General features: G+C 43.2%; 2 protein-coding genes across 4 annotated transcripts; both read left to right on the top strand.

Annotated features, from left to right (window-relative positions):
* The first annotated feature begins 18,713 nt into the window (after positions 1 to 18,713).
* Positions 18,714 to 31,777, top strand: txnl4a (thioredoxin-like 4A). The gene is made up of 4 exons (XM_067981956.1): positions 18,714 to 18,954; positions 24,425 to 24,600; positions 26,679 to 26,782; positions 30,036 to 31,777. Exons 2-4 carry the CDS (start codon positions 24,448 to 24,450, stop codon positions 30,205 to 30,207), a joined length of 429 nt encoding a protein of 142 aa, XP_067838057.1. The 5' UTR covers positions 18,714 to 18,954; positions 24,425 to 24,447; the 3' UTR covers positions 30,208 to 31,777.
* A 28,035-nt stretch (positions 31,778 to 59,812) lies between these two features.
* Positions 59,813 to 118,798, top strand: LOC137320216 (solute carrier family 66 member 2). 3 transcript variants are annotated; one of them, XM_067981953.1, is made up of 6 exons: positions 59,813 to 59,869; positions 69,306 to 69,776; positions 76,058 to 76,191; positions 78,751 to 78,795; positions 100,091 to 100,307; positions 114,299 to 118,798. In XM_067981953.1, the coding sequence occupies exons 2-6, from the start codon at positions 69,568 to 69,570 to the stop codon at positions 114,504 to 114,506; spliced, it is 813 nt and encodes a 270-aa protein (XP_067838054.1). In that variant the 5' UTR covers positions 59,813 to 59,869; positions 69,306 to 69,567; the 3' UTR covers positions 114,507 to 118,798. The 3 variants fall into 3 exon arrangements, with proteins under 3 accessions (XP_067838054.1, XP_067838056.1, XP_067838055.1); XM_067981954.1 differs by lacking the exon at positions 59,813 to 59,869 and adding an exon at positions 66,833 to 67,522; XM_067981955.1 differs by lacking the exon at positions 78,751 to 78,795.
* Positions 118,799 to 144,179: the final 25,381 nt, after the last annotated feature.

Here is a 144,179-nt window from a genome sequence, read left to right as displayed (position 1 = left end):
CCAATCATCTCAGCCCCAGGACATTGCTGCAGGAGTTCCTCAAGGCAGTGTCCTGGACCCAACCATCTTCAGCTGCTTCATCAATGACCTTCCCTCCATCATAAGGTCAGAAATGGGGATGTTCGCTGATGATTGCACTGTGTTCAGTTCCATTCGCAACCCCTCAGATAATGAAGCAGTCTGAGCCCGCATGCAGCAAGACCTGGACAACATCCAGGCTTGGGCTGAAAAGTGGCAAGTAACATTCGCACCAGACAAGTGCCAGGCAATGACCATCTCCAACAAGAGAGTCTAACCACCTCCCCTTGACATTCAACGGCATTACCATCGCCGAATCCCCCACCATCAACATCCTGGGGGTCACCATTGACCAGAAACTTAACTGGACCAGCCATATAAATACTGTGATTACAAAAGCAGGTCAGAGGCTGGATATTCTGTGGCGAGTGACTCACCTCCTGACTCTCCAAAGCCTTTCCACCATCTACAAGGCACAAGTCAGGAGTGTGATGGAATACTCTCCACTTGCCTGGATGAGTGCTGCTCCAACAACACTCAAGAAGCTCGACACCATCCAGGACAAAGCAGCCCGCTTGATTGGCACCCCATCCACCACCCTAAACATTCACTCCCTTCACCACCGGCGCACTGTGGCTGCAGTGTGTACCATCCACAGGATGCACTGCAGCAACTCGCCGAGGCTTCTTCGACAGCACCTCCCAAACCCGCGACCTCTACCACCTAGAAGGACTGTAAACAATTTTACAACACCAAGTTATAGTCCAACGATTTTATTTTTAATCCCACAAGCTTTTGGGGGCTTTCCCCTTCCTCAGGCGGTGTGGAAATGACAATTTCCACACTGCCTGAGGAAGGGGAAGCCCCCGAAAGCTTGTGGGATTAAAAATAAAATCGTTGGACTATAACTTGGTGTTGTAAAATTGTTTACAATTGTTAACCCCAGTCCATCACCGGCATCTCCACATCATGGCTACCTAGAAGGACAACAGCAATAGGCACATGGGAACAACACCACCTGCACGTTCCCCTCCAAGTCACACACTATCCCGACTTGGAAATATATCGGCATTCCTTCATCGTCGCTGGGTCAAAATCCTGGAACGCCCTTCCTAACAGCACTGTGGGAGAACCTTCACCACACGGACTGCAGCAGTTCAAGAAAGCGGCTCACCACCACCTTCTCAAGGCCAATTAAGGATGGGCAATAAATGCTGGCCTCGCCAGCGACGCCCACATCCCATGAACGAATAAAAAAAAATGAATGTTCACTAGATTGATTCCTGGAATGAGAGGGTTGTCCTATGAGGAAAGATTGAGTAGACTATATATATTCTCTGGAGTTTAGAAGAATGAGAGGTGATCTCATTGAAACATATAAGATTCTGACAGGGCTTGACAGATAGATGCTGAGAGGATCTTTCCCCTGGCTGAAGAGTCTAGAACTAGGGGACATAGTCTCAGGATAAGGGGTTGGACATTTAGGACTGGGATGAGGAGGAATTTCTTCACTGAGAAGGCTGTTTATATTCTTTACCCCAGGGGGCTGTGGATGCTCAGTCGTTGAGAATATTCAAGACTGAGAGCAATAGATTTTTGGACTCTAAGGGAATCAAGGGATATGGGCATTGGGCGGGAAAGTGGAGTTGAGGTCGAAGACCAGCCATGATCTTACTGAATGGCGGAGCAGGCTTGAGGGACCATACAGCCTACTCCTGCTCCTATTTTTTATGTTCTTGTGTTTTAGAACACTGAGTTCCTCCAACTCTGGTATTTTGTGCATCTCCCTTCCCTTTGCCTCAACATTGGTGGCCATGCCTTCATCCGCCTAAGCTCTCCATTCTGGAATTCCCTCCCTCTTCAGCATCTCCAGCTCCCTCTCCTCCTTTAACAGCCTCCTTAAAAACTACCTCTTTCCTCCTAACATATCCTTAAAGACGCTATATAAATGCAAGTTATTGTAAGTGGCATGCAATTAGGTCCAAGTGATTTATCCACTTATTGAGTTCTGCTAATTTTTTTCAGAACCAATTCCTGTCCTAGTCACTTCTAACACTTTTTCCACAATCTCCTCTATACATTTACATTCTCATTTCCATCATAATTTGTAAACTGACACAAAATATTTAATATCTCAAGTAAATTAAATTCAAGTTAAAATAAATAAGTAAAAGTTTCAGAACTTATCACTCCCATTGAAGTCAAATTCCACGATCTTCTAGCTTTTTGCATTCCACTTGTCTCTAGTTCCTCATTAATTTAATAGCCAATGGTTAGTTCAATCAATCATTATCTGTTTCTCCTACGCATACTGTGAGTGTGACAGGCGCTTTGAAGTGTGGCGCCCTTTGGTTGTGTGCTATACACAACAATTTATACACATATATATCTTTATGATAGATTGGTTCCAATATACATAATAAGCTTAGTGACAACAGTACTTCTGCTTTTTGAAACTCAATTGACTTTTCAGTAGAAATATATATGCAACAGGCTAAGAATTTAAAATCTGAAATCACTAAATTATGAGACTATTCAGTCAAAAAGAAATCTGTTGCAAATGTTATAAGTAATTCACAATTCATATCTCACATTATTTATAATTCGTACTGGCTTTGATATAACACTTCACCATTTATGTGAATGAATCTGTTTCTTCCCAAATGTCATATTATATAATATAAATACTGTAAAGTATTTTAAAATCTAAAATCTTTTCCTTCAAGGCACTTCTTGTTGACCTGGTCATCCTGATAGCAGATCCGAAAATAACCATTTTTTTTTAGTTAGCCTCATTTCCTCATGCTCTATCCTTTCAAAACCAGAATGATTCTTTTTTTTTCCAGTCAATTGCTCATCATCCTCCACCATTCATGTGCAAACATTTTAGGTTGGCCTTTCCACCCCAGCACAATTTCTTTATTGCAGCCATTGGACCAGGGGATCATTATAAATCTGAAGAGCTCTTATTGAGTCTGGACAGCACGCTCCTGTCGACTAATGGCATGGTAGAAATTAATCTACTGCAAATTGCATTACTAAGAACAAGAGGTTGCTAAACATATTTTAGTATCTCTTCCTTCATGCTGATATGGGAGAGGTGATCAATAAAGTCTGACAATAAAGAACTGTTTTGTTACAGCAGCATTCACTGGCTTCACTACAAAGACACAACACTGGAACCCCCTGAAGAGATGATGTTTGGGCAGTTTAATGACTATATTGCCATCAGCTCAGATGTTCCCAGTTTAGGGATGGGTGACCTAAAAATGTGTCTGGCTGCACTGGACAAAATGAAAGACAATGATGTGCATTTGCCATCTCTGCCTGAGCAATTCTCTGGGAGATCATTCATTGCCATTCAACACATTCACCAGAATGATACCAGGGCCAAAAGGGTTATATTATGAGGACAGGTTGCATAGACTAGGCTTGTATTCCCTTGAATATAAAAGGTTAAAAGGTGATCAAATTGAGGTGCTTAAGATGATCAAAGGAGTTGATAGAGTAGATAGAGAGAAACTATTTCCTCCGTTGGGGGAGTCCAGAACAAGGGGACATAACCTTAAAATTAGAGCTAGACCGTTCAGGGGTGATGTCAGGAAGCACTTCTTCACACAAAGGGTAGTGGAAATCTGGATCTCTCTCCCACAAAACAGAAAATCTGTCTCCCCCATATGAAAATTTCAAAACTGAGATTGATAGATTTTTGTTAGGCAAGGGTATTAAGGTTTACGGAATCAAGGTGGATAAATGGAGTTAACATACAAATCAGCCACGATCTAATTGAATGGCGAACAGGCTCGAATGGCTGAATGAACTACTCCTAGTCCTATGTTCCATGTAGAATCAAGGGCAAGGGCAATCATGACCACTATAAATCTGTGCCATACATTAGCAGGCTGCACATTAACAAAATGAAGAAGATGAAATTACTAGTTTTTGCTTGTTCATTTTTTCTCTGAACTTAGGGCATTGCAGGTGTACAATTTTATAATGTAATACAATTGTTCCTGCTTTGTTTTGTACAATGTGTTTTTGTATAGCACTGTGTATGAATTGCAGACTCTAATTTCTGGTTCTGGATGAACCAGGTCATGAAGTTGAAAAGATAATTGTTGTGAGTCTCAAAGTAAAACAAAATACAATCTATGCAGTCTTCCAATGGTGCCTATAAATTTGAACTGAAGTTTGATGTTTTGAAATGGAACTAATTCAACTGCATCTTCCTGCTGGGACATGACTTGGAATGAATTAAAATGGTTATCAGGAACATATTAATATCAGCTGGGCCAGTCTTCCAGTCAGAAAGTATTGAAAGTTAGAATTAAAGTCATGGAATGACTGAGTAAATTCCATTCAGAGGAATTTTGACTTTCAAAAGAATTCAGGAAAGAATTCTGGTTGCAATTTAATGAACTTGTTTCCTCACGGGACTTTTAGCTGATTACACTGATTAATACAATACTATTTTGCAACAATGGCTAAAATGTGTAGCATCAAAATGTATATGTGAAAATAATGAAATGTAGGATAATATTGTAGCATTTTAACCAGTCATTGGTTATCGCTAAAAATGAAAACCCACTTCAGACCAACTTCCACCAAGGCAACCAGAGATTGATTTTAAATGGTATCCATTATATAGGTGATGCAAGCACCACCCTAACATTAATACTTATGTAATTCTGACCTAAAATGTTACATATTGTTAGCCAAAATGATATGTACCATGCCTCTAAATATAATTTAGGTTCAGGCTTCAAGTACCAGCAAAGCAGCAACATGACCATAGGAGTAAGCTTGCTGTGTGCAAATTGGCTGCCGTGTTTCCTACATTCTAACAGTAACTACACTTCAAAAGTACTTCATTGGCTGTAAAGCGCTTTGGGACGTACTGAGGTCGTGAAAGGCACTATATAAATGCAAATATTTCTTTCTTTATTTTCTTTTTAAGAGGACACTGCGCTACATTTCTGCTATGGGGCAACCTTACCAACCGTGATTATCTCTGTTCCAGGACCTATGCCAACTTCTTTCTTCTGTGTTCCCCCACTAGCTGTAGATTCTCTCCCTTTACACCCTTTCTTATGTGACAGCTCTGCTGCAACTCTTTTTTGTTTCTCAGCTTTCCCATGTATTTTATTAAACTTTATGCTTTCATTTGATTGCTGGATTTATGTTAATTTTAACTTTAAAATGTAACAGTTTCCATAGACATTAATGAATGAACAACAGCTGTATTATATTAAAATACAATAAATTATCCATTTAATTTTTGATTTATTAACACTCAACTTCACATATATTTAAAATGACATGAATTAAGAACAAAAATGTTAAACTTACAGAAAATGCTACACTTATTTTTCTAAGTATCAAACTTTAAAAATGTATCTCCATATTTACATGGAATTTACAGCACAGAAACAGGCCATTCAGCCCAACAGTTCTATGCCAGTACTTATGCTCCATAGAAGCCTCCTCCCTCCTTATTTCATCCAACCCTATCAGTATATATTTCTATTCCTTTCTCCCTCATGTACTTATCTAGTGTCCCCTCAAATGCATCTATGCTATTCGCCACAACCATTTGGCCCTTATTTCCTATGTTAAAATAAGAGAGTTATTTGTCAGTTGTGGAAATTCATTCATCAATCTGTCGGTCTCCATAACACCATCTCCAAGCATCTTCTTGAACAGTAATGTGGGCTTTTCCAAACACTTCACTTTTGCACATTGCAAAGGTTAATTAATAATGCTCTTCATTTAAAGCAGTTAAGTGGTTTGTTACCTGCTTAAAAAGTATGAAAGCAGTATTACAGGTGCATTGTAATTGGCTTCTTTCTGCTATTCCACTAACAAAAGTAGTGTCCTCGAAATTGTTGGTGGGAAAATATAAACCTACCGTAGCATTTAATATTTCTTACCACAAGAGGAAAATATGCCCCTTTCTCCTTTCCAGTATTGATTTAAACAAAAATAGTGCTGAATTTTTTCTGCAGACCCGGCTTTTAAAATTTTTTTTACAGACATGATTATCAGTTCAGTAACTGATCGGGGAATAGTTTTCCCCGAGTAGTTTCTAAATATAAAAATGCTGAAAATAATTCTTGCATTGTAATGGAAGTGATGTTTTGTTTTGGTCTTTATAAAATAAAGTGAGGAAAAGTAAGTTGGAGGGAACTTATTGTGGATAAACAAAAATAGAAGCAAAATAACTTATGATACATCGACAATATTGCTGAATTTTTTTATTAGTCTGTAATTATTTATTCAGTCCTCCCTAAGTTCTTACTTAAATGCTGAGTGCTGTTGCAACATATCTATTCATGTTAACTGTACCATTGAATACAACAATGAAGATGTATTGCTGTGTGACTGCCCAGAAATGCTTAGGTCTACCTAAATGTAATTAGACAATGAAACAGGATCCTTCTATTCAGTCTATTCAGCCCCTTGAGCCCGTTCCGCCATTCAAACAGATCATGGCTGATCTGTATAGTGCCTTTGCAGAAATAATCTGTTTATAACAATAACAGATAATTAATAATAATATTAATAGTATTTCCCACATTTGGGGCTACACTTTATAACATACATCATGTACAACAATGGAGGACTAAATACATTTCCTATAGAAATATTCAACTGCACAGCAATACTAATGAGGATCTTCCAGCAGCTCCATTCACCCAAATTCTTATTTTTACCTATAGTTCCATATACAAGATCAAGTTAGCACCAGTCATTGGAATTGGATATACACTTGAAAAGGAAAAATTTGCAGGGCTATGGGGAAATAATGGGGGAGTGGGACTAATGGCCTCCTTCTGTGCTGTATCAGTCTAGGATTTCTTTAAGACTGAAGACTACCAACTTCATAGTAATCTAATCCTATCATTACAGTTTAAAATATGTAAATCATTGCATTAGTAGTCACCAAAATACAATTGAATACTAAAACTGATATTGCAATAGGATTGTTTTAATACCTTCCTTTTTTCACCAGCTGGCAGTACTCTTTTACATGCAGAATTATTTGTAGTTTCTATTTTTCCCCTTGTACCATTAAAGCAGAAATTGTGCTATTTCCATAAATTACATTCTGCTGGTTTGCTCTGTTGGACAGCACTGACTGCCGGCGCAAAGTGGGCGCAGGGAACGTTCCCTGCACCGGAACAACTAGGCCCAAGGCCCGATAGGAATTGGACGTGGGCCTCATTTAAATTAGATCGGCGAGCTGCAGATGCCTGTTGTGCATCGCAGCGGCCTTCAGATAGGTCCTAGGAGGGTGTGAGGGGGCGGAGTGGGGGTCAGCAACTGTCTTCAGGACTGCTGTGGAGCCTGGAGTAGTGGTCACTTTAGGAACCTCTCGTTAGGCCGCATGTAGACCTGGTTATCCTGAACACACTGGGCCAGGCGCCAGCTGCATTCAGGGCAGCTCAATTTCGGGAAGGAGTCCTAAATCAAGGGTTAGGCCCCCTATTTGCATATGCAAATGCCTAACACCTATTTCAAATGTGGGCCCTGGACACCTATACTGGAGCCTTTATCAATATGGCAGGCGTTGGAAGTATGTTGGAAGTGCCCAGGATTTTAAGCTCCAGGTGACCAAATTAAATATTTGGTATAAGAAAAAGATAATATTGACTGGGTTGACAATGTGGTTAAGAAAAGAAAGAATTTCACATTTTAAGAATGTCCCAAAACGCTTCACAACCAATTAAGTATTTTTTGAAGTGTAGTCACTGTTGTAATGTAAGGAAACATGACAATCAATTTGCACATAGCAAGGTCCCACAAAAACAATGAGATAACTGACCAGTTTTGATGGTGTTGGTTGAGGGATAAATGTTGATCAGGTCACTGCTCTTCTTTGAATTATGTCATGGGATCTTTTATGTCCACTTGAGAGAACAGATGGGGCCTTGGTTTAACATCTCAACCAAAAGATGGCATCTCCGACGGTGCAGCAATCCCTCAGTACTGCACTGAAGGGTCAGCCTAGATTATATATTAGAGGATATTTTAAGTTTTAGAGGATACTATAAAATAGGTTAAACACTTCAACATAAGTTAAAAACACCTCAGCATAAGTTTATTGAGTCGGGATTTTAAGTCAGGAAAAACACGTAAGTATAAGTTATAAACATTAGAATACATCTAACATAATAGTATTTAAATAGCGACATTTCACATCGGTACCTGCAGCAACTGTGTGATGTGGGAGGTCTTCAAAGCTTTGTGTGTCCAGGGTGATCACATATGCACTAAGTGTCCCCAATTGCTTGAATTCAGGCTCAAGCTTTCTGACCTTGAGCTAGAGACATTCCGTAACATTTGGGAGGCTGAAGACTTCCCAGAATGCACATTCCAGGAGGTGGTCACTCCGCAGGCAGATTGGGATAGGCAGGCATGAAAGTGAGTAACCATCCAGCAAGGTAGGAAGAGGAATCAGGAAGCAATGCAGGGATCCCTTGAGTGTTGAGCTGACATACAGATAGTCAGTACTTCTGACATTGGCAACCGGGAGGAGGGCAACCATGAGCAATACCATGACACTATGGAGCAAGTTGAGAGATGGGAGATAAGCACTGGAGCACGATCCCCCCTTGTCATCCTAGGCCTGTCCACAGTGTTCGACTCAGTTCACCACTCCGCCCTCCTCCACTGTCTCTCCTCTGAGATCCATCTCCATGGCAGTCCTCTTACCATTCCCAACATCATCTCCAATGGCCTCTCCTCAACCACCACATGGTCACCTTTGGATTTCCCCAAGGTTCCACTCTTGGCCCTTTCATTTTCCTCATCCATATGCTGCTCCTCGGCGACATCATTCCTAAGAATGGGATCAGCTTGCACGTGTATGCTGATGACACCCAAATCCATCTCTCCACTGATACCCTCAACTCTACGACCAGTACTGAGCTGTCTGACTATTTTGTCTGACATCAAGTTATGAATGAGCAAAAACTTTCTCCAACTTAACATTGGCAAAACCGAAGCCATCCTATTTGGCTCCTACCAAAATCTCTGCACTCTAGGCCATGATTCCTTGTCCTTAGTCTCGCTCAGGCTGAACCCAACAACGCACAATCTCAAGTGTCCTGTTTGACCCTGAGCTGAACTTCAAACCTCATGTCCTACACATCACAAAGGCCACCTATTTCCACCTTCACAACACTACCCATGTACCCCCTCACTCTACTCAACCGTTATTTTCAGAGCCTTCAGTCATCTTGGCTCAACAGTTTCAAATGCTCCCCCTCTGCCTTGCAACCTCTTACAAAAGCTCTCTCAAATCCTATCTTTATGACTATGTTTTCAGTCAGGACCTTTAACTGTTCTTCCACCACTGCTTTGCATCCATTTTTACCTCTGTGAAGAGCCTTGGGATATTTTACTAGGTTAAAGGTGCTAAATAAATGCAAGTTGCTCTTATTTAGTATAAAAGATCTTACATGCAGACAGGCAGCTATTCGGCTCCATACATTCAGAGAACAATGAGAACATCTGAGGGCATAAAATGAATAGTAATTCATTATCCTCATTGATGGAAATTTTGTGTTCCTAAACTGCCAGTAAGACACCTTTAATAACTCCACTGGAGTGTATGCAAATTGCCAGCGGTTGCAAACAAAGGACGTTCCTGTCGCATAGTCCTTAGCAGTTCAAAGCAACAAGCTTCAAACCCATTGGTCACTGATGTTGAAGTTAGAGCTTGAAAACATATTCAGACCAAATCCCATGGTTTCCAACACTATTCTCAAGAAAGACCATGCCTGTCTGTTAGAAACCTTTTCTAAATCAAGGGAAAGCACCAAGATAATAAGACAACTTCTAGAAATTATGTATGGTCATCTTTTTAATATCTATAATCACACCACCAAATCATACTGACACTGAATTCTTTGATCTCAAAAGCTATGGATCAGATTTGCCTTGTGGTAGGCAGATTGTTTAAAATACAATATTAATGTTTTCCCCGATATAAACAATGGGTGGTGCTTTTACATCTTCAGATACTTGTCTTTTTAGTGTCGTACTTACATACGACACTAAAAGTTTAGAATTTTGAAATTATAATTACATGGACTAAATGGGAAAGACTTTCAACCTACGCCAAAGAAAGTTGTGAAGTTGGCAGGGCAACCATGGCTCATGCCTGATGACATCAGCGCAAGGCACAAACCTGTCTCAGATTCATACCTTCTTTAAATTTAATGGGCGAACTTATCAGCATGAATCGTGCTGGTAATTGGCCATCTCCCCATGGCGGGGTGGGGGGGGGGGGGGGGGGGGAGGGTGGGCAGGGGGAAGAGGGAGGATTTTGGGCAGGCCGGTCATCAGTCTCTCGTGGCCTGCACCTCTTAAAAGGGAGGTGCAATGCTCATTGTTGAGCTCAAATGAATGCTGCTTGTATACTGGAAGGCAAAACATGCCAACTGGGAGAGCGCTCAGACTTTCCGATAATACCCCGGAGGCTTTAGTGGAGAACGGAAGGTTAAGGAAGAATATCTTCTTTCCTTCATCAGATGGGTGAAGGGTGCCCCACCACACTGCCAAGGAGGATGGTCCGAAGCGGCTGAGCACATAAATGCCAGACGTTTAGCCCTGTGGACCTGGAAGCAGCAGTGCAGAAATGAATTCAATGACCTGACCTGGGCTGCTAAGGTAAGACTCCCATTTGCAGTCTTGATGTCATTGTCAGCACAGCTCTGCACCACTTTACTATAACAGCATCAATGAAAATGTTGACCTCCCCCACTTCACATTCCTCTCATCTAATCATTGCAACACCCTTCAGTGGCCATCCTCCTGCTGCCACTTCCAAACTCAGCCACTGCCACTCTTCTCACAATTAATGCCCTATCTTGCACACAGCTGATGCTTCTTCATCACACCAAACTATTCTACGCTCATACACAGATGTTCAGAACTCTTCAGCATGCCAGTCACTAACACATTCCTTTTCCTCTTGTTGGACAAACTAGCGCACAATGCCAGGGAGGGGACCCGCAAAGGAAATGGGGCTCCTTCATTTCAAATGCTGTCATCTGCTGCTGAGGTTGCTATGAATATCCTGGGCAGAGGGAAGCCAGAGCTGTAGCAGAGGGTGGGCGAGGCAAGGGGAAGTCAGTTAACCGTCCATTTCTTATCTCCCATCACTGAATCTACATCACAGTCTGGTGCTTCATTGAGCATCCACTGTTTTGCAACAATATCCCATTGCCTCCAACTACTAACCATTTTCTCTATTCCCTCTTTCCAGGTCCAGCGAATGTTCCGGGCCATTGGCAGTAAAGAAGGTGGATGAAGAATCTGCAACTGGAGGTGTACATCAATCACCCTTACCCTTGCAAGCACCAGCTCAGAAATTGGAACCCTGTAACTGTTAGGTAGTGACTTAGAGGAGTCAGCACTGGGTGATGCAATAAGCACAAGTGTCCACGAGCAAGGGCAGGAGGACAGCTCAGGACACAGCTCGCGTCCCAGCCTTGATGTAGAGACAGAGGTAATGATTTCCAGGGTCGGGTTTTCAAAAGGCGATTATTAGCTGCGTACCAGGAATTGTCAGGTGCAGTGAACTGCCTTTCGGGGGGCTATGCAACATGGTGGAGAGTGTGGAAGAGTCTACTTCCAACTTATGTGTGGCACTCATGAGTCACTGCAGTCTACTGTGTAGCATACCTTGACCTCTATGCAGAGTGCAGTTGGGCCAATTCTCCAGGAGCCTCTGACAGCAGGGATGCACATACCGAGACTATACAGACTCTGGGCTCTACAATGCCCTGCAGCTTACTAAGCTTGAAGGAAAGCAAGGATATGGGCTTTCAAGACATCACAGCACTCCTACAGTCTGCTCAACTGCAGATCAGTGACGGTGCTGAGGTGCCACTCCATGCACCTGGCAGCGGCACCATGGGAGAGGTGCAGGCTGTCCTCTCTCAGGATGACAACACACCTGCTTCCCCGCCAGCCTCTCATCCAATGCCAGTCCTGATGCCGCAAAGCCAGGTGGGCCGGACTGTCCTTACAGCAACCGGGCCTTCTCAGGTCCCAGTGACTCAAGGTCATAGCAACAGGAGCAAGCCATTCAGCCCCTCGAGCTTGTTCTGCCATTCAATTAGATTGTGGCTGATCTGTACCTCAACTCCATTTACTCGCCTTTGTAAACAAAGATGAGAATTTTGAATTTGATGTGTTGGGAGGACAAGAAGCCAGTGGTGATCAGTGAGGACAGCAATGATTGACAAATGGGACAGGATTGGGTGCCAGAGTCTTGGCTGTTAAATTTGTGCAGGGTGCAGATACAGAGGCCTGTAAGTTCGGTGTTGGAAAAGTTGAGTCTTGAGGTAATGAAAGCTTTGATTAGGATTCCATGTGGGGTGGAGGTGGACAATATTGCAGAGGTGCATAGTTGCCAACTGACTGCGTTTTGCATGAGCATCAGCTTTTTTGGTGACAATCCATGCAACTTGAGGGGCTCATAGATTTTTGGGACTTCAAATCACTAACTTCACGTGTGCACAGAAGAGATAGTTCTCAAAAGGTTCTGTGGGGCGAGTCTACAAACTGTTGACCAGAGGCAGGTTGGAAAGTACTTTCAATTCAATTGATTTGGGATTCTGGATTAGGTTTGTTGGCTATGCCATAATTCCAAATAGTTGCTTAAATTTTGTACCACAATGAATTCCAGTTCAGAATCCAGGAAATGATCTTTCCAAGATCTGGCATGAGGGTGAAAGTTTTAAATAATATAGAAACTTCATTGCTGGTACACATTTGCAGTAACTTTTGTATTCTTTGAATTTAATTGAACAGAAAAATAAAGAAGACCTGTCCACTGTTTCCAAGGAGATAACCATGAACATTGAGCTCTGTTTCCTCTCCTTGCTTTGCCTGGGAGTTTTCATCTACAAAACAAACCCATTCTGCCCATCATATACACTGGGTACGGCAGCATAGCAGTTATGTTACTGGACTAGTAATCCAATGGCCTGGATTAATAATTCAGAGTCATAAGTTCAAATCCTGCCACAGCAGCTGGCAAATTAAATTCAATTAATTAAATAAAATTCTGGAATAAAAAAAAACTAGTATCAGTAATGGTAGCCATGAAACTACCGGATTATCATAAAAACCCATCTGGTTCACCAATGTCCTTTAAGGGAAGAAAACATGCCGTCCTTACCTGGTCTGGCCTATATATGACTCCAGACCCACAGCAATGTGGTCGATTCTTAATGGCCTTAGCAAGTCACTCAGTTGTAAAATCTCACTACAAACAAGTCATAATAAGAATAAAACTGGATAGACCACTAGACACCGGACATGACAAAAGCAAAACAAGCCCAGTCGATCCTGCAAAGTCTTCCTCACTAACATCTGGGGACTTGTGCCAAAATTGGGAGAGCTGTCCCACAGACTAATCAAGCAACAGCCTGACATAGCCATACTCACAGAATCATACCTTTCAGCCAACGTCCCAGACTCTTCCATCATCATCCCTGGATGTGTCCTAGTCCCACCGCCAGGACAGACCCACCAGAGGTGGCGGTACAGTGATATACAGTCAGGAGAGAGTGGCCCTGGGAGTCCTCAACATTGACTCTGGACCCTATGAAATCTCATGGCATCAGGCCGATCATGGGCAAGGAAACCTCCTGCTGATAAATCAGTCCTCCTCCGTATTGAGGGTAGCAAGGGCACAGAATGTACTCTGGGTGGGGGACTTCAATGTCCATCACTAAGAGTGGCTCGGTAGCACCACAGCTGGCTGAGTCCTGAAGGACATAGCTGCCAGACTGAGCCTGCAGCAGGTGGTGAACGAACCAATACGAGGGAAAAACATACTTGTCCTCACCAATCTATCTGTCGCAGATGCATCTGTCCATGATAGTATTGGTAGGAGTGACCACCGCACAGTCCTCACGGAGACAAAGTCCCATCCTCACACTGAGGACACAATCCAACGTGTTGTGTGGCACTACCACCGTGCTAAATTACATAGATTCAGAACAGATCTAGCAGCTCAAAACTGGGCAACCACGAGGCGCTGTGGGCCATCATCAGCAGCAAAACTGTATTCCAGCACAATCTGTAACCTCATGGCCCGGCATATTCCTCACTCTACGTTACCAACAAGCCAGGGGATCAACCCTGGCTCAATGAGGAGTATAGAAAAGCATGCCAAGAGCACCTAAAAATGAGATGCCAATCTGGTGACGCTACAACTCAGGACTACGTGCATGTTAAACAGCGGAAGCAACATGCTACAGACAGAGCTAAGCGATTCCACAACCAACAGGACAAGATCAAAGTTCTGCCACATCCAGTCGTGAATAGGTGGTGGACAGTTAAACAACTAACGAGAGGAGGAGGCTCTGCAAACATCCCCATCCTCAATGATGGCAGAGTCCAGCACGTGAGTTCAAAAGACAAGGCTGAAGCGTTTGCAACCATCTTCAGCCAGAAGTGCCGAGTGGATCATCCATCTCAGCCTCCTCCCGATATCCCCACCATCACAGAAGCCAGTCTTCAGCCAATTCGATTCACTCCACATGATATCAAGAAACTGCTGAGTGCACTGGATACAACAAAGGCTATGCGTCCCGACAACACACCGGCTGTAGTGCTGAAGATTTGTGCTCCAGAACTAGCTGCGCCTCTAGCCAAACTGTTCCAATACAGCTACAACACTGGCATCTACCCGACAATGTGGAAAATTGCCCAGGTATGTCCTGTCCACAAAAAGCAGGACAAATCCAATCTGGCCAATTACCATTCCATCCGTCTACTCTCAATCATCAGCAAAGTGATGGAAGGTGTCATCAACAGCACTATCAAACGGCACTTACCAATAACCTGCTCACCAATGCTCAGTTTGGGTTCCGCCAGGACCACTCAGCTCCAGACCTCATTACAGCCTTGGTCCAAACATGGACAAAAGAGCTGAATTCCAGAGGTGAGATGAGGGTAACTGCCCTTGACATCAAAGCAGCATTTGACTGAGTGTGGCACCAAGGAGCCCTAGTAAAATTGAAGTCAATGGGAATCAGGGGGAAAACTCTCCAGTGGCTAGAGTCATACCTAGCACAATGAAGATGGTAGTGGTTGTTGGAGGCCAATCATCTCAGTCCCAGGACATTGCTGCAGGAGTTCCTCAGGACAGTGTCCTAGGGCCAACCATCTTCAGCAGCTTCATCAATGACCTTCCCTCCATCATAAGGTCAGAAATGGGGATGTTCGCTGATGATTGCACAGTGTTCAGATCCATTCACAACCCCTCAGATAATGAAGCAGTCCATGCCTGCATGCAGCAAGACCTGAACAACATCCAGGCTTGGGCTGATAAGTGGCAAGTAACATTCGCGCCAGACAAGTGCCAGGCAATGACCATCTCCAACAAGAGAGATTCTAACCACCTCCTCTTGACATTCAATGGCATTACCATCGCCGAATCCCCCACCATCAACATCCTGGGGGTCACCACTGACCAGAAACTTAACTGGACCAGCCACATAAATACAGTGGCTACAAGAGCAGGTCAGAGTCTGGGTATTCTGCGGCAAGTGACTCACCTCCTGACTCTCCAAAGCCTTTCTGCCATCTACAAGGCACAAGTCAGGAGTGTGATGGAATACTTTCCACTTGCCTGGATGAGTGCTGCTCCAACAACACTCAAGAAGCTCGACACCATCCAGGACAAAGCAGCCCGCTTGATTGGCACCCCATCCACCACCTTAAACATTCACTCCTTCCACCACCGGCGCACAGTGGCTGCAGTGTGTACCATCCACAGGATGCACTGCAGCAACTTGCCCAAGGCTTCTTCAACAACACCTCCCAAACCCACGACCTCTACGACCTAGAAGGACAAGGGCAGCAGGCACATGGGAACAACACCACCTGCACGTTCCCCTCCAAGTCATAAACCATTCCGACTTGGAAATATTTCGCTGTTCCTTCATCGTCACTGGTTCAAAATCCTGGAACTCCCTTCCTAACAGCACTGTGGGAGAACCTTCACCACATGGACTGCAGCGGTTCAAGAAGGCGGCTCACCACCACCTTCTCAAGGGCAATTAGGGATGGGCAATAAATGCTGGCCTTTCCAGCGACGCCCACATCCCATGAACGAATAAAAAAAATTGTTATCACGACATGAGTGTAACGATGGCAGCAGCATCACGGAGTCTGACTGGAGTCCTGCTGCTTATTGCTCTGCTGACATTGTCCCAGTTGACCTGTGATATACCTGAGGAGCAGAAGAGGAATCTGGTAGCTGTATAGAAGTATCCCTCCTAGGTGTCTCATGCATCCAACATTCTGAGACTGGCAGCATGTTGATTCATTCAGTAATTAAGTAAAACCTGACTGTTATGCAGTACTGGTTACTTAGTTATTAATGATTTATTTGCAGTATTGTCAGATTGTAGTATTGACAGATTGAACAAAATATTTGGATTTATTCACAAAATTCTCGTGGGCGTATGGTGTTGAAAGTTGCAGATGATACTAAATTGGGGGCTATAGCTAATAATGTGGAGGATTGCACCAAAATACATAAACAGGCTTATCTATTTTAATTGGACCAGCAGAGGTGGCACTGGGACCCCAGTGTCACCAGGCAGAAATCAGTACAGCAAGTACTCCCTTTAGGAGGGCATCACTAAAAATAATCTAACCGAGGTCCAATCAAACTAATAAAAGCTTAACGTGAACTAAATCAGTATTTTGTTATTTTGATTGATTATACAATGAACGACCTGCAGTGCCCACCGGTCGCGAACGTACCAGTGGATATCATATGTCATAAACAGGCTTGCAGAGTGGGCAGATATATGGCAAATGAAATTCAATATAGCAAAGTGTGAAGTGGTTCAATTTGGTCGAAGGAATAAGGTGGCTACTTGTTCCTTGGAAGGTAAGAAATTAAATGGGGTAAAGCAGCAAAGAGATCTGGGAATACAGATACATAAATCACTAAAAGTAGCAACACAAGATGATAAGGCCATAAAGAGTGCAAAATACCTGGGTTCATTTCTGAAGGAATCAAATACAAAAGCATGGAGGTAATGTTAAATTTATATGGAACCTCTGTTAGATCACACATGTTGTGCAGTTCAGGTCTCCATACTACAAAAAGGATTTTGAAGCACTGGAGGAAGTACAGAAAAAATTTATAAGGATGGTACCAGAATTCAGAGGATAGACCTATCAGGAAAGATTGAGCAGGCTAGGGCTCTTTTTTCTGGAAAAGAGACTAAGAGGGGACTGGAACGAGTTCTTGAAAATTAGGAAAGGGTTTAATCTGGTGGATGTGAGGAAACTGTTTCTGCTTGTGGGTGAGTCCATAACAAGGGTATATAAATATAAAAAGCAAAATACTGCAGATGCTGGAATATAAATATAAGATAGCCACCACAGATCAACTAAAGAATGAGAAATTTCTTTATAGAGTGGTGAATGTGGAATTACCTGGAATGTGAAGTGGTTGAAGCAGGAAACATTGATGCACTTAAGGGGAGGCTTGACGCAAACATCAGGGCGAAGGGAAGAGAGGAAGGTGAGAAGTAAACAAGCACCAAGACCTAGCTTGGCTGGTGGTGAGAAGGGTCCTTCCCATCAGATCCCTCATGCACCCCCGGAGTCTCAGCGCCACTGCGCACTGTCCCCGAGGAGGCTGCAGTGGGGACGAGACTGTCACCCATCTCCTTCTGGAACGTGCCTTTGAAAAGAAGGTCTGGAGAGAGATGCAGTGGTATCTGTCCAGGTTCGTACTGAGCAGTTCCGTAACACAGGACTCTGTGCTCTACGGGCTGTTCCCAGGGACGCACACCGAGACGGACATTAACTGCTGCTGGAAGACCATCAACTCGGTGAAAGACGCCCTTTGGTCTGCCCGAAACCTGCTGGTCTTCCGGTGCCAGGAGCTGTCCTCGACCGAGTGTTGCAGACTGGCACATTCCAAGGTCCAGGACTACGTGCTCAGGGGCGCACTGAGGATGGGTGCGGCCGCCGCAAAGGCTCTGTGGGGAAAGGCAACTGTTTAGAGCCTTCCCGCCATTGTATACCGAGGGGCTGCAATCAGGGGGAAAAAAACCCTCGGGCAGAATGTAAAATTCAAATTGATGTAATGTACCTGTAATGAATCTGTAATGTACCTGTAATCGATAATCTGTATTGAGTGTAATGCAATGAGGCACCCTAGAGTGTCATGAACTGTAATTATGTACAATGTGTTCATTGACCTGTACTTGAAGTAACCCGCAAATTGTATAATCTGTACCGTGTACGTTTAGAATGTGATATGACAACTGTATTGTATGTTTTGCTGCAAATTTTATGAATAAACTATATTTTTTTGGAAAAATAAGTGGGAGGAGACTCGTGTGGAATATAAACCCCGGCACAGAACAGCTGGACCGAGCGGACTGTTTCTGCGCTGTAAATTCTATGTAATTCTACATAAATACCAGTTGTCGCAGTGTTGAGGTATTAACGGGGGGGGGAAATAGAGAGAATTCACTGTTGCCGCATTCATTCTTCTCCTTTTAAACAGTCTCACTCCATTTGACGGGTTTGCCTGCGGTCCGAGCGCGCTCCATTCTCCAGAACTTTCTCGCTGTTTCCTGAACCGCGGGCTTCCATTCCGACATCGCGATAATACCTTGCGGATCCCGCGCATGCGCCCAACCCATCCACCGCCATCTTTAGTAACCGGGGAAAGGAGAACTGAAGGAAAAGAAAGGCGGAGGAATAAATCTCACTTTTGTTTATGAAGAGAAATTTTAGTCGTGCTCGCAGGAATAAATCCGTGTCAAAATCTCGACAGTTGGAGGACGGCGTGCCCCAGATATCGGGGTTTTAACCGGAGTGGTGGTGGTGGTGGTGGAGGAGGGGGGGACGACGACCCGTGTCGGTGAGGTGAGTGCAGCAAACCGGCGACCTCGGCTGTTTAATCTCCATAGAAACACCGCCCGGGCTTTTATCCTTTGCGGTTCAGTTGCATTGATCGTCGTTTCTAGTGTATTTTTTTTTCTTCTGTCTCACTCTGGGATTTGTGGAGGGAGGCCGGAGGCTCGAACTCGGGCCCACCAGCTCCCGCCTCAGCAACCTTGTGGCGGAACATCCTCCTCCCCGGGGGAGGGGGGCGGAACATCCTCCTCCCCGGGGGAGGGGGTTGGAAGGGAATGGCTTAATCATCCCGGCTGCTCTCCAGATCAACCACAGAGAGCCGGGAGGCTGCGCTTTAACCAGAGAAATAACATCTTGTTGGGATGCGGGATCGGCATCGGCATTTGCAGCTTGGTTACTTCACACTTGCATTTAAACTCTTCCCGCCCCCCCCCCCCTCCAATGTGATACACACGAGTTTGCCAACAGTAATAAACATTTCAGAGCAACTTTTTATTTTAAAAGGTTGTTTTGAAGAGTTTTTTTTTACAGGCCCCACTATCTACCCCGGCTATCTGTCACTGAAACGGCTCGTGTACATGTTTTGAATTCAAAAGCGCAGAGGCTATTTCTATCAAAACGCGTACACGAGTGAGAGCACTGGCTTCTGTTGATCTAAGGACACGGCGATCGCGAACAACAATTTATACTTCAGTGTCAGCCTTGCTCAGTTGGTAGCACTCTTGCTTCTGAGTCAGAAAATTGTGGGTTCAAGCCCCACTCCAGAGAGATTTGAGCATCTAAGCTGACACTTAAGTGCGGTACTGAGGGAGGTGCCTAAACTGAGGCCTTCTCTGCCCTCTCGGGTGGACGTAAAAAGTCCCATAGGAACAGGAGTAGGCCATTTAGCCCCTCAAGCCTGTTCTGCCATTCAGTGAGATCATAGCTAATCTATGACCTAACTCCATATAACTGCCTTAGCTCCATATCCCTTAATACATTTGGTTAACAAAAATCTATCTATCTCAGATTTAAAATTAACAATTGAGCTAGCATCAGCTGCCGTTTGCGGAAGAAAGTTCCAAACTTCTACCATCCTTTGTGTAGAAATGTTTCCTAACTTCGCTTCTGAAAGTCCTGGCTCTAATCTTTAGGCTATGTCCCCTTGTCCTAGACTTCCCAACCAGCGGAAATAGTTTCTTTCCAACCTTATCAGTTCCCCTTAACATATTGAAAACTTTGATCAAATCACCGCTTAAGCTTCTAAATTCGAGGGAATACATCCCTAGTTTTGTAATCTCTCCTCGTAATTTAACCCTTGGAGTCCAGGTATCATTCTAGTACATCTATGCTGCACTCCCTCCAAGGCCACTATAGCCTTCCTAAGGTGAGGTGCCCGGAACTAAACTTAGTACTCCAGGTGTGGTCTAAACAGCGCTTTGTATAGCTGTAGCATAAGTTCTACCCCCTTGTATTCTAGTCCTCTAGATATCAAACAATCCATGAGCCTTTTTGACTAAGGTGGGTATATGGAGTTATCCCAAGGCACTATTCAAAGAAGAACGGAGGAGTTGGTGGCCTGGCCAACATTTATCCCTCAATCAACATCTATTTTTCTCATTGCTGTTTGTGAGACCTTGCTGTGTGCAAATTGGCTGTACTACATCACAACAGTGACTACACTTCAAAAGTACTTAATTGGCTGTGAAGTGCTTTGTGAATTCCTGAGGTCATGAAAAGCGATTATATAAATGCAAGTTCTTACTTTTATATAGCATTTTTCACAAAAGATCCCAAGCTGCTTACCGAAGGAACTGTGAACAATGAGCTAGGATTAGAAAAGAAGTTGGGATGATCGAAGGCGTATCTATAGAAATATTTTTCTGTGAGAAAGCTTCTGTTAAAGATAGGGAGAGGGGTAACAAGGTGGAAGCATATAGGAAGGACATTCCAGATTGCAGGGGTGAATGCTCTGTCAACAGTGGTGGGGAAAAAAGGGAGAAACATAGCAGGCTTAAGAATTAGAAGAGCAGAAGATTTGAAGATGAGGATATTGAAGTAGATGTTCTGAGGGCAGGGAGCTAGTGGAGGTTGACAAGGAAAGGGAAAATAGGTGTGCAGGACAGGCTTTGTATTCAGTAGAATTCCATGAACATCCCCATCCTCAACAATGGCAGAACCTAATGTGTGAGTGAAAAGATAAGGCTGAAGCGTTTGCAACCATCTTCAGCCAGAAGTGCCGAGTGGATTATGCTTCTTGGCCACCTCCTGAGGTCCCCAGCATCACTGATGAGTCTTCAACCAGTTTGATTCACTCCACATGACACCAAGAAAGGCTATGGGCCACAACAACATCCCGGCTGTAGGGCTGAAGACGTGCTCATGAACTAGTCGCACCACTAGCTAAGCTGTTCCAGTACAGCTACAATACTGGCAACATGCTATAGACAAAGCTAAGCGATTCCACAACCAACAAATCAGATCAAAGCTCTGCAGTCCTGCCACATCCAGTCGTGAATGGTGGTGGACAATTAAACAACTGACGGGAGGAGGAGGCTCTGCAAACATCCCCATCCTCAATGATGGCGGAGTCCAGCACGTGAGTGCAAAAGACAAGGCTGAAGCGTTTGCAACCATCTTCAGCCAGAAGTGCCGAGTGGATGATCCATCTCAGCCTCCTCCCGATATCCCCACCATCACGGAAGCCAGTCTTCGGCCAATTCGATTCACTCCACGTGATATCAAGAAACGGCTGAGTGCACTGGATACAGCAAAGGCTATGGGCCCCGACAACATCCCAGCTGTAGTGCTGAAGACTTGTGCTCCAGAACTAGCTGCGCCTCTAGCCAAGCTGTTCCGGTACAGCTACAACACTGGCATCTACCCGACAATGTGGAAAATTGCCCAGGTATGTCCTGTCCACAAAAAGCAGGACAAATCCAATCCGGCCAATTACCGCCCCATCAGTCTACTCTCAATCATCAGCAAAGTGATGGAAGGTGTCGTCGACAGTGCTATCAAGCGGCACTTACTCACTAATAACCTGCTCACCGATGCTCAGTTTGGGTTCCGCCAGGACCACTCGGCTCCAGACCTCATTACAGCCTTGGTCCAAACATGGACAAAAGAGCTGAATTCCAGAGGTGAGGTGAGAGTGACTGCCCTTGACATCAAGGCAGCATTTGACCGAGTGTGGCACCAAGGAGCCCTAGTAAAATTGAAGTCCATGGGAATCAGGGGGAAAACTCTCCAGTGGCTGGAGTCATACCTAGCACAAAGGAAGATGGTAGTGGTTGTTGGAGGCCAATCATCTCAGCCCCAGGGCATTGCTGCAGGAGTTCCTCAGGGCAGTGTCCTCGGCCCAACCATCTTCAGCTGCTTCATCAATGACCTTCCCTCCATCATAAGGTCAGAAATGGGGATGTTCGCTGATGACTGCACAGTGTTCAGTTCCATTCGCAACCCCTCAGATAATGAAGCAGTCCGAGCCTGCATGCAGCAAGACCTGGACAACATCCAGGCTTGGCTGATAAGTGGCAAGTAACATTCGCGCCAGATAAGTGCCAGGCAATGACCATCTCCAACAAGAGAGAGTCTAACCACCTCCCCTTGACATTCAGCGGCATTACCATCGCCGAATCCTCCACCATCAACATCCTGGGGGTCACCATTGACCAGAAACTTAACTGGACCAGCCATATAAATACTGTGGCTACAAAAGCAGGTCAGAGGCTGGGTATTCTGCGGCGAGTGACTCACCTCCTGACTCCCCAAAGCCTTTCCACCATCTACAAGGCACAAGTCAGGAGTGTGATGGAATACTCTCCACTTGCCTGGATGAGTGCAGCTCCAACAACACTCAAGAAGCTCGACACCATCCAAGATAAAGCAGCCCGCTTGATTGGCACCCCATCCACCACCCTAAACATTCACTCCCTTCACCACCGGCGCACTGTGGCTGCAGTGTGTACCATCCACAGGATGCACTGCAGCAACTCGCCAAGGCTTCTTCGACAGCACCTCCCAAACCCGCGACCTCTACCACCTAGATGGACAAGAGTTGCAGGCGCATGGGAACAACACCACCTGCACGTTCCCCTCCAAGTCACACACCATCCCGACTTGGAAATATATCGCCGTTCCTTCATTGTCGCTGGGTCAAAATCCTGGAACTCCCTTCCTAACAGCACTGTGGGAGAACCGTCACCACACGGACTGCAGCGGTTCAAGAAAGCGGCTCACCACCACCTTCTCGAGGGCAATTAGGGATGGGCAATAAATGCCGGCCCTGCCAGCGACGCCCACATCCCGTGAACGAATAAAAAAAAATCAATCGGACAATGCGGAAAATTGCCTAGGTAGGTCCTGTCCACAAAAAGCAGGACAAATCCAACCCAGCCAGTTGCTGCCCTATTACCTACTCCCAATCATTAACAAAGTGATGGAAAGAGTCGTCAGCAGTGCTATCAAGTGGCACTTATTCACCATTAACCTCGCTGATGCTCAGTTTGGGTTCAGCTCCAGACCTCAGTGACAAATGACTTTGAGGTTGAAATTTAAGTAAAAGAAAATGTGAACGGTAACTGCATAGGGAACGTATAAACTGTGCAGATGGACATTTCCTTTTTTAACTTTCTGTCTCTGTACCATAATCCTGACCCAAGACTGCCTAAAAACAATGCCATGAGGGATCAGCTAGTTTACTTTTACAAATGAACACTTAAGTCGTTGCTATTCCATCTTATTTCAAAATTAGAATATATCGTGCTTTCATCCATCCCTTCAGCGAATTAAGTTTTTTAAATTGCTACGGTACAACTCTAACCAAATTGATCCTTGCTCTCCAGATCATCTGGAGCACAAACTCAGTAGTGAGCTTGTCTCGTCGGTTGCTGACCTATTGACAGTCTGTGAACCAAGGGTTAGCTGCAGCTAGGCAGGGAACATGCAATTACAATTTGTTAGTAGCCCTAGCAGGAATGCCAAACCTTTGAAATAAGTTCTAAAGTTTTTAACTCCCCAGCTGATTGTGTGGTCCTTAGCCATACAGACCAGGGAGGTTCCAATTTGGTCACTGGTCTAATCTGTATTGTGCTGAGTGGGAGGGAAGAAGGAAGAAAGAAAGCAGAGGAGTACGTGGCTAGAACCTTGGAATTGCATCCTAACATAAGAGTAGAACAATAAAGGGAGACAATGAGAGGGGAAAATTCTATATTTTCAATTGGTAGAATTGCAATGTTAATTACTTGACTACCAGCAATAGCAGTTGTGATTCTGCTCTATAAATGCTTTTTAAAAACAGTAGTGTCCCTGCTACTAGTTATGTTACTCTGCCCATGTCTTTAGAATTGATTTCTTTAGTCCCTATCAACTCTTATGGTGCATGCACAGAGATTTTAGTCATAAGGTGAACTTCTTTCTAATTCAGAAGTAATTGTACTCCTTTCTTATTTACTTGTAATAATAGGAAGTTATACTGACACAGTTTTTTTTGTATTAGAAGTTGTACAACTCTTTGTCAGGATGTCGTACATGTTACCACATCTCCACAATGGCTGGCAAGTGGACCAGGCTATTCTGTCGGAGGAGGATCGTGTCGTCGTCATTCGGTTTGGTCACGACTGGGATCCAACTTGTATGAAGATGGATGAAGTGTTGTACAGTATTGCTGAAAAGGTAAGCCTTTGAAAATATCAAAGAATGCAGCAAAATTTAGTAAATAGGATAGATAATGGAATCTTTACTCAAAGATGTAATAGAAAAACATCTAGAAACCAAAAATATAATAGAGTATGTGGCGCAGATTTCAAAAGTGAAGGTCATGCTATTAAATTCTTTGAAGAAGTAACAGAGCAGACAAGGGTAATGCAGTAGATGTAATATATTTGGATTTTCTAAAGGCTTTCGATAAAGTACCGCATAGTAGACTCGTGACTAAGATCAGAGCGTGTTGAATCGGGACAAGTAGCTGAATGGATAGCAAGCTGGCTACAAAACAGAAAATAGTAGGGTTTAAGGGTAGTTACTCAGACTGGCGAATGGTTGGAATTGGTGTTCCATAAGGATTTGTGCTGGGACCATTGTTGTTCACTATTTACGTAAACGATTTGGTCTCGGAAATTAGAAGTACAATTTCAAAATTTGCGGATGACATCAAATTTGGGGGTATAGTTAATACAGAGGAAGAATGCGACTAAAGACAAACGTGCAGAATGTGTATGTAATTGACAAATTAATTTCAATATAAATAAGTATAAGGTGGTGCATTTTGGTAGGAAGAATAATAAGGCCACATACTCCTTGCAAGATAAGACTCTAAATGGGGTAGAGGAGCAAAGGGATCTCGGGGTGCCGAAATACACACCACAAAGTAGCGACGCAGGTAAATACGGCCGTAAAAAAGCAAACCAAGCACTGGGGTTCATTTCTCGAGGGATAGAATTGAAAAGCAGAGAAGTTATATTAAACTTGTATAGAACCTTGGTTAGACTACACAGAGTACTGTGAACAGTTTTGGTCTCCTTATTATAAAAAAGGACAAAGAGGCACCGGTGAAGGTGCAAAAAAGATTTACAAGGATGATACCAGAACTGAGAGGTTATATCTATCAGGAAAGATTCAACTGGCTGGGGCTCTTTTCTCTAGATAGAGGTCTTTAAGATTATAAAAGGGATTCATAGGGTAGACATAGAGAAGATGTTTCCACTTGTGGGGAGACCAAAACTTGGGGCCACAAATATAAGGTAGTCACTAATAAATCCAATAGGGAATTCAGAAGAAACTTCTTTACCCAGAGAGTGGTAAGAATTTGGAATTCGCTGCCACAAGGAGTAGTTGAGGTGACTAGCATAGATGCGTTTATGGGGAAGCTAGATAAACGAGAGAAAGGAATAGAGGCTTATGCTGATGGGGTTAAATGAAAAGGGGTGCAGGAGGCTCGTGTGGAGCATAAACACTGGCATGGACCAGTTGGGCCGAATGGCCTGTTCCTGTGCTGTACATTCTATGTAAAAAAATATATACTCTGTTAAACTAGAATGCCAGAAAAATGTAAATGATTCAATTTCAAAAGTTCTTTGTCATGATAATACTTTATTTTTTAATTATATAATTTTTAAGATAAGTAAATTATCCAACTCTTCACTTTGCCTGGATTCACTGCAAAAGGAGGCAAGCAGCCTACATCCAAACCTCTATCGGTGCTCTCCTTTGGCCAGCCGAAGAGTAGTCTACCTTCAGTTGTAAAGTAGTACTTTACAACTCTATCTCATTTTTCTCTCAATCCATCGGGAAAATGCTGTAGTCTCCACCGAGTGTTTTACGCTTGTTCTAGCTCAAATCAGGCACTGAGTGGAGTGGCCCTGAGCATTAGTGCTCCAATTCTTATCATGCCATCACCGTGTTCTCCCATTGAGCACTAGTTTTGTTAAAACCAGTATCAAGCTATCATTTGCAATGCTAATTTTGAATATTGCATGACTTTCAAAGATATCATGCAAACATGAATGACTATTAGAGAATGTAAAATAAAAGTGTTGTGTGTATAAATATGTAGGCCTCTTTTAATTAAAGAGTTCTGATATACCGTGATTTCCAATATACATGTTTATGGCTCCTTTATAAACACAGGACATGTATAAAATGCTTCTTTATATGACCTCTTAAGTAGCCTAATTTTTGGTTCCTGAATAGAGTTATAAAAGTTTATTCATATATAATAAATCTATAATCAACGGTCATGGGTTTTTTTTTAGGTGAAAAACTTTGCTGTTATTTATCTTGTGGATATCACAGAGGTACCAGACTTCAACAAGATGTACGAGTTATATGATCCATGCACAGTTATGTTTTTCTTCAGGTATGCATAATCACAGTTCTAGAGCAACTAATGTAACAAGAATAAATGAGAACCATTAAAAAACCTTGTTAAGATTTTGTATTTTTGGTAATTGAACAGACGGGGACTGATGGTTCTGCAATATGCAAAGGATGGTAGTGTTGCCTACATCAAACATTCCCACGTCTGGCATTCTGCATGAGTTAAGATGTGATTACATTGCCACGTTATTGATAGTGTAACTCCCCATCTGTCCCTGAGGTGTAGCAGTGTGATGCACTTCCTAAATTGAGGGGAAAGTAGAAGACCCCCAAAGAAAGCAGTTTCCCACCTCTTCTGCTTGATACTGCATGTCATATAACTCCAGTGTACTGTCAAGCTGAGTTTAGAAGTGCTCATGGACACTTTGTACCTCCTGGACACTAAACTTATACGAAGATTATTTAAATGTCTTGAGTGTGTGGATGTTCCTGCCCATACTTGTTTACGGGCTGACAGTTGGATTCATAGACGGACAGTATAAACTAGTTGCAGCCAGATGAAAATCAGTATTGTAGGAACTGATCTGAGATTGGCAGTTATGATACAACTGCAGCTTTGGGTGCGCTGCGCAGCTTCACTGTCCTCAACACTGAAGATCTGTTGTAAGCCCTGGCTACTGTTTACCACCTGCTGCATCATTGTAGAATTTCCATCGCTATTTATTTCTACAGGATCTGAAAGTTTCCATCTTATGCAACAATTGGACTTACATTGGGCACCTGCATTGTTTACAATTAGTCTGAATAAAGCACTAGTTACCTGAGTGCATGCTGACTGTACATGCTGATCTTACAGACTGAACACACGTGCTTTCTCCAGATCCAGCTGCTTTCTGGCTGACAGATTTCAGACATGTGCCAGTAAGATATTCGCTATCTTTCACCTTAGCTGATATTTCCTCGGGGAGGAGTTATTTGCTTCTGAATATTTTCCTCCAGTATATCAATGCACCACTTGTACCTCTGTGTTGGTTCCTTGGCAACATGGATGTTAAGTAACTCCAGGGACATCTTGATTACTGTTTTCATCAATTTTAGTGCTGAATCTTAAAAGGATCCTCGTGGCAGCTTTGAAGAGTTTCTTGCCATTCAAGGGATTGTTCCAGAGGAGAAAAGCATCTTAATTCTGTAAAACCAGAAGGTCACTAACAGTCTTAACGTTCAGGTCATTAGTGCTTCATTCAAACTAACTGTAAACAATGCAGGTGCCCACTGTAAAATCAACTGTTGCAAAAGATGGAAACAGAATTTTAACAATGGCAGCACTTTAAAGCAGGCTGATGATTTAAGATTAAAGTGCTGATGAGGGAAGAAACTGAAGTAAACTAAGGTGAACATGCCGTGATTTGTCGCAGGATGTTGTACTGCAATAAATTACTTGCCCTCTTCAAATCTGGTTTGAATAGAGAAGGAGGTTGGCTGGGAGCCGGTCATCTTCTTGCCCTTCTTGACAAAGAATGTGGGAGGGTGGTTTACTGTCCCAGTGTTGACTCAGGAAGAATTATTACTGTCTTCATTAACAAACTATCTGATCTGTATAGTCTCTAAGTTTCTTCTGACAGTCCAAACCACAAATTTATTTTCTTAAGGTTTTCTCACCTTTTTAGGTTTTTCTTTTGACCTTCACTTTTTTAGACTATTAACAAAATTACATTCTTACCTGTTATTTTTGCCTGTAATGTTTTGAGTTCTAAGATTGAAATTATATCCTGTAGTATGCGATTCTCGCTACTGGGTGGCACTGTATGAAAGCCACATTGCAGCACATTTAAAAATCCATTACAGCCCTTGGTTTCTGGACTGCACCACTCTTATGAATGAGCACTTCAACACCAAAACAAATTATAGAATTTCTATTAGATCAGTCATCTGACGAGTGGAAATTTTGACCCTTAAAAGGGCACTTGGGATTGTTATAAAGGAAAACATTGTAAGTCATGAGTAACCCTTTTTTAAAAATTTTTTTTAAAAATTGTAATGCAACTCCAGTGTTACATCAGATGGCGTGAAGTCCACCCCCTCCAAATCCATTAGTATTCTAATTTATATAGTGAACGCACGGTATGTACTGATCTACTTCAGAACAAATATATTTTGGATTATTTTCCTTTCACTTTATTTTTGTCTTCATGCACTAATGCCAGTAGAGGGCTGTCTTGAGACTAAGTCCCAGGCTTCTGCTAGTGCTGTTTTGTAGCCAGCCACTAAGTAGATCAGAGTAATCTGGGATCACTGGTCCTCTGGTTTTCCTTTTCATTCTCTCTTAAAGAAGCACATGGCCTTAATTCAGTACTTAAATTATATGGCTGAGATGGTCAGCTTACTGCATGAAAGGATAGTGCCATGTACTTGTGTCTGATTGATGCTCTGTGGCATGGTACCATGTACACCAGAGACATTCTGTGAGCTAAATATGGATTTCTTTCTCCGTTTATTTCATAGTACTATCTTGTTACAGTCAAGTGTGTGTTGTCTTACTGCGTTGCACTTGTTAAAATGGTCTTTTGCTCTCACCTATAGATTGTTCTATTTCTGTTAATGAGCAATAGATTGAATTTTAAAACGGGAGCTAATTCTGTATATTTAAGTGCTGACTTGTTGAAAAATTTAAATTGGTAAAGAGAGGGTCATTTATTTTTTGAACAGATTAGGTACTGTGGAAAAAGTATTAAAATTTTTATTTTGTTTTACTTTGACATTTTGCATCCCCTCCCCAAGATTTGAATCCTTAGGGTATTCCACAAATACTGGGCACTGTTCAGTACTTCATCCAAGTGACCATTAGTCACGTGAGCCTTGGCAGGAGAGGGGACATCACAGCCAAGCCCAGTTCTCTCATCCCTCATACACGCATGCATTTCCAGTAAACTAGCTGGACAGTAATCAGGAGTAGGATCTTTAGTACATTTTTTTTTCTTTCCCCCCCCCCCCCCCCCCCCCCAAACTCGGGTGGTAAATCCAGATATAGCGCCTCAAATATCAGTTGGGCTGAGAGAAGCAATCATCGCAGTTTGTGATTCAAATCTGGATTGTCTTGGTCTGTGTACTCTTATTACTCACTGGATAAACTCACTAATGGATTGTCAGAGCTCTTGTAGCAAGCTTTAATAATTGGAGAATTCACAGAAATTGCAAAAGATTACATTATCAAAAAATTAGACTGTCAAAAACTTGGAACAGCAGAAAGCTTTTGTGTGTTTTAATTTTTCTTGCATAATTTTTGCTCTTTCCAGAAACAAGCACATCATGATTGATTTGGGCACTGGTAACAACAATAAAATTAATTGGCCTATGGAAGACAAACAGGAGATGATTGACATTGTTGAAACAGTTTACAGAGGAGCACGCAAGGGAAGGGGTCTTGTGGTATCTCCAAAGGACTACTCCACTAAATATAGATATTGAGTCGATCTATGCTCAGTTGAACAATCTGCCATATATATCATCGTTGTACATGAAGTACCAACCTTCAGATATCATCTGTGTTTAGACGTTTGCATTGGATACCTTCTCTTTTATATTATCTACTGCAAGATTTATAAACTAAATATGAATGGAAAGTGTCTCTTTTTTTTCCACCATGTTTTCTGTTACCCTAAATAGAAACCTTTGATTTACTTACCGTTCATTTTTTAAAGAAGACTTGATGTTACATAACTGTGTCCTGAACATGGTTACAAATTATATTTTTGGTACAGTACTTTGAATATTTGAATCACTATAGTTTGCTTTCTTGACATCCAAATAAAAATTGAAGAATGGCACATGATTGGGTTTAGGTTTTCCGATCATAACGCTGATAGGAACCCATTTAAAATAATGGGCTTCTATTGGCGTTCTGATTGGAAAAACATACGTCATAGTCCCCATTCTTAACAATAGTTATGTACTGTTATTATGTTTGTTTTTTTAACCAACTATATAATAGGCTAAATTTTCAGCTAGCATTGGGAAGAAAATACAAAGTGTAATTATTTTAAATGTTGACAGGCATCACTATTATATCAATGTTTACAGCCGTTATTCTTGGCCATATACCAAACCTTTACATAGCATTTAATGTTAGTTTTCCCCAAACAACTGTCTGCCTGACTGCCTTTTATAGATATGGGCCCTGGACCACAGTCTTCAAACTCTTAATGAAATGCATAGTAACAAACCAGTCACAATATACTGACGTAAACAATATATACTGTCATTTTATACAAAAAGACAGTGTGGAATGGGAATAGTTTGGATTTATCCTCGTATAACTTGATTCCCCTATAAGCTACTGTCTTGGGCTGTGCCAACCAGTTAATTTGGAAAGCAACAATTTAGATTTGATAAATGGGATAATTGTCTTTGAAATTTTGTAAACATGGTACAATTTCTTGGTTAAATGTATTGTTTCTTGCATGTGTGAACCTCAACTCCTTATGTTTACAATTTTTTTTAAGCTATCATATGGCAGTTGCCTTTCCAAAGGCCAAAACTATAGAACCTTTAGAAGTATAAAAGTAATGTTATTTAGTGTTACTTACTCAGATTTATCGTATATGTCACCAAGAAGGTGTCTTGCCTAATTTCATGGACACCACTTAGAAAACAATAGCACTAAATTTTTCCTCTGTGAAGTGAATTGTGTGAATCTTTGTGTTAATGACATTAAGTAGTATTAATAGATAATTCCATGTCTATGTAGACAAATATGTTGTTCTTGGTTTCTTCATAAAAATGGAAGTAATACCAATATCGCTCGGGACTGTTCGGACCAAAGTGTCATTTTGCAGTCAAATGTGAGACTGCTAATTGTAATACCCTTATTTAAAAATGCACTGCACATCTCCAGGAATGTCAATTGCAGTAACCAATCCTATTGTGTAATATTTCTGATTTTTGAGTGTTAACTAAAATTTCAAATACTCAGACCTGTGCTACTGTGCGGCAGCATTTTGTAATTTAAGTAATAGTACAAGAAAACTTAGTTCTCAGATTAGCCGCCGTCTGATGTCTTCATATAAATAGTGTCATTAGCCTCCTACAGAACAAGCTCATAGTAACTAAAATGTGCACATTATTGACACCAGCAGGTGTAGCAATTCACCAGGCTTCCAGGAGACATGAAGGTTAAAATGGTATAGAAAACAACTTGCATTTATGTAGCACCTTAACGTAAAATGACCCAAGGCACTTCACAGAAGCACGGTTGGGGAAGGGTTTAAAGATGGAAACAGCTGGAGGGGAAGGGGAAATAATGAGTCAATGCCTCTGTTACATTTCCCAATTAAATTTCAAACATTGCCTCCTGTTACTGTACCATCTAGGTATTGTATGGTGGCCCCTAGATGGTAGCATTAAAAAAAAATCTAGTTTGAAATTTAGATTGAACTGAAAAAAGATGACAGCTTCTTAATTTGTGGATGTAAAACTTGTGGACTTCCTCAAAGGATGTGCATGAGAAGATTGATATTAAACCCATCGAGACAAATGAGCTAATTATGTTTCAAGCTGTAAATCAAATAATTACCATATCCTGTCATCTTTTCTCTCTTTCTCCCCCTGCCAGAAATAAAAGCATTTCACAAACATATGACTGGCATATGACTATCACTTCACATTCTCTAAAAATTTATAAAAGGAGCAGACCAATGCATTTAATTTAGTTGAACCTTTAAAAATATATGTTTTATGAAATTGGTTCTCTGAAAACCTGGCATTGTTAAAATGACAGTTGAGAATATGGTTCTCGCAGATATATTTGCACGCTTGAACCTTTTTTTAAATTGCAGAATTTCCATTTTCCTGGGCTTCAAGTAGACCTATATTGAAATTCAAAAAGAATGTTTTTTGTTTGGAGTTTGTTTCTGTAATCCCAATTATTTTTTTGATTGAAATGGTGGGCAAATGAACCGCTTAACATAATATTAAGCATGATGTGGAGATGCCGGTGATGGACTGGGGTTGACAATTGTAAACAATTTTACAACACCAAGTTATAGTCCAGCAATTTTATTTTAAATTCACAAGCTTTCGGAGACAGGAAGTCTCCGAAAGCTTGTGAATTTAAAATAAAATTGCTGGACTATAACTTGGTGTTGTAAAATTGTTTAATATTAAGCAGTATAGCCCAGAAGGTGCTAGGTTCAGTTCTTAGTCTGTGCTGAGTTAAATGATCTCAGCCAGGGTAACAGTTGGGGTGCTACAATTGGCCTTAGTAACCATGGACTAGGACTAGGAAGGGGGAAAATCAGGCAAGGTTTTTGCCCTGCTTTGTTTAGTGAATTCTGTGTGTAGAACTGTAACAAAACCAGAATCACTGCTTTCAGGAGAAATGCGGAAAAATTGGAAGAGGACGACTGTGTCAGAAGAAACAACTGTTTATAAGGAAAATAGCAAAACAAGTTATTTCTAACATTGCATTTAAAACTTACGCTTTTTTCCATGAGAAAGCAGAGCAAATGCACCATAGCTACTATGTTAATTTGGATGCCACTTTATCCCAAGAATATGATGTCTTTGTCTTTTGTAACACAGCAGGTTTTGTGCATTAGAATCTTTTGCAATTCGATACGATTTCTTCGACTTTTAGTGCAGAAGTTCTATGCCCTTTGCTGTTACACAATTTGTGTGGTAATGCTGAAAGAAATAAGGAAAAGAGTTGATATATATCTGTCATTTTTTTTAAAGTTGTGTATACATTTTTTTTGTTGGGTTGGGAGGGTGCGGACATTGTGCATATCAAGGTGAGGGATGTTGATGCTGGGGAACAGAACACTTTCCACAATGTATTGAGGTCAGGTACAGTTTGGCCCAGACCCAACATTAACCTGTTCTGCCTCAACTACATGTCTTAAAAGAGCACCCTTCTGCACAAGTATGAAATGTTCATGCCAGTCCTTCCTTGTGACCTCTCCAAGTTAGTTGCTGATTCAGTATCACATTATGGATAGCTATTTTACTGTGGACCCACACCTTTTGTGAACTTGGTTCAAATTCATTTCACTCAGCCGGCAAAGAGGAGACTTCCGTTCCACAAGTCTGAGCTGGACTTGAACAGGTGAAAGGAGAATATGCCAGCCTCTCTGTTTTCTTTCTTCAAAACAAACTACCAATGCAATAACTAAAGTATGCAACTGCTATTAAAAATGTTTATTTATAAAATGTTTTTGCAGGATATATGTATACATGTAAAATCAAATTCTTTATACAAATTATGTTGGAATTTATAATTCCACTCAATCACATTACCTGTACTATAATTTCCAGCAGTCATCTGTAGTTACTGCTTGATAAATTTTTAGAGATAATCTCTTAGTCCTGCTTTAACAAGGAAGAAACTTGACGTCAGTATTTGCACTAAGAGCTTGTGTTACTGTTTTTTTAAGTAAAGAACAACTAAATGAAAATACAATTAACAATCCAACTCTTTATGCTATCACCGAGTTTGTTAATTTTGTGAGTGTATGCGTATTTCTAAGTAATTCATATCTATTAGAACCCCAGCAATTTGTCTTGCACATTGTTCAGTATGTGTGCATGCAGCCTTGGAGTATTTAGTGAGATATTTGCCAGTATGTACAAAATGTGGAAACCTCTAAAGCCTAGTTACATCATATGTAAATGACAAAAAGGAAAAAGCCAGTTGCAAATTTGTTTCATTATCTCCCTTTATTTGAGTTGCTTACCTTGCTGTCAAATTCTTCAATCCCAACTTGTGTGATCAGATCATCAACACAATAGTCCATGTCATCAAGTAAGATGTTAAAGAAAAGCAGGATTTTAAAAACCTGATATTATGATAGTAACTTTTTAAAATGTTATACTTTGTGTAAATTTTTGTTATGATCAAGGTAACGGATATCAGTGGTAGGGAATAGACCAACAACCCTCAGATGTTAAGTGTGGATTTTTCAAACCGCCTTACTGAGGGAAAGTGTCATTTTGTAAAAAAAACAGTAACAAGCTACCCAATGCTGCACCCAGCCCCCGCCCCCACACACACAAACAATTCTAAGCTATATCTGCATTTTTGATTAATTAGGACAATTTTTTGGTGCGAGGAGCAGGTGACAAACAGGAAAGAAATTCACCAAGAATAATCCCAGTAAAGAGAGCTTGCTGTTTCTGTGCTAACGCTTCCATACTCTGTTGTATGAGGGTTTGGGGGGGTGGAGGGAAGGGTTTAACTAGGTCGTTTTTGCTAAAAGAATTCATGGGGAAAATGATTTATTAAAATGTTATGGGCAGCAGTTTGAGGCACACAATTGGATACAGTGTCTTTGGGGCGAGGAAGGGAACTAGGTTCCTGCTCTCATTTTGCTGTTGAGCTCTGGAAAGATAGAAAATGCGCATGTGCAGATTCTGGTTGAAGACAGGACTGGACTCAGCTGTGACCCCAACCCACCACGGTTAGATACCCTAATAGTTGAACATAGGGACAGGAGTAAGCCATTTAGGCTCTAGAGCCTGTTCTGCCATTCAATGCGATCATGGCTGATCTTTGACAACTCCATATACCTGCCTTAGCCCCATATCCTTTAAATACCTTTGGTTAACAAAAATCTATCAATCTCAGATTTAAAGTTAGCAATTGACCCAGCATCAAATGCCATTTGCAAAAGAGAGTTCCAAACTTCTACTACTCTTTGCATGTAGAAATGTTTCCTAACTTCACTCCTGAAAGTCCTGGCTCTAATTTGTAGGCTATGTCCCCTAATCCTAGACTGTCCAAACAGTGGAACTAGTTTCTATCTACCCTATCAGTTCCTCTTAATATCTTGAAAACTTTGATCAAATCACTCCTCAACCTTCTAAATGCGAGGGAATACAACCGTAGTTCGTGTAATCTCTCCTTGTAATTTAACCTGTGGAGTCCAGATATCATTCCAGTAAATCTATGCTGCACTCCCTCCAAGACCAGTATACCCTTCCTAAGGTGCAGTGCCCAGAACTGAACACAGTCCTCCATGTGTGGTCTAAGCAGGGCTTTGTATAGCTGTAGCGTAACTTCAACCCCCTTGTATTCCAGTCGTCTAGATATAAAGGCCAACATTCTATTAGCCTTTTTGATTATTTTCTGTACCTGTCCATGACATTTTAATGATCTATGTACATGGACCCCTAAGTCTCTTTGGACCTCTACTGTTTCGAGGTTTTCACCATTTAGAAAGCACCCTGATCTATCCTTTTTAGGTCCAAAGTGGATAACCTCATATGTGCCTACTTTGAAATCTGTTTGCCAGTTCTGTCCATTCGCTTAATCCATTAATATCTCTGTAATTTTATGCTTCCGTCTACATTGCTTACATTGCTGCCTATCTTTGTGACATCGGCAATCTTGGATATGCAGCTCTGTCTCCCACCATCTAAATCATTAATAAATACAGAGAATAGTTGAGGCCCCAACACAGATCCCTGTGGGACACCACTAGTCACATCCTGCCAATTTGAGTACCTGCCCATTATCCCTACTTTCTGTCTTTGTTGAGGGCTAAATTTTAATCTTTAGCACTTACAGCTGGAGAGATTTACACCAGGAGTAATGACAATGAAAATCTACCCTTTAATACACAGACCCTCACATAGCAAAAGGCTACAAGGTCAAGGTATCTGAAGGCTGCTATTGCATGTGGAACTATATCTCAGCATAAGTCACCACCTTCAAGAGAAGAGGGGAGAAAAGGGAGGGGGAAGTTTACACCTTTTAAGGATGTAATGGGTAAAAATTTGCTGTCAAAATAATGGCACTCGCCTTTATGGGTAAATGGTACAGCAACTTCAGGCGAGGAGCAGATGCGTGATTAAATATGAATATCCAAAAGTTGCTGTCCGAGTTGCGCTGCTCTGCCGTTAGGTTCACGAAAATGGCATCTCGCCCTTGGCCTCCCCGTTTTTTTTAGGAGTTTGCTGTATTTGCCCATTATTTCGCCATTAAACTCGTCACAGAAGGTTAAGTCTTGTCATTACAAGTCTAAGTACCCATTTAATAACGTGATAGTTAATTACCACCCTAAACATTCACTCCCTTCACCACCAGCGCACTGTGGCTGCAGTGTGTATCATCCACAGGATGCACTGCAGCAACTCACCAAGGCTTCTTCGACAGCACCTCCCAAACCCGCGACCTCTACCACCTAGAAGGACAAGAGCAGCAGGTACATGGGAACAACACCACCTGCACGTTCCCCTCCAAGTTACACTCCATCCCAACTTGGAAATATATCGCCGTTCCTTCATCGTCGCTGGGTCAAAATCCAGGAACTCCCTTCCTAACAGCACTGTGGGAGAACCTTCACTACACGGACTGCAGCGGTTCTAGAAGGCGGCTCACCACCACCTCTCAAGGGCAATTAGGGATGGGCAATAAATGCCGGCCTCGCCAGCGCCTCCCACATCCCATGAACGAATTTTTAAAAATTACTGCCAATCATCCTCTCTGGCACTGAAAATTAACTATTACAAATGTGAAGTCTCATTCCTTCAGGTTTTGAATTTTTCAGGGAGATTTTAAAAATGTTAAATTTTAAATTTAATTTTTTTTCCTTTCTTTTCCTTTCCGTCTTTTTTTTCTCTCTCTCTTAATCCAATCTTTCTTTCCCTCTCTTTATTTCTCTTTCTGTGCCTGATTTGACATTGAATTCACCCCTTTAATTCACCCTCCTTCTCAGTTCTTCCTGTGTTTATTTCCCAATCCTTATCTCCTTAATGTTAAGGAGATACACAAATACTTGCCCATTCACTCATGTCCCAGATGCTTTGTTTCCCTCGCTATGCTGTTAACAGCTCACACTTTCAGCAACTTTGTGGGCATTTTTTTTGAGCTACAGGATGCAGGATGAGATCTAAGACACCGTTAGATACCCTGCTCAGCAAATTCTGGCCAAATATTATATCTAGCCTCTCAAGATCATACTATAGAACTGTTTGATTAACATGTAAACATGTAGAGGAGCCTGAAAATAAAACTGACAAAAGTGAGAGGCAGCCTCAGCAACATGTATTATAAACATAGAAGTAAGAATTGCATATAGGTAGTGCTGCTTTATAATACTTCTGTGGGATGTTATTGGTGGTGTTTGGTTGTTCGCTATAGATCTTGTCTGTGCCCTTTAGTAGTGGTGAAAGAACAAAACTTCATCACATTTTGTGGCAGCTTAGCACACCTAAGTTGAACCTGAATAGCATTAACTTTATTAAGTGAACTGCCACCATGAGGCATTGCTTTATTGAAGAAAAATTGTTCCAAAAATACCGCAAAGGTTAACATAACTTTTAATTTATTTTCATTGTGTCAATTAGTTTAAAAATGGTCCTTTATCTAAATTAACAATTTTACTAATATTCCATTGACTGGAAACGTGTTTGCTTTTTTGCCACCTGCTAGTCAGAAATTAGATGAAAGTAAAGAGCAGGATGTAAAATCCTGGCAGTTGGATTTCTGATTTGCTTCATCTTTACTCTTCCCCCCCCCCCCAATTTCTTACCAGTTTACTCCACACCCACTCCTCATATACATGGGGATTTAAGACAAATAACAAACCCTTTTCCAAAATAATCACATTCACACAAAAAGGATATATCGAGGCATGATCTTGTCATTTATTGCCACCAACTTGCTCTGTAAGTGTTGTAATAGAGTTTGAACCTGTATCGATATAAAAGAGCACACGCTATTTCTTAAAGCCACTAGTAAAAGAAGCAAAAACGAATGGTTATTCTAGTAAGGAATTCTACAATATAATAAAGACAATTGCCGCTCCAATGCCAGTGTAGTTATTTTATCTCAACAAAATATGTTTCTTGTGTCCTTTTTAAAAAATCCTGCCAGTATCTAGTATCAGTAGAAACCACCCGAATAATCTAAATCCTGCATTGCTGCCGACGCTCACAGAAAGGTAAGGTATTTCTTTTCCAGGAGCGTGACCGTCCCAGCACAGTCTGATTAACTGGCCATTGCTATTTTATCATCTAAACTGCGTATTCTAAGTTACAACACGCCTATTCCGTGCAACGTTTGAATGAGACCATTTAACACGACCAGTGGGGGGAAAAACCCATGTGAAATAAATCAAACCTCCAAGAGATGTACCTGTGAGGGACAGAGACACTTTGGTACGGTTTTGCATCGTTTGGTACGCTGTAAGTTTGCAGCCCCGAGAAGCACAATTGCACCGTTGCATAAATCAGGCTTGTGCATACAAATGCAGTTCAGAAAGGAAGGAAGAAAAGGCTTACTAATTCTGACAAATGCTGCACGGTTTGGGGGTTCCTGTCAGCCATCCTTGCTGTCTGAGGAGGTAAGGTCTGGGAGGATGTCCGTTTCGTTCTGTCTGCCTGATCGCTGGCTGTTACCAAACTCCACACTGACCATCAACCGCGTCCATACCAACTGCTTGGCAACAAAGATCAACAGAACGTAACGTTTTGCAAACATTTAAAATCAGAAACGTGTTCATCTGCGGCATAGATCTCAACTGTCAAAGGTCTATTTAGTTATAATACAACGCTACAGCAATTCAAAGCTGTGCACTCAATCGGAACATAAACGACAACTGTGCAATGCCTGTGGTGCATAGATGTCTGTAGAGGGGCTGAAAGGCCTACTCCTGTTCCTAGTGTCCAGTCAATGGTTTATGATTCCTACAAGTGCCCACTTGAAATTTTTGGAACCATTGGTTTTATGAGATAGGCACTTGCCCACTAAGTGTCAGAAATGCAAGTGCAAATGTTAGTCGAGGTGCAATTGCGATGGATATCCCTAGTAACATCTGTGTAAAAATTACATTCAGTGCATATGTTTTTTTACCCAATTTTCTGCCCTTCTCTCTTGAAGACACTGGCACATTGGATACAGTGCCACAGGTGCTGCCAGCTCTCGGGTAACTGATCAAGTAGCCATTCCTCATTGTTAGTCCAGGCAGTGAGTACCAACAGGCTATTTAATTGTAGACAGCATCAACAACTTGCATTTATATAGCGCCTTTAACATAGTAAAACATCCCAAGGCACTTCACAGGAATGTTGTTAAGAACATAAGAACATAAGAAATAGGAGCAGGAGTAGGCCAATCGGCCCCTCGAGCCTGCTCCGCCATTCAATAAGATCATGGCTGATCTGATCCTAACCTCAAATTTAAATTCATGTCCAATTTCCTGCCCGCTCCCCGTAACCCCTAATTCCCTTTACTTCTAGGAAACTGTCTATTTCTGTTTTAAATTTATTTAATGATGTAGCTTCCACAGATTCCTGGGGAAGCAAATTCCACAGACCTACTACCCTCTGAGTGAAGAAGTTTCTCCTCATCTCAGTTTTGAAAGAGCAGCCCCTTATTCTCAGATTCTGCCCCCTAGTTCTAGTTTCACTCATCCTTGGGAACATCCTTACCGCATCCACCCGATCAAGCCCCTTCACAATCTTATATGTTTCAATAAGATCGCCTCTCATTCTTCTGAACTCCAATGAGTAGAGTCCCAATCTACTCAACCTCTCCTCATATGTCCACCCCCTCATCCCCGGGATTAACCGAGTGAACCTTCTTTGTACTGCCTCGAGAGCAAGTATGTCTTTTAAGTATGGACACCAAAACTGTATGCAGTATTCCAGGTGCGGTCTCACCAATACCTTATATAACTGCAGCAATACCTCCCTGTTTTTATATTCTATCTCCCTAGCAATAAAAGCCAACATTCCGTTGGCTTTCTTGATCACCTGCTGTACCTGCATACTAACTTTTTGATTTTCTTGCACTAGGACCCCCAGATCCCTTTGTACTGCAGTACTTTCCAGTTTCATGCCATTAAGATAATAACTTGCTCTCTGATTTTTCCTGCCAAAGTGCATAACCTCACATTTTCCAATATTTTGCATCTGCCAAATCTCCGCCCACACACCCAGCCTGTCTATATCCCCTTGTAGGTTTTTTATGTCCTCCTCACTCTCTACTTTCCCTCCCATCTTTGTATCATCTGCAAACTTTGATATGTTACACTCGGTCCCCTCCTCCAAATCGTTAATATAGATTGTAAAGAGTTGGGGACCCAGCACCGACCCCTGCGGAACACCACTGGCTACTGGTTGCCAGTCCGAGAATGAACCATTTATCCTAACTCTCTGCTTCCTGTTAGATAACCAATCCTCCACCCATGCCAGAATATTACCCCCAATCCAGTGATTCTTATCTTGAGCAATAATCTTTTATGTGGCACCTTATCGAATGCCTTCTGGAAGTCCAAATACACTACGTCCACTGGTTCCCCGGTTATCAGACAAAACTTGACACCGTGCCACTTAAGGAGCTATTAGGAAGCTTGGTCAAAGAGGTAGGTTTAAAGAAACCTGTTAAAGGAAGAGAGAGGGAGAGGTAGAGAGGCAGAGAGGTTTAGGGAGGGAATTCCAGAGCTTAGGGCCTAGGCAGTTGAAGGCATGGCCGCTAATGGTGGGGCAAAAAAATTTGAGGATGCACAAGAGGACAGAATTGGAGGAACACAGAGTTCTCGGAGGGTTGTAGGGCTGGATGAGATCACAGAGATAGGGAGAGGCGAGGCCAGGGAGGGATTTGAACACAAGGATGAGAATTTTAAATTTGAGGCATTGTCGGATCAGGACCCAGCAAATTGAAAGAAGCATCAGCTATCACAAACTGGGCTTACCTGCATGCTTCATTTAAAGTTAAAATAAACTGCTGTAAACATACAATGGACAATTTTATTTATTTAACTTGAAAGCACAGGGTGATGAGAGAACGGGACTTGGTGCAAGTTAGGATACGGGCAGCAGAGTTTTGGATGAGCTCAAGTTTATGGAGGGTGGAAGATGGGAGGCCGGCCAGGAGAGCATTGGAATAGTCGAGTCTAGAGGTAACTAAAGCACGGATGAGGTTTTCAGCAGCAGATGAGCTGAGGCAGCGGCGGAGACGGGCGATGTTATGGAGGTGGAAGTAAGCGGTCTTGGTGATGGAGCGGATATGTGATCGGAGGCATATCTCAGGGTCAGTTAGAACGCCAAGGTTGCGAACGGTCTGGTTCAGCCTCAGACAGTGGCCAGGGAGAGGGATGGAGTCAGTGGCTAAGGAACGGAGTTTGCAGTGGGGGCTAAAGACAATGGCTTCTGTCTTCCCAATATTCTGCAGCAGATGGGCTGAGGCAGGGGCGGAGACGGGTGATATTACAGAAGTGGAAGTAGGTGGTTTTGGTAATGGAGAGGATATGGGGTTGGATGAACAGGTCGGCATCAAATAGGATGCTGAGGATGCGAACTGTCTGGTTCAGCCTCAGACAGTAGCCAGGGAGAGGGATGGAGTCGGTGGCTACGGAACAGAATTTGTGGCGGGGGCCGAAGACAATGGCTTTGGTCTTCCCAATATTTAATTGAAGAAAATTTTGGCTCATCCAATATTGGATGTCGGACAAGCAGTGTGACAAATCAGAGGCAGTGGAGGGGTCAAGAGAGGTGGTGGTGAGGTAGAACTGGGTGTTGTCAGTGTATATGTGGAACCTGACGTTGTGTTTTCGGACGATGTCGTGAGGGGCAGCACGTAGATGGGAAATAGGAGGGGCCAAGGATAGATCTTTGGGGGACTCCAGAGGTAACGGGGCGGGAGTGGGAAGAGAAGCCATTGCAGGTGATTCTCTGACTGTGGCTGGATAGATAAGAATGGAACCAGGCGCGGGCGGCCTCACTCACAGTCGAACCCTATCACATTCCTCACCCGACATCCAGACATTTGCACTTTCCAGCAATAAGCATGGAACAGTAATCAGGAGTGTCAATCCTGGCTAATATTCCCATACTAGCCTGAGATTCATTGTACCATTTGCATTGCAGTCCTGGCTGAAACTATTTAACTCAGCACTAGTTTGTAAGGATCTGTACAAAGTATATAATTTTCACAATTATACTGTTATTTGCATATATAATTCTCAAGTGACCTGTTTCCACTCAGATTTCATAGAATCATAGAAATCATAGAATCATTTGTTTCCAATCGCTGCCTCTGGGGCTTTTCATGTGCTTAAGGCAGAAAGTATGTGGACATTCAAGATTAGTTTATATAGGTGGAATGAAGGAAAAGGGGATAAAGGGATTTAGGAACAGGGTGGGAAAATGTGATTCAGATTATTTGTGGAGGGGTAAGTGCCGACATGGACTGGTTGGCCCGAATGGCCTGTTTCCGTGTTGTAACTTCTCTGTATTTCTGTGTAAATTGCAGATCCTGGACAGCAAATCATGCTGCACACAGTGAGTGCAGAAATTGAAGGGATCGGTGGCCATAAGTTGTGCAACTCCAAATCACTTTCCCTACGCATAAGTAGAGAATGCCCATGTTCATATCTGCATTTGCTGCCGCCTCTGATCAACACTCCTCCCCCACCCACCTACCTCTCTTGCTTCCCTGCCCTTCCCTATCTGCATGTAGATTTAAGCATGTGGCTCAACTCCTGTCAGTGGTGGGGGGGGGGGTCGGGATGACATGACTCTGAGGTTGGCCAACTTTGTATGTCAGGACCCGACCAAAACTGACTGCAAATAATTTACTCACTTAACTTTTAAATTCCCAATTACAATCAGGTTACTGTTTTGAATCTCACGTGAATGGCAACGTGGCAGTGGAGGATATCACTGTGACTGTACTGTGCCAAATTGACCAAATCTGAGCTTTGACACCACAGTCCTTCGACGTTAGCTCCAGCCCTAATGTCTGCACACATGGTTGGTGGTATCTCTTTGGGCATGGCCAATCAGACTTTGCTGGTTGAAAATCAACCTGGTGTGCCTTCTTTCATGCAGTATCATGTAAAGCATGACATGGCATGATTGCACTGCTTCTAAAGAACTATCCAGCATAATGGTTAGTTAAGGGTTCACTTATCTTAGTGACGCCATTGGGGATCTATTACCGCAGCTTTCTTTTGGGAAGACGAACCTCCACCAGCATTATATCTGCCATAGTGAGATCATTTCACCTCTGTCTGCACATTCATGTGTGCAGGTAATGGTGGGAGGACACAAAGCACCCACCTGTGCAGCCTTAGCTGCCCGGCATCCCTCAGCAGATTTTTTAAAAATTCATTCATGGGATGTGGGCATCACTGGCAAGGCCAGCATTTATTGCCCATCCCTAATTGCCCTTGAGAAGGTGGTGGTGAGCCACCTTCTTGAACCGCTGCAATCCATGTGGTGATGGTTCTCCCACAGTACTGTTAGGTAGGGAGTTCCAGGATTTTGACCCAGCGACGATGAAGGAACGGCGATATATTTCCAAGTCAGATGGTGTGTGACTTGGAGGGGAATGTGCAGGTGATGTTGTTTCCTTGTGCCTGCTGCCCTTGTCCTTCTAGTTGGTAGAGGTCGCGGGTTTGGGAGGTGCTGTCGAAGAAGCCTTGGTGAGTTGCTGCAGTGCAACCTGTAGATGGTACACTCTGCAGCCAGAGTGCGCCAGTGGTGGAGGGAGTGACCAGACAGATGGTCTGAGAAAGCAGGGCAAAGACCAAGGGAAGTCTAGATTAAACTGCATTTATTTCAATGCAAGAAGTCTGATGGGCAAGGCAGATGAACTCAGGGCATGGATGGGTACATGGGACTGGGATGTTATAGCTATTACTGAAACATGGCTAAGGGAGGGGCAGGACTGGCAGCTCAATGTTCCAGGGTACAGATGCTATAGGAAAGATAGAGCAGGAGGTAAGAGAGGAGGGGGAGTTGCGTTCTTGATTAGGGAGAACATCACGGCAGTAGTGAGAGGGGATATATCCGAGGGTTCGCCCACGGAGTCGATATGGGTAGAACTGAAAAATAAGAAGGGAGAGATCACTTTGATAGGATTGTACTACAGACCCCCAAATAGTCAACGGGAAATTGAGGAGCAAAAATGTAAGGAGATTACAGACAGCTGCAAGAAAAATAGGGTGGTAATAGTAGGGGACTTTAACTTTCCCAACGTTGACTGGGACAGCCATAGCATTAGGGGCTTGGTTGGAGAGAAATTTGTTGAGTGTATTCAGGAGGAATTTCTCATTCAGTATGTGGATGGCCCGACTAGAGAGGGGGCAAAACTTGACCTCCTCTTGGGAAATAAGGAAGGGCAGGTGACAGAAGTGTTAGTGAGGGATCACTTTGGGACCAGTGATCATAATTCCATTAGTTTTAAGATAGCTATGGAGAAGGATAGGTCTGGCCCAAAAGTTAAAATTCTAAATTGGGGAAAGGCCAATTTTGATGGTATTAGACAGGAACTTTCAGAAGTTGATTGGGAGAGTCTGTTGGCAGGCAAAGGGACGTCTGGTAAGTGGGAGGCTTTCAAAAGTGTGTTAACCAGGGTTCAGGGTAAGCACATTCCTTATAAAGTGAAGGGCAAGGCTGGTAGAAGTAGGGAACCTTGGATGACTCGGGAGATTGAGGCCCTAGTCAAAAAGAAGAAGGAGGCATATGACATGCATAGGCAGCTGGGATCAAGTGGATCCCTTGAAGAGTATAGAGATTGCCGGAGTAGAGTTAAGAGAGAAATGAGGAGGGCAAAAAGGGGATATGAGATTGCTTTGGCAGATCAGGCAAAGGTGAATCCAAAGAGCTTCTACAAATACATAAAGGGCAAAAGGGTAACTAGGGAGAGAGTAGGGCCTCTTAAGGATCAACAAGGTCATCTATGTGTGGAACCACAAGAGATGGTTGAGATCCTGAATGAATATTTCACATCGGTATTTACGGTTGAGAAAGGCATGGATGTTAGGGAACTTGGGGAAATAAATAGTGATGTCTTGAGGAGTGTACATATTACAGAGAGGGAGGTGCTGGAAGTCTTAACGCGCATCAAGGTAGATAAATCTCCGGGACCTGATGAAATGTATCCCAGGACGTTATGGGAGGTTAGGGAGGAAATTGCGGGTCCCCTATCAGAGATATTTGAATCATCCACCGCTACAGGTGAGGTGCCTGAAGATTGGAGGGTAGCAAATGTTGTGCCTTTGTTTAAGAAGGGCGGCAGGGAAAAGCCTGGGAACTACAGACCAGTGAGCCTGACATCTGTAGTGGGTAAGTTGTTAGAGGGTATTCTGAGGGACAGGATCTACAGGCATTTGGAGAGGCAGGGACTAATTAGGAACAGTCAGCATGGTTTTGTGAGAGGAAAATCATGTCTCACGAATTTGATTGAGTTTTTTGAAGGGGTAACCAAGAAGATAGATGAGGGCTGTGCAGTAGACGTGGTCTACATGGACTTCAGCAAAGCATTTGACAAGGTACCGCATGGTAGGTTGTTACATAAGGTTAAATCTCATGGGATCCAAGGTGAGGTAGCCAATTGGATACAAAATTGGCTTGACGACAGAAGACAGAGGGTGGTTGTAGAGGGTTGTTTTTCAAACTGGATGCCTGTGTCCAGCGGTGTGCCTCAGGGATCGGTGCTGGGTCCGCTGTTATTTGTTATTTATATTAATGATTTGGATGAGAATTTAGGAGGCATGGTTAGTAAGTTTGCAGATGACACCAAGATTGGTGGCATTGTGGACAGTGAAGAAGGTTATCTAGGATTGCAACGGGATCTTGATAAATTGGGCCAGTGGGCCGATGAATGGCAGATGGAGTTTAATTTAGATAAATGTGAGGTGATGCATTTTGGTAGATCGAATCAGGCCAGGACCTACTCCGTTAATGGTAGGGCGTTGGGGAGAGTTATAGAACAAAGAGATCTGGGAGTACAGATTCATAGCTCCTTGAAAGTGGAGTCACAGGTGGATAGGGTGGTGAAGAAGGCATTCAGCATGCTTGGTTTCATTGGTCAGAACATTGAATGCAGGAGTTGGGATGTCTTGTTGAAGTTGTACAGGGCATTGGTGAGGCCACACTTGGAGTACTGTGTACAGTTCTGGTCACCCTATTATAGAAAGGATATTATTAAACTAGAAAGAGTGCAGAAAAGATTTACTAGGATGCTACCGGGACTTGATGGTTTGACTTACAGGGAGAGGTTAGACAGACTGGGACTTTTTTCCCTGGAGAGTAGGAGGTTAAGGGGTGATCTTATAGAAGTCTATAAAATAATGAGGGGCATAGATAAGGTAGATAGTCAAAATCTTTTCCCAAAGGTAGGGGAGTCTATAACGAGGGGCATAGATTTAAGGTGAGAGGGGAGAGATACAAAAGGGTCCAGAGGGGCAATTTTTTCACTCAAAGGGTGGTGAGTGTCTGGAACGAGCTGCCAGAGGCAGTAGTAGAGGCGGGTACAATTTTGTCTTTTAAAAAGCATTTGGACAGTTACATGGGTAAGATGGGTATAGAGGGATATGGGCCAAGTGCAGGCAATTGGGACTAGCTTAGTGGTGTAAACTGGGCGACATGGACATGTTGGGCCGAAGGGCCTGTTTCCATGTTGTAACTTCTATGATTCTATGATTCTAAGGTGGTGGATGGGGTGCCAATCAAGCGGGCTGCTTTGTCCTGGATGGTGTCAAGCTTCTTGAGTGTTGTTGGGGCTGCACTCATCCAGGCAAGTGGAGAGTATTCCATCACACTCCTGACTTGTGCCTTGTAGATGGTAGAAAGGCTTTGGGGAGCCAGGAGGTGAGTCACTCAACACAGAATACCCAGCCTCTGACCTGCTCTTGTAGCCACAGTATTTATGTGGCTGGTCCAGTTAAGTTTCTGATCAGTTGTGACCCCCAGGGTGTTGATGGTAGGGGATTTGGTGATGGTAATGCCGTTGAATGTCAAGGGGAGGTGGTTAGATTCTGTCTTGTTGGAGATGGTCATTGCCTGACACTTGTTTGGCATGAATGATACTTGCTCTTTCTTCTTCCAAATGTGTCAGCTTGGAGGATTCCCATTGGGAAACCCATTGATGCCAGTAATGGTGCAGAGGGAAAAATAAATATCTTAGAACAACTGACACAAAACCTTGTGTGAGGGTAATGGCAGCAGGAAAAAAAGAACAAAATAAAAATTAAGGAAAGGCCAAGAAGTAGCCTAAAACCACTTGTCTGTGCATCACTTTGCCCTTTAAACAAACTGCCACTCATATCTCTCTCTAAGTTATCCTGGCCACTGGTTTCCTTGATCTGGTTTGCACTTGGTGGCCTGTCTGTCCCCATGTTGCGAATTTAATGTGCAGATTTTCCCACCTCTGTTTGCATAGATTAATGAAGCTCCCGCCTGTTTTGGACAGGATATTCCGATGCCCATCCCATACACCAATGGGAGATTTGAACTATCTCATTTATAGGTGTAAATCAGTCTCTATAGGTGGAAATCAGTTGACACTGATCTCTGCCAAATTTCCTGCTCCGTTACGTCCCGTCTGTGCCCATTTTCAAAGTGTAACAGATACCCAAATCAGTCAATGCTACTAGGGAAGAAGCAATCCCAATATGCCTTTAAATGAGTCCATTAGAGAATAAATCAGTTTCACAAAACGTGTTTTTTGGACCCACACTACACAATTTAGAATTATCTCCCTAAACTCTTCCACTGCTTCAACCCCCTCTCCTCCTTCAAGGCTCCCCCCCACCCCCCGGAAAACCCACCTCTTTGACCCACCTTTTACGCCCACCTCTCTTAATATCTCCTTCTTTGTCATGATGCCTATTTTTGTCTGATTACTCCTCTGTGAAATGCTTTGGAATGTTTTTCTACTTTAAAGGCGCTATATAAATGCGAGTTGTTGTTGTTGTTTGTTTAATGATCTTGAAGGACCAGACTTTGAAAAGGTGGTGTGTGGCTTCCCTCACCCCTGGGGAAGAAGAAGGGGAGGTTGGGTTTTTTAAACAAAACCCAGAAGGGTTTATGAAGAGACATAGACTGACAGAAACATAGACAGAAGACTCTTCTCTCAAATGCTGTTCCACTGTCTGACTTGTACCATTGTTAGTGGTTTTTATTTAAAACACTCTGTTCTATATGCATAACCATGTTTGGAGCTTTGTGTGGAAGCAGCTGAAAATGCTGTTATCTGGTGCTTGTAGCTTTTCACAATTGACGCTTAAACAAGATTAACTTTAGTCAGTGGGGAGAGATTGAGAGCCCAGTGATTTGGGCGAGTTGGGTTTAGCCAAGCCACCTCCTGACTCAAAGAAGGAGCTTGTGGGGTTGGGGGACGGCAGGGAATTGTCTACTAATTGAGATCAAAAAGCCAAGGAAGGAAGGCTATATAGATTTTTTTGGTGTCACGTAAAGCCTGCTTTTTTAGATTTGTTTCTGTATATTTGAATTGTTAAATCCCTTCAGAATGAAAGTTTTGCATATTTATTACAAAGCACAAATTTCTGTTGAATTTGTAAAAACCTTGTTTTATAAAACAAAAGATTAGTATTTGGTGAAAATATTAAGCCATTGCAGGCTGAAAAGTGACAGTTGGTTAATCAGACATTGTAACATTTAACATACAAGCTTTGATACATCTAGTACAAACTATCTATGATGTGGAGATGCCGGTGATGGACTGGGGTGGACAAATGTAAGGACGTACTGTTCTCCGTGACTGGCCTGTTTGAACACCAACGACACCTTTTGATTGGTGTGATGGTGTCCCAGCCTAATATAAGATATGCGATTTGAGAACCTTTCACTCATTCACCTGACGAAGGGGATAATCTCCGAAAGCTTGTGATTTTAAAATAAAATTGTTGGACTATAACCTGGTGTTGTAAGATTCCTTACAAACTATCTAGAGTAAGGGGAGGGGGGAGGGCAAACCTACACCCCATTGATTGATTGTTTTGAATCTTAATTGTTTAGATTTAAATTTCACCTGTTGTGTGGGAGTGCTGCACTGAAACTCATTTTTTTGCCAAATTAATTCTGGTATGGCACCGTGAAGTGTCATGGGATATTCTTTCTACATTAAAGGCGCTATATAAATGCAAGTTGTGGTCGAGATATTTGATTGTTGTTCATTTTGCTCTAAACATGGTAATTGATATGGTAGGAAGTGGATATAAATTGTACCGAGGAATAGCTGGCAGGAGTTTGGAACACAACCCTACACTGAAGGCAGAATATGTGAGCCTGTGGCATCAGGACTTGGCAACTCTAGAAGGGGAAATTAAATCAATGACAGGAGTTGGGGGGGTTGGGGGAGCCCTGTGATGAGCACCCCAACAGGAAGCCCTGCCACTAGATGAACCAAATTTGATATGAGGAACCAGGCACACTTGCCGGTATCAATCCCTGATCGAAACCAGTTATTAGAACTGCTACTGTAGTCACTGTTCTTTCTTATATAATAAGCTCACTGTATTTAACGACAATGGAGCAGAGCATGACCTTATCTTGCAGAAAATCTTAGCTAGAAAACAATGGCGTGAGGACTTTTCCCACATTTGTATGCTCCATGTTGTGACATCACCCACAATACTGGACCACCTGAAGGATTTGTGACAACTGCACCCCTGGCTGCAAAAAGCAGGACTGATTGTGAAACTAAAAGTCAATTTTTGAGAAAGTAAATAGCACTCTTAGGACATAATAGAGGTAATTTTACAAGTCCACTCTTCCAATGGGACGTTTCCTAAAAATCCCCCTACACAAAATGACAGTGAAACTTACCCTCTTGCTTTGAGAGGCCTGCTTTAGCAGGCAAGCTCCCCCAGGATACCCATGCACCAACATTTAATGGGATATCTTTGAACTGTAAGCAGACTGTAGAGACACCCCTGAGCTGAGCTTCGTATCCCATATCCTCATCATTGTCTGAACTCAAACTTGGGGCCCACCACTTTACCATGGGATTTTAATATTTAAACTAAATTTAAACATAACCATGCATGCTGGTAGCATGTTCTCACTATTTGGCCCCAAAACCAGTGGTAAAATCAGGCATCCTGCGAATTTGGGCATGTGAAGCAGGATGCCTGATCTTCTGATCCTCACCTATTGCATGCAAGGCCCCAGCAGCGGCAAGGAGCCTTGCAAAGTTTATCCTTATGCCATTATTATAGAACCACTGGTATTGACTAGAAGAGATGCCCATTTGTGCATTCTATAGCATGCCAAAATAACTCCTTGATAATGAAGAGGCTGATTATACATTACAGTTTGAATTATATACTGAATCATTGGTTTCACTGCATTAAATTCTACTGGGTCTTGATCTTCTCTGCGAAAATGGCTCACTAACCTAGAGGGCAAAGATAACCCACCACTGCTTCCTTAAACCTCTCTCCCCTGCCCCCTCCATCCTCACCTCTAATAAAAAGTGTATGGAACTCATAGATTTCTTCATCTCCAAGATAGAGACCATCCGTTAAACTGCTTTTGCTGCTTCCCTCCTTCCCATTGCTCACGAAGCCAAACTCCTTCCCCCACTCCAGGCCCACCCCTAACCAAGCCCTGAGCCCTTGCCTCTCCCTTGTTTCGTTCGCACATCGCCCATGCCCTCTCTATGCTCATCTAATCCATGAGACCTACCTCCTGCTGCCTCGCCCCATTCCCACTGAATTCCTGATCACTAAATTTTAGCTGATATTGTACATAGTTTCCTCTCCTTCAGCACTGTCCCCCATCTTTCAAAACCGCTGTCATCACCCATCTCCTGAAGAAACCCACCCTTCATCTTTGTCCTGACTAACTACCATCCCATCTCCAATGTCCTTTTCTTCTTCAAGGTCCTTGAACATATTGTCACCTCCCGCATCTGTGTCCACCTCTCCCACAACTTCCTGTTTGAATCCCTCCACTCAGAATTCCACCCCTCCCACTGCATAGAAACAGCTGTAACCAAAGTCACGAATGACATTCTCCGTGACTGTGACGAGTTATCCTTCCTTGACCTCTCTGCAGCCTTTTACTGTCTCTCCTATGTTGTCCAGCTTGGTGGGACTCCCTTGCTTGCTTCAGCTCTTACCTTCCAACATGTTGCAGTTTCCTCCAGTTAAACATGGGAAGACCAAAGCCATCGTTTTCAGCCCCTACCCCAAACTTCCCTACCCTTACCATTGATTCAAATCCCCTCCCCCGCCATTGCCTCAGATTGAACCAGATCGTTCACTACCTCAGTATCCAATTCAACCCTGAGCTGAATCCTACATCCTCTTCATCACAAAAACTGCTTACTTCCACCTCCATAACATTTCCTGCCTCCAACCATACCTCAACCCCTCTGCTGCTGAAATCTTCATCCATGCCTTTGTCACCTCCGGGCTTGAGTATTCCAATGCTCTCTGGCCGGCCTCTTGTGACCCAATCTCTGTAAACTTCAGCTCATCCAAAACTCCACTGCCTGTATACTATCCTGCACCATGTCCCACCCACCTATCACCCCTGTCCTCGCTGACTTACATTGACTCCTGTTTTCCTAACGTCTCCAATTTAAAATTCTTAACCTTGTATTTAAATCTCTTGATGGCCTCGCCTCTCCCTATTTTTGTAACTTTCTCCAATCCTACAACTCCCTCCCGCAACTGATCTCTCCATTCCTCTGACTGGAATTTTGCGCATATCCCCCTTTCACCCCACCATTGGTGGCCATGCCTTTAGTCACCTAGGTCCCACGTTCAGGAATTCCCTACCTAAGCCCCTCTTCTCCTTTAAGACCCTGCTTAATACCTACCTCTGACCAAGTTTTTATTTAACACTCCTAATATCTCCTTCTTTGGCTTGACATCCATTTATTTCTGATTACATCTCTGTGAAGCACCTTGGGGTGTTTTGCTACATTAAAGGTGTTATGTAAATGTTGTTGCATTTCTTTTTTCATTTTTCTCAAGTTCTCACATTTATAGCATCGAAGCGACAACTGGTATTTTTGTTAGTTGTCTGTCAATTGTGAATATAATTCCCCTCAAAATAGTTGGTTCCTAATCAGCTCCACTGTTTTTCCAACTTGTAAGTATAATCTTCAATTGTTTATGTGCTAGTATTTCCAATTATACATTTTCACTTACTCTTTGTGACATGTAAACCTGCAGAAGAGTAATGTAATTTTCAGTTTTTAAAGAGGTATTTTTATATTTGACAACAAATTTAGGAATTCTTAATTTGTTGATTCCAGGGACAAAAGGTCTAATTTGTGCTGAGACAGACATCCTGTGTTCCACACACTGTAATATCTATATAACGTGTGACGTTATAGCTTTCCCCAGCATGTCATGCCCCTACCCTAGCCACCCTCTGTACTCTACACCCCCGAATTCCACTCTTCAGCATACCCTGTGTGGTCTAGTCTATGTTTCACGCTCCTTCACCAGCACAACACCCTCAATGCGTGTTTTACAATTGCAGCTTGCCATTTGCAGCTGGCAGGATTCAATGCTGCTCCTTTTCTCGTGAGAGAAAGCAAATGACCAGTTTTGTAGCCCTAAAGCAGAGCACATGATGACTGCGGGCCATTGATAAGTACACAAGAATTTCCCTTTGTAACATTTAGATTCATGGGGCTTTTCAATAGAATATACTTCCCTTTTAATGAGTCTTCTGTGATAAATTTTATAGTATAAAAATGTTCACGCAGGGACATAAAAATCTAATGTAACACAGTTGTTGACTATCTAGATGTCTCAAAGCCATTAACTTCACAGGAATACAATTGTTATTTTTTTAAAAATCCTGTATGCAACTAAAGTGGAGGCAAGCTCAGTACAAATTATACACTGGCCTAGATCTTCTTCCCATTTAGTGCCCATTTTGTGGTGGATTTGGGATGGGCAATGAAGGAAAATGTGGCAGGAAAGCCTAGTACTTATTCCCCGCCAGTCAAAACACCATTCAAATTTTCCTTAGCCTGCAATGGATGGCATGCAGCACCGACCTTGTACTAAATGGATTTAAATTAGGTAATGATGTGGAATATTGGATGTCCTTCCCTACCCACGTGGCCTGCCTCAGAGGATCAACGCCTGTATAAAAGAAGCATTGCTGTATGGTAGGTGGCAGTAGTCAGGTGGAACTACAGTTAAAGGCCACCTTTTGAGTTTATTGCCATAGCTGCAACTTTGATAGTGAAGACTCTTTTCATTTTATTTTCAAATTTCCCCTTGAGACTAATCTTTGCATTATTTCTTATGCGGTGTTCCTTTATTTTTTGGAATTTAACTACATTTATCACAGGAGACAATAATAGTCTTTTCCTTAGGGATTTCCCTTCACCTCACTTATGATAAGGATGTGGAGATGCCGGTGATGGACTGGGGTTGACAATTGTAAACAATTTTACCATACCAAGTTATAGTCCAACGATTTTATTTGAAATCTACAAGCTTTCGGAGGCTTCCTCCTTCCTCAGGTAAATGTCAGGAACTCCTCGAAGCCTACGCATTTATAAATCACAGAACAATACATGGTGATTACAGACAGCCTTTGCAACTGCCCGTTGCCAAGGCAATCACCGTGTTCAGACAGAGAGGTGTTGCCCACAGAACCCCCGAATATACATTCAACAAAAAAAACAAACAGGAAAAAAAAAACAGAGAGAGGCAGAAACATCTGGAAGGCAGAGAAAGCCAGCAAATGACCCATTATATTAAAAACAGATAGCTTTTGTTTGCTGGTGGGCTTACGTGTAGCGTGACATGAACCCAAGATCCCGGTTGAGGCCATCCTCATGGGTGCGGAACTTGGCTATCAATTTCTGCTCGACGATTTTGCGTTCTCGTGTGTCTCGAAGGCCGCCTTGGAGTACGCTTACCCGAAGGTCGGTGGCTGAATGTCCCTGACTGCTGAAGTGTTCCCCAACTGGGAGGGAACCCTCCTGTCTGGCGACTGTTGCGCGGTGTCCGTTCATCCGTTGTCGCAGTGTCTGCATGGTCTCGCCAATGTACCGTGCTCTGGGGCATCCTTTCCTGCAACGTATGAGGTAGACAACGTTGGCTGAGTCACAGGAGTATGAACCATGCATCTGGTGGGTGGTGTCCTCTCGTGCGATGGTGGTATCTGTGTCGATGATCTGGCATGTTTTGCAGAGGTTACCGTGGCAGGGTTGTGTGGTGTCGTGGACGCTGTTCTCCTGAAAGCTGGGTAATTTGCTGCGAACAATAGTCTGTTTGAGGTTGGGTGGCTGTTTAAAGGCAAGTAGTGGAGGTGTGGGGATGGCCATAGCGAGGTGTTCGTCGTCATTGATGACATGTTGAAGGCTGCGGAGAACATGGCGTAGTTTCTCCGCTCCGGGGAAATACTGGACGACGAAGGGTACTCTGTTGGTTGCGTTCCATGTTAGTCTTCTGAGGAGGTCTATGCGATTCTTCGCTGTGGCCCGTCAGAACTGTCGATCGATGAGTCGAGCGTCATATCCCGTTCTTACCAGGGCGTCTTTCAGAGTCTGTAGATGTCCATCGCGTTCCTCCTCATCTGAGCAGACCCTGTGTATTCGCAGGGCCTGTCCATAGGCCAACAAACTGATCAAGACCTTCGATCCAGACTTTCAAAGCATCCTACGCACTCTCATCCCACGTACTCCCCGCGTGGGAGACTTCTACTGCCTCCCAAAGATACACAAAGCCAACACACCCGGACGTCCTATCGTATCAGGCAACGGAACCCTGTGTGAGAACCTCTCTGGATACATCGAGGGCATCCTGAAACCCATCGTACAGGGAACCCCCAGCTTCTGTCGCGACACTACAGACTTCCTACAAAAACTCAGTACCCACGACCAGTTGAACCAGGAACACTTCTCACCACGATGGACGTCTCGGCACTCTACACCAGTATCCCCCACGATGACGGCATCACTGCGACAGCATCAATACTCAACACCAACAACAGCCAATCTCCAGACGCCATCCTACAACTCATCCGCTTCATCTTGGATCACAATGTCTTCACCTTTGATAACCAGTTCTTTACCCAAACACACGGAACAGCCATGGGGACCAAATTTGCACCCCAATACGCCAACATTTTCATGCACAAGTTCGAGCAGGACTTCTTCACTGCACAGGACCTCCAACCAACGCTATACACCAGATACATCGACGACATTTTCTTTCTATGGACCCAAGGCGAAGAATCACCATCAAGCTCACCATGGACTACTCCTCAGAATCAGTTTCTTTCTTGGACACACGAATCTCCATCAAAGACGGGCACCTCAGCACCTCACTCTACCGCAAGCCCACGGACAACCTCACGATGCTCCACTTTTCCAGCTTCCACCCTAACCACGTCAAAGAGGCCATCCCCTATGGACAGGCCCTGCGAATACACAGGGTCTGCTCAGACAAGGAGGAACGCGATGGACACCTACAGACTCTGAAAGACGCCCTGGTAAGAACGGGATATGACGCTCGACTCATCGATCGACCGTTCCGACGGGCCACAGCGAGGAATCGCATAGACCTCCTCAGAAGACTAACACGGGACGCAACCAACAGAGTACCCTTCGTCGTCCAGTACGTCCCCGGAGCGGAGAAACTACGCCATGTTCTCCGCAGCCTTCAACATGTCATCAATGACGACGAACACCTCGCTATGGCCATCCCCACACCTCCACTACTCGCCTTTAAACAGCCACCCAACCTCGAACAGACTATCGTTCGCAGCAAATTACCCAGCTTTCTGGAGAACAGCGTCCACGACACCACACAACCCTGCCACGGTAACCTCTGCAAGACATGCCAGATCATCGACACAGATACCACCATCACACGAGAGGACACCACCCACCAGGTGCATGGTTCATACTCCTGTGACTCGGCCAACGTTGTCTACCTCATACATTGCAGGAAAGGATGCCCCAGAGCATGGTACATTGGCGAGACCATGCAGACACTGCGACAACGGATGAACAGACACCGCGCAACAATCGCCAGACAGGAGGGTTCCCTCCCAGTTGGGGAACACTTCAGCACTCAGGGACATTCAGCCACCGACCTTCGGGTAAGCGTACTCCAAGGCGGCCTTCGAGACACACGACAACGCAAAATTGTCGAGCAGAAATTGATAGCCAAGTTCCGCACCCATGAGGACGGTCTCAACCGGGATCTTGGGTTCATGTCACGCTACACGTAAGCCCACCAGCGAACAAAAGCTCTCTGTTTTTAATATAACGGGTCATTTGCTGGCTTTCTCTGCCTTCCGGATGTTTCTGCCTCTCTCTCTCTTTTTTTTCCTGTTTGTTTTTTTTGTTGAATGTATATTCGGGGGTTCTGTGGGCAACACCTCTCTGTCTGAACACGGTGATTGCCTTGGCAACGGGCAGTTGCAAAGACTGTCTGTAATCACCATGTATTGTTCTGTGATTTATAAATGCGTAGGCTTCGAGGAGATCCTGACATTTACCTGAGGAAGGAGGAAGCCTCCGAATGCTTGTAGATTTCAAATAAAATCGTTGGACTATAACTTGGTGTTGTAAAATTGTTTACAATTATGATAAGGAAGAAGAGAAGGCTGAGGACGAGCTCTGCATGGATGCCGGGCACCATAGTAAATGTCTGGCATCCACCCATATGTCATATAACATGTGGATGCTGCGTACCCAACTGCCATGATTCCTTCATCCTGAGGCAGTCCAACATACCACCACTCTTTGCTGCTAAAAGGCAGATATCTGGATGGCTGTTTGGAGATAGAGGCTCCCCTCTGCAATGGTGACCCCAGTCTAGTTGCCTCATACACCAGGTGAGGACCAATGCAATGAAGGTCTTGCTGCCACCAGAATTGTCATAGATCAGACAGTTGGGATTCTGAAAGCATGTTTCACGTGCTTCTATAGATCGGGGGAACTCTTCAGTATAATACTACCAGGTAGCCTCGTATCATCATGTATACTGACTCTATGCTCCATAATTTGGCACTTTAAAGAGGAATCTGGATGCCTGCCCAAGGGTGAGAGAGGAACTTAGGAACAGGAGTAGGCCACTCATTGAATGTTCCACCATTCAAGTAGATCATGGCTGATCTGTACCTTAACTCCATTTACCCACCTTGTTTCCATATCCCTTAATACCTTTGCCTAACAAAAATCCATCAATCTCAGTTTTGAAATTTTCAATTGACTCCCAGCCTCAACAGCTTTTTGGGGGAGAGAGTTCCAAATTTCCATTACCCTTTGTGCGAAGAAGTGATTCCTGACATCACCCCTATTTCTAATTTTAAGGTTATGCCCCCTTGTTCTGGACTCCCTCATCGGAGGAAATAGTTTCTCTCTATCTACCCTATTAAATCCTTTAATAATCTTTAACACCTCAATTGGATCACCACTTAATCTTCTATACTCAAGGGAATACAAGCCTAGTCTATGCAACCTGTCCTCATAATTTAACCCTTTTAGCCCTGGTATCGTTCTGGTGAATCTGCACTGCATCCCCTCCGAGACCAATATATCCTTCCTGAGGTTTGGTGCCCAGAACTGAACACAGTACTCCAAATGGGGTCTAACCAGATCTCTGTACAGCTGTAACATAACTTCCACCCCTTTGTATTCCAGCCCTCTTGAGATAGAGGTCAATATTCCATTAGCCTTTTAAATTATTTTTTGTATCTGTCCACTAGCTTTTAGTGATTTCTGGACTTGGACCCCTAAATCTCTGCTCCTCTACAGTTCCCAGCTTCTCACCATTTAGAAAATACCCTGATCTTTTTTAGGTCCAAAGTGGATGACTTCACACTTCCCCACATTGAACTCCATCTGTCACAGTTTTGCCCACTCACTTAATCTATCAATGTCCCTTTGCAACTTTCTGCTCCCATCTACACTATTTACTGTACCACCTAACTTGGTGTCATCAGCAAACTTGGATATACGGCTCTCTATTCCTTCATCTAAGCCATTTATAAATCTAGTGAAAATCTGAGGCCCCAGAACTGAACCCTGAGGGACACCACCAGTCACACCCTGCCAATTTGAGTACATACCCATTATCCCTACTCTCTGTCTCCTACCTCCTAACCAATTCCCTACCCATGTCAATAGGTTGCCTACAATTCCATGCACAAGCCCAGTAGGGTGCACAGCCAGATGAGGGCTTATTGAAAGAAGATGTAGCATAGGAGAACCCTTTGCCAACTGTCAAAACATCTGCACAAACAGCTCTTCCTATTGACCTTTTCCTAAGTTTCACCAGTGGCCACTGCACATAAAGTTATGTCAGCATGTAACCCCTAAGAAGAAACAACAATTCATTCCATTCCATTCCAGACATTTGCCTTTCACCACAATTAACCATGTGTACCATGTTGTAATTATTATGCAAAGGGTCATAGGAATAGGAGCAGGCCATTCAGCTCCTCAAGCCTATTCCACCATTCAGTTAGATCATGGCTGATCAGTGGCTCAACTTCATTTACCCGCTTTTGATCCATATCCCTTGTTACCCTAACCTAATACAAATCTTTCGATCTCAGTCTTGAAAATTTCAATTGACACAGCACACATTGCCTTTTGGGGGAGAGAATTCCAGATTTCCACTACCCTTTGTGTGAAAAAGTGCTTCCTGATTTCACTCCTGAGTTACCTAGTTTTAATTCTAATAATGTGCTGCCTTCTTCTGGATTCCCCTATCAGAGGAAATTGTTTTTCTGCATCTATCCTTTTATCATTTTAAAGACCTCAGTTAGATCAACCGTTGAAACCGTCGAAACCGTCAGGAGTGTACAAGCCAAGTTTATGCAACTTGTCCTCATAATTTAACCTTTAAGCCCTGATATCATTCTGGTGAATCTGCTGTACCATCTCCAAGGCCAATATATCCTTCCTGAGGTGCGATGCCCAAACTATACATAGTATTCCAACTGGGGTCTGACCAAGGCTCTGTGCAACTGAAGCATAACTTCCTGACCTTTGTATTCCAACACAATTTTACAGGAATATATTGTATGCTACTACAGCATGCTCCAATAAGGATCTTCTGTTCTCTAGTTTCTGAACTGGTTGGTAAAAGTTTTGCAAAGGAATCACATCAGCCTAAGTTAAATGAGTGAAAGGAGAAAGGTCTTTTATAAAACTTCTTTTCGTTTGCTTTAGGCCTGTCTTATATCTATTTAATAGGCAGAAACGTAATAGAGATACATTTAAGAATAATTTACATGGCCTGGGTCTCGCTTTGGTCGTTGCTGAGGGCGTTAAGACCCAGCGGCGGCGGCGGCGGCTGCTGTGGGCTCATGCGCAGTAGAAGGGTCAGGTCGGGTGAAAGCAGCCGAGCCGAGTAGGGAGAGGAGATGGGCCCGGGTGAGTGGGAGAGAGCGGAGTGGGCCCGGGGGAGTGGGAGAGAGCGGAGTGGGCCCGGGGGAGTGGGAGAGAGCGGAGTGGGCCCGGGGGAGTGGGAGAGAGCGGAGTGGGCCCGGGGGAGTGGGAGAGAGCGGAGTGGGCCCGGGGGAGTGGGAGAGAGCGGAGTGGGCCCGGGGGAGTGGGAGAGAGCGGAGTGGGCCCGGGGGAGTGGGAGAGAGCGGAGTGGGCCCGGGGGAGTGGGAGAGAGCGGAGTGGGCCCGGGGGAGTGGGAGAGAGCGGAGTGGGCCCGGGGGAGTGGGAGAGAGCGGAGTGGGCCCGGGGGAGTGGGAGAGAGCGGAGTGGGCCCGGGGGAGTGGGAGAGAGCGGAGTGGGCCCGGGGGAGTGGGAGAGAGCGGAGTGGGCCCGGGGGAGTGGGAGAGAGCGGAGTGGGCCCGGGTGAGTGGGAGAGAGCGGAGTGGGCCCGGGAGGGGCAGGGCAGGGCGGGCGGGCGTGTGTGGGGGGCGCAGATCGCGGTCAGAGACGGAGGGAGAGGAAGGATCAGCCGTAGTGTCCCTCCCCTGACAGGGGCCAATGTGAGGCGACGGAGTGGAGTGGAGGAGGACGAGGGGGGGGGGAGGAGAGGGGGGGGGGGAGGAGGACGAGGGGGTGGAGAGGGGGGGGGAGGAGGACGAGGGGGTGGAGAGGGGGGGGGGAGGGGGACGAGGGGGTGGAGAGGGGGGGGGGAGGGGGACGAGGGGGTGGAGAGGGGGGGGGGAGGGGGACGAGGGGGTGGAGAGGGGGGGGGGGAGGGGGACGAGGGGGTGGGGGGGGGGGGGGAGGGGGACGAGGGGGTGGAGAGGGGGGTGGAGAGGGGGGGGGGGGAGGAGGACGAGGGGGTGGGGAGGGGGGGGGTGGAGAGGGGGGTGGAGAGGGGGGGGGGGAGGAGGACGAGGGAGGAGAGGGGGTGGAGAGGGGGGGGGGAGGAGGACGAGGGAGGAGAGGGGGTGGAGAGGGGGGGGGGAGGAGGACGAGGGAGGAGAGGGGGTGGAGAGGGGGGGGGGGGGAGGAGGACGAGGGGGTGGAGAGGGGGGAGGAGGACGAGGGGGTGGAGGGGGGGGGGGAGGAGGACGAGGGGGTGGAGGGGGGGGGGGGAGGAGGACGAGGGGGTGGAGGGGGGGGGGGGAGGAGGACGAGGGGGTGGAGGGGGGGGGGGAGGAGGACGAGGGGGTGGAGGGGGGGGGGGAGGAGGACGAGGGGGTGGAGGGGGGGGGGGAGGAGGACGAGGGGGTGGAGGGGGGGGGGGGAGGAGGACGAGGGGGTGGAGGGGGGGGGGGAGGAGGACGAGGGGGTGGAGGGGGGGGGGGAGGAGGACGAGGGGGTGGAGGGGGGGGGGGGAGGAGGACGAGGGGGTGGAGGAGGACGAGGGGGTGGAGGGGGGGGGGAGGAGGACGAGGGGGTGGAGAGGGGGGTGGAGGAGGACGAGGGGGTGGGGTGGAGGCGGACGAGGGGGAGGAGGACGAGGGGGTGGAGGAGGACGAGGGGGTGGAGAGGGGGGGGGGAGGAGGACGAGGGGGGGGGAGGAGGACGAGGGGGTGGAGAGGGGGGGGGGGGAGGAGGACGAGGGGGTGGAGAGGGGGGGGGGTGGAGGAGGACGAGGGGGTGGAGAGGGGGGTGGAGGAGGACGAGGGGGTGGAGAGGGGGGTGGAGGAGGACGAGGGGGTGGAGAGGGGGGTGGAGGAGGACGAGGGGGTGGAGGAGGACGAGGGGGTGGAGGAGGACGAGGTTGGAGGAGGACGAGGGGGGGGAGGGGGGGGAGGAGGACGAGGGGGGGGTGGAGAGGGGGGGGGGAGGAGGACGAGGGGGTGGAGAGGGGGGGGGGGGAGGAGGACGAGGGGGTGGAGAGGGGAGGGGGGGGAGGAGGACGAGGGGGTGGAGGGGGGGGGGAGGAGGACGAGGGGGTGGAGAGGGGGGTGGAGAGGGGGGGGGAGGAGGACGAGGGGGTGGAGAGGGGGGGTGGGGAGGGGGGGGGTGGAGAGGGGGTGGAGAGGGGGTGGAGAGGGGGGGGGGAGGAGGACGAGGGAGGAGAGGGGGTGGAGAGGGGGTGGAGAGGGGGGTGGGTGGAGAGGGGGGGGGGAGGAGGACGAGGGGGTGGAGGACGAGGGGGTGGAGGGGGGGGGGGAGGAGGACGGGGGGGAGGAGGACGAGGGGGTGGAGGGGGGGGGGGAGGAGGACGAGGGGGTGGAGGGGGGGGGGAGGAGGACGAGGGGGTGGAGGGGGGGGGGAGGAGGACGAGGGGGTGGAGGGGGGGGGAGGAGGACGAGGGGGTGGAGGGGGGGGGAGGAGGACGAGGGGGTGGAGGGGGGGGGAGGAGGACGAGGGGGTGGAGGGGGGGGGGAGGAGGACGAGGGGGTGGAGGGGGGGGGGAGGAGGACGAGGGGGGGGAGGAGGACGAGGGGGTGGAGGGGGGTGGAGGGGGGGGGTGGAGGAGGACGAGGGGGTGGAGAGGGGGGGGAGGAGGACGAGGGGGTGGGGTGGAGGAGGACGAGGGGGTGGGGTGGAGGAGGACGAGGGGGTGGAGAGGGGGGTGGAGGAGGACGAGGGGGTGGAGGAGGACGAGGGGGTGGAGAGGGGGGGGGAGGAGGACGAGGGGGTGGAGAGGGGGGGGGGAGGAGGACGAGGGGGGGGGGAGGAGGACGAGGGGGGGGGGAGGAGGACGAGGGGGTGGAGAGGGGGGGGGGAGGAGGACGAGGGGGTGGAGAGGGGGGGGGGAGGAGGAGGACGAGGGGGTGGAGAGGGGGGGGGGGGAGGAGGACGAGGGGGTGGAGAGGGGGGGGGGAGGAGGAGGACGAGGGGGTGGAGAGGGGGGGGGGGGGAGGAGGACGAGGGGGTGGAGAGGGGGGTGGAGGAGGACGATGGGGTGGAGAGGGGGGGGGAGGAGGACGAGGGGGTGGAGAGGGGGGTGGAGGAGGACGAGGGGGTGGAGAGGGGGGTGGAGGAGGACGAGGGGGTGGAGAGGGGGGTGGAGAGGGGGGTGGAGGAGGACGAGGGGGTGGAGGAGGACGAGGGGGTGGAGGAGGACGAGGGGGTGGAGGAGGACGAGGGGGTGGAGGAGGACGAGGGGGGGGAGAGGGGGGTGGAGGAGGACGAGGGGGGGGAGGAGGACGAGGGGGGGGAGGAGGACGAGGGGGGGGGGGGAGGAGGACGAGGGGGGGGGGGGAGGAGGACGAGGGGGGGGGGGGAGGAGGACGAGGGGGGGGGGGGGAGGAGGACGAGGGGGGGGGAGGGGGGGGGGGAGGAGGACGAGGGGGTGGAGAGGGGGGGGGGGGGGAGGAGGACGAGGGGGTGGAGAGGGGGGGGGGGGGGAGGAGGACGAGGGGGTGGAGAGGGGGGCGGGGGAGGAGGACGAGGGGGGGGGGGGGAGGAGGACGAGGGGGTGGAGAGGGGGGCGGGGGAGGAGGACGAGGGGGTGGAGAGGGGGGGGGAGGAGGACGAGGGGGTGGAGAGGGGGGGGGGAGGAGGACGAGGGGGTGGAGAGGGGGGGGGGAGGAGGACGAGGGGGTGGAGAGGGGGGGGGGGGGAGGAGGACGAGGGGGTGGAGAGGGGGGTGGGGGAGGAGGACGAGGGGGTGGAGAGGGGGGGGGGGAGGAGGACGAGGGGGTGGAGAGGGGGGTGGGGGAGGAGGACGAGGGGGTGGAGAGGGGGGTGGGGGAGGAGGACGAGGGGGTGGAGAGGGGGGTGGGGGAGGAGGACGAGGGGGTGGAGAGGGGGGTGGGGGAGGAGGACGAGGGGGTGGAGAGGGGGGTGGGGGAGGAGGACGAGGGGGTGGAGAGGGGGGGGGGAGGAGGACGAGGGGAGGAGGACGAGGGGGGGGGAGGAGGACGAGGGGGGGGGAGGAGGACGAGGGGGTGGAGAGGGGGGGGGGAGGAGGACGAGGGGAGGAGGACGAGGGGAGGAGGACGAGGGGGGGGGAGGAGGACGAGGGGGGGGGAGGAGGACGAGGGGGTGGGGGGGGGGGGGAGGAGGACGAGGGGGTGGGGGGGGGGGAGGAGGACGAGGGCGTGGAGAGGGGGGGGGAGGAGGACGAGGGGGGAGGAGGACGAGGGGGTGGAGAGGGGGGGGGGAGGAGGACGAGGGGGTGGAGAGGGGGGGGGGAGGAGGACGAGGGGGTGGAGAGGGGGGGGGGAGGAGGACGAGGGGGTGGAGGGAGGGGGGGGGGGAGGAGGACGAGGGGGTGGAGGGGGGGGGAGGAGGACGAGGGGGGGGAGGAGGACGAGGGGGTGGAGGGGGGGGGAGGAGGACGAGGGGGGGGGGGAGGAGGACGAGGGGGGGGAGGAGGACGAGGGGTGGGTGGAGGGGGGGGGGGAGGAGGACGAGGAGGGGGACGAGGGGGTGGAGGAGGACGAGGGGTGGGTGGAGGGGGACGAGGAGGTGGAGGAGGACGAGGGGGTGGAGGAGGTGGGGAGGGGGAGGGGGTGAGGAGGAGGGGGTGGGTAGGTGAGGAGGAGGAGGTAGGTAGGTGAGGTGGGTAGGTGAGGAGGAGGGGGTGGGTAGGTAGGTGAGGTGGGTAGGTGAGGAGGAGGGGGTGGGTAGGTAGGTGAGGTGGGTAGGTGAGGAGGAGGGGGTGGGTGGGTCGGTGAGGAGGAGGGGGTGGGTAGTTAGGTGAGGAGGAGGGGGTGGGTAGTTAGGTGAGGAGGAGGGGGTGGGTAGGTAGGTGAGGAGGAGGGGGTGGGTAGGTAGGTAGGTGAGGAGGAGGGGGTGGGTAGGTAGGTGAGGAGGAGGGGGTTGGTAGGTAGGTGAGGAGGAGGGGGTGGGTAGGTAGGTGAGGAGGAGGGGGTTGGTAGGTAGGTGAGGAGGAGGGGGTGGGTAGGTAGGTGAGGAGGAGGGGGTGGGTAGGTAGGTGAGGAGGAGGGGGTGGGTAGGTAGGTGAGGAGGAGGGGGTGGGTAGGTAGGTGAGGAGGGGGTGGGTAGGTGAGGAGGAGGAGGGGGTGGGTAGGTGAGGAGGAGGGGTGGGTAGGTAGGTGAGGTAGGTAGGTGAGGTGGGTAGGTGAGGAGGAGGGGGTGGGTAGGTAGGTGAGGTGGGTAGGTGAAGAGGAGGGGGTGGGTAGGTGAGGTGGGTAGGTGAGGTGGAGGGGGTGGGTGGGTAGGTGAGGAGGAGGGGGTGGGTGGGTAGGTGAGGAGGAGGGGGTGGGTGGGTAGGTGAGGAGGAGGGGGTGGGTGGGTAGGTGAGGAGGAGGGGGTGGGTAGGTGAGGAGGGTAGAGGGGGAGGGTAGAGGGGGAGGGTAGAGGGGGAGGGGGAGGGTAGAGGGGGATAGGTGAGGAGGGGGTGGGTAGGTGAGGAGGGGGTGGGTAGGTGAGGAGGGGGTGGGTAGGTGAGGAGGGGTGGGTAGGTGAGGAGGAGGGGTGAGGGGGTGGGTAGGTGAGCAGGAGGGGGTGGGTAGGTGAGCAGGAGGGGGTGGGTAGGTGAGCAGGAGGGGGTGGGTAGGTGAGCAGGAGGGGGTGGGTAGGTGAGCAGGAGGGGGTGGGTAGGTGAGCAGGAGGGGGTGGGTAGGTGAGGAGGAGGGGTGAGGAGGAGGGGGTGGGTAGGTGAGGAGGAGGGGGTGGGTAGGTGAGGAGGAGGGGGTGGGTAGGTGAGGAGGAGGGGTGAGGAGGAGGGGGTGGGTAGGTGAGGAGGGGTTGGGTGGGTGGGGGTGGGTAGGTGAGGAGGAGGGGGTAGGTGGGGGTGGGTAGGTGGGGGTGGGTAGGTGGGGGTGGGTAGGTGGGGGTGGGTAGGTGGGGGTGGGTAGGTGGGGGTGGGTAGGTGAGGTGGGTAGGTGAGGTGGGTAGGTGAGGAGGAGGGGGAGGGTAGGTGAGGAGGAGGAGGAGGAGGAGGGGGAGGGTAGGTGAGGGGAGGGTAGGGGGGAAATGGGGGCTGGGGGGGGAGGATAGGTGAGGAGGAGGGGGAGGGTAGGTGAGGAGGAGGAGGGGGCGGGGAGGAGGGGGAGGGTAGGTGAGGAGGAGGGGGTGGGTATGTGAGGGTAGGGGGAGGGGAGGGGTAGGGGGAAGTGGGGGCTGGGTGAGGGGGATGGGTGGGGAGGAGGGGGATGGGTGAGGAGGAGAAGGAGGGGGAAGAGGGGGGCTGGGTGAGAAGAGGGGGGCTGGGTGTGGAGGAAGAGGGGGGCTGGGTGTGGGGGAGGAGGGGGGCTGGGTGAGGAGGGGGAGGGGAGGTGAGGAGGAGGGGGAGGATAGGTGAGGAGGAGGGGGAGGGTAGGTGAGGAGGAGGGGGAGGGTAGGTGAGGAGGAGGAGGGGGCGGGGAGGAGGGGGAGGGTAGGTGAGGAGGAGGGGGTGGGTATGTGAGGGTAGGGGGAGGGGAGGGGTAGGGGGAAGTGGGGGCTGGGTGAGGGGGATGGGTGGGGAGGAGGGGGATGGGTGAGGAGGAGAAGGAGGGGGAAGAGGGGGGCTGGGTGAGAAGAGGGGGGCTGGGTGAGGAGGGGTAAGAGGGGGGCTGGGTGAGGAGGGGTAAGGGGGGGCTGGGTGAAGAGGAAGAGGAGGGGCTGGGTGAGGAGGGGGAGGGGGGAAGAGGGGGGCTGGGTGTGGAGGAGGAGGGGGGGGAAGAGGGGGGCTGGGTGTGGAGGAGGAGGGGGGGAAGAGGGGGGCTGGGTGTGGAGGAAGAGGGGGGGAAGAGGGGGGCTGGGTGTGGAGGAAGAGGGGGGGAAGAGGGGGGCTGGGTGTGGAGGAAGAGGGGGGGAAGAGGGGGGCTGGGTGTGGAGGAAGAGGGGGGCTGGGTGTGGAGGAGGAGGGGGAGGAGGGGGGCTGGGTGAGGAGGAGGAGGGGGGCAGAGGGGGGCTGGGTGAGGAGGAGGAGGAGGAGGGGGGGGAAGAGGGGGGCTGGGTGAGGAGGAGGAGGAGGGGGGGGAAGAGGGGGGCTGGGTGAGGAGCTGGGTGAGGAGGAGGGGGGAAGAGGGGGCTGGGTGAGGAGGGGAGGAGGAGGAGGTGATTTTCAAATAAAACAGTTGGATTATAACCTGGTGTTGTAAGATTCCTTACATTTGTTGACCCCAGTCCATCACCGGCATCTCCACATCAAAGAAATATGTGGAGAGAGGGAATTCCAGAGTTTAGGGCCTAGACAGCTGAAGACATGGCCGCCAATGGTGGAGCAAAGGAAACCGGGATGCACAAGAGGCCAGAATTGGAGGAATGCAGAGTTCTCGGAGGGTTGTAGGGCTGAAGGAGGTTAGAGATAAGGAGCGGCAAGACCAGGGAGGGATTTGAACACAAGGATGAGAATTTTAAATTAGAGGCATTGCTGGACTGGAACCTAATGTAGATCAGGGAGCACAGGGGCAATGAGTGAATGGGACTTGGTGCGAGTTAGGATACGGGCAGTAGAGTTTTGGATGAACTGAAGTCCGTTGTGCATTACCTTGTATAAGCTCTGAGCTACTGTTTGCTGTGGCATGAGACATCTAGTAGTATTTTAAAAATGGCTGATGGAGGTGATTTGGAATATTCAGCGACAAAGTGAAGTGGTGCACAAAACAAAATACACACCAGGAATATGAAGCCCTCTACTAAATGTGCAGCATTTGAGATATGAGTGGCATTGATCTCATGAAGGCAGGAGATCGCGATTGAACTCTCAAGGATTCTGACAATATATACAGTCCCTTATTGAATAAGTACAAAGGCACAAATGTATTACAACTAATCATGGTTTTTGGGTTACATATTGTATAAAGTGGGTCTACGATTCTGCCACTGGCATAAGAGAGCTAGATTTAATAGTGCAAATTTGGGTACTTGGTTCATCAAAGCTCATTTTCAAGAATCCAAATTAAACAGTATAAAAATGGATTTAGAGTGCTGAACTCATTCGATGTCTTAAACTGGTTTAACTTGTTTGGTCACCTGGGACCCTGCTTTTTATTCTTGGTTCTCTCTTGGCCAGTATCTTGTTAGTATGTGTACAGCACTTAGTCTGGCATTCATCATCCCTTTTACAGAATGCTGTTTAGGTATGAAAATGGGGAGCAGGAATTACATATATGTCAGTCACTTGAAACCAATGACAGGCATGGCTTTGATTGTGAGAAAATTAAGTGTTAAACAAGAACTTTGTGCCATTAGTTCTCTGGAATAAACTGGTACGATTGATCAGTTCTGCATGCCTGTAGTCAAAGCAGATGACTTTCTGTAAGAAATATTCCAACACTTTTCAAACTCATTGTTTGCCTTAAAGCAGGATTGGACACATGAGAAAATCTGCACTCAGTGCACTGAGGTGACAAATATTTTTAATGTAAAACTTCACAACCAAAACCTTGTGTTGGAAATAAGTAAACATATGGTCCTAGATACAAATCTTTTCCTTCAAGATTTGTATCTAGCATTACCATATTTCCCTCCAATATATTTCCCCTCCTCTCCCTGCATTAATTCTCTCACTGGAGTACAGTTCCAGTGAGTGCCACTGGACTATCCAGCTGTGAAGAACATTGTTGCAGTGCCCAATCCCATCCTCACTCGAGGTCCACGTGCACTTTCCGTAGAAGTTGCTGAATAGCAATCAAACCCTGCACAATTTTCCGCTTGCTGTGCCGGGGCGGTGGTATTGCCTCTATTGCTGCCCCAGTTAAGATCGGTTCACTCAGGAAAGACCAGGGCGTGAACCTGCAAATTCCCCGCTTTCTGTGGCTCAGAAACATTACTGTTGGGCCAAGGGATTGGCTTGGTTGCCAAATCCAAAACCAGGGGTAGGAATCGTAGTTTGAAATCTGAGGTTGGCCTTGCTGAAGTTGGAAATTCATGAAAACTTTAATAATTTAAAGTCTCCACAGCACCAGGTGTGGGGGAAAAAATGACTCATTGAAAACTCATGTTCGATTTAGAAGTTTCCCAGTCAGTTCACTCAAAAACCTGACTGCCCAGTCCAAAATCAGATGGGTAGCAACTTCAGGACCAGATTCAGGAGAATTTGTAGTTTTGTGAGAACGACTGAATTGCTGATTATCTTACCGGATCAGTAAATGCTGGAAAGTTACAATGTTTTCAACGTGTTTTCTTCCTGCATTAGTGAAAACATAAGGACAGGGATTGCACAGCAGGGAAAAGTAAATTGCTCTACAGTATCAGCACTTTATGGTTTCCTATCTTATCTTATGGCGAATACTGGCTTTTAACACTTCACCAGGGGAGAAAGGATAAAGCTAACTTCCTGTCAAATCTGGTGAATCATTTCTCTGGATCATTAGATTTTACCATAAACTTAAGAGAAGAAATGCCTCGTCTTCCAGCTTGGTGATTCTTTTCGTGGAGACATCACGTGAATCGCTTGCAATCAATTTTTAAAAATGGAAAGAGTTTATTTTAACCTGCCCTTTCTCTCGCCGTGGGAATAAAATGGGACAGTTGTTTTATTTTTGCTTGAGTATTTGATTTTTAATTTCGCGGTATCTTTTTTTGTTGCTCCCTTCTTCAGTTGTCGGCGTGGCACAGACGAAATCCGGATGTTTTAGTGACATCACCAGAGCTTTTAAGGACGTGTCGGTCGTTCCACGGCCCACATCTCAATATTGCACCTTTTTATCCAGCAACTTCAAGCAGACTTCAGGACCTTTGCAAGGCGGTGGGGGAACGCAATGCACCAGACGGTTGAAGACTGCATCCCGCTGACTTAAAAAGAGGCCAAATATTTCACTTGGCAGTCTTGCCTGGATTTATTTCTCGGCTAAAGGAAAAAAATGGAAGAGAGTCTCAGCTGGCTGAAGCAGTTCGCCGTACCTGTCAGCAAGCTGGCGTCTTGGATAGCAGCGGGTGCAATGGTGTTTGGGGGAGTGGTGCCCTACATTCCTCAATATAGGGATATTAAACGCACACAGAATGCAGAGGGGTTCTCCATCTACGTTTGCTTAGTGTTGCTTGTGGCCAATATATTAAGAATATTCTTTTGGTGAGTCCCCGCAACTTTGCAAAAGTTTCTTGCATGCTATTGTTAATCGGATGAATTGTTTTACTTTTACAATGTACTTTCGAACTGTAAGATTCATTCTAACCATTTGGCGACTGCAGTAGTATTTCAGCACCAAAAATAACATTGGGTTGTATTACTGCGGTTTAACCCAATAATTCTAGGCATTAAAGTGGCTTTCTTATTATTTTGGCGAATCTTTGGGAAGTGAGAAGATCTATAGTTCATCATGATGCCTTGTGCAAGTGGTGTGATTATGACTGGTCCTGATTTATCTTCACAGAAGTCTGCCCAACACACAATGTTAGCAGTGTCTCTCAGCGACTTTTGTGCTGGAATATAGTTCCATGGATTTGGGTATACTCCTACATCTGAAGCAACCACTTTTTATACGTGGGCATAGACAATGAGTGGCAATGTTTTTTGTGTCCGGGGGCACAACTGAGTTTAATCCATGTGTGCATTCTCCAACTTGGAGTCACTGGATAGTGATCAGCTTAGTACCACTCACTGAAGTTACAGTGTCAGTTGATCTGAATATAAATTGAAAAAGACAGAAACAATTTGGCCCGGAATTTGCTGCAATGGCGATACTGGCGACGAAAGCCATAAGCTAGACCATCGTGCTCCTCGGTCCTCCGGTGGCGAATTCAGGCCATAGTTTTATGGAAAAATAATTATAGGGACGGAATTTGCTGAAAAAATAACGGCGTGTGAACAATGCAGGCCATTATTAATCGGCCAGCAACTTGCGGCGAGGAAGAGATAGCCCGTGAATTGCAAATCGCCACAAGTTGTTGGACGATTTGCGCCGCTCCGCCGTTAGCTTTGTGACATCAGCATCTCACCCTTAACCTCCCTGTGAGTTTCATACAGTTGCTGCATTTACACAGTAATTGTGCATTAAACTAGCCACAGAAAGTTAAGTCTAGTAATTAATAGCGTAAGTACCCTTTTAATGATGTGATAATTGTTAATGACTGTCAGTTAACCCCTTGGGCCCAGAAAGTGAACAATTAAAAATGTGGAGTTTCATTCCTTCAGGTAGTGAATTGTTTTAGGAGATTTAAAAAATGTCAAATTTTAAGTTTCCTTTTCCTTACTGTCTCTTTTTTTCTCTCTTAATCCAATCTTTCTTTCCCCTCTCTTTCTGTACATTGAATTCACCAACTCTGATTCACCCTCCTTCTCAGTCCTTCCTCTGTTTATATCTCAATCCTTAAATCTTATTCGTTAAGGAGATACTCTGGTTCCGTTGTTCACTGTTGCTGTTATCAGCTTGTACTTCCAGCAGTTTTGTGGGCAAAATGCTTTTGAGCTGAAGGGTACAGGAACAAGTCTAACTAACTGGGCATGCCCTGAGATGCCCTGCTCCCATTATTACTGTATGCTATGGGGAGCGGTGCGGCAAATGTCTGATACACATCTAAGATACCGGGGCATGACACAGAACAGAGCAACCGGTTATTTAACTGGAACGTGTTTAGGAGCAATGCCTCCTATCTGATAATGTGGGATTGGATCGCAGTATGTACGGACAGAATGTCCAGGTCAGGTTTAATTTGATTGAATTTGTACTGAAACCATAAAATAAATATATAGATCAGCGTTAAGAAGGGACCAGTATGCATAGGATTTGTCTCCCGAACTGTGTGTGTCCCTAGTCATTTTTTATTACTGGTTGCAATCCACGCTTGGCACACAAGCTCAATAAATCATAATACAAAAATGATATCAGTCAGGAGGAAAATCAGAACATACTTGGCTGTCAAAACACTTATTTGATTATTTGAGATTTAAGATTTCAGTGAAATTCCTAGAACAAGTCCTACCCTCAGGCAACCTGCTGAGTGATTGAATACTGATTCTGTGCCATTCAGTGCCATTCTGTACTGGTTTAAATGGCTGTGGCGATCACAGTATCGTTATTTCAGCAAACTCGATTTTGTCATTGATTTTAATGGGGGTGGGCTTATGATAATTAGCTGCTCAACATTTTTGGCCAGGACCTCTGGAGCAGCACGAAAGTCCAAGCAAATTATGGTGAGGCACACTTAATGGCGTAAGACACTTGCCATAATTTCCTGGAATTTCTTCACCTTAATAATGGTGTACGTCATAGATGTGCCATTACTATGGCGCAAGTTTTCAGCAAATTCAAGGCCATTATAATAAATGGAAGTGATACATAGTCTTATTTTGTGGTTAATTCTATGCTTATTAAATACAAGGCATTTTATTTTCTGGTCCCGGCCCTGCTCGGTCTCAGTGTACTGGTCCTAAATTCTTGGCAGTTTTGAGTAAGGAGATAAGGAATTAGCCAGGTTGCACTACCTGAATGCCTAGTCATGGTTCCCCTGGATGCTGCATTGGTGAGGCCTATTGTAGCACTTTCATTGATGCCCTGCCTAATATCAACCAGCTCAGGAATTAACCAGGGATCTTCCTGGCTGCTGCAGCTGTGCACCACTTCACACAATAAGAACACAATAAATAGGAGCATGAGTAAGCCATATGGCCCCTCGAGCCTGCTCTGCCATTCAATCAGATCATGGTTGATCTTCGACTTCCACTTCCCCGCCCAATCCCAATATCCCTTGATTTTCCCCTAGACTCCAAAAATCTATCCATCTCAGCCTTGTATATACTCAATGACTGAGCATCCACAGCCCTCTGGGGTAGAGAATTCCAAAAATTCACAACCCTCTCCGTAAAGAAATTCTTCCTCATCTCAGTCTTGAATGGCCGACCCCTTATCCTGCGACGATGCCCCCTAGTTCTAGACACTCTAGTCAGGGGAAACAATCGCTTAGCATCTACCCTGTCAAACCCTCTCAAAATCTTATGTTTCAATGAGAACACCTCTCATTCTTCTAAACTCCAGAGAGGCCCATTCTGCTCAAGCTCTCTTCAAAGGACAACCCTCTCATCCCAGGAATTAATCTAGTGAACTTTCATCGCACTGCCTCTAAGGCAAGTATATCCTTCTTTCGATAAGGAGACCAAAACTGTAGGCAGTACTCCAGGTGAGGTCTCACTAAAGCCCTGTACAACTGTAGTAAGTCTTCCCTATTCTTGTACTCCAACCCTCTTGCAATAAAGACCAATGTACCATTTGCTTTCCTAATTGCCTGCTGTACCTGCATACTATGATTATGGAACAGTTTCCTGCAGATTGGAGGGTGGCAAATGTAACCCCACTATTTAAAAAAGCAGGGAGAGAAAACGGAACTACAGACCGGTTAGCCTAACATCAGTAGTAGGGAAAAATGCTAGGGTCTGTTATAAAGGATGTGTATAACAGGACACTTAGAAAATATCAGCAGGATTAGACAAAGTCAACATGGATTTATGAAAGGGAAATCATGTTTGACAAACCTACTGAAGTTTTTTGAGGATGTAAAAGGTAGAATAGATAAGGGAGAACCAGTGGATGTGGTTTATTTGGATTTTCAGAAGGCCTTTGATAAAATCCCACATAAGAGGTTAGTGTGCAAAATTAAAGCACATGGGATTGGTGGTAATATACTGGCATGGATTGAAAATTGGTTAACAGACAGGAAACAGAGAGTAGGAATAAATGGGTCTTTTTCGGGGTGGCAGGCAGTGTCTAGTGGGGTACTGCAGGGATCAGTGCTTGGGCCCCAGCTATTCACAATATATATCAATGATTTGGATGAGGGAACCAAATGTAATATTTCCAAGTTTGCTGACTACACAAAAATGAGGAGAGATTGGGTCGACTCGGCCTGTATTCACTCGAGTTTAGAAGAATGAGAGGGGATCTCATTGAAACATATAAAATCCTGGCAGGGCTAAACAGATTGGATGCAGGGAGGATGTTTCCCCTGGCTGGGAGGTCCAGAACGAGGGGGGTCACAGTCTCGGGATACGGGCTAGGACATTTAGGACTAAGATTAAGAGAAATTTCTTCACTGAGAGGATGGTGAACCTGTGGAATTCTCTACCACAGAAGGCTGTGGAGGCCAAGTCACTGAATATATTTAAGAAGGAGCCAGATAGACACAAAAGGCATCAAGGGGTATGGGGAGAGAGCAGGAATATGGTATTGAGAGAGGATCAGCCATGATCATATTGAATGGCGGAACAGGGCCGAATGGCCTACTCCTATTTTCTATATTTCTAACTTTTTGTGTTTCTTGTACGAGGACATCCAAGTCTCTCTGAACACCAACATTTAATAGTTTCTTACCATTTTAAAAAAAAATTCTGTTTTTCTATTCTTCCTATCAAAGTGAATAACCTCATATTTCCCCACATTATACTCCATCTGCCACCTTCTTGCCCACTCACTTAATCTGTCTATATTCATTTGCAGACTCTGTGTCCTCCTCACAGCTTACTTTCCCACCTAGCTTTGTATCGTCAGCAAACTTGGATACATTGCACTCGGTCCCTTCATCTAAGTCATTAATATAGATTGTAAATAGCTGAGGCCCAAGCACCAATCCTTGCGGCACCCCACTAGTTACAGCTTGCCAACCTGAGAATGACCTGTTTATCCCTACTCTCTGTTTGTTTTCTGTCCTTTAACCAATCCTCTATACATGCTAATATATTAACCCCCAAACCCATGAGCTCTTACCTTGTGTAACAGTCTTTTATGTGGCATCTTATTGAATGCCTTTTGAAAATCGAAAATCCAAATATACTATATCCATTAGTTCCCCTTTATCTACCCTGTAGTTACATCCTCAAATTTGTCAAATAAATTTGTCAAACACTATTTCCCTTTCATAAAACCATGTTGACTCTGCCTACACATTATGATTTTCTAAGTGCCCTGTTACCACTTCCTTAATAATAGATTCCAGCATTTTCCCGACTACTGATGTCAGGCTAACTGGCCTGTAGTTCCCTGTTTTCTCTCACTCTGCTGTTCAACAAGGGAGGGAAACATTTGCTATCTTCCAGTCCACTGGGACCGTTCTAGAATCTAGGGAATTTTGGAAGATCACAACCAATGCATCCACTATCTCTGCAGCCACCTCTTTTAGAACCCTAGGATGTCGACCTAGGGTAAACCATAGGGTAAATACTTTTATCCACTGAGCTACTGGGGGAACCTTGTAAGTACGCTTTTTATGAACAATGCTGAATGTTCTCAATGCTGTGGTTAAAATGGAATTTAAGACATACTCTTGCCTTTGATTCTGTCCCATATTCTTTATTCTTTAAACCCGATCCGTAACCTTTTAGGATATTTAATTATATTCTTAAGAAGTAAGCTTAAAATGCTGCAAATATGAGAAGGTAGGACAGAACTCAGTGGAAATGAAGCGACCTGGAAAACCAGGAGTAGGTGTTCAGGGAGGTTGTGCACCCTGGCCAACTCTGCAGGTGGGATTGTGAGTATGACCAGAATACAAAATACCTTGTATCTATTTAACAGGCATTTTTAATTAAATGCTTTTATCTTGTTCAACTTTATATTTAGGTCAAAAGACATTGTTTTCCTTTACAACTGTTTTTTAAAAAAAAATTGCTAAATGTAGCAACACAAGTTAATAAGGGCATAAAGAGTGCAAACAAAATACTGGCATTCATTTCAAGAGCAATAGAATAGAAAAGCAGGGCGGTAATGTTAAATTTATATAAAATCATGGTTAACTACTTGGGAGTACTGTGTGCCGTTCTAGCCTCCATACTGCAAAAAGCATATTGAAGTACTAGAGAGTGCAGAAAAGATTTATAAGCGTGTTACCAGAATTGATAAGATGCAACTATCAGGAAACATTGAGCAGGTTGGGGCTCTTTTCTCTGGAAAAAAGACTAAAATGGGACCTGATAGAGGCCTTTTAAAATCATGAATGGGTTCAATAGGGTGGATGTGGAGAAAGTGTGTCCACTAATTATAAGATAGCCACTAACATATCAAATGCACAGAGAGTGGTGAATGTGGGACTCACTGCCACATGGAGTGGTTGAAGCAGATTGCATTGATGCATTTAGGAGGCGGCTTGATGCAAACAAGAGGGAGGAGGGAATAGAGAGGTACAGGGAGCAGGGCGGGAAGAAGTAATTAGAGTGGGAGGAGTGTAAATACCGATTATAGACCAGCTAGGCCGAATGGCCTGTTTCTTTGCTGTAGATTCTGTGTAATTCTATATATTTATGTATTTCTAGTTTCGTGATGAATAATTCCAATTTTTTTTAATACAAAAAGTTATTAACAGACCTTTTAGAAGAGCTTACACAGCTTGAAGTGCGAATCTAATATGTTCTCTCTTTTTTTTCCCAAGGTTTGGAAGGTACTTTGAGCCACCCCTCTTGTTGCAAAGTATAATCATGATCATTACCATGTTAGTGATGTTGAAGTTATGCACTGCTGTCCGTATGGCCAATGAACTCACGACACGACGCCGTGCCTTTTCAGGTTAGTGGCAATACAATGTGATAAAGGCAACCTAAATGCCAGAATGGTGTTTTATCACAAAAAAGATTTTGTAGTGCAATTGTGTAAACAATCAAGTAAGATTTTTTTTTTCAAAACAACCACCCCAGGTTTAAATGAACATTATGACCAGAAGGGATTCTGTTGGTAAAATCTTACGATTTTAGAAAATATAGTAACTTTGGAATTATCTTCCATAGCTGCTAATTTTATAACACTTTGCTACTGCCATATTTGAAAGGAGTGCTGCAATGAACTTATCCGCATGTAACATACACCCCTATATGTTAATTTTAAAAATGAACAAACTTACCGTGAGATCGCTGGCCTTTCAATTCGAGAAATTATCTTTATTGAACTGTCATGGCCAGACCATGAAAGTAAGAGGCTCTGTTGTTTAGCTTTGTCTCCCAGCACATCCCACTGCTCATTGAAACCATCCCCCCATCCCCAACCATGTGTAATTGTATCACTGACCGTATGCACTGCATTTTTTGTTTGGAAGAAATCATAGGAGGAAATTCAGCCTGATCTTGGCTCATATGCCAAATATGTTGCCAACTTTTCAGCATTTCCAAAGCTAAGTATCCCAGTGAGCTGTTGACAGTTGATAGGGTGGAAGGAGGGAAATTCTGACAATTGAGGCTAAACAGTTCGCGACATGTTTGTGTGTTGCTTTAAATACTGCAAAGATGGCAACCCTGACTGGAGGGCATGTCACCTTGTGGTGCATATTAAATTTTTTAAAAACATGACATATATACTATATATTAACTCCACAGCAGAGTCCAGTCAGCATTGTACAATATATACATCCTGTAACTTTAAAGGATTCTATTGAACATTATTATAAATCATCACTTGTCTTGGTGTATGTCCTGCTCCCTAGCCCTTGTCATGCCCTACTTCAGAGGCGTGCAAAATTAAATAGCGGGCGGCAGTAAAACTGACCTACAACAGTGATTCTGGATAAAAATAAATCCTTTGGACCATTGTCCATAGTGCCCTACCTAACTGAATATTAAATGTTGCCCAGGAAAGCTTTCATCCAAGACCCTGGCACATTTTTGTTCAGACTGTTAGACTGTAACTGTACAGTCTAACAGCATCAAATTATCACTTGCTGAAATTGCATTCGATCTATTGCAGACAAACATCTGGAAAATTCAGTGTTTTAGCTTATACCAGAGGTGCAAATTTGAAGAAGTGGGTGGGGTGGGAGCCAAATGTTGAACAGTGCAGTTATTTACTTCAGTGTCAGTTCAGAGTAAATAGTCAAGTGAATTTGCTCTGTGAAACAAGAGATTTATATTAGATTAATTTTGTTTTTAAAATGTGGCTTGTTTATTGGGTGAGAGAGATCTCCACACAAGTGTTTGCCTATTAGAGGGAATGGAGCAAAAACAGTAGGGGAGGGTAAAGAGATCTAAAGTAAATAACTACATTTTATCCCCAATATCCTCTTTTCTGATGATAGTGACTCATTGACTTGAACTGCAGTATGCTTCTCTGTTTACTGGGAGTCCTCTGGTACTTCACCCATGGGCCAGTTCTTGTTTACACCTAGCTGATGAGCATCTATATGCTTTTTCACCATTGGGAATATCGCGGCCAAGTCTGATCTTGTTGTTACTGGATGTAAATGCGCGTACTTTTCCATCAGGGGTTGCTGAATGGTAGCCAGGAGCAAGAGCCCTTTCTGATTTCTTCCCTTTCCCCCACCCCAGCTCAAGGATGCTAAGGCCATTTGTGACGCCCTGAGATCAGCTAACACAGACCAAGGCGGCTTGTACTGAATGGCTTAGTATCACATCATGGCCATTGACATGTTGTGGCACCCTAATAAAATTTATATATGGAGTGTAAAGGAGGTGTGGTTTGATGTCTCAAAGTATATTCTGCAGTACCCACTGGCCATGAAAGACTGGTGGATGCCACATACTCATTGAATTGGGCAAGTGATGCTAGTTGGACATTTTCTGTGAGGCAAGAAAACGTGGCATGTTCTTAATCCTAGCCAGGACATAACATTTTTTTAAAAAATTGAATGTACTTTGCCCGAGATCAACCTGGCAATGGTCTGAATTCAGGCTGCTGACATCACACATCTACACTTCGGTTTAATGTTCAGGTTCCGTGCTGTTTCATGCTCTTAAGTCTTTCCAATTTGCTAAAGTATACTTTTAAAAAAAAACATACAATAGTTTCCAGATTTCCCTAGCAAAATTTTAAGCTGTTCTATTCTCAATTTTCAGATAATATGATATAATTTAGGAACCATATTTATGAAGGGTTGGATTATTAAAGGCTATTACGGATTTAAGGTGAGGGAAATAGTGAATCCTGGTCTTGGGTGTGTACAGAAAAAAGCATGGGTTAAAAATTGTTAACTTGCAAAAATTATTTTCTTTACTAATATCCCTGCTATCCCAGCAAAAGTATCAGTATGCAATGATTGCTGAAAAATACTGGGCTGAATCAAAATCAACTTGCTTCTTGTTATTTTTTTTCTTCTTTTTGGCTTTTGGTCTGTGTTAACAGACAGTAAAGATGAAGAAATCAAAACTCCTAGGAAGTTCTTTCTGGGTATGTATACACCCATGTAGCATGCACATATCCCAAGATTTGTCCAGTAGCCTTTCTCTGACCTTGCATTTTTGCAATTTTTTAAAAAAAATTGTTGTTGAATGCATGATCGTTTTTGTGTAGTAAATGACTTGGTGTGCGCAGTGTCTTTTCATTAGAGTGGAGTGTTTGCTTGTGTTGAAATAAAATGGGAGGAGTTAGGTAAGTCTTAAGATTTCAAGGCCTTGGAATATGTTTGTCGTCATGATAGGGAAATATTGAGCAATTGGATACACAATTCAATTCTCACTTCCTCTATTCTATGTGAAAGGTTTGCGCATTCCAAGGTCTTAATTCATAGAGATCTTTGTAAAAAAAAATTATTCTAATTTTCTTCACCTATACAGTCTCAGCCAAAACTGATAAATGTTGATGATATGCTAAATTGAATTGTGTCACATCTGAGTAGTAGCAGCAATTTAGAAAGTCTTTTAAGCCAAAGTTATGTGATAATGTAGGATATTCAGACCTAATTGTGTGCAATATTGCAACTTTGCATAACTAACTGATGTTTAGTTACAGCTCTCAAAATAAATTTTTCCAATTCTAGCTACAAAAAATGGCAACTTGTAACATTGTTCATCGAGCTCTCTACTATTGTAAATGAGTGGGAGAATTTTCTATTTTGTCAAATGTAAAGTAGGGTAATATCAGTTTATTTTCCTTTTTGAAATGTGCGACTCCTTTCAGGTATTTGTTCTCTTCTTGATTGGAACAGATGCATAAGAAGGGCTCGAAAGAGTTGTTCCCTCCCTGTGCTAACTCACAGAAACATTGCTAAGATTGGGAACTCAATGTGCAGATGCAAATTACTGTCCTTTCTAATAAGATGACTTACCTGTAAAAGTCTGCAAATTGGTGTAGAATAATGTTTAAAATGAATTGAGCCTAGAAATTAGTGTATGAATACTTTAATAGGGTAGCATGAAATTACCTTGCTATTTTAATGGCGGTGTTAACCAGTTTAAAATAAATCGATTGAAGCAGCAAAGTTATTTAATGTGAGCATGTTAAGTGTTGATATCACATGACATTATGTGTAGGCTTTTTTTAAACTTAACTTTAAAGAGTAATTGAATTTCCAATACATTAACCTTGATGTTTATGAAGATCTCAGGAGATTTGTAGAGTTAACCAAACTCAATAAGTTGAGAGATAAACTAAGACAAGCTAATATACATTATGCAGGTATAGTCTTGTTGCTGCGGGTTGTTCTGCAAAGGGCTAATGTTTGGATAAGATATTTTGGAAAACTTGCTGACATTTGTTTGTATTGGCTGATGCTGTTACCACCCACATCCTATACTATAACCTTGTTAATTCAGTAATTTTTAGAGCTTTTTGTATTACATCTTCTGACTTTTTTAAGTATGTCCTTTAACTAAAATGTATGTTGTGTCACTTCCACTTGTCACATATGGGAGTTCATTTGCTACTGAGAAAGTGTGTCAGTACCTATTCAATGTAACAAATTGGCAGCAAGCTAGTAACAAGCCTGGGTATTTTGTGATGACCCAATCTGTCAACCCTTTCATGGGTTTTCATCGAGCATGGTTGCAGTGGGTAGCAGGGCTTCATTGACCCTGCATGGTTGGGAGTCACTGTAATACTTGAATAAGTTTTACATTTGTGTTTTTTTTCTTTTGTTATTCAAATAGATCATGTTTTTGGAATGTTGCAGTGGGAAAGCCATTTCATTCCAGTAATCTAGTTCTGATGATGAGATAATGGAAATTTATATCTTAATAATAAAACTTATTCAGAGGTTGAATACTGAGCTGCGCAGTACCGTATGAAAGACTGTTATTTGAAGCCAAATACCAAATTATAAAACCTGGCCATATTCAATAAATAATATCTGGAGCACTACACTAATACACTACATCAGTTCTGATTATTGAAAATTATTGCTGAAGAAATGTTAAGACTTTTTAATTTTCTGCATTGATGAAATTCCAGAATGAAAGACATTCTTCTCAAAAGTGGCATTGCAGGAGATTAGATGATTTTGTTCTTAAACTACATTTACATTATGATTCTGAATTTTCTTTTTGTGGCTTAAGATGAAGCTTTTACCATCAAACCTGCTTTCTCCAATCTAACTAGCTTTTAAAACCAGCAGTTTTCAAACCTTGCAAATATTGGCACAATTTCATGGACCTTCTTAACAGGAAAACTGTACTATTGTTGCACAATATTTTTCATTAACATACAGAAACAACATGCTAGTAACCCAACAATACAGAAATCTAATGACCTTGGGAATCCCCTGGGATTCTCTCATGGATCTAGTAGAATCTGAGAACTCCAATTTGAAAATTTATGCTTTAAACAAAAGGGTATGAAACAGTTACCCAGAACTATTCCAGCTAATCAATGGTCTAATTCTTTACTGTTTGTATGCGGGGTTGGAGAAAGCTTTGCTTGTTTTAGCATACTAGGATAAATTTACTGTTGATAGTAAATGGGAGTACGGAAGCTTATTTTATATCTTTCAATTCTAATTAATATCGCCTTTTGTGTTCTATTCTGGTGGGAGTTGTAAAATGATTATATGATTTTTTTTATTTACAATTTAGAAATGGGAGGGCGAGCAAAACTATGGATCACTGACTGATTTACATTGAGACTGCAGCACAGAAACAGGCCAATCGGTCCAACTGGTCTATGCCGGCATTTATGCTCCACACGAGCCTCCTTTCTTCCTCCCTACTTCATCTACCCCCATCAGCATACCCCTCTATTAGTTTCTCCTTTGTGTGCTTATCTAGTTTCCCCTTAAATGCATCTTCCATTTTTCTCAACTACTCCTTGTGGTAGCGCATTCCACATTCTTACCACTCTTTGGGTAAAGAAGTTTCTCCTAAATTCCCTATTGGATTCATTAGTGACTATTTTTATATTGATGACCTCTAGTTTTGGACTCCTCACAAGTGGGAACATTTTTTCTATGTCTACCCTTTCAAACGTTTCATTATCTTAAAGACCTCTATCACGTCACCCCTCAGCCTTCTCTTTTCCCGAGAAAAGAGCCCCAGAGTGTTTAGTCTTTCCTGATAAGTATATCCTCTCGGTTATGGTATCATCCTTGTGAATCTTTTTTGCACCTTCTCCAATGCCTCTATATCCTTTTTATAAGATGGAGACCAGAACTGTGCTCAGTACTTCCAAGTGTGGTCTAACGAAGGTTCAATACAAGTTTAACATAACTTTACTGCTTTTCAATTCTATCCCTCTAGAAATGAACCCCAGTCCTTGGTATGCCTTCTTTACGACCTTATTAACCTGCGCCGCTACTTTGTGATTTGTCTATCTGTACCCCGAGATCCCTTTGCTCCTCTACCCCATTTAGACTCTTACTATCCCAGCAAAATGTGGCCTCCTTATTCTTCCTACCAAAATGCACCACCTCACACTTATCCATATTAAAATTAATTTGCCAATTACGCACCCATTCTACAAGTTTATTAATGTCGTCTTGCATTTTAATGGACTCTTCCTTTGTATTAACTACACTCCCCAATTTCATATCGCCTGCAAATTTTGAAATTGTACTTCCAATTCCCGAGTCCAAACTGTTGGATGTAAATTGTGAACAACAGTGGTCCCAGCACCAATCCCTGTGGAACACCACTTCCCACCTTTTGCCAGTATGAGTAGCTACTCTTAACCTCTAGACTCTCGGCATAAGGGGTCGGCCATTTAGGACTGTAATGAGGAATTTCTTCACTCAGAGGGTGGTGAATCTTTGGAATTCTCTACCCCAGAGGGCTGTGGATGTTGAGTCGTTGAGTATTTTCAAGGCTGAGATTGATATATTTTTGGACTCTAGGGGAATCGAGGGATATGGGGATCGGGCAGGAACGTGGAGTTGAGGTTGAATATCAGCCATGATCTTACTGAATGGCGGAGCAGGCTCAAGGGGCCGTATGGCCTACTCCTGCTCCTATTTTTTTACGCTTTTCTGTTTTGTAGCCAGCTTGCTATCCACTCTGCTACCTGTCCCCTGACTCCACATGCTCTGAACTTAGTCATGAGTAATGTTCCCTCTAATTTTTTTCGGCCATGTGCGGAATGAATTTGGGTTTGTGCACAAATATAAAGGCTGTGTGTGTCACCGTTTCAAAAAAAAATCACAACTTTAATAGACCATCTTTTTAGAAAACATTATTCAGGGTATATAACCATCAGAACAAATGTACAAAATAATGGATAATTGTAACAATTTACTGTTATATTGTAAATTTAGATTTCTTAAGTTGCACTAGGATTGAGCAGACCAGTCTCGTTAGATTAAAAATTATCTGATGGGAACGATTCCAATGAACTCAATGACTGCACACAATTTATTTCTGTTTGAATCAATTAGAATTTTAAAATTGAGTCAAATACAAAACAGCTGTCAAATCAGTTTCCCCCCCCAACCCCATGAATCCTCAGCAGGGTTTAAAACATTATTGCATTACAATTGTACATCTTGCAGGTCTCATTAGTTTTAGCTGCCTCTATGTAAGGCAGGGAGCAGTTTGGTCACGAAGAACCTGAACTGAGGGAGGCAACAGAAAAGATAAAAAGAGACAATCTTTGGGCAACCGAGGGCTTTTGGATAGCAGTGTATAAAACAATTTGTAATCAAAACAATGACGTTGATTTAATGTAGCAGTGTGATTGGAAAGTATATTTTAGCACAATTGTAGAAGGATCTTTAATAACAGTATTATACATGATCTGTGTCAGAATTACTTAATTTGTCAATATGAAATATGGAAATTGATAAACTATTATTACAATATGCCAGGTAATTTGGGTTCATTTGTAGTTTACTTCAGAAGCTAACGTCAAATAGGATGGTGACAAAAACTGTTAATTGCACTAATCGTACACTCCCTCCAATGTTATTTGCTATCAATATATTTGTCTTTAGACTAAAGTAGTAACAGTTCTCCACAATTCGCACTAGAGGTGAAAAGCTTTCATTTAATTGAACACATCTCACTGAATCTTTATTGAATCCTCGTGTGTGTGTGTGTGTGTGTGTGTGTGTGAGATTTCATTAATATATTTTATATGTCCGTCCATCCGTATGTATACTATTTGTGGACACCGGTCTCTGAGCAGCTCTACCACTGACCCGCACTAGACGCCGACATCTGCAGTACAACGCTCCAGTCCAACCTAATTTTAATTCCCGCCCTTGCTGCAAAGTGGTAGCTGATGTCACCTCATCAGCATCTCCACCAGAGAGCACAGGTTTGGTGCGTGGATGGAATGATGATGTGCGCTGTGCATGCGTGCAGCTTAGAGGAAACTGTGGTCATGAGTCGACGATGCTTATCAAAGGCCTTTTGAAAATCCAAATATATTACATCTACTGCATTACCTTTGTCTTACTCTTTCTGTTACTTCAGAAAATTCAGTAAGGTTGGTCAAGCATGACTTTCCCTTATGAAATCCATGCAGAGTACTCTTTATTATATTTTCATTTTCTAGATGTTTTTCAGTTACATTTGACATGCATTTCTTCGTTGCGCAGTGTTTGAAAGGACCAGCTTCTAACTTTTTCCAATGTCATAAAAACTATAGGCTGGTTTTATTCTCTATATGGAACGTTTCACAGGTCAAGAATTCCACCTTGTGATCTAATGGCAAAAGCAGTCCCCACTGCTTATAGTGTGAATGTGATTTGGCTGGTATATCAGGGCAGCGTTAAAAAATTAAAAATCATTTCAATTACAGTTGTCAGAGAGAGGGCAGTAGAATGGTGATGCTGGCAAGAACAATTCAGTTAAAAATGACAGCCTTATTCATTATCAAGAGGCATTGGCTGTACAAAGAAGTTGAGAAAATGAAAGACATGAACAAGATTGGTGAGGGCTCTGGAAAGTTCAGTGCAACATGACTTCAAATCTCATTGAAATAATGGACTTAAAACATATTGCTACTTTTAAAAATCCGTTCATAGGGGAGTGGATACGTCGCAGCTCCTCAGAGTCCCCTCCTCCGGAAGGACAGTTAAAATTCACACTGTAGCATGTCCAGCAGGTCTGCAAGTACCCGAACGAGAACAGATGAGCTCATGTTTCGGATGACTATACATCTGGACGCTACTAACTTTATCACAAACAGCAATGATTCAACAAGCGATTTAATCTGTTTCACTTAAGCTGCAGTCCGTAGGCACATAATTCATTGGAAAGGTAAAAGAGTTCTTTGTTTTGGTCAATCTGCCTGAAATAAAGGGAGCGCTTAAGACGCTGTAATCGGCAACTTTTAAATTGGCGTTAATGCAAATAGAGAGTGGTTATCGGTTTTTGGTCGATATAAGCGACTGGACATTTTAAGTAGTGGGGACTGTAGTGGGTCCCTCAAAAGTTGTCTGTTTGGATTGTATGGAAAGGAGAAAATAAACTACTTGTGTTGCTGGAACAGACTTGCTGAATACTCTTTTTAATGAATGCTTCATTTAAAAAAAAAGATTTTTTTTTCTCTCAATCTAGGCAACATGGTGCTGAGTTTGTTATTATTGGTTGTGTTTATGTTGCCTTTTTATAACTAGTATAAGACCAATACTATACCTATACTGATTATAAGATATGAATTTATGCTTCACTGGTTTAACCCTGGAATAAGTGTTCAGTTTCTTCAGAATTTACTAGATAATTATAGAATGTTAACCTGACTTGTTACAATAAACATTTGACAGATTTGCACTTCCACAGTTGTTGGTACTGTTATTAATCTTGTATGTTGGAAGTAAACATTTAGTAAAGTAAGAAATTAATGAGAATTTTTTCCCTTTATTAACAGCTGTAATGTTTATGCTGAAACTCTGCTATAATCTAGGCTTAGCATTGAAATTCTCATGGCTGTTTTTGGCACATTCATGCTGATTGACAGCTCCACTAAAAATATTGGGGGGGAAAAAATTTTACATGTCCATGCTGACATCACATAAATATAGATGTTAGATGTTGCGTGTATATGCATTCACAGAATTTTTAATCACTGTTTTCAGGTCACTCCAAGGTCCCTCTCTTCCTCTACACCTCTCAGTATTCTCCCATTTATTGTGTATTCCCTTGCCTTGTTTGCCCTCCCCAAATGCATTACCTCACACGTCTCTGGATTGAATTCCATTTGCCAACTTTCTGCCCACCTGACCAGTCCATTGATAGCTCCCTGCAGTCCACAGCTTTCCTCCTCACTATCAACCACATGGCCAATTTTTGTACCATCTGCAAACTTCTTGATCATGCCCCCTACATTCAAGTCCAAATCATTAATATATACCACAAAAAGCAAGGTACCTAGTACTGAGCCCTATGGAACCCCATTGGAAACACCCTTTCAGCCACAAAGACGCCTGTCTATCATTACCCTTTACTTGCCACTGAGCCAATTTTGGATCCAACTTGCCACTTTCCTTTTGATCCCATGGGCTTTTACTTTTTTGACCAGTCTGCCATGCGGGACATTGTCAAAAGCCTTGCTAAAATCCACGGGCTGCATCAAACGCATTACCCTTGTTGACCCTCCTTGTTACTTCCTCAAAAAATTCAATCATGTTAGTGAGACAAAACCTTCCTTTAACAAATCCATGCCAATTGTCCTTGATTAACCCGTGCCTTCTAAATGACTATTTATGCTGTCCTTCAGAATTGATTCCAATAATTTGCTTACCACCGAGGTTAGACTGACTGGCTTATAATTACTCGGTCTATCCCTTTCACCCTTTTTAAACAATGATGCAACGTTAGCAGTCCTCCAATCCCCCAGCACCACGCCTGTAGCCAGGGAGGATTGGAAAATGATGGTCAGAGCCTCTGCTATTTCTTCCCTTGCTTCTTTTAACAGCCTGGGTTACATTTCATCTGGGCCTGGTGATTTATCTACTTTCAAAGATGCTAAACTCCTGGGACAGCATGCTTCATAATTACTGCATGTTGGGGAGGGAAGAGAAGTAGTGAGACCTGTAAATTACGGACACCTTAGGGACTGGCATCAGTTTTTTTTGCAGGTGTCCTTATTTTCAATATAGTCATTGTATATACTGTTTTTTAAAAAATAATAATTTTAGGTGGAATGGGGCGTTCTTTATCCAGCATCTCGGATAGGGTCATGCAAGCATTCAATCTCGGAGTGGTTTCTCGGCCACTATGGATGCTGAGTAAAGAGCTCTCCATTCCACAAAAGCCGTTTCTTTCTCACAACCCGCTGCCGCTTCACGCTGACCTGCGTGTCCCGTATTATATATAAATATTGGGACGACCAAAGCCATTGTCTTCGGTCCCCGCCGCACACTCCGTTCCCGAGCTACTGACTCCATTCCTCTCCCTAGCTACTGTCTGAAGCTGAACCAGACCATTCGCAACCTTGGTGTCCTATTTGACCCTGAGATGAGCTTCCGACCATATATCTGCTCCATCACCAAGAGTGCCTAATTCCACCTCCGTAACATCGCTTATCGTCGCCCCTGCCTCAGCTAATCTGTTGCTGAAACCCCCTTCCATGTCTTTGTTACCTCTAGACTTGACTATTCCAATGCTCTCCTGGCTGGCCTCCCATCTTCCACCCGCCATAAACTTAAGCTCATCCAAAACATCCTAACCGTCCTGTTCACCCATCACCCCTTTGTTGGCTGACCTACAGTGGCTCCTGGTTCGGGAATGCCTCAATTTTTAAATTCTCATCCTTGTGCTAAAATCTCTCCATGGCCACGCCCCTCCATATCTCCGTAACCTTCTCCAATCCTACAACCCTTTGAGATCTCAGTGCTCCTCCAATTCTTGCCTCTTGCACATCCCTGATTTTAATCGCTCCACCATTGGTGGCCATGCCTTCAGCTGCCTAGGCCCTAAGCCCTGGAATTCCCTCCCTAAACCTCTCCGCCTCTTTACCTCTCTCCTCCTTTTAAGAAGCTCCTTAAAACCTACCTCTGTGACCTCACCTATCCTGATATCTCCTTAGTGGCTCGATGTCAAATTTTGTTTGATAATTACTCCTGTGAAGCACCTTTGGGACAGTTTAATATGTTACGGGCACTATATAAATGCAAGTTGTTACATTGTAAAAGGGTTTGGTGCATCGAAGGCTGTTAGTCCGTAATTTGCGAGTGTCCGTGGTTTCAGAATGCCTCTTGTATATTTTACCATGTAAGTTATTTTGGTCTCTCAAAGTGTCCAATTTTTGTAGCTGTCTGTTTTATAGAGGTTTCACTGTGTATTTTTTCAATAGGAAAGAAATGAGGTTTCTCCTACCTGTTCAAAAGAAAGACTTGCATTTATATAGTGCTTTTCACGACCTCGGGATGTCCCAATGTGCTTTTCAGCCAATTCAAGTACTTTTGAAGTGTAGTCACTGTTGTAATGTAGGAAACACGGCAGCCAATTTCTGCACAGCAAGGTCCCACAAATAGCAATGTGATAATGACCAGATAATCTGTTTTAGTGATGTTGGTTGAGGGATAAATATTGGCCAGGACACCAGGGAGAACTCCCCTGTTCTTGTTTGAAATAATGCATTGAGATCTTTTACATCCACCTGAGAGGGCAGATGGGGCCTCGGTTTAATGTCTCATCCGAAGGATGGCACCTCAGACAGTGCAGCATTCCCTCAGTACTGCCTAAATTTTGTGCTCCAATCTCGAGTGGGATTAAATAAGGGTTTAAATATTCCTTTGTTAAACAAGGCTCCTTCTGTAGGGTTTACAAAACATTGACCTTGATGACAATTTAGCAACAGTAGGCAGTTAACATGACATGCTGAGCACAAAAGTATTTGACATAGATGGTGCTTTTTGAGTGTGCAGAGTTAAGTGATTTCTTCATCCATTGTCTGATCCATAACATCAAATAACAAAATTATTTTTCTTAAATCGTGGAGAACTGCACAGCATGTGTGTGTGTATATACAAATTGCCATGGTAGCAGTGACTTACAGGAAGAATTAATATTAGATCATAAAATCTACTTGTCTTTCAAACATGCAGGTTTTGTGTTTTATGGCACAAAAGTTTATTTAGTAGAAATACACATCTCTGTCTTATCTAAATGAATTTTAAATTCAAACAGTAAGGTGGGGTTGCAATATCTTTAGTTTGTTTAATGAATAATGGATTTTTTTTTGTTTTGGCCAGGGTATAATACGTTCTGTTTTTAAAAAAAAAGTAATACGGTCTTGGTCCTGTAGGAGTCAGCATTTGATCGTGATTGCTATAAATCTAAATAGCTACATAATTTTTATCCAAGCAGATGCTATGTACATAAATATCTGCAATATAAATGCATATGTTAAGTGTAATGAGGATCTGGTACATCGTGATTCAGGCTAATTTTTCAAAGAAGAGGGATGCAATATTGCTTAAAACAATACTTAATCATTTTAGTTCTATTTCAAGTTTTGATTTAAAACTATACTTAAAAACAAAATTTTTTTAAAGCGCCAATGCTTACCAAACCTACATTCAGCCTTGGGGCTTTTGTTGTTCTGTATATTAGCTCCGCTTGCACCTAAACCATAACCCAGCATGAGTCGTCATCCTTTCACTTACTGCAGAGTATGGGGAGGAAATTGGAGGAGGAGCAGGGTAAAAGAAACTAAACTGGGCAGAACATACTTCCAATACTCTTCACTCTAATAGTTTTTTGAAAGAAAATCGGGAGAAATTAGTTTTTACCAGCTACTGGAGATTTGCCATGTCACGTCTCTCAGAACTGAGTTGTCGGTAGGTTGGCAAATGGACCTCACTGGAAGTGCAATCACCACCCTTCCTAGTTCTGGCAGAACTGTAAAGCGGTTTAAATAAAAATCATTAGTCCCCAGCTGGATTCTACTGAATTTTTAAAAAAAAGTTCCACTGATTGAGGAAAGACTATGGGCCGCCCATTTTTCGGTTGCTACTCCTCTTAAGGCCTCAAAATGGCGAGCAGGAAGCATGCGCACACTTCTGACTGGAAGTGTGCCGCCCGCCATATTGGGTATGGGCAAACAAGAGGCGACCTTTACCCCTGCCTGAAGTAGGTGTTGGCTCATTTGCATATGCAAATAAGGGGCCTGACGCCTGCTTCAGGTCCTTGCTCCAACATTGGCATTTCCCGAGGCAGCCAGCACTGGGGAAACCAATCCTAAACATTGCCTAAATTTTTTTAAAAAGCAAAGTGCTTACTTCAATATAGTTGGATGATACTTTTAGATCTTTTAAGCGAAACTTCAGTTCTTTCCAATACTTTAGACGGCAGCTGCTTCGTCTTGTCACCAAACCTGAAGCTGCAGCACCTCAATTGGGCTTGCATATTTGGACATACTGGATCAATACAGAATCCAGAAATGTTTAAGCATACATATCAAACATACATAATAAATTTTAATAGCCATCAGAGAGCTAGGAGCAGCTGTATCTTCTTCCACCTCTATCTCTAAAAGAAGCTTGTAAAACATCAGTAAAAAAACTTAATGACATGCTAACTGTAGAATTGAAAGGTATTCAGTAATCAAATTGTCATTCTTTGTCAGCATATCAGTAGCCTGTTTGACCAGGGATATCACACCCAGTTCTGTCCTTGCCAAACATTGACAGATGTACAATTCTAAATAGTAATAATGAGCATGAAGCCTGGCTTATGGTTAACTCTCCACCTCCGGTTAGAGAATATTGGGGGCAGTTTTAACTGTGGCTTACATCAACTAACTTAGCACAGACCAGGATCAAATCTGGGAGCTTCTTAGTCTATATGACTCAGTCTTGAGCATAAATCCCTCCTAATGGAACGTCCACTGACAAAAGCCAGGCATTAAAGGGAAGCTGTTTGAAATCCCAATTTAAATGGACAGAAAGAAACATTTTTGTTTAGCTAATGCTTCAGTGTAGTTTTTTTATTTGCAGATGTTTATTTATAAATTTATTTTGCAGCTATTAAGTGTATGAATTTAATTTTCCTTTTCATCGAATCCTGAATTGTGTTTAAAGGATCAGACCACAATGGAATTTTTTAATAATGAGAGAGGCAGCAGAAACATTGTTAACCAATATCACAGAAACTGACTGAAGAAACTCTTTCCAAGAGTTCTGCACTACAGGAAGATCCTTAAAGATGGGATCTGTAAAGTATCTCTCACAATACAAACTTTTATATCATCTCAGGCTGTGCCACAACATCCATCTGGAAGTTACACCAAATGCAGCCCCATTTGACAAGCTACTGTTGCCTTATTGCTGGGCGTGCTATAGAAGCACCCTATCACCCTAGTTGATTCTTTAAGCAATGCAAGATGAAAGAAGACATGACCAGGAGATCAGAAGCCTCCCATGCTGGACGAACAACACCTGCCATGATGTCACCAACCAAATCTGCAGGCCTTGGAACACCTATCTGGCAATTAGCATAAGTAACTGACTCCACAGACAGTAGGTCAGCAGGGCCATCATTGCAGAGCTGTGCCATCTGCTGCAAGGATACCTGTAGTCAACCTGCACCATAGGATTGGTGGCAATCAAAGTCACTAGTGCATTGAACTTTAGAACCTCCATCTTTCCAGGCTAGCAAAGAGATCACCTGCTGTATCAGCCAGTGATGCTGCTCACGTATCGTACGAGTAACTGATGCATAAGTCATCATAGGCAGCTCCTTCTCTCTCACCTCCATATGCTGCTCCTCCTCACCTAACCCTTGTACTGTACCCAATGTTACCTCCTTTAGCTCACTAACTACACCATCCAGTATATCTGTAGCTATGTGGGTGTTTTGAGATGTTAGTGAGGGGGAACACAGAGTGCTGTCTTGCCCTGGCATGCATCAGGCAGCAGTTCTATGCCTACGATTACAGAAAAGTGTTTTATTGTTGTCTTCAAGAGAAACCCCTTCCAATAGAGCTCATATTACAAAATACTAACTGCATGTGCTGTTTGTGTGGTTGTGTGCATACCTGTGTGACAGTGAGTGAGAAAGAGCACAATAGGTGAGATCTGAATGATAATGGCCCATATCTCGGAGGTGTTCAACTACACCTACTCTTACTCCCTCATTGCTCTTAATTATCATTCAGGGTGGCCTCCTCCAAGTGAGTCAAGAGCTTGTATTTTTGGGCCCTACACCAGTTTTGTCTGTTCCCTTGTCTTGCAAGTTGCCTTGTGCCAACAGAGAAGTAGTCTTGACATATGAGTTGACAGCATAGTGACAGATGTATGCTGAAGCCCATTGTAGGTGCCATACTGAGCATGCATCTACGTTGTGTTAGTGCTTTTATGTGTGAAGACCTTTAAAGTTGTATGCCAATGCTTTCAAATGTAAGTTACTGCTGTTATGTGAGGGTTTGGCATAGCCCAACAGTAAATGTGCAACAGGTTGCTTGGCAATGCTTTATGGCATTCTTGCATGGACTATGTACCTGATCATTGTTACTGTTGGGCAGACTTACTTTGGCAGCTACTGTCAGGTGTTGCCATCTTCTTCCACGTCAGTTCTCAAGTCTTGTGGGTAGTACACACACAGTTGAGCCTGGCTGCCACCTCCTGCCTGGCATGCTGAGCTCCAGAGAGGTTGCCCTGGAGTGGCAAGCAAGGAAATCTTCACGCCCACTTCATGCAACAGCGCCTCTATTTTTGCCAACCATCTATTGCTGCACTGCTCTATCACTTGCCCACTGATTCTGTTTCCTGCTTCTGCATTCACTGGGCTTGCCAACCATTTTTGCCTCCCTCCCTTATACTTTCTGCTTCTATCTAGCAAATCTCTGCATTAGGAGCACTAATTTATACAATCTACCTCATAATGTAAATTAGACTGAAGAGTTGGTGAGAATATCCCCAAAAATTGCTGTAAATAAGCTGAATTCCTCATATCCATCAGTGTTTGGAATGGAATCTAAAGGTCCTTGGATAGAGTATCAGTAACGGGAAGCATACAAGGGACCTAGGCTAAATTGGGTGTTGAGTGTGGGGTGGTGAGTAGGAGACAATATAGGGATCTGTACTCTTCAAATGACTACCGATGGAATGGAGTGTTGTCACCATAAATTTTAGAGTAGGCCCACTCGAGATGAGGACCAGTCCCGTCGCTGCTCCATACCAATCAGCCGTTAGTAAAATCCTTAATTATGGTGTTACGCTGTATGGGCGTTAAATGTATTATACATTTCATTGTATGGAAAATATTATTGCAGATATGTTGGCAGACAGCAGAATTCCGCTACAAATAACTACAGCTTTAGAGTCTTGTTCATCAGTCTCCTTTGTGCAGATTTGCTACAAAGCGGCCCTAACCGATGCAGATAGGATCACTGGCTCACAGAAAGTCCCTTAGTGGCACCTTTCCAACTCATTGATGATACTTCACTGTCTTTTATTTCCAGCTATCAAGTAAATGTAGTTAATGTGCCATTTTGTATCTCTAAAGTAAAGTTCAAATTGCATGCATTTCCTGATTATTAAGCTCTCAGCAACCTGCTTCAATTTCCTCTAACCCTTTCAGTAAAAAAATGTAACTTTTATATGGGCAGTTACAGCACATTTCTAGAGCTAAAAGAAATTATAATTCAAAGTATGTTTGAAATAAATTAAATATTTATTTTAGGGGGAAAAAATTGTCATTGCAATCCTTAAAAAGGTGAATCCAGTTTCATTCCTGAATGTGCCTTGCAGTAGTAGACAGTGGCATATCATTGAAATTTAGAATAGTTTTCTGTGTGCTTCTTCATGTAATGGATGACATCAGCATGGTGGGTGGTTGTGGACATGAGAAGCATTTGCACCTTCAGCATTTTTCTGTGGCTAAAAAAATAAGGGGCCGAGAATTCATGGAACCAAGTTCCTCCCCAAATTCCATCTCTCCTCCTGCTTTCTCCGGCCCAATAATTTCATGCCCCATATTCTCAAATGTAATTTTGACCTATGTAAATGATAATCATTGTTAAAATTCCAAAATACATTATCTTTGATCACAGAGGTCACTTAAAGGTTTTACAGTTGCTGCCAAAGTGGTTTTCCTGGTGTTTGCTAAATTTGGTAAACGTTTAAATTCCTTTGTGTCTATATTTTTCTTTTTACATACACATTTGCTGCTTCTGCCATTTTGGACATGTTTGTCCAATCTTTTCATAAATTTTCTGGTCTTTTTTACATATAGTTAGACTATTGTTATTTCACAGCATTCAAAAGTTCAGTTTCAGTACAGCACAGAGGTCATCCATAAGTTGCTTCTCTCTTCCCCATCCCCATTCCGGTCTGCCTCAAGCAAAAATGGGTTCAGCACTATTATGTCCAGTTGCTATTTGACACTCCAGCCAGAATTCTGGTGACTAGAGATCATGAAGATGTTAGTTTGCATACTGTATATTGTAAGTAATTTTCATTGTTGTTTATAGCATCACTATGTACCTTCTACTAGTCTCAAGTTTTCACAGTTCTATGACAGTAAATTACATTATTAGTATTTTTGTTTATATTTTTACGGTCTGGGTCACATCCAGGAGTATATTTTCCTCTTGCGTGTAAAGTTAGAGTTTTTTTTTTCACTGAACTGTTATTATAAAGAAGATAAAAATATACCTCACTGATAAGGAAAGAGCAACCTTTAACTAAGTACAGTTTGAATGCTAGCATTCCTCCAGTGCATACTACCAAGTATAATTGGCACACCTGAGACTGAGGGGTTCAAAAATAGTTTTCTGTTGTCAAGTTGTCCATGACAGTCATTGACAGGATGTTGCTGAGTACGTTTTAAACTAGCTATGTAAGACTGAGAGTCATGTAAAATGTACAAAATAAAAGCCTGAAGCACTGTTGGTAAAATCTATTTGCTGTTTTCAGGTGCAAAATATAAGCCTGGGCAGAAGCTACCATTGTCACTTTACAGCTTTTGTCTGACTTTACTATTTCAGTCAAGTTTTTAGCGGTTGCTTTCTCTTTCCCTGCGGGTAAGTGTCTGACCTCCGTTTGACTCCTTCCTGCTGAGATAACGACTCAGTGTGGAGATCATGGGTGTAAACCAATATCCCACCATTTTATAATGCAGCATATTAAAACATCAGTGCACTGAGTCACTGTACTACACCTTGTTAGCATATCACTGTACCACTTATGCTATGTAATGATCAACATTCTAATTGGTTAGTGTGAGGTTTTCAATAAAACTTTATACAAGTTTAATTTGGCTCTTGTATTCATTTTTATGGCCATATAAGTCTTTTGCCATAATTTTCTGTACTTTTGCTCATCAAAGCAAGGGATGTCAATAATGGGGAATGGAATCCTTACTAGTTTGAGGCATGGGTGTCAACATTAAGCATTTCCATATTAGGCATAGTACAGCCAGCTACAGTGTAAACTTCCTTTACTCTGTTCCAATAATGTACCTTAGCCTTAACTTCATAAGAATATCCTTGTTGTACTAGTTTGCATCTTTTCATCTCCCACACGACTTTATGGAGTGAAACCCAACTGTCTCCTTAAACCCCTGCACCCCACCCCCCCGCCCTCACCTCCAACAACAAGTATGAGGAGGTCATGGACGTTCTTTGTCACTAAGATTGAGAACATCTGTTCAGCTACCTCTGCTGCATTTCCATCCCCACCATACCCACCAAGCTAAATCACCCTCAAGCCCCCCCTCCCACGCCTTAATCCTGAACTCGCATCTTTCTCTAGATTTTCTCCTATCTTCACTCCTGCTCTCTCTGAGCTCATCTTGTCCAAGAGACCCAACCCCTGCTCCCCTGACCCCCCATTCTCACTAAACCATTGCCTACCCAACTTCCCTCCTTGCCCCCATGCTAGCTGACTTTGTGAATGGTTACCTCTCCACTGGTACCGCTCCCTCCCTTTCAAAAAGCCCACACTCAATGCCTTTGTCCTTTCAAACTACTGTCCCACCTCTAAACTCCTTTTCCTATCCAAAGTTCTTGAACATATTTTTGTCTTCCAAATCCGTGCCCATCTTTCCTACAACTCCATGTTTGAATCTCTCGAATCAGGTTGCGTCCCTACCCAGCAATGAAATGGCTTTCAGCCAACTCACAAGTGACATCCTCAGTGCACCATGGTCACGGTCACAATCACTTCTCGTTTTTCTTAACTTCTCTGCAGCCTTATATACAGGGTTGACTATACTATCCTCCTCCAACGCCTCTCCATTGTTCAGCTTGGGACTGCTTTCGCTTGGTTTTACGCTTATTTATCCAGTTGTAACCAGAGCATCTCCAGCTCTGGCCTCTCATCCCGCCCCTGCACTATTAACTGTGGAGTCCCACAAAGATCTATTGTTGCCCCACTCTCCCCTCTTCTTCCTTATCTACATGCTACCCCTTGGCAACATCATCCAAATACATGGGGTCAGGTTCCTTTTGTACACTGATGACACCCAGCTCTACCTCACCACCATCCTTCCCTACCCCTCCATTACTTATGTCTTGTCAGACTGCTTGTGCAACATCCAGTCCTAGATGAGCCGCAATTTCCTCCAGTTAAACGTTAGGAAGACCGAAGCCATCATCTTCGGCTCCTTCCACAAACTCCAACCCTTGCCAGTGATTCCATCCCCCTCCCTAGCCACTGTCTCAGGCTGAACCAGCCTCGCTATCCTATTTGTCCCCAAGCTGAGCTTCCAGCACTATATCCGTTCCATCACAAAGACTGCCTCCATAACATCATCTGCCTCTACCCATGCCTCGGCCCATACGCTTCTGAAACCCTTATCCATACCTTTGTTACCTAAAGACTAGACTATTCCAATGCACTCCTTGCCTGCCATTCCCCATCCTCCAAAAACTCAGTTGCTCACTTCTAACTTGTGACACTCTATGCAAAGTGTCTGGCCAAACCATGCCACATGCAAATTTAGTAAACCCAATTGTTAGGGGAAAATCCCAGCATTTTCATCCAGTCTGAATTGTACCTATCCTTTTTTATTAGAACAGTTTGATGCATAAGGTTATAATGGGGCAGAAAGCAAGTATTAAGCATCACGCTACAAGAAAAGACACAAATGCAAGGAAAAGGGGAAATCCAGCGGACTATTAAAAAGCAACTGATGCAAAGAAAGTAATGAGATGCAAAAAGAGAATATGAAAAAGAAACTTGCAAGGGATATCAAAGCTAACAGCAAAAGTATATATAAATATATTGAGAGAGTGGTAAAGGGGAATGTGGGTCCATTAAACACAGATGCAAGTGAGACTCTAATGGACCAAAAGGAAAAGCAGACTTGTTAAATGAGTACTTTGTATCTATTTTTCACAGTAGGGAACCCAAAAATTAAGTGGAAGAACTTAGTAAATTTACATTCGGTAAAATATACCGATGGAGAAAATAATGCGACTTAAGATGGACAAATCTCCTGCAACTGCTGATTTCCACACCTAGGTATTAAAAGTGAGGAAATGGCAAATGTGTTAGTCCTAATTTTCCTCTCTAGATTCAGGAATTGTGCCTGCAGATTGGAAAATTGTAAATGTCACTATTATTTAGGGAAGGAAGAAGAAACCAAGTAACTACAAACCTGTCAGTTTAACATTAGTTGTGAGGAAGTTACTGGAATCTATCATCAGGGACAGAGTGACTGAGTACTTGGACAAGTATGAGCTGATCAGAGACAGCATGGATTTGTGAAAGGTGGGACTAATCCAGTTGATTTTTTTGAGGATGTCACTGGCTTGATGAATATGGGAGTGCCTGTGGATGTTGCCTATATGGACTTCCAGAAGGCATTTGATAAGATTTCGGACAAGAGGCTATTAGCAAAAATGAAAGGGCACATAATTGGAGATAAACTTGTGACATGGGTTGGTAATTGTTTGGGAGGTAGGAGACCAAATGGGGATAAAGGGAGCGTTTTCTGATTGGCAGAATGAAAAGTGGTGGTCCTCAGGGATCTGTACTGGAGCCTCAGCTTTTCACCATAAATATTCATGATTTAGATGAAGGAATAGAGAGTTGTATATCCAAGTTTGCAGATCACACTAAGTTAGGAGACGTAAGTTGTGTAACTGGAAATAGGAAGTTAGAAAAGGGATGCAGACAGATAATTAGAGTGGGCAGAACCAAGGTATTTATAGTTCAGTATGGGAGGTCATCCACTTTGGATCAGAGAAAGATAAATCAGAACAGCTTCTTAATGTGAGAGACTAGGAGTGTGGAGGCACAAAGGGATTAATAACAACAACTTGCATTTGTATAGTGCCATTTAACGTAGTAAAACATTCAAAGGCACTTCACAGGAGTGTTATCAAACAAAATTTGACACCGAGCCACATAAGGAGATATTAGGACAGATGACCAAAAGCTTGGTCAAAGAGGTAGGTTTTAAGGAGTGTCATAAAGGAGGAGAGAGGGGTTTAGGGAGGGAATTCCAGAGCTTATGGCCTAGGCAGTTGAAGGCATAGCTGCCATTGGTGGAGCGACGACAATCCGGGATGCGCAAGAGGCCAGAATTGAAGGGGCGCAGAAATCTCGTAGGGTTGGAGGTGATTAGAGATGGGGTGGGGGGGGAAGCGAGGCCATGGAGCGATTTGAAAACCATGATGAGACTTTTAAAATCGAGGTGTTGCTGGACCGGGAGCCAATGTAGGTCAGCAAGCACAGGGGTGATGGGTGAACGGAACTTAATATGAGTTAGGATACGGGCAGTAGAGTTTTAGATGAGCTCAAGTTTACGGAGGGTGCAAGGTGGGAGGGTGGCCAGGAGAGCATTGGAATAGTCGAGTCTAGTGGTAATTTAGGTGACCATGTACACAAATCACTAAAAGCTGGCGCACAGGGACAAAAAGTGATCAAAAAGGTTAATGGAATCTTAGCCTTTATCTCAAGGGGGTTGGAATACAAGTGAGGAAGTGGTGCTTCACTTGTACAAAGCCTTGTTTAGACCTCATATGGAGTACGGTGTTCAGTTCTGGGCACCACATCTTGGGGAAAGATACATTGGCTTGGAAGGGGAGGCAATGCAGAATCACCAGAATGATACTGAGGCTGAAAGGGTTAAATTGACACGTTTTAGAAACTTGGTTTGTATTCCCTTGAGTTTAGATGGTTGAGGGGTGATCTAATCAAGGTGTTTAAAATGATAAAGGGATTTGATAGGGTAGATACAGAGAAAATATTTCCTCTGGTGAGGAATCCACAACAAGGGGACATAATAAAATTATAGCTAGGTAATTTGGGATGGTAGTGGAAATTCTCTCTCTTCCCCCACCCACTCCAAGGCTGTGGATGCTGGGTCAATTGAAATTTTCAAGATTGAGATAGATTTTTTTTTGTTAGGTAAAGGTATCAAAGGATATGGAACAAAGGTAGGTAAATGGAGTTGATGTACAGATCAGCCTTGATCTAATAGAATGGCAGAAGAGACTCTGGGCTGAATGGCTTACTCCTGTTCCTAATTTCACTTCATCCAAAACTCGTATCCTATCCTGCACCATGTTCAGCTCACCCATCAGCCCTGTGTTCACTGACCTACAATGACTCCCAGTTCCCTCAAGGCCTCAAATTTAAAATTCTTGTCTGTGGCCACGTTTCCCCCCCCCCCCCCCCCCCCCCTATATCCGTAACCTTCTCCAGCCCTACAACCCTCCAAGAACTCTGCCTCCTTCCAATTCTGGCTTTTTTTGCATCCCCAATCTTCGCCCCACAATTGGCGGCTTTGCCTTCAGTCGTTTAGACCCTATGCTCTGAAGTTCTCTTCCCTAAACCTCTCTGCCTTTCCAACTGCTTCTCCTCCTTTTAAGACCCTCCTTAAAACCCACCTCTTTGATCAAGCTTTTTCAGTCAACCCTTTTAATATCTCCTCCTTTGGCTTGTCGTTAATTTTTGCCAGATTGCACTTCTGTGATGTGCTTTGAGACGTATTTCTGTGTTAACGGTGCCTATAAATGCAAGTTGTCATTGAGTGCGCAAATTCATTGCTGAGATAATACTTCATACTATTTTGTAGAAGTCGGGTGGTACCAGGATTTGAGTGACAGAGCTTTCTTTAGAGAAGCTAACAAAATTGATACTATTTTCAGTGGTCTGTATACTAATCGGTAAAAGGAGGAGAGGAAAAATAGGGAGAAGGAAAATACTTGTCATAGTAGCATAGGTAAGCAATACCATTCCAATATGCAGGAAAAATAACTGAGGTACACACTTTAAATCTTGATACTTTTATGTGCCTATTTAACAATGGGCTTGTGACAAATGTGTTATTTTTAATTCATGATCATATAATCTAGGAGTAATAAAATTCAAAAAATTTGCCTAGATATTTTTCTGACTATTTTGTTTCTGTTTTAGACTTTGATCTGCAGTACTTCTGGCTATGGAGCAGATTTATTGATTACGTACAGTGTGTATTGGCTTTCACTGCTGTTGCCGCATACATAACCTACCTCCTTATTGACTCTTCACTCTTTGTGGAAACACTTGGCTTCTTCGCTGTCTTCACTGAGGCCATGCTGGGCACACCACAGCTGTATCGCAATTACGAGAACAAATCAACGGTAGGAATGAGGTAAGAGGGCCCATGTAACACTGTAATAAGAACTCTGTGGAAAGAAAATACTTCTATTTATCATGTCCTCAGTCAGTGCATTACTTTTTGAAGTGCAGTCACTGTAGGCTAAAGCAGCAGCCAATTTCCGCATAGCAAGGCCCTACAAACAGCAATGAATGACAATTGAAGTTGCTTTTGATGATGGTTGAGATTGGTCAGGACACCAGAAGAATTCCCTGGTCCTCGTTTACATCCACCTGAGCCAGCAGACAGGGCTTCAGTTTAGCATTCACCTGGAAGATGGCAGATCTAACAATGCAGCACTCCCTCAGTACTGCACTGAAGTGTCAGCCTAGATTATGTAGCTCAATCCTAGAGTGGAGCTTGAACCTACAATATTTTGACTCAAATCACGGTGAAAGTGCTACCAACAGAGCTAACTTCAAAGTTTTAACTAATAACAGAATGTAAAGCAATATGCTGCCTTATGATTAAGGCTGCTAATAGATTGAGCAGTAGATAGATCCTGTCTGATCCCAATATCCAGCATCTTTCCCTTTTGAAAAATATCTCTAACTTCTACATTTTCAAACCAATCTAATCACAAGTTTTTTTTTTAAGTACACAAGAAACCAGACCAGTAATAGTGGGGAACCAAGGGTCCAGTGAGAGTGAGGAACTTAAATTAATTAATATTAGTAAAGAAAAACTACTAGAGAAATTAATGGGATCAAAAGCCGACAAATCCCCTAGACCTGATGGCCTACATCCCAGGGTTCTAATAAAGGTGGCTACAGAGGTAGTGGATGCATTGGTTGTGATCTTCCAAAATTTCCTAGATTCTAGAACGGTCCCAATGGATTGGAAGATAGCAAATGTAACACCGCTATTAAAGAAAGGAGGGAGAGAGAAAACAGGGAACTACAGGCCAGTTAGCCTGACACCAGTCGTCTGAAAAATGCTGGAATCCATTGTTAAGGAAGTGGTAACAGGGCACTTAGAAAATTATAACATGATTAGGCAGAGTCAGCATGGTTTTATGAAAGGGAAATTGTGTTTAATAAATCTACTGAAGTCTTTTAAGGATGTAACTAGCAGGCTAGATAAAGGGGAACCAGTGGATGTCGTATATTTGGATTTTCAAAAGGCATTTGATAAGATGCCACATAAAAGACTGTTACACAAGGTAAGAGCTCATGGGTTTGGGGGGTAATATATTAGCATGCATAGAGGATTGGTTAAAGGACAGAAAACAAACAGAGAGTAGGGATAAACAGGTCATTCTCATGTTGGCAGGCTGTAACTAGTGGGGTGCCGCAAGGATAGGTGCTTGGGCCTCCGCTATTTACAATCTATATTAATGACTCGGCTGAAGGGACCAAGTGTAACATATCCAAGTTTGCTGACGATACAAAGCTAGGTTGGAAAGTAAGCAAAGGGTTATCAACAGGTTAAGTGAGTGGGCAAGAAGGTGGCAGATGGAGTATAATATGGGGAAATGGGAGGTTATTCACTTTGGTAGGAAAAATAGAAAAACGGAATATTTTTTGAGAAACTATTAAATGTTGTCTTTGTACACGAAACACAGAAAGTAAACATGCAGGTACAGTAAGCAATTAGGAAGGCAAATGGATTGTTGGCCTTTACTGCAAGGGGGTTGGAGTACAAGAGTAAGGAAGTCTTGCTGCAATTGTACAGGGCTTTGGTAAGACCACACCTGGAGTACTGTGTACAGTTTTGGTCTCCTTATCTAAGGAAGGATATACTGGCCTTAGAGGGGGTACAGTGAAGGTTCACTAGATTGATTCCTGGGATGAGAGGGTTGTCCTGTGAGGTGAGGTTGAATAGATTAGGCCTATACTCTCGAGTTTAGAAGAATTAGAGGTGATCTCATTGAAACAGTGCTATCAAACGGCACTTACTCACCAATAACCTGCTCACCGATGCTCAGTTTGGGTTCCGTCAGGACCACTCGGCTCCAGACCTCATTACAGCCTTGGTCCAAACATGGACAAAAGAGCTGAATTCCAGAGGTGAGGTGAGAGTGACTGCCCTTGACATCAAGGCAGCTTTTGACCGAGTGTGGCACCAAGGAGCCCTAGTAAAATTGAAGTCAATGGGAATCGGGGAAAACTCTCCAGTGGCTGGAATCATACCTAGCACAAAGGAAGATGGTAGTGGTTGTTGGAGGCCAATCATCTCAACCCCAGGGCATTGCTGCAGGAGTTCCTCAGTGCAGTGTCCTTGGCCCAACCATCTTCAGCTGCTTCATCAATAACCTTCCCTCCATCATAAGGTCAGTAATGGGGATGTTCGCTGATGATTGCACAGTGTTCAATTCCATTTGATGAAGCAGTCCGTGCCCACGTGCAGCAAGACCCAGACAACATCCAGGCTTGGGCTGATAAGTGGTAAGTAACATTCGCACCAGACAAGTGCCAGGCAATGACCACCTCCAACAAGAGAGAGTCTAACCACCTTCCCCTTGACATTCAATGTCATTACCATCGCTGAATTCCCCACCATCAACATCCTAGGGGTCACCATTGACCAGAAACTTAACTGGACCAGCCACATAAATACTGTGGCTACAAGAGCAGGTCAGAGGCTGGGTATTCTGCTGGGAGTGACTCACCTCCTGACTCCCCAAAGCCTTTCCATCATCTGCAAGGCACAAATCAGGAGTGTGATGGAATACTCTCCACTTGTCTGGACGAGTGCAGCTCCAACAACACTCAAGAAGCTCAACACCATCAAGGACAAAGCAGCCTGCTTGATTGGCACCCCATCCACCACCCTAAACATTCACTCCCTTCACCACCGGCACGCCGTAGCTGCAGTGTACCATCTACAGGATGCACTGCAGCAACTCACCAAGGCTTCTTCGACAGCACCTCCCAGACCCGCGATTTCTACCACCTGGAAAGACAAGGGCAGCAGGCGCATGGGAACACAACCATCTGCACGTTCCCCTCCAAGTCATACATTATTCCGACTTGGAAATATATCGCCGTTCCTTCATCGTCGCTGGGTCAAAATCCTGGAACTCCCTACGTAACGGCACTGTGGGAGAACCTTCACCTCATGGACTGCAGCGGTTCAGGAAGGTTGCTCACCACCACATTCTGATGGGCAATAAATGCTGGCCTTGCCAGCGACGCCCACATCCCATGAACGAATTTTTTAAAAAAAGAAACATAAGATTCTAAGAGGGCTTGATAGGGTGGAATTTGAGAGGATGTTCCCCCTGGCTGGAGTGTCTGAAACTAGGGGACATAGTCTCAGGATAAGGGGTCGGACATTTAGGACTTAGATGAGGAGAAATTTCTTCACTCAGAGGGTCGTGAATATTTGAAATTCTCTAACCCAGAGGGCTGTGGATGTTCAGTCGTTGAGCATATTCAAGACTGAGATCGATAGATTTTTGGACTCGAGGGATATGGAGATCGAGCTGGAAAGATCAGCCATGATCTTATTGAATGACAGAGCGGGCTCAATGGGCCTTATGGCCTACTCCTCCTCCTATTACTTATGTTCTTAAAAAGTCAGGAATGAGAAAAGGTAATTTGACCCATCAAAACTCATTCTTCTATTACCACTGTGCTCTTTTAGCATTCAACTGTATTTTGTACATCCCCAGTGTTTTTCTACTCACCTGCTTTGCTGGTTATTCCAAATATTTATTGCTCTTTGATTTCTTCCCGATAGGTTTTAAATGTACTTTTTACTCCTTTCCATTTATATCATCTTGTCCTACTTTACTGGCTTACCTCAAAGTACTGTTATCTTGCCTAAACCATTTAATAATTTATGTATTTCACTAAGGTATTCTCTTAAATGTTTTCTTTCTGGATTGTAAAGCTTGAACTTGTTTAATATTTTTTCATAACTTATCCCTATTACATTTGAGATCGGTTTTATTGCTTTGCTCGTGCTCTTTCTGATGCATGTTTGTGTTTCTTGAGGTGCTGTGACCAGAACCGAACACAGTACCCCAACAGTGCATTCATGGAACAAGTTTAGCATGTGTTGAAGCTGTTTCAGCCTCCAGTAATGCTAAACTTGTTGAGTGTAAATCGGGTGTAAAGATCTGAACTGACTCCAAAGTGAATTACATAGAATGTACAGTACAGAAACAGGCCATTCGGCCCGACAGTTCCATGCCAGGGTTAGATGTGGAGCATAAACACCATCAGCATTTCCTCATATTGCTTTCTCCTTCCTGTGTTTATCTAGCTTCCTCATAAATGCATCTGTGCTATTCACCTCAACTACTCCTTGTGGCAGCGAGTTCCACATTCTAACCACTCTCTGGGTAAAGAAGTTTCTCCTGAATTCCCTATTGGATTTATTAGTGACTATCTTATATTTATGGCCCCTGTTCTGGTCTCCCCCACAAGTGGAAACATCTTCTCAATGTCTTACCTATCAAACCCTTTCATAATCTTAAAGACCTCTGTCAGGTCACCCCTCAGTCTTCTCTTTTCTAGAGAAAAGAGCCCCAGCCTGCTCAATCTTTCCTGATAGGTATAATCTCTCAGTTCTGGCATCATCCTAGTAAATCTTTTTTGCACCTTCTCCAGAACTGTTCACAGCACTCCATGTGGTCTAACCAAGGTTCTATACAAGTTTAACATGAATAGAGACTTTGGTTACATTAGATATACTACTTAAATTCAGTATCCATGACGACTCCATAAACAGACCTCATTTTCCCCTGTGAATCAGGGTGTGAATCTGCCCAATATCTAAGTAAATAAGCAAGACCTTGAGATCAAACCAGGAATCTTTGGCACTGTATTCTGGATTATTGGAATATGTGCTGCCACACGATGTCCTTGTCTTTGGTAGATGGATGAATATACCTTCTGTCAGGCTGCAGCTCATACTATAAACCAACTGACAAATTTATTTAACGTTAAGCTAGTAAATGAACAGTGCTCAGTACAAACAGCATATTTACAGTAATTTATACATTTTACTATCCTTGAAATGTGAAACAGAGACACTTTTCCTGAGCTATCTGTCAACATAAAATCGTGCTTGAAACAAGATTGCTCACTTCTGAGCAATCTCTCACATTAATTTCAATAACTTCAGATCATAACCACTGCTCCCATTTTTTTCAGTCAGCTAGTGCTGGTAATGGTTCTGCTGCTGCCATTTACGGCTACTCTTGATCAATCTTTTGTTTCTTAACCTGTCCCATTACCACCTTCTTTGCCTTGCACCATCATCCATTTTGTCATTTAATCACTTGTGTCCTCCCCCCTATCACAAACCTTCCCTTTTGTTCTTTCCTCCCCTCTCCCTCCCCACTTTCCCTGGCTCTGTACTTGCTCAAAAACTTTAATCCTTTTAACGTCTTCCAGTTCTGATGAAAGGTCATCGACCTGAAACGTTAACTCTGTTTCTTTCTCCACAAATGCTGCCTGACTTGCTGAGCTTCTCCGGCATTTTCTGTTTTTATTTCAGATTTCCAGCATCCGCAGTATTTTGCTTTTGCTCGCTTCTTGCTTGGCGAAGTGCTACCATGGAGTCATTGATGTAGCTCTGTCTCTCTAATGGCCTCAGACTGACTGCTGACTGGCATTGAGTCAGCCATTGATATATTATTCAGAATCCTTCTGAAGATATACTGAAACCAGAGAACATTTTTTTAAAAACTGTATTCCTCATAACTACTTTAGACCAACTGCATTTGCAGCATTCAAATACAGGCAATACTTGTGGACTTCCTGTGGGTCGACCACTGTCACTCTCTACCTCTGTTTCTCTCTACCTCTCTCACTCTCGCTTTGTCTCTCGATTCTTGAACCTGATAATGTAGCAGCTCCCCCCCCCCCACTGATCATGTGAACCAGTAAACTCTCTAAACTCCCCTCTCTCCTCCTCTGCCTCGACCCCCCCCCCCCCATATTCCTCTCCTCCACTCCTCCCATCCCTTTCCCCCACTCATCCTTTTCCCCTACCCCCTCTCTCCCACCATTCTGGTCTCCCTGCTTGACTTCAAATAGTGCATTTGGTCTTGATTTTCCTTTGTACAATGCCACCGGGAGATCAACTAGTAACATATTAAAAATGTCTGTGTGCAGTCCCTCTCAACTTCTCCATTATAGATTCTTGTATCCAATGCACCACTGACAGGGGGGTGTAATTACAGCATTACAAGTTTACATGAGCAGTTTTAATTCTAAATTTGAACATAGTAATTTGTAATGGAAATTTAAAAATAAGAACAGAATATATGACTTTAAAATGGGGACTGCATTACTTTTGCATACCCTGGTTCAAATATAGTCTGTTTTCAAACCCCACTTCACCTTAAGACCCCACTCAGTTTTGACTTCCCATGTACAAAGCAATGGGAGATTGACTGGTGGTATATTAAACATTTTGCAACTGCACTCGCTTCCTGGTATCACACTTCATCTGTCACTATTTTGCCATGCTTTCTAACTCCTGGGTAATGCCTGGAAATACTTAAAATGCCTATAAATGCTTTTAAACTAATATACTCACTAATATTTACCTCTCAAGCCTCCCAATGCTCGGTGTCATCTCCCAGCTGTATCTTGAATATCTTCCATCCAGGGCAGCTTTGATATTCATTTAATTCATTGACTCTGATTTATTTATTTAGTTCTTGAAGGGTTTTGAAAGAGTAAATAAGGAGAAACCATTTCCACTGGCAGAAGGATTGGTAACCAGAGGACACAGATTGGAGATAATTGGCAAAAGAACCAGAGGGGAGATGAGAATTTTTTTTTACGCAGCGAGTCATTATGATCTGGAATGCACTGCCTGAAAGGGTGGTGGAAACAGTTTCAACAGTAAATTTCAAAACAGAATTGTATGTATACTTGAAAAGGAAAAATTGCAGGGCTACAGGGAAAGAGCTGGGGTGTGGGACTAATTGGATAGCTCCAGGCAATAAATCTGTACGCTGAGGCTATCAAATACCTGTTTGTTTTTAAGCTATGTAAGTGAACAGTATTACATGTTTGAAATCCTTGTCATGACTACCTGAGTGTCTGTCGGACCACGTCAGGCCACCTTGCAGACACTGAAGATGAATTTCAATAGTAGGAGATTTTCTGTACATTGTGTGTTGGTGAACTCAGTACAATTTGAAGATGGTTACACTCTCCATTGATTCATATTTATTATATGGTTCGTATTACTGTTAACAGACAACAGCTGACTTTAAGGACTTCCAACCACATTTTTACCAAAATTGTTTGGCAAAGTAGCAGTTGAGAATAGGCTGAAGGTTATCCACTGACATAAAGTGGAGGATAATATAGGCCTTGTGTTAAAATGTTCTTGGTACGTTGCACAAGTTTATTGCCTAGCTATTTAGGGCTTGTAACCTTGTGTGTAAGTATAGGTCAACCATTTGCTCTTTATGGCATGCCTCCATTTGCTCTCTGTCTTAGTAACTTTCTCAAGCTTAAAACTGCGGACGGGGGGCAAATGATCTGTTTCCTAAACATCTGCCAATCTGCTCTGCACTAGTCAGTAAGAAAACATGAATGTGGCCTGTAGATGACTGTGCTTTTTTTTTTGGTCCCCTCTTCCTCCCTGTTTGAAAGCACCTAGGAATCCCCATGATTATTAACTTTGATTATATTACATAAATAAGAATTTGCTAAATGATTGCTTTAGTCCCAGAACTTTGGGAATTGAAAAAGTCATTCATCAGTCCAGTAAGTTATTAAGAATGAAGATGCAGAATTTATAACTATGAAAAATATAAAATTACTGAAGCTTGAAGTTCCTGTTGAGCGCATGTAAACTATTGCAATAAAGTCCAATAGTTTTGTTTGCTGAGTACCAATTAGAATTGGAGGGCCCCAGATGATACTGTTAAATATAGTATATTCTTTTGTCCCCTTGTTCTCGATTCCCCCACCAGAATAAATACTTCCTCTGCATGTACCCTGTTGAATCCCTTTATGATTTTCAACACCTCAACTTTCTAAACTCAAGGGATTACAAACCAAGTTTATGCAACTGGTCCTCATAATTTAACGCTTTAAGCTCTGGTATTATTCTGACGAATCTACACTGTACCCCCTCCAAGGCCAATACATCTTTCCTGAAGTACGGTGCCCAAAACTGAATGTAGGTCTCCAGATGGGGTCTGAACAAGGCTTTGTACAACTGAAGCATCACTCCCTTACTTTTGTGCTCCAACCCCCTTGAGATTAAGAGCAACATTCCTTTATCCTTTTTGATTACCTTTTGTACCTGTGCATTAGCTTTTAGTGACTTGTGTACCTGGACACCTTCAATCCTTTTGTTCCTCCTCAGCTCCTAGAGTCACCGTTAAGAAAATATTTTGATATGTCTTCCAATAATATAACCAGTGAATGAGGAAGTGTGCTAAGAGGACAAGGAGTAACTTTCTGTAGGGAAGTGCGAGTCCTCACTCATTAGGAGACTACAGCATTGACAAAGTTTATTTTATTTGTGACTACCTTGGAATTCATGAGTGACAATAGGAAGAGTTGAGTAAATTATGAGAGAGGTTTCACAAGTAAAAATAACTCGAGCTGTTGGCAACTATGGGCAAATTCTAGGTATGATATTTTCACTAACTAGTTGGGACAAACACAGGACCCCCTCCAGATTCATCAACAGTCATGCCCAGAGCTGTTAACATCAAGTAAGAATGAGATTTGTAATCAAAAAAAATGAGACAGATTGCAATCATAAATATATGGAGTTGTCTTTATTTTTCTAGTGAAAGACATTAAAATAGGTTTGTTTTAAAATTAAAATGATTGAGAGCTGACAGATCTGACTTAAGAGACCAGCAAAATACACTCACCTGTCAAGTCAATTGACTCTTCCAGTCATAATTATTGTTCCTTGCCAAAAAAACTCTGCTTCTCATTTTTTAAAAAAAAACACAGCCACACAGTGCTGAGATGAGAGCTAGGCTGAAGCAGGATAATGTGAGTGTGAAATGTTTTCTGTTCTGACTTGCTGAGGGAAAATGCCTGCTATCTTCACATGTACATGGAGTCTGAGCTGTGAGACCATATTAACATTTGTTTGGATCTCCAGTTCCGAGTGTGCAGTGAAACTAATTCTTTCCCAGCAAGTTGCACAACTTGGATAAGAGCACAGAAAAGTAAAGCCATCATTTAAAGCCAGACAGAGTGGTTAAAGAATCAAGAAATAGGAACTATTGAAGTCCATTGTCCATAGTAAGTTTCAGAATTATCTGTACACTAATAACCAAGTCAACATGCATTCAGAGGAGAAGTACCTATGTGACCAGCCTTCTCAATGACTTTAAAGAAGTGACAAATCAGTTGGACTGTGGAAAGCCCTACATCATGGTGTACCAAGGCATAGGAACAGGAATAGGCAGTTCAGCCCCCTCGAGCCTGTTCCGCCATTCAATTAGATCATGGCATCCAAAAAGCAGTTGACAAAGTTCCACGCGAAAGGCTATTGGTCAAAATCAAAGCTGTGGGAACTCAGGGTAAACTTTGGTGATGGATAAGAAATTAGCTGAAGGATAGAAAATAATGAGTACTTGTTAGAGGAGTTATGGCTGGGTGGGGTGTCCCAAGGCTTGGTGTTGGGACCGCTACTGTTACTAAGTTACAGCAGTGAGTTGAATTCAGAAACTCAATGCGCAGTCGTCACATTTGCAATTCATACCACACTGGGTGGGACAGTAGCGTTGGAGAAGGCTGCTTAGAAATTACAAGATGATTCAGACAAAATATGAGTGTGAGCAGAGCAATGGCAAATGCAATTTAATGCAGACAAGTGCACAGTACTGCACACAGATAGAAAGATGGCTCAAGGGAGGAGAGATTAGCAATTTAATTTGGAATGCACTAGTAAGAAGAGACTCAGTAGGTAGAATAGTGGACAGTATCTTTTGCAGTTCAGACCTAGAGCCTGGATGCTTTGCCTCTTAGGTACTAGGGTAAGGAATATTTTGGAAAGACTGGAAAAATTATGGAAAGGGATGGAGGGTAACCAGTCATCGGGGGCCATAAGAAAGCCAATGATCTGGGAAAGGAAAGGCCTGAAAGACTGCAAAGGTGTTTAGAAGTTTAGAAAGCAGGTTTATGAGTATGACTTCAAGGGTGGTAATCTCTGGATTACTTCTTCCAGCTACGAGCTTGCAAAGGGGAGGAGAGGAAAATTAGGGAGCTCAACACATGTCTAAAGGAGTGGTGTCTGAAAGATGGTTTCTGTTTTATGGGGCATTGGCACCAGTTCTGTAGTAGATAGGAGCTATTCTACATTGGTGATCTACATCTGAACCGGAAGGGAGCTAAAGAACTGGCAAAATAGATAAATAGGGAAGAGAAGAGTCATTTAAACTAGGAAGGAAGGTGGGACAGGGAAAATAACAATCAGAAAGAACAAGTAGAGAAGGTAGAAATAGACAAGGTAAATATACAAATAAAAAAGAATTTAGCAAAAAAGATAGGATGCAGAAGAAATAGAGGGAGTGGGGGAGGAGAATCAAATTGATCAATTATAAGCAGGGAAAAGACTGAGATAAAGGAATGATGTGTTAGCTTGCTCAGGGAAAAGCATAACATTAAATACAAACAAAATAGAGGATAAAGTGCATGTATTGCGACACTTAATCTGGGAAATAAACCTCGGGAATTGGAAGCAATTATGTCACAGTAAGATGTAGATTTAATTGCATTAACAAAAAAAATTGGCTGCAGACCAGACAGGAGTGGAAAATAAACATTGGGGTTGTAATATTTTTAGAAGTGACAGAATAGGTAAGGAAGGAGGAGGAGTGGTGGTATTGATAAAGGAAGCAATACATATTGTAGAGAGGACTCCATTTCAGATGGTCAAAGATCAGAGATTGTAAGGGAGTTACATTGGTGGGATTGTACTACAGACACCCTAATTGAGGGAGGGAAATGGAAGAAGAAAGCAGAGAGTAGTGGCAAACGGCTGTTTTTCACACTGGAGGGAAGTATACAGTGGTGTCTCCCAGGGGTCAGTATTAGGACCACTGCTCTTTTTGATATACATTCATGACCTGGGCTTAGGTGTAGGGGGCATAATTTCAAAGTTTGCAGATGACACAACACTTAGAAATATAGTAAACAGTGAGGAGGATAGTCGCAGACTCCAGGAGGACATCGACTGGTGAAATGGTCAGAAACATGGCAAATGAAATTTAATGTAGAGGTGGTGCATTTTGGTAGGAAGAATGAGGAGAGGCAATGTAAAGTAAATGGTACAAATTTAAAGGGGACGCAGGAACAGAGAGTCCTGGGGGTTCACATACACACCACACTTTAGGAAGGATGTCAAGGCCTTGGAGAGGGTGCAGAGGAGATTTACTAGAATGATAACAAGAATGAGGGACTTCATGTGGAGAGACTAGCGAAGCTGGGATTGTTCTCATTGGTGCAAAGAAGGTTAAGGGGAGATTTAACAGGTGTTCAAAATTATGAGGGTTATTGGCAGAGTAAATAAGGAGAAACTGTTTCAGTAACCAGAGGACACAGATTTAAGATAATTGGCATAAGAACCACAGGGGAGCTTAGGAGAATTTTTCTACATAGCGAGTTGTTATGATCTGGATGTACTGCCTGAAAGAGTTCAACAATAACTTTCAAAAGGGAATTGGATAAATACTTGGAAAGGAAAAAAATGCAGGGCTATGGGGAAAGAGCAGGGGAGGATCAGGCTCGGTGGTGAAACCCTTTGTGAACAAATAGCCTGCAGGTATTTAATTTCTAGGTACTCACACAAAGACTAGCCACTTGGGTAAATACTGGAAGCTGGCTGGCACCATTGGAATAATACTCCAGTTTAATTCCACACCTTTAGTGGGGAGAAGGAAGGAAAGTAACTTATTTCGATCTATGTCACCCTCTATATTAAAATTTAAAAAAAACACAGCTCTAAATGATTATACAGATTTGCAGTCTCACTTTTGTAGATCACTCCTGTTTCCAAGTAAACCCTTACTGTATTTGTCTAATATTGTTTCTTTCATCTGATTGAATTCAGCTGACTATCTTTTAAATATGTCGAAATATAGCCCCTGTAGTTTGTAATTATCAGAGGAAAAAAGTTACCGTTATAGGTATAATCCTTTGTCAGAGCACTTGTAACGAAGCATTGTACCTGAAACGTTAATGCTTTTCACTTCTTCACAGATGCTACCTGACCCGAGTGCTTCCAGCATTTTCTATCTTTGTTTCAGATTTCCAGCATCTGCAGTATATTTTGTTTTTTGCTTCAAAGTAAAAATAGCCAGGTGGTTCTTGATAGTGAAGTACAATAAAATGAGTGCATACATTGTGATTCACTGTGGCCTACAAACTTGGGAATGTAACTGATGCATTGGTGAAGCAATGGTTTGCTGTCTTTTTAAAAAAAAAACACAGGTGTAGCCTGTAAACTGGCATCTTGTTATTTTAACCTGAGTTTTTGTGTCTTGATCTGAAAGACTGAAGACAAAGTACCTTTCTCCTTGTTACCCAGTATCTCCGTAAAGTACTCCTAGGTCAGGAAATGCAGAATAAAACTGTCCTAACAGAGTGCTTAACCCCAGCCTTAGTACAGCATCCTGCCACACCATTGTGAATGTTTTCTATTTCCAACCCCAGTCATCTTTGAAATCCCCTCTCAGATTGCTATTTGGTGCTGAATTATGTGGTAAAGTTCCTGTGTTCATGACAAACTGGGATCCAAACTAATTTCATAGCTAGCAGTATTTATGAACTGCAACTGTTATGCTTTGAAGCCCCTGAAGTAACATCTGGAAAAAGAAATTAGATTAGTACCCATCTAGAAAGGAGATTGGGGTTATAGGGCTATTAATAGATCCGTTTGAGTGACGTGGGGTTACTAAGAGTATAGAGATCATAGGTTCTAGCGGAGAGGGGTGTTCGTGATTAAGGTTGTCATGCACAGACTGTGAAAGGAGCCTGCTTGATGGTCCTATTGATCTTTTCTCATTCCAAATTTTATGTTCTATCCTTATGTCAGGTGATTTTCTAAATTTGTGTTCATTTAGCTTCAACTTTTTAAAAATGATGTTTGCGTACATAACAAGTCACTGCGTGTCAAAGTTCATTCTATGTGAAGCACTTTGAGATATTTGAGACACTTAATAAAGCTCTGTATAAATGCAAATCTTTTATTTCACTGGCACAAGGCCCTGATTCTGCTTTAACAACATTTGAAACCTGCATTTGCAATATTTATTGATTCAGCCAGTAGCATGTGCACAATCTGCAGTGAATTTTTAAAAAAATTAAAATTTGTTCTCTGGATGTGGGAGACACTGGGAAGGCCACAATTATTGCCCATCCCTAGTTTCCTCGAGAAGGTGGTGTTGGGTCTTTGTCCTTGAACCACCACAGTCCTTGTAGTGTTGGTGCTCCTGCAATGAAATGTAACATTTAAAGGAGTTGAAAAGGATAGGGAATAAAAATAGTTTGCTATACTAGGAAAAGTGGCCTACATAACATCAGGAACCTAATGCATTTCAAGCTGTCTTCACTCTAAATCTTTGACATCACTGCTGCACCAGCATTTGTGATGACTGGTACTACCTACAGGAGATAGTCTTGCAATGATTTTCAGTTCCTTATGTTGGCGACACAACTACCACAAGGCACAAAGCCCATTTTACATTTTTTTAAAAAAAGCATCCTTTGGTGGTATCGCAGGCTGCCTTTTAATTTCCTACGATTGAAATAGAGCCAACTGCCTTATGAACTGTCCTTAATTGGTCAATGCTGATCAGACTAAGAGGACAGTAAAGTGCCCACACTTGCAGAGTTCTGCAGCAATGCCAATGGTAGGTGAAGACTAATGACGACAGTAGTTTTGCGGAGCTTCAACCCGCTATTGTGGAGGTTAAGTGAGGCGAGTACTATATATCTATTACTATAATGCAATCCAGTGTTATGTTGGACACCTATTGGTCTACTGTAAGTAAAACTTAACTAATATTGCAATTTTTCCTCTCCTAAAAGTATCACAATGGTGTTGATGTGGGCGAGTGGTGACACTTTCAAGACTGCTTACTTCATCCTGAACCAGGCTCCTTTCCAGTTCTGGATATGTGGATTGCTACAAGTGTGTGTCGATATTACTATTCTCTTCCAAGCTTACTACTATGACCGTTACCCTCAGAAACCATCTTCGCACACCATCCCTTCTACTAGCACCAAGGCACTTTAAATACGGTTCTATTCAACAAGTGCACCAAATTATCAACTCATGGAAAGAACACCAAAACCCATGTAGTTGAACCAGAGCCAATAACTTGATATTGGTTCTCAGCATGCTGGAAGGAGTTCAAAGTCACTTTCTAGTAAAGAGGTTTCAATAATTGAACTATTGGTGGAATGTTTATGGTTATTTATATATTTTTCTATTCTGCATAATTCAAACTAATGTTTTTGGACTAGTTTATGTAAATATCTTACATGTTACTATATCTAGAACTTTTCGTTTTTCTTCCTAAAATCGTTTCTGGGGCTTATTTTTTTCACTTGCTGTATCACTCTCTCTAATGCAGCTTTGTTTCATATTGAGAGTTTATGAAGCCTAACTTTTGTTAAATCCTTGGAGTATATCCAAAGAGAGAGTCTTGCCTTCAAGACCCATTTTAAAAATCAAACCATTTGATTCCTTTTCACACAATTTCTGTTTTAATGTGATTACCTTTTTCTGTTTTCTTCCCTTCCAAAAGGAGAGTAACTTGAAGTTGTGTCTTATAGTGGGAGGGAGATGACGTAACATTCACACTTGAACGTTCAAGTAACCCGAATTAATGATAATGTCTTCAGCACATAGTTAAAATTAAATCCACAAAAGTTATTTGTTAACCCACAAAAATAAAGTGGAGAAGGATTGTTTAAGTCGATTATGATGATGACGTACATTTGGAATTTGGCACGCTGTGTTGCGGAGTAGAGTGGTAGGACATAGCTCGGGATCCTCTGCATGCAGGGTTCCTGATATCAACTCTGCTGAAACCAGGTGCTTCTCCACAGGGAGGGAAAATCAAAAGCAGGGAGAATTGCCACGGGCCCCTTGGTGTAACATTGGCAGGAGTCTTGGAGCAGCTTAGCTGGCTGCTCAGTCTTGGATGACAGGAGGAGATCCCAGGAGGAAAAGACGAGAATAGCAAAAAAAAAGTAGATTATCCTCAGCAGCAAAAAAGTCAATTATGATCATATTTAACTTTTTAATAAGTGGTAATAAATGTGAGAATTGGCTTTTAATGAAAATGGTGCATAATGAAAATATACATAATGATACTGACTCTGTTTTCCACTTTCCTTCACTGCATTTTGTTTATTGAAGTGTTCTGATCACACAGCAATTTCATACAGTGCTGTAGGGACCAATCTTAATCACACGTGATCCAGTTAACATCTTAGCTGCCCCACTTCTCCCTGTTTGAATCAGTACTGTTGAAGTATGACTACATTTAAAGTACAGTTGTCATGTTTAAATAAACAGCACTGTATGAAGAAAGCATTTACACATTCGGTAAGAAACCAAAATATAATCCATTTTATGTTCATATCTGGTTTAGTACTTCCTGTGCCATATATCATTCTCTGAGTGACCAGCTCCTAGTGGCTCAGGATAACATTTCATTTTCTCCTTTTCTCTTTTCCTTCCCGTTGCTCTTCCATTTGGAAAGCAGCTAGCTACTACTGGGTGCTCTCTCCACACCATGCGAGTTCTTGACCTCAGCCAGGCTATGTGGCAATTACAAGCATAGGCTTGTCACTCAGCATTCTGTGCTACAGCATGTTGAGCCACAGATAGGTTTAACTAACCTGAATGTAATTTATAATCCGATCCATTTTCTACTATAAAATTCAGCGTGGTCAATCCAGATTGCTGAATTGAATTGATTTTCATTCCTGTTGTCTCTAAAGGAGGTCTTGGTATCTGTGAATAGTAAATCTACCCCTAAAACTGCTTAAGCTGTCAAAATCCAAGTAGAAGTATGTGATATTGATCAGTTACAGTCCTGTGTTTTTAACAAACCTTTAACAAAGCCCTTTTCATTTACTGTATTTACGTAGAAATGGGGTTGTAAGTTTTGATCATTGTGAAATTGTATTTATCTAAACTTTTTTTGCTTATTTGCCTGAGCAATTTTGTTAAATTGGTTATTTGTTTTGCATTCACAGGATGCCAACAATCTGTGAAATTGTATTTATTACACTGAAGTTAATGGGGCAGCATCACAAGCTAATTTACAATGGCTGGGAGGAATTTCACTGAAACTTGTAAATAATAGGTTTTGTATAGCTGAAATGGAATGTTAAACCAATTATTAGTTTTGGTGACTGGCCTTGAGCTGTGTACACCTACTAATGAGAACTGTACCTGGAGAAGTGAATAGGTCTTTTTTAATTTACAACCATCGTTCTCCCTATTCACTCAGGAACTATTCACTGGATTGTTACTAAAAATGTTGTCACTGAGTGACATTTGTTCTATGGCAGGTTTGGTCTTTCTGACTCTTAGCTGGTTGTCATATTTTGCTTTGGGCCTAAGTGACCTTACAATTAAGTGTATACCATTTTAGACAACTTGGCTTAAAATGTTCAGTGTTGTCTTCTATGCTTGTGTATTCAGACTGCAAAATATGTGTTTGTATTCAAAACTAACTAGGAGGCTGCCCAAAAACTGATCTTTCTACTTTGTTGGTTATCACACAATCTTAATTTTGTTAAATATTTTGTGTTAAGAATATACTTTTCAGAATTAAGAATGATTACTCATTTGTACACCTATTGACTGCAGGAGAGAGCTCTAGTAACAAAATAGCTATCACTTTCACTCTGCTGAGCAAGATTATGCAGTCTGTCACTTTTATAATCTGAATAAACCTTGTGTATCTTTATGGCCCAAACTCTGCAGTCAATATTTGTTAAGCATGTAGTCACCATTTTAAAACTAAAATTAGCCTACTTTTCTCTGTTTTGCACAGGCTGCACCATGTGCTTAACGGTATTCAGCAGCACATTATGTTGCTTGCTGCAGGCAAAATGAGAGAATACCTTTTGTGGTGGATTTTCAGCCCACGGGTGTAGTAATCTTGATTCCATAATGTTTACAAGATTTTGTTTTGCCTGTTTTTGGTGTTCAGTTAATTGGCTTCAGAAATATTTACTATGGGAGCATAGTGGAATTTTACACTTCACAACTAGTCTTGGGGCTGTTGGGGGTATTTTATCAGTTATTTTTAAGGATTAAAAAGTTTATGTAGGAAATGCTTGTTTACACTATTTTGTTTAGTATTTACAATTGTGAACATTTATTTATAAGTGTAGAAGATTAGTACTGATTGTATTCTTGTGTCAAATGTACCAAAAAAAGTAAAAGACTATTCATTGCCAAAAGAAAGCAGGTGAAAGTACTTCAGCGGCAAAGGAATGTTGCATAATACTATAACCAGCCTTCCCTAAAACTGTTAAGTCCGTGTTGCCATTCAACTTAACATTTGGATGCTTTACCGTTTTTGGATGCAACGTGAGCATGAAAGAGGATCAAAAGAAGTCTGCACAAGGAAGCAAGAAGACACTTGTGATGAAGATTTAAGTACATACATCAGCCTGTCATGCATATCCATGTATTAAACTTAAACCTAAATAAGAATAAATATTTGGGACTGTGGGAGTTGGATTCTTGTAAATTTACTTAATATTTATTTTTCCTCCCCTTTAAATCATGAGCTTGAATAACGTGTTTCTAGTGTTATAATGTGCTAGACACAAAGTATGTAAGGAGTAGTCACTTGAAAAAGAATGTATTTGGTATTAATGGCCATATCGGCAAAGATGTTTCTCTACACTGGATTTAGTGAAATTATAGACTCGTTCTTTACGTTTCTGATTTTGCTCTATCAGAGGGAATCATACCTCACTGTCATAGTATTTGTCAGTCACACTATTTGCTCCTGGCTGTTTGGTAGCTTTGAAACAGTGATCCATGCACACCCAATAGACATTTGTGATTAATGGAGACTGAGTTCCATGGATGTTTTCTCTTTCAACTTCTCTCTCTCATTTCCTTTCTCACTTATTCTCTCTCTCATGTCGATGTATTTCATGTTTGAAGATGCCATTAGGGGTCATCAGCCACACTGGTCTGGTTTATTGTACAGGCATTTTTTTTCCTTTTAATTCTGTGCAATAGCACATAGAAGGGACTTTTCCTGTATGACTTATCTTTTGTTACTTTTTCAAAAGAAATCTGCATATCTAAACAAATGATCTTTTTCTAAGACCTGTATGCAATACCATTTTGAGTAAGTAATAATCATTTGACTTATAAATTTATTGTATATTGAAGTACAGAAAAACATAATACAAGCTTTGAGAGCTGTCCGTTGTTACACAAGAGGGCCTTCTGCTAATGAGCAATTCTTGTTTTTTTAAACTCTGATACCTGCAGATGTTGTCTGTCGTGTGTCAAATAAATGGAATTTGGGGGATGAATCTTTTGGAACAATTTTTTTCTGTTTTCAAAGAAATTCTGCTTACTGAAGATGCGATCATATCACGTTTGATTTTTCTTCATGTTTATAGCAACTGTTAATTTTTCTTTAATTCAATAAATTGCTAGGCCTACTCCCTTGATATTAGTTATGTTTAAATTTTAAATCCTGGTTTAATTACAAATCTACAATTTTAGTCCTTGCAGGTTTTCTGGAGCATTTTAAACAAGCACATTTTGTCTTTGTAATTGATTGAAGGGTTTCAAAGACTTACAAAAAAGTGAAAACTGGGATTAGATGCCAATTGAAACCACTTAAAACGTGGTTAGGTAAACTAACTGGTCACAAAGATGTAGACAAAAAAAAAGATTGTAAAGATTATTTCCTTAATCTCACTGGTATACACTTAGCATGCTGCTCTTGAATATTAGGAGATGCATGTTGATTTGTAATAATTAATGCACTTTTGTGTGGTCATTGGAATTATGAATTGGTTTTTTAAACAAAATTGAAGTTAGGTGCAGATCTTGCTGTTTAAAAAGAAACAAGACAGATTGGAGCACAGAATCGCAGTGATGGGCTGTAGGTTTGGTCCTACCAGTCTGTTGAATTCCTTCGCTCAGCTGCACTGGTCTTTTATGAACCCTGAAAAATAGATTTTTAAAAAAAAATTTGCAAAATAATCTAAAATGTTTGCATTCAATTAAGCAGCTGATGACTTGATACAATAAATTCCACTAAAATGGCACCAGTGCTTTAATGTGTGGTTTAAATGGTAGGCATTGCTGAGAGTGGAAGGTGCCAGTTGAAGACTCAGCTGTTTCTTAAGAGGCCATCCATGCATCTCCTAATATTCAAGAGCAGCATGCTAAGTATATACCAGTGCGACTAAGGAAATATTCTTTATAAACTTTTTTTTTTGTCTAAACCTTTGTGACCAGTTAGTTCACCTAATCACATTTTAGGTGCTAGTAACAGGTCCATTCTTTCTCATGCAACCTTCACAAAAATGAGAGAAACCATGATTGCTTGTTAATTCTTTACTTTTGTCCCCTTTTCACTCCTATTACAACCCAATATGAGTGAGTGCCTGCAGGAGACGAGGGAAAAGGGGTGTGGGGGTGGGGGAGGGGGGAAGATGACCAATAAAGGAAGCTTGACTGAGACTAAATGATAACCAAGCATGGTTGAAGATTGTGTAGCTGTGTGAGCTGACGTTGCATCTTAAAAGGCAATGTGTCTGAAAGAAGCCATTTGGTCACCTCCACTCCCAAGGCAGGAAGGAGATTTAGAGTTCTTCAGATGGACTAGAGGCAAAGTTCCGTCATTGTTAAAAACACTTGCATAATTTCTGCTGTGTTTAAACTGTTGCATTGTAGATTTGTCGTTGATCCATAAATCTTTGCAGAGTACTGTCCCAGCTCTCGCCTGCCTTTTCTCTCAGGTTCTGCATGCCTCAATAGCACCCACCTATGCGCTTGCCTCTCTCACCACTCATTATTCAAGTTCCTACAATACAGTTTGCTGACAGCCCTTAACAGCAAGACGGCAATTGTCAAAGTCATCAATGAACACCTCCACGCTTCTCCTCCATAATGCCAGTTATGTTTCAGGATTTCTTTTGATCATCTTTCCACAGAGAGGTTTTGGGAAAAAGTTACTTTAAATATTGTTTTTATCCAGACAAGTTAAAGATAAAAAAGACTGAGACAATATGTAGTTAAGATGCTAATGAGCTAGCTGTGATGTTGTTTCCTCATAGACTATAAATAGCAATTTGTTAGCATGTCCAGGCAATCAAAAAAAAAACCTCACACCCATCATATTCTGAAGTCTGTGATCCTGTTTTTTTTCTGGGAACAAAGAGACACAAGATAGAGGCTGAGATACAGCCTGCCAGAGAGGCCTTTTTTGAAACATGAAGGCTGTAAGGGTGGTTGTATCAGTTAAGGGGAAAGCTGCAAGGACTTTTGCTGAGGCAACTAAGTTAGAAATGCTAAGAATAGTTAGAAGCCATCTTGTTTAAGTCAAGCTAGATGACACACTGATGTGGGTCAATGTGGTATGTTCGTTATTTTGTATTTGAAAATAAGTTGTATGGATTGAATTAAGTGCATCCGGTCATAACTGTCTTCCTATAGGTTCACCTTACTGTGAAATAAAGAAACTTGACAATTTGTATTTGGCTTTGTCTCACCAAGTGTTTGCAGGGTCCGTCTTTGAAGAAATTCACATACGAAAGAGATGAATATCTAGTTTAGGTCACAAGGTGGTGCTGTTTATGCCCCTAGCTCACCCTCCTGCTGTTGAAACCCTCATCCAAGCCATTATCTCGAGGATTAGGTTCGCTATCGCATTCCTCATTGGCTTGGCTACACCTACACCTTTCATAAACGCCAGTTAATCTAGAAATCTGTGACCGGTGTATCTTTCTGCATATAGCCCCTCCTCTTCTCTTCCTCCCCCCCCATACACATCACCTCCCTTCTCAAGAAGCTCCAGTCGCTCCCCAATTTCAAGAGATTTGTCCTCATTTTCAAATCTTTCCCCGTCCTATCGGAGAAATCCCCAGTTATAGTTTCCACCCACATTTTTTATTCCTCTGACTTTGATTGCTATTTGTAACCCATTCCATCTGCTCCATTGTCAGAGGCTGATCTCCCATCATTGGAGGCCGGTCTTTCAACCACTCTGGTTATTAAACAATTATAGATTGGCATTAAATCTGATTTAATTTCTAAGACATTTTTTCTCTATTTAAAATAAAATACTCTCTACAGCTGTAACCAATTGAACTGTAGATAATAGAAATGATTGCTTATGTGTGCACATGAACTTAAATGTTATCAAATTCAAATACAGTGTAAAATGGCAGAAATATGTTTTAAAATATTTTATATTCACCAGATCTAAGTGAAATACCAAATAAAGTTAACAGTAAATGACAACACATACAAAACACTACACTTGTGTTTCCCTCCCTCCCTCCTCCTCTAACCAAAAAAAAAGGAGGCACTGTGAGGAGGGCAAGCAAGTTGACGAGGAGGAGGATCGAGCTACTGCAGCTGCTGGAGGCAAGAAGTCACAGCCAACAGGTAAGTGATTGGCTGGTGACTGGTAAGTAGTTTTTCTTTCCTTTTTTTTCTTGACATTGTAGTTGTTGTTAAGCTAACTTAAGGGTTAAGTCATGGCAGGAGATCCCAGACCCGTGTCATGTTCCTCTTGTGGGATGTGGGAATTCAGGGATCCTTCCTGTGTCCCTGGTTCCTTCACCTGCGGGAAGTGTGTCCAGCTGCAGCTACTGTTTGACCGCTTGACGGCTCTGGAGCTGCGGATGGACTCACTTTGGGGCATCCGCGATGCTGAGGAAGTTGTGGATAGCACGTTCAGTGAGTTGGTCACACCAAAGATAAAAATTACTGAGGGAGATAGTGAATGGGTGACCAACAGACAGAGGAAGAGTAGGAAGGCAGTGCAGGGGTCCCCTGCGGTCATCTCCCTCCAAAACAGGTATACCGTTTTGGATACTGTTGGGGGAGATGGCTCACCAGGGGAAGGTGACAGCGGCGAGGTTCATGGCACCGTGGCTGGCTCTGCTGCACAGGAGGGCAGGAAAAAGAGTGGCAGAGCTATAGTGATAGGGGACTCGATTGTAAGGGGAATAGACAGGCGTTTCTGTGGATGCAACCGAGACTCCAGGTTGGTATGTTGCCTCCCTGGTGCAAGGGTCAGGGATGTCTCGGAGCGGCTGCAGGACATTCTGGAGGGGGAGGGTGAACAGCCAGTTGTCGTGGTGCATATACGTACCAACGATATAGGTAAAAAAACGGGATGAGGTCCTACAAGCTGAATTTAAGGAATTAGGAATTAAACTAAAAAGTAGGACCTCAAAGGTAGTAATCTCAGGATTGCTACCAGTGCCACGGGCTAGTCAGAGTAGGAATGACAGGATAGCTAGGATGAATACGTGGCTTGAGAGATGGTGCAAGAGGGAGGGATTCAAATTCCTGGGCCATTGGAACCGGTTCTGGGGGAGGTGGGACCAGTACAAATTGGACGGTCTGTATCTGGGCAGGACTGGAACCAATGTCCCAGGGGGAGTGTTTGCTAGTGCTGTTGGGGAGGGTTTAAACTAATGTGGTAGGGGGATGGGAACTGATGCAGGAAGTCAGTGGGAAGTAAAGTGGTGACAGAAACAAAAGGCAGTAAGGGAGAGTGTACAAAACATGACCGGACAGATGGTCTGAGAAAGCAGGGCAAAGACCAAGGGAAGTCTAGATTAAACTGCATTTATTTCAATGCAAGAAGTCTGATGGGCAAGGCAGATGAACTCAGGGTATGGTTGGGTACATGGGACTGGGATGTTATAGCTATTACTGAAACATGGCTAAGGGAGGGGCAGGACTGGCAGCTCAATGTTCCAGGGTACAGATGCTATAGGAAAGATAGAGCAGGAGGTAAGAGAGGAGGGGGAGTTGCGTTCTTGATTAGGGAGAACATCACGGCAGTAGTGAGAGGGGATATATCCGAGGGTTCGCCCACTGAGTCTATATGGGTAGAACTGAAAAATAAGAAGGGAGAGATCACTTTGATAGGATTGTACTACAGACCCCCAAATAGTCAACAGGAAATTGAGGAGCAAATATGTAAGGAGATTACAGACAGCTGCAAGAAAAATAGGGTGGTAATAGTAGGGGACTTTAACTTTCCCAACATTGTCTGGGACAGCCATAGCATTAGGGGCTTGGTTGGAGAGAAATTTGTTGAGTGTATTCAGGAGGAATTTCTCATTCAGTATGTGGATGGCCCGACTAGAGAGGGGGCAAAACTTGACCTCCTCTTGGGAAATAAGGAAGGGCAGGTGACAGAAGTGTTAGTGAGGGATCACTTTGGGACCAGTGATCATAATTCCATTAGTTTTAAGATAGCTATGGAGAATGATAGGTCTGGCCCAAAAGTTAAAATTTTAAATTGGGGAAAGGCCAATTTTGATGGTATTAGACAGGAACTTTCAGAAGTTGATTGGGAGAGTCTGTTGGCAGGCAAAGGGATGTCTGGTAAGTGGGAGGCTTTCAAAAGTGTATTAACCAGGGTTCAGGGTACGCACATTCCTTATAAAGTGAAGGGCAAGGCTGGTAGAAGTAGGGAACCTTGGATGACTCGGGAGATTGAGGCCCTAGTCAAAAAGAAGGAGGCGGCATATGACATGCATAGGCAGCTGGGATCAAGTGGATCCCTTGAAGAGTATAGAGATTGCCGGTGTAGAGTTAAGAGAGAAATCAGGAGGGCAAAAAGGGGACATGAGATTGCTTTGGCAGATAAGGCAAAGGAGAATCCAAAGAGCTTCTACAAATACATAAAGGGCAAAAGAGTAACTTGGGAGAGAGTAGGGCCTCTTAAGCATCAACAAGGTCATCTATGTGCGGAACCACGAGATGGGTGAGATCCTGAATGAATATTTCACATCGGTATTTACGGTTGAGAAAGGCATGGATGTTAGGGAACTTGGGGAAATAAATATTGATGTCTTGAGGAGTGTACATATTACAGAGAGGGAGGTGCTGGAAGTCTTAACGCGCATCAAGGTAGATAAATCTCCGGGACCTGATGAAATGTATCCCAGGACGTTATGGGAGGTTAGGGAGGAAATTGCGGGTCCCCTATCAGAGATATTTGAATCATCGACAGCTACAGGTGAGGTGCCTGAAGATTGGAGGGTAGCAAATGTTGTGCCTTTCTTTAAGAAGGGTGGCAGTGAAAAGCCTGGAAACTACAGACCGGTGAGCTTGACATCTGTAGTGGGTAAGTTGTTAGAGGGTATTCTGAGAGACAGGGTCTACAGGCATTTGGAAAGGCAGGGACTGATTAGGAACAGTCAGCATGGTTTTGTGAGTGGAAAATCATGTCTCACGAATTTGATTGAGTTTTTTGAAGGGGTAACCAAGAAGATAGATGAGGGCTGTGCAGTAGACATAGTCTACATGGACTTTAGCAAAGCCTTTGACAAGGTACCGCATGGTAGGTTGTTACATAAGGTTAAATCTCACGGGATCCAAGGTGAGGTAGCCAATTGGATACAAAATTGGATTGACGACAGAAGACAGAGGGTGGTTGTAGAGGGTTGTTTTTCAAACTGGAGGCCTGTGACCAGCGGTGTGCCTCGGATCGGTGCTGGGTCCGCTGTTATTTGTTATTTATATTAATGATTTGGATGAGAATTTAGGAGGCATGGTTAGTAAGTTTGCAGATGACACCAGGATTGGTGGCATTGTGGACAGTGAAGAAGGTTATCTAGGATTGCAAGGTTATCTTAAATTGGGCCAGTGGGCCGATGAATGGCAGATGGAGTTTAATTTAGATAAATGTGAGGTGATGCATTTTGGTAGATCGAATCGGGCCAGGACCTATTCCGTTAATGGTAGGGCGTTGGGGAGAGTTATAGAACAAAGAGATCTAGGAGTACAGGTTCATAGCTCCTTGAAAGTGGAGTCACAGGTGGATAGGGTGGTGAAGAAGGCATTCAGCATGCTTGGTTTCATTGGTCAGAACATTGAATACAGGAGTTGGGATGTCTTGTTGAAGTTGTACAAGACATTATTAAGGCCACAGTTGGAATACTGTGTACAGTTCTGGTCACCCTATTATAGAAAGGATATTATTAAACTAGAAAGAGTGCAGAAAAGATTTACTAGGATGCTACCGGGACTTGATAGTTTGACTTATAGGGAGAGGTTGGATAGACTGAGACTTTTTTCCCTGGAGAGTAGGAGGTTTCGGGGTAATCTTATAGAAGTCTATAAAATAATGAGGGGCATAGATAAGGTAGATAGTCAAAATCTTTTCCCAAAGGTAGGGGAGTCTATAATGAGGGGGCATAGATTTAAGGTGAGAGGGGAGAGATACAAAAGGGTCCAGAGGGTCAATTTTTTCACTCAAAGGATGGTGAGTGTCTGGAACAAGCTGCCAGAGGCAGTAGTGGAGGCGGGTACAATTTTGTCTTTTAAAAAGCATTTGGACAGTTACATGGGTAAGATGGGTATAGAGGGATATGGGCCAAGTGCAGGAAATTGGGACTAGCTTAGTGGTATAAACTGGGCGACATGGACATGTTGGGCCGAAGGGCCTGTTTCCATGTTGTAAACTTCTATGATTCTAAATACAGTATGTACAAGCTAAGAATGATACTATTTGACATTTCAAAACTAATATAGTATTAGTACATCCTCTGACTTTATATGTTAACTGCAAATATTTCCATAGTTTTTCCATATGTATACAACAAATCAAAATACTTTATTAATATAATCAACTTCTTTAATATCTTGATGCTCCATTTAAATGAAACTGATCCAACAAAGAGAATAAACTTAACACAAACAGTCATCTTTTTCTTTAAAAATGTTTTAAAAAATATATTTTTTCCTTCGTTCCTTAACAGGGAAATGTTTGATTTTTTTTCTAAAATCCAATAACAAAAGTTATTTAACTCCAACACTTAATTGTGGTGGCCTGGTGTTTCTTTACTTTATTCCCAGTCAGCTCCCTTCCCCCATTTGCCTGCCTCTATCCGTGACGTCCTTACGGGTTTGTAGCACCAGAATGGATGCTATTATTGTTATTCCATGGCCAACATGCCAGTTAGTTTTCTCTCCTACTTAGGCTTCCCCAGGTTATAAGTGCAAATCCCTACCATTGATTGTAACATCCAACATTGACACCAGAAGGAAGAGGCTGGAAAACATCACAGCACTAAATTTAAATTTGGTGAAGCATTAGATGAAATTAATTGATCAAATATTCAACTTAGCTAAGGTCAATGTGGTATGATTGTGTTCAAAATAATGCTGAAAACAACTTAACATGAAGGAACATCCTGATATAGTAGGATAATCTATTATATATTAAATTCTGCATGTGGGAAGCATGTTTCATTGAAAATTTTCAAGGTCACCTTGGCCGCCTTTGGGCAAAGCCATTCTGTTGCCTCTAATATCATTTATGCCTCCAGGTGGCAATGCAGTGGGAGTTTTCAGTGTCAAATTAAACCTTGCCTGTTGAAGTCACCCAGCTGGCTGTAGCAGCCTTATCCTACCAGTATGTTTTTTTAGTGGGATTAAACATTCACTAATGGTTAAAGCCTACCTATATTAATGGAATGAATTATTCAAAATTAAAGAAAATCTCCACCTTTAATTCTCTGTAGTCTAAAAATGTAATATTTCTGCACCCAATGAATAACCCGAACTGGCTGTATCGGAACCCACCAACAATGAATTTATCCATAGAATATCTCCCAATTTCTTAATTTCTTCTCCACCCACCACTCATCAAAACTTTGAATGGCGTCCACAAGGCCAGAGTTGCACCAGTTTCCCCCTCTCCACTGAATACAATCTCATAACAGAGGGAATGCTCTACAACAGTTAGGAAGAGATTTAGCATAGATTTAGCCGCTCCCCTTGCCTCTCCTCTCCCTCTGCCCCTTTTCCTCTCCTCCATATCCTCATCTATTTCTCTTCCCGCCCCCAACCACACACACACACACCCTAAGTGGCTTTGATTCAATTATTCCAAACCCTGATAAACCAGAATACTGCACTTGTTCTTGACTTTGTGTGCAACACCAAGGGAGGTCAATTAGTATATATTAAATTTGGTTCCTGGAGCATGCATTTCATTGAAAACTTATAAGTACCTGTTACTCCTCTAGGTGGTGCTATGAAAAATATTTTCAAGATTCCACACAGTGACACACAATAAGAACATAAGAAATAGGAGCAGGAATAGGCCATATGGCCCCTCGAGCCTGCTCTACCATTCAATAAAATCATGGCTGATCTTCGACCTCAACTCCACTTTCCTGCCCGATCCCCATATCCCTTGATTCCCTTAGTGTCCAAACATCCATCGATTTCAGTTTTGAATATACTCAACCACTGAGCATCCACAGCCCTCGGGTAGAGAATTCCAAAGATTCACAACCCTCTGAATGAAGAAATTCCTCCTCGTCTTGGACCTAAATGGCCGACTTATTATCTTGAGACTATGACCCCTAGTTCTAGACTCTCCGGGAAGGAGAAACAACCCCTCAGCATCCATCTTGTCAAGCCCTGTAAGAATTTTATACATTTTAATGAGATCACCTCTCATTCTTCTAAACTCCAGAGAATATAGGCCTATTCTACTCAATCTCTCCTCATAAGACAACCCTCTCACCCCAGGAATCAATCTAGCGAACCTTCATTGCACCCCATCTAAGGCAAGTATATCCTTTCTTAGGTAAGGAGACCAAAGGTGTGTACAGTACTCCAGGTGTGGTCTCATCAGAGCCCTATATAATTGCAGCAAGACTTATTTACTTTTAGACTCCAAAATCCTTGCAATAAAGGCTAACATACCATTTGCCTTCCTAATTGCTTGCTGTACCAGCATGTTAACTTTCTGTGATTCATGTACAAGGACACCCAAATCCCTCTGACTACCAATATTTCTTAGTCTCTCACCTTTTCAGCTTTTAAAAATATTCTGCTTTTCTATTCCCATCAAAGTGGATAATTTCACATTTCCCTACATTATACTCCATCTGCCACCTTCTCGCCCACTCACTTAACCTGCCTATATCTCTTTGTGTCCTCCTCACAGCTTACTTTCCTACCTAGCTTCGAATTGTCAGCAAACTTGGATGCATTACACTTGGTCCCCTCATCTAAGTCATTGATATAGGTTGTAAACAACTGAGGCTCAAGCATTGATCCTTGCGGTACCTCACTAGTTAGAACCTGCCAACTCGAAAATGACCTGTTTGTTCCTATTCTGTTTTCTGTCTGTTAACCAATCCTCAGTCCATGCTAATATATTACCCCAATTCCATGAGCCCTAATCTTGTGTAACAACCTCTTGTGTGGCACCGTATTAAATGCCTTTTGAAAATCCAAATATACTACATCCACTGGTTCCTCCTTATCTACCCTGTTAGTTGCATCCTCAAAAAACTCTAATAGATTTGTCAAACATGATTTCCCTCTCATAAAACCATGTTGACTCTGCCTAATCATATTATGATTCTCTAAGTGCCCTGTTACTACGTCCTTAATAATAGATTCTAGCATTTTCCCTACTACTGATGTTAGGCTAACTGGCCTATAGTTCCCTGTTTTCTCTCTCCCTCCTTTCTTGAAAACCGGGTTACATTTGCTACCTTCCAATTCACAGGGACCGTGCTAGCATCTAGAGAATTTTGGAAGATCACAACCAATGCATCCACTATCTCTGCAGCCACCTCTTTTAAAACCCTAGGATGTAGGCCATCAGGTCCAGGGAATTCGTCAACTTTTAGTCCCATTAATTTCTCCGGTACTTTTTCTTTACTAAACTTAATTACTTTAAGTTCCTCATTCTCATTAGACCCTTGGTTCCCCACTATTTCTGGTATGTTTTTTGTGTCTTCTACTGTGAAGACAGATACAAAATATTTGTTTAGCGTCTCTGCCATTTCCTTATTCCCCATTATAATTTCTCATGTTTCTGCCTCCAAGGGACCCTCATTTAGTTTCGCTGCTCTCTTCCTTTTTACATACTTGTAGAAGCTCTTACAAAAGTTTTTATATTTCTTGCTAGTTTACTCTCATTCAATTTTCTCCCTCTTTATCAATTTCTTGGTCATCCTTTGCTGATTTCTAAAACCCTCCCAATCCTCAGGCTTACTACTCTTTTTGGCAACATTGTAAGCCTCTTCTTTTAATCCAAAACTATTCTTAACTTCTTTAGTTAGCCATGGTTGGACCATTTTTTCCTGTGGAGTTTTTATTTTTCAAGGGAATGTATATTCGTTGAGAATTATGAATTATTTCTTTAAATGTTCGCCATTGCTTATTTACCATCATATCTTTTAATCTAATTTCCCAATCTATCTTAGCCAACTCGCCCCTCATACCTACATAATTGGCTTTGTTTAAATTTAAGACCCTAGTTTCGGACTTAACTACATCACTCTCAAACTCAATATGAAATTCTATCATATTATGAACACTCTGCCTCAGAGGATCCTCAACTATAAGATTACTAATTAACTCAGTATCATTACACAATAGTAGATCTAAAATAGCCTGTTCCCTAGTTCTAGTAAACTGTCTCGAATGCATTCCATGAACTCATCCTCCAAACGACTTTCGCCAATTTGGTTTGCCCAGTCTATATGAGGTTTGAAGTCCCCCACGATTATTGCATTACCCTTGTTACATGCTTCTCTAATTTCCTGATTTATACTCTGTCCAACACTATAACTACTGTTAGGGGGCATTGTAAATTACTCCTGCCAGTGTTTTCTGCCCCTTGTTATTTCTGATAAAAAGAGAGAAAATAGAATATGAGAGTAAACTAGCAAGAAAACAGATTGTAAGAGCTTCTACAAGTATTTAAAAAGGAAGAGAGTATTAAAAGTAAACGTTGGTCCCTTAGAGGCTGAGACAGGAGAAATTATAATGGTGAATCAGGAAATGGCAGAGACGCTAAACAAATATTTTGTATCTGTCTTCACAGTAGAAGACACAAAAAGCTTACCAAAAATAGTGGGGAACCAAGGGGCTAATGAGAGCGAGGAACTTAAAACAATTAATATCAGTCGAGAAAAAGTACTAGACAAACTAATGGGACTAAAAGCCGACAAATCCCCTGGACCTGATGGCCTACATTCTAGGGTTCTAAAAGAGGCGGCTACAGAGATAGTGGATGCATTGGTTGTGATCTTCCAAAATTCCTTAGATTCTAGAATGGTCCCAAAAGACTGGTAGGTAGCAAATATGACCCTGCTTTTCAAGAAAGAAGGGAGAGAGAAAACAGGGAACTACAGGCCAGTCAGCCTGACATCAATAGTCAGGAAAATGCTGCAATCCATTATTAAGGAAGTTGTAACAGGGCACTTAGAAAATCATAATATGATTAGGCAGAGTCAACATGATTTTATGAAAGGGAAATCTTGTTTAACAAATTTATTAGAGCTCTTCGAGGATGTAACTACCAGGGTAGATAAAGGGAAACCAGTGGATATTGTATATTTGGATTTTCAAAAGGCTTTCGATAAAGTGCCGCATAAAAGGTTGCTACACAAGATAAGGGCTCATGAGGTTGGGGTAATATATTTGCATGAATAGAATAATGGACAGAAAACAGAGAATAGGAATAAACGAGTCATTTTCAGGTTGGCAGGCTGTAACTAGTGGGGTGCCGCAAGGATCAAGAAGGTGGCAGATAGAGTATAATGTGGGGAAATGTAAGGTTATTCACTTTGGTAGGAAGAATAGAAAAGCGGAATATTTTTTAAATGGTGAGAAACTATTAAATGTTGATGTTCAGAGAGATCTGGGTGTCCTCGTACAAGAAACACAGGAAGTTAACATGCAGGTAAGCAAGCAGTTAGGAAGGCAAATGGCATGTTGGCCTTTATTGCAAGGGGGTTGGAGTACAAGAGTAAGGAAGTCTTGCTACAATTGTACAGGGCTTTGGTGAGACCTCACCTGGAGCACTGTGTACAGTTTTGATCTTATCTAGGGAAGGATATACTTGCCTTGGAGACAGTACAACAAAGATTCACTGGATTGATTCCTGGGATGAGAGGATTGTCCTAAGAGGAGAGATTGAGTAGAATGAGCCTATACTCTCTGGAGAATGAGAGGTGATCTCATTGAAGATGATCTCATATAAGGTTCTGAGGGGGCTTGATAGGGTTGATACTGAGAGGTTGTTTCCCCTGGCTGGAGAGTCTAGAACTAGGGGGCATAGTCTCAGGATAAGGGGTCAGCCATTTAAGACTGAGATGAGGAGGAATTTCTTCACTCAGAGGGTTATGAATCTTTGGAATTCTCTATCCCAGAGGGATAGAGAATTCCAAAGATTCTCTTTAGAGTTATAAATTTACCCTTACCTGAACCCTGCCTACTCCCCCTTATTAGTTTAAAGCCCTATCTACCGGCTTGTTATTTGATTCACTAGAACACCGATCCCAGCCCAGTTTAAGTGGAGCCCATCCCAACGAACAGCTCTCTCTTTCCCCTGTACTGGTGCCAGTGCCCGATGAATTGATGCTGAGTCGTTGAATATGTTCAAGACTGAGGTAGAATCCTAGAAAGGTTACAGCACGGAAGGAGGCCATTCGGCCCATCGAGTCTGTGCCTGCTCTATGCAAGAGCAATCCAGCTAGTCTCACTCCCCTGCCCTACCCCTGGAGCCCTGCAAATTTTTTCCTTTCAAGTACTTCTCCAGTTCCCTTTTGAAAGCCATGATTGAATCTGCCTCCACCACCCCCTCGGGCAGTGCATTCCAGATCCTAACCACTCACTGTGTAAAAAAGTTTTTCCTCATGTCATCTTTGTTTCTTTTGCCAAGCACCTTAAATCTATGTCCTCTGGTTCTTGACCCTTCCGCCAATGGGAACAGTTTCTCTCTATCTACTCTGTCTAGACCCTTCATGATTTTGAATATCTCTATCAAATCTCCTCGCAACCGTCTCTGTTCCAAGGAGAACAACCCCAGCTTCTCCAGTCTATCCGCATAACTAAAGTCCCTCATCCCTGGAATCATTCTAGTAAATCTCTTCTGCACCCTCTCTAAGGCCTTCACATCTTTGAGATGGATAGATTTTTGGACTCAAGGCGAATATGGGGATCGGGCGGGAAAGTGGAGTTGAGGCCAAAGATCAGCCATGAGCTTATTGAATGGCAGAGCAGGCTCGAGGGACCATATGGCCTACTCCTCCTCCTATTTCTCATGTTCTTATGTTCTTAGCTCCACCCATACTGATTCTACATCCTGATTTTCTGAGCTAAGATCCTTTCTCACTACTGTCTTTATCCCATCCTTTATTATCAGGGCAACCCGCCCCCAACCCCCCCCCCCCCTTTTCTATTTTGCCTATCTTTTCTAAAAGACAAGTACCCTGGAATATTTAGTTCTCAACCTTGGTCACCCTGCAACTACGTCTCAGTAATGGCTACTAGATCAAACCCATTTATCTCTATTTGTGCCATTAATTCATCTATCTTGTTACGAGTGCATTCAGATTTAGCACCTTTAATTTTAACTTTTTACTATTTTTCCTTGATGTGACCTTAGTCACTAATGCTCTCTGTCCCTGACACACTCTGCTTGTTTTTACCCAAATGGCTACTCTGCTCTACAGCCTTGACTTTTCTCTTTAGACTTATAAATTTACCCTTACCTGAACCCTGCCTACTCCCCCTTATTAGTTTAAAGCCCTATCTACCGGCTTGTTATTTGATTCACTAGAACACTGGTCCCAGCCCGGTTTAAGTGGAGCCCATCCCAACGAACAGCTCTCTCTTTCCCCTGTACTGGTGCCAGTGCCCGATGAATTGAAACCCCTATTTCCCACACCACTCATTCAGCCACGCATTTAACCATCTAATCTGTTTGTCCCTTTGCCAATTTGCGCGTGGCTCAGGTAGTAATCCTGAGATTATTACCTTTGAGGTTCTGCTTTTCAATTTGGACCCTAGCTCCTCAAACTCCCTCAGCCGAACCTCATTCCTAGTTCTACCTATGTCGTTGGTTCCTACAAGGACTACGACAACTGGATCCTCCCACTCCTGCTTCAAGTTCTTCTCCAGCCACGAGGAGATGTCCTTAACCCTGGTACAAGGCAGGCAACATAGCCTTCAGGCCTCTCGGTCGTGGCTGTAGAGAACAGTATCTATCCCCCTGACTATACTATCCCCTAACACTATCACATAGTTGATATTCGTAGAGTATATCACTGAGATTGCTCAATCTGGCCACCAGATTCCCTTGTTACTCAAAATGCTTTCTGAAAATAATTTTCATTCACCATTTTTTTTCAGTAATTGAAATTTAATGAAATAAGGGTTTAAACAAAAAGAAAATCAAACAATTATACATTTCACAATAACTTGATTATAGTTATCCAATGAGTTGTCTTTTATTTCTTTAAACGCTTTCATCAAAGTTTTTACTTGAAGGCTTCAGCTCGCAAAAGCCTTGGCTTGGATTTGATATTTTTGCCCAGACTATTGACTCGGTGTACTCTTAACATGCACCTAATTTCCCAGAATACATCCGTACCATTCAGTCAGCTCTAGTGATGGGTTATTTTTCTTTACCTCCTAGCACTTTCTGCCCATAGCTTTTCAAATAATTTTGAAAAATAGGGCAATTTCCAGAAGCTTTACTGAGGTAAAACATGCAGCAATTTTTTTAAGAGAGACTCTGTGCGCACGTAAATGAGAAAACATGACAGTGTTCAGATTACCCACCCATTGGAGCTTTTGTTTTGTAGTCTATAAACTTTAGAAAGTGAGAGGAAAAGATGGTTAATGAACGAGAAGAGGGTTAGAAAGTGAGAGCGTGCTTTTTTCATTTAACATTACTTCAAATTTTAAAAAAACAACAGTTGAATTTTAAAGACAACTGATTATCCTGACAGAAACAGTCAATGCTAATCGCTTACGCCTGTGAGGGACAGATAGCAATATGCAAATACAGAGAAAGGCAGACAGGCTCTTTTTCCGATTGTAATCAAGTTGAATCAACAAATCAAGTCTCTTTGAGGGAAGTAGATAGGAAGGGAGCGTAGGATGGAAACTGGTTGAGGGTGAGAGGGCATCTGGCTGCTTACCACCCATCGGTGAGAGGAGCAAATGGGAGGATGGAAAGTTGATGCAGAGTTAAGGGTGAGGTGAGTGACAGTGGAGCAAGGGGGAGGGGAGGACATGGGTTGAGTGGGTCATACGAACATACGAATTAAGAGCAGGAGTAGGCCATTCGGCCCCTCGAACCTGCTCTGCCATTTGATAAGATCATGGCTGATCTGATTGTGACCTCAACCCTACTTTCCTGTCTACCTACTATAACCTTTGACTCCCTTGTTAATCAGAAATCTATTTAACTCAGCCTTAAAAATATTCAATGACCCTGCCTCCACCATTTTCTGGGGAAGGGGGCGCCACAGACTCACGACCCTCTGAGAGAAAAAAATTCTCCTCATCTCCATCTTAAATAGGAGTCCCCTTATTTTTAAACTGTGGTCCCTAGTTCTAGTCTCTCCCACAAGGGGAAACATCCTCTCAGCATCTACCCCTTAAAGTCCACTCAGGATCTTATAAGTTTCAATAAGATCACCTCTCATTCTTCTAAACTCCAGTGTGTTCAGGCCCAACTTGTCCAACCTATCCTCATAAGATAACCCCCTCATCCCAGGAATCAGTTGAGTGAACCTTCTCTGAACTGCCTCTAAAGCAATTATGTCCTTTCTTAAATAAGGAGACCAAAACTGCACACAGTATTCTAGATGTGGTCTCACCAATGCCCTGTACAACTGTAGCAAAACATCTCTACTTTTATATTCCATTCCCCTTGCAATAAATGACAACATTCCATTTGCCTTCCTAATCACTTGCTGTACCTGCATACTAACTTTTTGTGATTCATGTACTAGGACACCCAGATCCCTCTGAACCTCAGAGTTCTGCAATCTGTCTCCATTTAAATAATATACTGCTTTTCTCCTGCCAAAGTGGACAAGTTCACATTTTCCCACATTATACTCCATCTGCCAAATGTTTGCCCACTCACTTAACCTATCTATATCTTTTTGCAGACTCCTTATGTCCTGTTCACAACTTACTTTCCTACCTACCTTTGTGTCATCAGCAAATTTAGCAACCATACATTCGGTCCCTTCATCCAAGTCATTGATATAGATTGTAAATAGTTGAGGCCCCAGCACTGATCCCTGTGGCACTCCAGTCATTACATCTTGCCAACCTGAAAATGACCCATTTATGCCTACTCTCTGTTTCCTGTTAGCTGACCAATCCTTTATCCAATATGTTACCCCCTACACCATGTGATTCAAAGAGGTAGGGACAGTGATTTGAATGGGGGTAGTAGGAAGAGGAAGGTGACATGGTAGGGAATGTGATGCGAGCAAGGACTGAGGGAAGCATAAATAATTGGGGGAAGGGAGCCACTGAGTAAATTTTCTGAGTAAACCCCACTTCAAATACAACCTACATCTGTAGATGGCCCTTTCCCTGCCCCAACATGCCATACCACCCATCATCTCCAATCTAAAAGAAGAAAAAGCTGGAGAAGGAGGTCAGAGAGGAACTTCCCAGATTTTCTTTCACCCAAATTGGGCTGGGTTTTTATTTGGTTTTTCACCTCTGGGTAATCACATCGTTTTGGGTGTGGTGGGGAGTATATATTGTGATGCACAAGGTATCACAATTGTGTGAGACAGGCTGGATGGACCAGAGGGACTTTTCCTGTCCATCATTGTTCTTATGTTCGTAAGCAAAAAGAAGAGTTAAGGGGCAAGAAACTGGAGGGAAAAGAAAGCGAACAACAAAAGCAGAAGAGGCGAGAGAGAATCGGTAACATGAAGACATCAGAGATGGGTTAGGGAGTGACCATATTCACCACTTACTGTATGCAACAGCACTGAACACCAACAAATATTAAGAAGTTTTATATTTTCTTTTTTGTATGTGCAGGTGAAATTACCATCTCACTATATTTAACAGGGATACATTGAATATAGTTCTTGCTTTTTAAGGGGAAGTATCATTTAGGTAGCGAATTTTGCAGATAAATTCAGCATCTGGAACCGCTCATGCAATGAAGCGGGCATGATTTACGATTAATTTGTGCCACAAATGATGTTTCATCTGCTGCAATTTCAAGTTGTCTTCACTGATTCTCCACAAAATGGTTGAATTGCATGTGAAATGATTCCTTATATACAGTAGCATGTCTTGTAAGAGGTTTTGGTTATGATGACAATGCCCTTTAAACTTTGCATATTGGACCATTTAAATTATCATTGCACAGATGTTAGTTTAATGTAATACATTTGTAAATATTTTGTATAAGAACATCACTGAGGTACTTAAATCTTAGCAAAGTCTTCATCAGATATTAATTAAAATAAAATACATAGACAGGAGTTAAATTTTATTTTAGTCTGTTTTATTGAAAATCATGGATGTACAAGTGGATGTATTCCTGTGATTGTTCAAACACTGGGTTGCTAATCTCAGCCATGCCATCAGAAACAGGTAGTGAGCAGAAGTCAAGTAATTCTCTCAACTGAGAGAAATCAGAAGACTGAGACACTCTAGGCCAGTCTCTTACTAGGCGGTTATAAAATGGCAGAGGCCTGGGAGCAGGCCATCAGCTTGTCTTCTCATGCGGGAATGATGTGTAACCTGAAAAAAGAAAAACCCCGCAAATTAATCCAGTATTATGAGCCTTGATCATGACATGAAAACAGGAAACAGCATGAAAGGAAGTGATATTCCTACCCTATCTCAGCTTACAACTATGGCTAGATTTTATTTCATTGCACGGCCGCTATATAATATTACTGATATGATCAATGATGTTAATGCTGTTTAGCATCATGCAAACTGCTGTATTTCCCCCTCCCCCAAAGTTAATGAGTCATGCATAGTATGGTTCCAGGGGCACTGGCAGCCCCCTGGTACATTGCTAATGTGGTCATTCTTCATGTGTGAAGCAAGGCACTAAGTGCCAGTAGGCGATTTGATGATAGGAACATCACAACCAAACTCGATCTTCTCCTTGCTTTGATAAATACACGGTTGAGTTTTCCAGCAAGGAGTCACTGGATAATAATCAGAAGTGGCAGCCTGCAAGTGCACTGAATCCAATTGTTGTACCCTACAATTGCACCAGCTGAGATGAACAAACTCGGCATAAACCACGGACCATAACTTGGCCACACCACACAGTGAACTTGCCCAAATGCATGGATGGAGTGCAGATGATGATCTTATGATATTTGTTATTCAGTAATTTCTCATTTGTATAATATATTCGTCTGCACTCCAGCACAAATTGTATAAAACCAGTCAATAAATATTGTTTGCTAATTTTGTTGTGTTCAAAGTATTTGTAAGAGATTTACTATAAGTGTCCCCCCCAAAAAAAAAAGTTGTGCCTAGAAATATTAATTTTTTCATAAATTGTGAGATGTGTGGCTTAATGTTTTATTAAAAAACGAATCATGTTTGTCGGGTGAAAATGCTTGTATACTATAGCTTTGTGTGTGTGTGTGTGTGAATGAATGAAGTGGCCAATACCAAAATAGGATTAAATGCTGAATTATGGTCAGAGGTTTGCATAAACACATGGATATAATATCAAACAATCGAATACATTCATTACCTCAGTTTGAGTCACATGGTATACTTAGAATTTTGTTTAAATTTCATCTTCTGTATTAGGTATTTTGCATGTATATGTTTTATGAAGAAGTATGCTTCAAGGCAGTAACACATTTCAAGGTTTAAATGATAACAAGTCATTGATCAAGCTTTGCTCTCTCTGCTTATGATGTTATATGAACTTGTTACCAGGACTGAGATCGATAGATTTTTGGACACTAAGGGAATCAAGGAATTTGGGGATCAGGCAGAAAAGTGGAGTTGAGGTCGAAGATCAGCCATGATCTTATTGAACGGCAGAGCAGGCTCGAGGGGCCATATAGCCTACTCCTGCTTCTATTTCAGATGCTCTTATGTTCTTACTGCTTTGTACCACAATCCTAATAATCTATTCTCCTATATTTATTACACTTATTGTCACTTTGTATGTTACTTGAGTAATTTTGTATTAATTAGATTACTGAAATGTTATTCCACAATCTCCAGTACCATACACAATAGAGAAACATTCTTTATTACAAGACTGGTGCACAGGAGTCTAAATTAGTACCGGCTCTGTGCAAACATCAGATTTACATTTTACACAAAAATCTTTTATCTGTTACATAACATTCCTTTGGTTAATAGACAGTTAATATAATAAAACTAGCCATCATTGTGACAGTGCAGAATGAACACACAGGTCCCATGAGGGAATGGTAGACAGATGATTAAAGTGTGAGGCACAAGGCAAAGGATTTAATTAACTACAAGATCTCTATTTCAGAAAACCTGCATGTTTCTGCACTACACCCATCAGTATCTAGTTGGTGACTGGCTCCCTTGAGACATCACCTACATGATACCACAATTAAAATTAAACCGACCTTCTAAGAATGTAGGAGTTCAAAAGATTTAAGATCAGTTGAGCAGCAAATCATTTTGCTTAATTTCAGTACTCTATGCACCAATTTTGATAAAAGCCAGTTATGTGACAATCTCCTAAGAGTTGGTAATTACCAAGTCTTCTATTTTAAAAAGCTCAAATTGTGGAAAAAAGAAATCCATTAAATTAGAACAAAGGTATTTTGAATGTGAAGATTAGTGGCTTTGGAGTTTCTTTTGATAAAAATGTTTGGGTTCATTCAGTACCTTTTAAACTCACAGGTATGAGATGTTCATCGTAATCAACAGAGACTGCAATATCTGATCCTGCAATTCCTTTACCCCCAAAACATTTTAATATAATATTATTGCCTAGTCACACTGGCATAAAGCTACAGGGACACAATTCCTGCCTATTCAAGGGGAGGAAGTTTAAAAAGCAAAAGTTTATCTGGTATGAATTTTACTTAATTAAAAAAAAATCAGTTTAATTTTTTAAGCTTCAGGCCATTTATAAGTCGCAACAATATTTCAGACTGACTGCAATTAATTGCTTCAAGTTCTAGCATTCATTCGTAATGCAGAATTATACATTAAGCTGCTTTGTGGCATGAACCTCTCTTTATCCTAAGAGTGACATTTTACCAGGCTGGGCGTTGTTTTATGAGCACTGACTGCTCATCACAGTTTCACACTACTAATTGTCCATTATATGCCATCGGCAATAACATGCTATCCCTTAATGAAATTGAAGTGAACAGCATTTTAACAGGAATATTCTTAAGGAAACGTATGCTCAGGCACAGATTCAATTTTAATGGGAGTCACTGGATGAAGGGAATGGTTTCTCTCCACTAAGAGGCATTTTCTAAATTGGCAGTGCAGGGATGCTTCCACAGTTTCCCACATAACAAAAGTTCTGATCTCGCCCATGATGGTGACAAGCAGAAGCTCACAGCAAGCAAGGGAAAACTGGAGGATTAATAGCCCTGGGCTGCTCTGGTGCACTTCTGAACCCCTGGCTAGAGAACAACATTCACTGAGGCTTGGGAGCAGGTTGCTCCCTAGAATAAAATAAGTATAGAGCTATGATAAAAATGCATTAAAGAAAAGCTTCTGCTGTGTCTAGAGATTATGTTGTAGCTCTAGTACTCCTTCAATAAGAAAAATATCCCTTTGTCTCTAGGTACGATGGGTGTGGAGTCTATTCTATGAATGCCCATCAGAACTTTTTTGATATGATGCGTACATGGCAATACACATGCCCTGATAAACCTTAAAAAGGGCATAACTTCAGTCACATGCTGAACTCGATGAAGTGGCAAGTAGCCTCATGATGTGTATTAGATTATATTTAAATGGCAAATGCACCTAAACACTGCAACAATTAACCAAAATAATTTTCAAGCCTGTAAAGCATTGAGTTTCATTGATGTCTATAATATAATTATAATAAATATCGGTGTAAGGGCTTACCACAAATAACCCACTTGTATCATCGCCAATATAACCCACTTGTGCCTGCAGCACTGGTGAGTTACACATCAGGCAGCACTCAGTGGCTTATTTTCTGTAAATCTTATATGTATTCTCTGGGGTGGATTTCAATCCTACCCACCCAACAGAAACTGGGCGGGCGGGTGGGCAGTTAAAACCCAGGAGGTTACTTACCCACTAGGAAGTTGCTCAGTTCCTGCCACCTGAGATCCCAACCTGCAGGGCTCCGTAGAAGGCTGACACACCTACCTGAAGAAGGTGGGGGCCTCATGAATCTGTGCAAATTGGGGTCCTATTACGTCAATAGAACCTCAATTGCATTTTAACACGGGCCAGCACTAGGAAGCCACCATGGCTTTCTCGCCAGGTGAAATCAGGTCAGAAGCTGATGGGAAAGAAGAGGATGAAAAGGTAAGTGGAAAGCTTTCCTTTGTGGGGCCAGGCAGAGCAGGAGTCTTTTGGATGACAAGTTAAACAGAGGGCCCGTCTGCCCTCTCAGGTAGATGTAAAAGATCCACTTATTTCGAATAAGTGCAAGGGAGTTCTCCCCGGTGTCCTGACCAATATTTACCCATCATCCAACATCACTAAAACAGATTATCTGGTCATTATCGCATTGCTGATTGTGCACAAATTGGCTGCCGCATTTCCTACATTACAACAGTGAGTTCACTTCAAAAGTACCTTATTGACTGTAAAGCACTTTAGGACATCCTGAGGTTGTGAAAGGTGCTATATAAATGCAAGTTCTTTCTTTTCCTATCACAAGGAAAGTTGTGGCCTCCTCTGCTCTGGACTTCCCCCTATCCCTCCCACAAAACCCTCCTGAAACCTCCTCTCCACCACTGACCTGCAAGCCGATGAGCAGTCGAGTTTTACTGGGGGAGTTCCATAGGCCCTTGAGTCAATCCCCTGCCTTCCCCAGTGTCCCACAACTGTTTCTGGCAGGAGTCCAGAATTCAACAGCATAAGGACACAAACAGCACCTCCTTGATATGGATCTCTGCTGCAAAAACTACAATAATTTCAAGATAGATGGCACAAAGGATAGATATCTTTTCAGCAATAATAATGTGTAATTCTGCTTCAAGGTGAGTTAAGTTTAATCTGAACACAATCAGTGTGGGGTGGTGGTGGGGGGGGAGAACTGCAGTTTTAATAGACACAATCCAGATTGAATTCCAATGCCAACGTAAGTAGTACATTGTAATCAAATACAACATAAACATTGAATGAAGGCCACAGCGAAGGCTATGGGCCCTGACAACATCCTGGCCGCAGTGCTCAAGACCACTGTTCCAGAACTAACCAACCCTTTGCGCTCCACCCCGCTCACCCCAGTCAGCCTCCTCCCAATCATCAGCAAAGTAACGGAAGAAGTTATTAAAAGTGTGATCAAGCAATACCCATTCACTAATAACCTGCTCGTTGATGCTCCGTATGGATTCCGCCAGAACCATTTGACTCCAGACCTCATCACTGTTTGATCCAGACGTGCTCATGAGTTAAATGCAAGAGAAGTGAAATGGAATTGCCCTCAACATCAAGGCAGTATTCAATTGAGCAAGGCACCAAGGAGCCTTAGCAAAACTGAGGTCAGTCGGTGCCATACCTAACACACAGGATGATAGTTATGGTTGTTGAAGGCCAATCATCGCAGCCCCAGAACATTGCTGCTGCAGTTCCTCAGGGCAGCATCCTCAGCCTAACCATCTTCTGCTACTTGATCAATGATCTTCCATCTGTCATAAAAAAGAAATAACTTGCATTTATATACTGCTTTTCATAGACTCAGTACATCCCAATGCACTTTGCAGCTAATAAATTACTTACGAACTGTAGTCATTGTTAGGTAGGCAAACTTGCCAATTTGTACATAGCAAGCTCTCACAAACAGCAATGAGATAGATGGTCAGTTAATCTGCTTTGGTGGTGTTCGCTGAGGAATAAATGTTGGCCAGGACTCCAAAAGAACTCCCCTGCTCATCTTCAACTGGCGCCATGGAATCTTTTATGTCCACCTGAACAGGTAGATTTGACTTTGGTTTAAACATGTCAACAGAAAGACAGCACTTCTGACAATGCAGTACTCCCTCAGTACTGCACTGAAATGTTAACCTGTATACTTGTGACTCAGAAGTAAGAATGCTACCACTAAGCCAAGTTGAAGATCAGGAGTGGCGTTGTTTACAGAGTTCTGCTCAATTCACAACGTCTCCATTAATGAAGCAGTCCATGCCAGCCTTCAGCAGGAACTAGCGAACATCCAAACTTGGACTGACAAATGCCAGATTAACATTCACGCCACATAAGTTCCAGGCAATGACCATCTTCAACTAGAAAAAGCCCAACCAACCCTGCCTGACCTTCAACAGCACCACTTTCTCTGAGAAGACAAAGTAACGTACATCCCAAAGCCACCCTCCATTGCCTAGTGTGGCATTACCACTGTGCTAATAAGTGGAATAGACTAAGGACAGATCTAGCAACCCAATATTGGGGATCTATGACGTACGGTGGGCCATCAGCAGCAGAATTGAAGGTTCAAGAAGGCTCACCACCTTTTCAGGCCAACTAGGGATGGGCAATAAATTCAACCTTCCCAGCGCTGCCCACATCCCAAGAACAACATTTTGAAAAAAAATTGAAGGACAAAGTTGGGACCAAGGCACAAGGGGCTTGAAATTCTCCATCTAGTTTTGGATTTTCCTTCCACATGACGATATGATCTCTTCAAAAGTAGCAATCTCCAGGAACTGCTTACAACAATGATTAAAACCAATAGATTACAGGCTTCTCCAACTGCAGAGATTGCTTTGCAGGCCAAGATTTTAGCAGCTTTCTAAGAATAAATTATTATTTCAACTAAGAATAAAACCTAAATAAGCATACATTTCTGCAACAAAAAGTTATTAGGACTAAATTTTCTTCCATTTAATAACAGTACAATAAATATCTGACCGAGAATGTCATTTTGTGCTAAATTAAGGGCAGTTTTAGGCTATGGAGCCACAGCCACCGGGAAACTGGGTTGAAACTGGCACAAACTAATTTTATTAGATGAGAGTAGAAGACTTTTATCCCATCAGTCTGGGTTGGATTCTAACCCAAGTCTCAGAGGTAAAAGGACAACAGAATAAGTTTTCAGAGACTCACTCCTGGCACAGGGATTCATAAGTTTTTTGGTAATGAAGAAAATAATGGGACTTAAGATAGATAAATCTCCAGGACATGATGGCTTCCACCCCAGGGTATTAAAATAAATAGGTGAGAAAATTGCAGATGCATTGGACATAATTTTCCAATCCTCTCTAGCTTCTTTGCATTAGATTGGAAAATAGCAAATATCACTCCATTATTTAAGAAAGGAGAAACCAGGTAACTACAGACCTGTCAATATAACATCAATTGTAGGAAAGTTACTGTAATCTATCATCAGAGGCACAGTGACTTAACACTTGGACAAGTATCAGCTAATCAAAGAGAGTAGCATGGATTTGTGAAGGATAGTTCATGGCTGACTAATCCAGTTGAATTTTTTGAGGTCACCACTATAACAACAACAACAACAACAACATGCATTTATATAGCGCCTTTAACATAGTAAAACGTCCCAAGGCGTTTGGTGGCATGGTGGATAGGGGAGTGTCTGACAATGTTGTCTATATGGACTTCCAGAAGGTATTTGATAAGGTTCCTCACAAGAGATTGTTAGCAAAAATGAGAGCACATGGAATTGGAGGTAAACTTGTGACATGGGTCAGTAATTGATTGTGAAGTATGAGAAAATAAGTAGCGATA

This window comes from Heptranchias perlo, chromosome 3 (assembly GCF_035084215.1).
Source record: "Heptranchias perlo isolate sHepPer1 chromosome 3, sHepPer1.hap1, whole genome shotgun sequence".
Lineage (NCBI taxonomy): Eukaryota > Metazoa > Chordata > Chondrichthyes > Hexanchiformes > Hexanchidae > Heptranchias > Heptranchias perlo.
Note: the sequence above shows the minus strand (reverse complement) of the source record. Positions and strands in the feature narration are given on the sequence as shown.

What these genes read in the sequence shown, in the direction of transcription:
- LOC137320216 (XM_067981953.1), top strand. Translation starts at nt 69,568, where the DNA reads ATGGAAGAGAGTCTCAGCTGGCTGAAGCAGTTCGCCGTACCTGTCAGC. An exon ending in ATATTAAGAATATTCTTTTG is followed by an intron (nt 69,777 to 76,057) that starts GTGAGTCCCCGC and finishes TTTTTTCCCAAG; the next exon opens with GTTTGGAAGGTACTTTGAGC. An exon ending in AAATCAACGGTAGGAATGAG is followed by an intron (nt 100,308 to 114,298) that starts GTAAGAGGGCCC and finishes CTCTCCTAAAAG; the next exon opens with TATCACAATGGTGTTGATGT.
- txnl4a (XM_067981956.1), top strand. Translation starts at nt 24,448, where the DNA reads ATGTCGTACATGTTACCACATCTCCACAATGGCTGGCAAGTGGACCAG. An exon ending in TGTACAGTATTGCTGAAAAG is followed by an intron (nt 24,601 to 26,678) that starts GTAAGCCTTTGA and finishes GTTTTTTTTTAG; the next exon opens with GTGAAAAACTTTGCTGTTAT. An exon ending in ACAGTTATGTTTTTCTTCAG is followed by an intron (nt 26,783 to 30,035) that starts GTATGCATAATC and finishes TGCTCTTTCCAG; the next exon opens with AAACAAGCACATCATGATTG.